This window comes from Callorhinus ursinus, unplaced genomic scaffold, assembly GCF_003265705.2.
Source record: "Callorhinus ursinus isolate GAN/ISIS: 27379988/994484 unplaced genomic scaffold, GSC_fseal_2.0 scaffold61, whole genome shotgun sequence".
NCBI classification, from domain to species: Eukaryota; Metazoa; Chordata; class Mammalia; order Carnivora; family Otariidae; genus Callorhinus; species Callorhinus ursinus.
Genome location: NW_027397123.1, coordinates 15,431 through 149,450, shown reverse-complemented (window position 1 = coordinate 149,450; position 134,020 = coordinate 15,431). Strand labels below are relative to the sequence as shown.

Sequence of the window (134,020 nt, the reverse complement as noted above, 5' to 3'; positions counted from 1 at the left end):
ATGACTCAGGTTCATGAAAGGATGTCTTTTTTTCCACTTGCAGGAAACAGAAATCCATTCACACTAGCTTATGTCAAAAGGGGGTTGCATCAGTCAGCAAGTAAAGCGAACATTCAGCCTGGACTATCTCGATAGGTCGATTGCTGAGATACAAAATATTTCTGTTTTGGTTGGTAAATCATGCTGCCTTGAGGCTCGCAAATGTCCCTCACCATGACCCACTCCAACTGCCCTGGTCCGTCCCCCAGAGCTTCCCAGACCGCCCCACAATGCAGCAAGAAAAGTGTCACTGTCTTGCACAGCAGTGAACCATACTAACTACTCAGTGCCCAAAGTACTGGTTGTTAAATATTTTGATTAGTCTCATGCAAGTAACAGGAAAGCTGACTCAAATGGCTTACGCTATAAAGGGAATTTGTAACTGGAAAATCCACCCCTTGGGCTGGCTACAGCTAAAGTTGAGACAAGAGTTCAGCAATGTCACCAAAGACCCTATTTCTTTTCATCCCTCTGCCCCCATCTTTTCCTGCGACAGCTCCCAAGATGGCTGCCAGCAGCCTTCCAGCCACTGGGAACCTCGTTCCTATTCCGAAGGTAAAGGGAACACCTCTGGCTCAGATTGCCCTGCCCAAGTAATAAGGCTGACTCTGACTGGCTGGCCGAGGTCACATGACCCTGCCAAATCTGGTCACATGCCCATCTCACAGCCAATCGCTGTGGCCTGGGAGAGGCGGGGAGCGGAACGCCCAGACTGGCTGAGCCAAGTCACATGTTCCTCACTGGCAAGGTGAGTGGTTAACCCCAGCTGCTGAAGCTACCGCCGGGTTTCAAATTCCCTTTTTTAGCCAATTCCCGCTGTTTTCTGTGCCCTGTTTCCCATCTGTGAAACGGAGATAATAATGAGGTTCTCCTCCTAGGGTTGTTGTGCAGATTAAATTAGTTGGTTAATGCCAAGCACTTAAAATGGTGCTCAGACACAGAAAGCCCTTAAATGTTATCTGCTGTTGCTGTCATTATATGATCATTTTCTGCTCTGGAGGCTGCAATTCTCTGCAAGCTACTTATTTTCTGCACTCCACCCTCTTTCTAGTTACTATTGCTGGGTAACAAATCACTCCAAAAACATAATGGCTTAAAACAATAGCCTATTATCTCTCACCATGTCTGTGGTCAGATTTGGGGGAAGGATCCAGCTGGGCAGTTCTGGCTTGGGATCTCATATGGTTGTAATCAGTTGGTGGCTGAAGCTGGGACAGAGAAGCAGCTGGGGGCCAGGTGGGCGACTCTCTCTCCCCAAGTTGTTTCAGGACTTCTCCACGTGGTCTCTCCGCAGGGATGGGTTTGGGCTTCCTCACAAGGTAGTGGCCCCAGGGCATTTGGAATTCTGACTCAGCATCTCAGGCCCCGAGGGTGAGTGTTTCACAAAAGAGTCAGAAGAGAGGGCATACAAACCTCACTTCTCAATGAGAGGGGTGTCGGGGTTCTAGGGAAATATGCCCAATGGGAAACCTCGTTTCAGCCATCTTTGGAAATTACAATTTGGCTCATCTTGGTGCTAACTTAAAACCCACCTCTGTCCCAGCAGTGCTCAGTACCGTCCACTGGGGTCATGGCCTCCTCGTCCCAATTCTACATGGAAATAGTTTATTGAGAAATCTCAGTGCCTGGGGATCAAAACATGACAGTTTCCTTTTGTTTTGTTTTGTTTTAAGATTTTGTTTGTTTATTTGACAGAGACACAGCGAGAGAGGGAACACAAGCAGGGGGAGTGGGAGAGGGAGAAGCGGGCTTCCTGCGGAGCAGGGAGCCCCATGCGAGGCTCGATGGGATCATGACCTGAGCCGAAGGCAGACGCTTAACAACTGAGCCACCCAGGTGCCACCTCCTTTTGTTTTTAGTTACTGCCCCCACCTACTCTCCATGTTAATTTCTTTTTTTTCTGCCGGATAAAGGCTGTAGGAAACCTTAATGACAATTTCACCAGAGTACTGTTTCTTTCATTTTCGTTCATTTCTTATTTATAAAGTTTTTCTTGAGTATGGTTGACACACAATGTTCCATTAGCCTCAGGTGTACAACCTAGTGATTCAGCTCTATAGGTTACACTGTGCTCACAAGCTTAGCTGCCTTCTGTCACCCCGCAACGTTATTACAGTATCATTGACTACATTCCCTATGTTGTATCTTTTATCCCCATGACTTATTCATTCCCTAACTGGAAGTCTGTACTTCCCACTCCCCTTCACCCATTTGCCCATCCCTCCACCCCCCCTCCCCCTGGCAACCATCAGTTTGTTCTTTGTATTTATAGGTATGAGTCTGCTTTTTGTTTCTTTGTTCATTTGTTTTTTAGATTTCACGAATGAGTGAAATCATATGGTATTTGTCTTTATCAGTCTGATTTATTTCATTTTCATTCATTTTGAAACAGAGCCTTGGATACTACATCTTTGTATGGAATGATCGCTCAGGGTTTTGGGTTTGAAAATGGTATTGTCATTCTGGGAGGGAATATGCTTGTTCTTAGAGAATACATAAAGTCTTTAGGAGCCGACTCAGGATGGTTCAGCAAAGATCATGTGTTTGTGAGCATGTGTGGGTATTGAGAGGGAGAGAGAGGAAACAAATAGTGTGGAATGTTAGCAACTGCTGATTCTAGGTGGAGGATATGTGGGAGTTTGTGTACTGTTTTCTCAACTTTTCCATAGATTTAAAATTTTTTTTAAAGATTTATTTATTTATTTTAGAGAGAGAGGAGAGAGGAGGGTCAGAGGGAGAGAGAGAGAGAGAATCTTCAGCAGACTCCCCACCAAGCATGGAGCCTGAAGCGGGGCTCGATCCCATGACCCTGAGATCATGACCTGAGCCAAAACCAAGAGTCAGCCACTTAACTGACTGAGCCACTAAATTTTTTCATAACAAATATTTGAGTGAAAAAAAAAAAAAACTGCTGAAACCTGATTCAGAGTTCATGAGGGGAGAGAAAGGTCTTGTTACTCTAGGGAAATCGGCCTTTTCCTTTTCCTCCAAACAGGCTGGCACTTCCTTACTCTGCTCCATCTTTTTTGTGGGGGGAGGGGGTTTTGCTGGAAGTTGGGCCAGTCTTGTGTCCACTCAGTGAATTCTTTGGGTAGGTGGCGGGTTCCAATTGTGGAAACCTTGAACTTAAGCTAATGGGGTAGTTGGCCACTTTGGGACTTAGTAGCAATTCTGGTGGTCCTGGAAAGATCCAGTTTAACAACCTCTTACTTCTGTAAGAGGAAGAAGGACAGAGACTCCAGTTGATTCTCTGTAGCCAACGGCTGTGATTCTTACCCAAGGGCAGTGGCTGGGCAACATTTGGAAATTTGTGGAATCATTTTGTGACTGTCACAGTGACTTGGGAAAGATTTGCTGTGGGCAGCTGTTCTGGAACTTTCTCATCTCAGGATCCTTTTCTTACAGGTATTGAGGATGCCAAAGAGCTTTTATTTACATAGGCTACAACTACCAATAGTTACTGTATTAGAACTTAAAACAGAGAATTTTTTTAAAGATTTTTATTTATTTACTTGAGAGAGCAGGAGTGAGCACAAGTAGGGAGAGCGGCAGAGAGGGAGAAGCAGGCTCCTGCCTGAGCAGGGAGCCCGATGATGCCGATGCAGGGCTCGATCCCAGGACCCTGGCATTATGACCTGAGCCGAAGGCAGATGCTTAACCGACTGAGCCACCCAGGCGACCCCAAACAGAGAATTTTAAATATAAGAACCTGGGGCGCCCGGCTGGCTCAGTCGGTAGAGCATGCAACTCTTGATCTCAGGCTCATGAGTTAAGCCCCATACTCCACATAGAGATTGCTTTAAAAAAAATAGATAAATAAAAATAAAATGAGGGCGCCTGGGTGGCTCAGTTGCTTAGGCGACTGCCTTCGGCTCAGGTCATGATCCTGGAGTCCTGGGATCGAGTCCCACATGGGGCTCCCTGCTCAGCAGGGAGTCTGCTTCTCCCTCTGACCGTCTTCCCTCTCGTGCTCTCTATCTCTCATTCTCTCTCAAATAAAAAAAAAAAAAAAAGAAATCCTACTTCTAAATAAATAAATAAATAAATAAATAAAATACAAGAAACCACAAGTACACATTCCATGAGTGAAATAAGCTAAAAAACATATTGATATTTTTATGGAAATAGTTTGAACTTTGTGAATATAGTGTCTCGGACCTCCCCAGGGGACCCTGAACCAAACTCTGAGACCTGCTCTAAAGGTCTTTAGATACCTGGGATGGCTAGGAATGCTGAATGGGCTGCAGTGTGTGGGACAGTGCTGTCCCAAGGTCAAAGGTGCTCCTTTGGATGGTGTCCCTTTGGTCCAGTTACCTGTGGCCTTGGTCCCTTATGTACAAACAGAACTGGGGAGGGGGCTCCCTGAACACCCTGTCTAGAATCACACCCCATAGGGCGCCTGGGTGGCTCAGTTGGTTGGGCGACTGCCTTCGGCTCAGGTCATGGTCCCGGAGTCCCGGAATCGAGTCCCACATGGGGCTCCCTGCTGGGTGGGGAGTCTGCTTCTCCCTCTGACCCTCCCCCCTCTCATGCTCTCTCTCTCTCTCAAATAAATAAAAATCTTTAAAAAAATCACACCCCATCACTTTTTTAAAAAAGATTTATTTATTTTAGAGAGAAAGAATGCAAGAGCAAGGGGGGTAGGTAAGGTCAGAGGGGGAGGGAGAGATTTTTTTTTTCTTTTAAGATTTTATTTATTGGGGCGCCTGGGTGGCTCAGTCGTTAAGTGTCTGCCTTCAGCGGGTCATGATCCCAGGGTCCTGGGATGGAGCCCAGCATTGGGCTCCCTGCTCGGCGGGAAGCCTGCTTCTCCCTCTCCCACTCCCCCTGCTTGTGTTCCCTCTCTCGCTGTCTCGCTCTGTCAAATAAGTAAAAATCTAAAAAAAAAAAAAAGATTTTATTCATTTGAGAGTGAACGAGAGAGTGCGCGCACGTGCGCGCGCGCACACACACACACACACACACACGCATGAGCCCAGGGGGGAGGGGCAGAGGGAGAGGGAGAAGCAGACTTCTGCTGAGCAGGGAGCCCTGGTGCCAAAGCTCAGATGTGGGGCTCACTCCCAGGACCCTGAGATCACAACCTGAGCTGCAACCAAGAGTCCGATGCTTAACTGATTGAGCCCCCCAGGCGCCCCTCACCCCATCACTTTCTATCCCTTCCACCGGTTTACTTCTTTTCATAACACTTCAGAACGTTCAACCAGCCATTGTATCACACATCTACTTGTTTATTTCTTTATTTTTTATCCTCTCATTAAAATATCAACTCCAGCAGAGCAGGATTTTTGTTCTCCCCCCGCCCCCCACTGCTCTATCCCTAGGTCCTAGGGTAGTACCTGGCACTTGGAAGGCACTCAATAAACATTAAATAGTTTTGAATGAATGAATGAGCACATGGACATATTTTCCCATTAGCCATTGCCCCAGCCAGACTTTAGCTCCCCTGAGGGCAGAGCCTGTGTGTGTCATTGTGTATTCTCAGCACCTAATATCTGATGGAAGCAATTATTCAGCAAATGCATGTAAAATGAAGAAAAAGATACATACGTCAGGGAAAGGAGATCAATGGCTGCCTGGGGCTGGGTGTGGGAATGGGGAGTGACTGCAGATGGGCCCAAGAATCTTTTTAGGATGATGGAAATGTTCTAAAATTGGAGTGTGGTGATGGCTGTACAACTCTGTAAAGTCAACCCCAAATCATGAAAGCACTTAAAACGGGTGAAATTTTTGATATGTAGATTATTCTTCAATAGAACTATTTTTAAGTATTTTATTTAATTAAAAAAAATTTTTTTTTAATTTGAGAGAGAGAGTAAGAGAGCATGAGCAGTGGGGAGAGTCAGGAGGAGAGGGAGAAGCAGACCCCCTTCTCCCCTCCCCCCTGAGCAGGAAGCTGGATGTGGGGCTCCATCCCAGGACCCCAGGATCATGACCTGAGCCGAAGGCAGACTGAGCCACCCAGGCGCCCCTCAATAAAGCTATTAAATCAAAACAAAGCAAAATGTGTGTTGAGGGAGTAAGTGAATGCTCCCTAGGAGGTGCCTTGCTGGTCATCTGAGGCTTACTCTGTGCCCTGATTGTGGAGGCCCGGTGGTGACCCAGACAGCCCTGTCCTTGCCTTCACAGGCAGACAGTGACAGCCCCCCCGGGGGGGGGGGGCTGTAGAGAGCAAAATGGAGTCTCTCATGTCAAGCAGCGGCCTGTGTCAAGCCATGACACAAGCAGTTAAGGTGCCGCAGCTAGGAGATATCGCGGGGACCAACATCAGCTGGCACCCCAGAACCGATAAGAAGCAGAACCAGAGCAGGTCTGCAGAGACCCAAAACCGATTAAATCCCTTTTGGCAGCAAACTGTCAGACTCTTCAGACCTGACCCCTCTATGTTTGACCACTTAAAAGAGGCATCTGATTGATCTCCGGACAGAACCGAGACCCTTCATGGCTTGAACATCTGAAGCAGTAAGTGCCAAGAGCTGACCTGGGCCAGACAGAGGCCTTATCTCAGCTGCGCGCCCACAGACTGACTTTGCCTTTGGTTCGTTCACTTCCTGCACCCCTCTGTGATCTTATTTGTTGTGCGGGCTTGTCTTCTGTCCTGCTCTGTGTGCTGTGTCAGAAGCCAAATTTAATCACATGGTGAATTGTCATTGAGTTTGGAATCCTGAACCTGCTCCATAATTGTGATTTTACTTTGCTTTATGATTGAATAGAGCTGACACTGTGGAAAGGCACACCTCGTGTGTGCGCCTTCATAGGTGCTCATGGTAGGGGGCCAGGCCAGGGAGGCACCGGCAGGGTGGTCAAGGAGGAGCTGGAGGAATGGATGATGGGGGAGGAGTCAGGGAGCACTTCCTAAAGGAGCAAACGGCTGATCCAGAGCCTGCAGAATGTTGTTCATGACTGCGACGCCAATTTTTTTTATGCATGCATGCATGCATGCATGCCTGCATGTCTGTATGCATTTTAACACCTTTTCTGCCTTAGCATCGGTCCTGCGTGTCTCTCCTTCCGAGCCCGGGATCGGGCTTGCCGCGAGTTCCCGAGGACAGGGCCACAAGGGGGAGCTGCTCTCCCGCGCTCGCGCTGATCCCCGCGGCCTTGCGGGAGCCGGAGATCTGGCGGGGGCTCTGGAGGGCGGGGGTTGCTTGTGTGCGCGGGGCGGGGGGGGGCTTTCCGCCCCAAGAGGCGCGGAGGGGAGCCGCAGGGCGCCGGCGCGGTGGGGTCTGTTCCCCCGGCTCGGGGGCGGGGCGCCCCTCGGCAGCGGCGCAGGGCGGAGCCTTCCAAAGAGTCCCGGGGAAAGGGGCGGGGCGCTAGGCACTAGCGCGCGTGGAACGTTCCAAAAGAGCCCTCGCTACCCCCCTGGTGCCTGAAGAGAAGGCATCGCGAGGGGAGGAACCCAACAGAAAGCACGGGGAGGGGCACACATACATGGCCTATTCCCCGAGGGGCGCGCGGCGGGGCGCGGGGAGCCGCTGTGAGGGTGGGCCGGCCTTTCCAGACAGAACTGGAAAGGGGGCGCTGAACCAGCCTGGGCCGGATGATCTCCGCAAAGTGACCTTGGTGGCAGTGGGGTGGGGATGCCGCACGTGGCCTTAGGTGGGAGGAGGTTCCCAGATAGGGCGGGGGCGTTAACTCTGCATCTCTAGATCTATTCTGAGAGAGCCCAAGCTTGGGGGAAGTGAAGAGTGGGAGGTTAACCCCAGATCTATGGTCTCTGTGGAGAGAGAAGCACCATGAAGAGCCAGTCTCCATCGGGTGTGGGAAGATGGGGAAATGGGCTGAGAGGAGCCTGTGCAAGGTGCTCGGGAGATAACGGGCCCGTGGAGCCCGGGGGACCAGAACATCTGCATCTCCGGGGAATGTTGGGGCGGGGGCAGCTGAGAAAGACTGCTCTGGGCACAGGAAAGCACGGTTTTGGGTAAAGATCAGCCTGTGACAGGGAAGACAGTTTTGACTCTGTCCCTGATTTTCTGTGTGCTGCGTGGCCTCAGTTTCCCCATCAGTCCAAACGCTCTAATTATCTCTGTCCGAGTCCTAGGCCCTTCCTGCCCCTCTCTCTAGTCAGCAGATTGCAGAGTTGAGTTGCTGAGATTGCCCCTTCTGGGCCCGGCCCTGTGCTGTAGCATTGAAGTGACTGAGAGAGACCCACACTCACAGCCCAGTGGGGGCCCAGATAGCGACAGCCCAGAATGGGGCAGGGCTAGGACTGAATTAGCTCCAGGAAGGGGGAGCAGGGGGCCCAAGTGGGGAAGGGTGCTCCTGACTCAGCCTGAAGGGGCAAACTTTGAAAGGATTTGTCTAAACTTTACAAGGACTGGAGGGGGGGAGCAATGGAAGAGGCTTCCTTTCTAAGAAGAGGTGATATTTGAACGGAGGCCTAAACAATGAGTAGTAGCACTCTCTAGGCAAAGGTGCTGTCAGGAAAGGTGTTGTAGGCAGAGGGACTGGCATCTGCAAAGCTCGGAGATGAGAAAGCATGGGTCATTTCCAGCAGAGTCCTTTGCTCCCTCCTGGGGACCCCTGGGTGCCCTGGCAGAACCATCTAGCATAGGTCTCAGAGTCCAGGGTCCACACCTGCTTGATGGGCTGGAAACTCTTAAGGGCGGACCTTAAGCTTATTCCCTTGCAGCCTGGTGGTTTAATGATTGGCCTTGAGGTTGGCCAGGAGCTGGGTTCATCACAGCTTCCCCCGCGGACCAGGTGTGTGGCCTTGGGCAAGTGACTGAACTTCCCAGTCCATCAGCTGGGGATATAATACTGGGTTTCACAAAATCAAACACCTCATTTTCAAGAGCTATAAGGAATTAAACATAAATTTGTATGTTACCTATTTTAAAATATATAACTTGTAGATGATATCAAGGGACCCAAGGAACAAGAGACTTAAAAAGCAACATGCTGCCATGTCAGATGACACTTTGGCCTAAATTACAGAAAATGCACTTGACCAAACAAGAATTTTCCAGCTCAGTCAAAGATCTATTCCAAACCTGGTTATTGAAAATTTCCATACTGAACTAAAAAAAAAAAAAAAAAACCATTTCAATACTGAACTGATTAGAAGCAGGTTATATTTTTTTGAATTCCTTGGTTCAAAATCTGTAAGAATTAGAAATTGGGGTGATTAATTTTGGGTCCCCTTTAATACCCATCTCTCAAATGCTGGGTCAGCATTCCCTGCTACCATGTTATGACTCAGAGGTTATGGTGCAGGGAGACCCTTTTTACTGCCTCTTGTTTTAGGAGATGGCTCAGGAGATAAGGCTCTGCCACCACACCATTCCCCCCCAACCCCGACACACACCCCGCTGTCCCGAGGGGCATCATTATATTCTTCCTTTATTGGCTGTCCTTGTATAATACAAATCTGTAAGTTTAGATACAAAAAAATCTGGAAATAAAAGATAGAAAAGTACCCGCCAGGCACCCCCCGATTCGTCCCGGACCCCTCCCCAGCGGGCACTGACGTGAGGTAACTGAGCATCTCCTTCCCCTTCCTCCTACCCCGCCTCCTGGGCCCCCAACTTGGCCCCCGCCCTCATGAGACCTTGGCCAAGGAAGATGTGGGCCCCCCCAGTGGGGGAGAGGGGTGATAGGGGTGAGCACAGCATTGGCAGTGAATGCAGCAGGTGGGCAGAGGGAAGCCCTTTGCTTGTGCTGTGTATGGGAGGGGATGACCAGACTTGGGGTGGGCCCTCGTGTGGGGCCCAGAAGAGCCCCAAAGTGGGCATCCCTTTTCCATCCCACCCAACACTGGAAGGTGGAAGGTCAAGAGAAACTGGGACATGTCACTTGAACTGAGGGCACTCAGTGGGACTGTGGCCATCCCATTGTGTCTGGGGTGGGAGTGGAGGGGTGGGGGAAGGGCATTGCCAGCTTAAGTCTGGCAGTGAAATGGGTCCCTTAGCCAGGCCGGGTCCATCCCTGAATTCCATCCTGTCGCAATCTGGGCGTACAATGTCGGTTCTGTAGTGGTTGTGGGGGGTGATCAAGAGAAGGGGCTAGAGGGGGTGTTGGGGGGGGCGCAGCCCCAGGGAGCGGGACTAGGGAGAGGTTGGGCCTCCACGCCCAGGTGTGGGGCACCCGGAGATGCTGGGGCGGGCAGGGTGGCATGGGCTACAGTTCAATCTCGAAGGTCTTCTGCAGGTCGCCCGAGAAGGGGTTGGAAGGCTTCTCTACAGCCGGTTTGCCTTCTAATGCTGCCCACTGGGCCTCAAAGGGGTCCAACTCAGGGGCCGGGGCAGGGGCCGGCTCCGGGGGCCAGGGTGCCCCATTGGGGCGTGGGCGGGCCTGGCCCCCAGGGGCAGTGGGCATGGCTGGGGGCGGGAAGGCTCCAGCTTTCCCGAGCAGGGTGGCAGGCTGGGGCTGGAGCTGGGCGGCTGAGCAGAAGGCGTTGGCCACCATCTGTGAAGGTGTGATGCCCACCACGGGCACCCGGGGCATGGGCGGGTAGCCCAAGCCCGGGTAAGCGGGCACAAAAGGGGGCTGCATGTGTGGGGGCGGCAGGAACACGGCCACCTGGGTGGGTGCGCCATCGAAGGGCCCCATGGGGGCAGGGAAGGGCTGCAGGGCAGGGGCCACGGGGGGCACGGAGGCCGCTTGCTGCTGCTGTGCCTTGGCCACCTGGGACACCTCCTCTAGCCACCTCTCGGCCTCCGAAGGGGTCCGCTTGTGCCCGGGCTGGAAGGCCGCTGCAGGGGGCACGGAGGACTCACCCCAGGCGGAAGTTCCTAGAGAGAGGAGAGGGGACAGTTGAGAGAACCCTAGGCTGGGGGTTGGATCCTGCAGCTGTGTGCCTTGCATCCAGCTCCGCTCCTCACTAGCTGTGTCGACTTCAGGGCAAACGGCTTAACCACCCTGCACCGTGGAATGATTCCGAAGTGCTCAGAAAATACGGTTCTGGGATTCTCAGGTCCTAAGATGGAAGAGTACCTGCGAGACTGACAATCACCAGCCCAGCTTCCCTTCTGATTGGTCAGTGCCAAACTTGTTACTAAATATTTTTACTAGCACCCTTAGTTCTGATTATTTTGACAATGTATCGTTTTGGGAGGCTAGGATTCTAAGATTGCATGGGTCTTTCTCAGAGTATACTCTACTGTTCCAACATAGTGAGCGAGGTTCGGGGGTTTTAAGGTTGTGCTTTTGAAGATTCTAGAGTTCTCAATTTATACTGCAGTTCCAAGTGCTTCCGTGGTTCTAGGATAAGCTCATGGTTCTAGGGTGATTCCAAGGTTTCATGGTTCCCAATCTGGAGGTTCTAACATCCTGTGATTCTAAAGCTGTAGGTTTCTAAATTTTATGGTTCTGAGACAGGAAGGTTTAAAATTGATCCCGTGGTTCTAAGCTGACCCCGTGATTCTCATGTTACCTCATGGTTCTAGGATGAACCCATGGCTCTGAGACCCTGGGATTCTAAGATGATCCAAGGCTCAAAACGGACTCCATGGTGCTAGGATGGGCCCATAGCCCTTAGATGATCCATGGTTCTAAGCTCGTGGGATTCCCAGGTTCCCGGCGTCTGGGAGGTAGCCCTGAATGGGGCTGCAGGTGGGCCACTGTGGGGTGGCTGCTGCAGGAGATGGGCTCGCTTACCTGCTGAGGCCGGTGGTGGCCCGGGTGCTGGGGCTCCGGTGCTGGCGAAGGACGAGCTGATCTGTGTGCACAGAGCATTGATGCTGTCACTGTCACTGGCACCGGGAGGCTCCATCTCGGGCACTGGGAAGTCAGGGAAGGGTGGAGGTCAGCGAAGAGGCCCAGGCCCTGCCCTCAACCCTGTGCGCTCAGGTGGCCCCCTCTGACGACCTGGGATCGTGGGGTGTGTGGGTCATGGGTCCACTCTGCAGGAACCAAACGGCTGTGATCATAAATAGGCTAACTCTGTGCAGATGTTATATCTGAGTGACACAACAGCCAAGTGGTATGGGACATGTGCTGGCTAAGAGTCACAGGGACCCCACAAACCAAGGAGGACCTTGAGATCTGGGTATAGCTACAAACCAGAAGAAATATTTTAAATGTTTACCAATATATATTAATTAAAAATATGTCCAACCACATAGATGGCAAGAGGACTGACTTGTCAGGATGGATGTTGGCCACACTGTTGTGCACTGGCTGGGGATCATTTGTCCGACTTTGGGTGGAGAAGCAGGGCCCTGTCCACCACACCTGGCCTGGCCAAGAGCATTCATCATGAGGGCAGAGATGCACCTGTTCCAGCCAGCCAGGAAAACCTGAGCGGGTATGGTGGCCTCACAAGGGCTTGGGATGAACAAAGGTGTCATCCGGATAAACAACAGAGGGGCGCCTGGGTGGCTCAGTCGGTTAATAAGGTCTGCCTTCGGCTCAGGTCATGATCCCACGGTCCTGGGATCGAGCCCCGCATCAGGCTCCCTGCTCAGTGGGGAGTCTGCCTCTCCCTCTCCCTCTGCTTCTCCCCCCACTTGTGCTCTCTCTCTCTCTCAAATAAATAAAATCTTCAAAAAATAAAATAAACAGTGTCATAAATGCAGAATATTAAAAAAAAAAAAAAACAAACACACCAAACAAACAACGGAGAAATGCCAGTGTGGTGTGATACCTCAGCAAGTGGTTGTCTCCAAGGGAACCTGTATGATGCTCCGATGAGCATCAGAAAGAAATCGGCTGTAGGGCTCCGAGGTGTGACGTGGGGGTGCCCAGGTGGGAAGGGCAGCGGTTTCCAGGTCAATTCTAGGACGACCAGTTTAGTCCAAATAGGTGTGCAGCTTTTTGAGGGTGTGACATCTCAGTGTGACCAAAACCCAGGCATGTGGCATCTTGCTTGTGCTTCCCAAGCGTGAGCCAATCCAGCCACCCCCGTGTGACACACGAATGTTTTTGCAATCGTGCGTGAATCTGAGATGTGACTTTCGAGTTTGCGTGAATCCAGGTGTGTGGTTTGTGAGTGTGTGTACATCCTCGTGGGCTATCTGGATACGTGCCCAAGTGTGTGTTTAATGGAAACATCGGCTTCTGTGACTTCCGAGGGTGTGTGACTTCTGAGTCACAATGAGTGTGTGACTTCTGTGTGTGGCACCCGTGACTCCTATGGATCTGAAAGTTCTGGGGGGCAGGTCACACCAAGCAAGTGTGCCACTGGTTCCAGGCGCATGAAGCTTCCATATCAGGGGGAGCCAGGGAGTGTGCTCGCGTCAGGCTGTATTAGGACAGCAAGTGCGAGGGTGTGTGACTGCCGAGGGACACAGCAGGACAGGGAACGCTTGTGCGTCACTCTCGACCGGCATTGGCATCTGCTCAGCAGTCACCTTTGGGGGCAGCCCAGCCTTCCGGACACAGATCAACACCTCCCACGCCAGTCCCCGAGGCCATAAGAGGTGGGCGTCTCCGATCTGGCATACGGAAGCAGGAGAGCGGCCCAGACCCTGTGACTTCACGGACAGCTGGGAGGAAAGGCAGCCCTCTTGTCTGTCTCCCTCGGGCAGAACACGGCACTGGGCCACCTCTCTTCCCCCTTTCCCACGCAGACGTGGCTTTTAGATCATGACCTATGCCACCTCTCTCTCCTTTTTCTAGCCTGTGGCAGACATGAGTAATCGAACACGATGCTTTTTCCCCACTGAACTCTGCTCGCCTTCCCCCTCACCTGGCCAGACCTCATGGCTAAGAGAGAGCGCTGGTCCTTGCAATTCCATCTCCCCTCTAAGAAAAACGGAACAGCTCCATTGCCTCTCCTAGCAGCACCCAGGGCAGACATGGCTAATCGATGATGATGTGTCACCTCTTTCTTCAGCACTGTCCCTGGAAGACATGGCTGGTCAACGATGATGGGTGCTGCCTCTGCCTGATCCTCTGCCTGCCAGTGACATTGCAAACCCGTCACTATGCTCCTTGACCCCTGACCCCCATGCTCATGTGTGCTCTTCACCTCCTGTCTCCACTGGCCAAATTCTGGGAGCCCCTCCTTGAGCTAACATAACTTCTGCTGCTCTCTCTTCTCCCTTATCCATGGCAACCTTCACTAATTAATCATATGGTGTGCCACCTCGCTCCTTTTTCTTGCTCATGGCAGACCCTGTCAGGAGATCGTACCATATGCTGTCATTCTGTTCTCCCTGCCCCAGGCAGACATTGTTAACCCATCACAATCCTCCCTTCGTCTGAGCCTGTATCCTTCATCTAGCTAGATCTTATGGCTCCAATGGCCAAATGCTTGGAGTCTCAGCCTCCTCCTGAGCAAACAATGGCATCTAGGCAGCTTCTCCCCTCTCCCGAGCCCTGGCAGACTCTGCTAATCAATTGTTGTGAAAGCCACCTCTCTCATGTCCCTAACCACAACAGACATTACGAATCGATCGAGGCTTGTGCCATCCTTCTGCGGTTCCTTGCCAATGGCAGACATTGCTAATCGATCATGATTTATACTCCCGCTCTCTCCCTTGCTGGCGGCAGATGGGGCTAATCGCCAATCGACCACGATGTGTTCCACCTCTCTTTCCTTTCCCCTGGCGGACAGTGCTAATCGATCAAGGTGTATACCACCTCTTCCCTCTCTGGTGCTTACTGCGGACGGCGGTATGGTATCGATCCTGATGTTCCTTCCCGCCGAGCCCCCGGGCTCACCTGTGCCCTTCACCTGGAAGTCAGTGCGGCGCTGCAGTGTGGATGGCAGCTCATTCAGCCGTAGGCTCAGCTGCCGTTTGAAAGGTGAGTTCTTCTGGCTGAGTGCCGGGAACCCACGGAAGGAGCCCTGGCGAACCAGCTGTTCCAGGGGGGCGTGGCGTCGGGGGATGGCGGCCGCACTGGTGCCTGCAGCCACTGGGGTGCCCGCCTCACCCTTCTCACCGGGGGATGTGGTGGCCGGGGTCGGGGACACGTGCCCAGGCTGGGCAGGGCCGGGCGCCGCAGTTGGGGCAGCTGCTGCCTCTGCTGGAGACATGGGGGAGACAGGTGGTTAGATACCCCACCTAGGTATTTGCTCCTCTCCCACCAAGTCCCCTTGGATCGTCTTCCAGTGCTGCCTTCCTCACCCACTATGTCCTGCCTGTCCTCACGACAGGCTGGTCAGAGCCCTGAAATGTTTCTCATCCCCACCACGCCAGTACCGCCTGCCCCAGGAGGCCCTCGGGGATTCCTCCTCCAACCTGACCTTCTGGGTCTCTCTCGCTTTCTGTCCCCAGTCTGGCTTTCTTTGCTGCTTCCGCTGTTTTCCCTTCTGAGACCTTCTGTCTCCCTTTCTGATTAATTTAACGAACACGTATTTGGTGCACGATGCATGTCTCAGGCATTGTTCCAAGTGCCCTGCAAGTATGGAGTCATTCGGTTCTCGCAACTACCCAGTGAGGCTGATATGAGCATTATCCCCATTTTACAGATGCGGACACCGAGGCCCAGCAATGGTAAGTGACTGCTGAAGCCACGATGCTAGGAAGGGACAGGCTGACTCCAGTCTGTGTCCTAAACGAATACCCTAATCCTGCCTCTCCCTCTGGCCTACTCTCTCCACATCATGCTATGTTCCTGTCATTCTGTCTTCAGTTCTCTCTTTCTCTCCACTTCCCACCATTCTTCCCATCTCAGGTACTCTGCCCCTTCCTCCAGTTGCTACTTAGCATTCTAGACCCAGCTTGGCACACTTCTTCCTCTGGGGAATTTTCCAGATTATTGCAGCCCCTCCCTATTTCGTGGAAAGCGCACTGCTCCATCACTCCTAAACTGGAAGGAGCTCCTTGTCGAAGGGCAAGCACGGTGCCTCGAGGCTGTAAATCAGCGCATCTACAGTGAAATGCTGGGTGGTATGTTCAGCAAATCACACCACACTCCGTAAACTCGCACTTTGCTGTGTAAGCTGTGAAGTGCCTTCTACATTGCAAAGTACCTAGAAATGATCACATCCTTTGGAAACAGCAAAACCCTTTGCAAACTCTAAAGCGAATGCACGTTCTTTGTAAATGCCAACAGCCTCTATAAACAGTAAAGAAATATCTGTCAACGCTGTGAAGAACCGTGTCATAAACACTAAAACATCATATACTCGATCAGGCCCTCTGTTAACTTCATTTTGTCATCTGCTTGGCAGATGGTAAAATACTTTACAAATTCAAATAGATGATGTAAACAGTAAAATACTTTGTAACCTGTGAAGAACTTGTAAATTTGTCAAGAGGTATGTAAATGGTCATGTAATTATACAAAGAAATATACTCTGGATGCTCTAATATTCTAGTGATAAAAACTTCTGTTTTCCTAACTTTTTAGTTAGAAATATTTTATTTTTATTTTTTTATTTGCATTTTTATTTTATTTTTATTTTTTTAAAGTTTTTATTTATTTATTTGACAGAGAGACATAGCGAGAGAGGGAACACAGGCAGGGGGAGTGGGAGAGGGAGAAGCAGGCTCCCGCCTGAGCAGGGAGCCTGATGTGGGGCTCGATCCCAGGACCCTGGGATCATGACCCGAGCCGAAGGCAGACGCTTAACGACTGAGCCACCCAGGCGCCCCATTTTATTTTTATTTTTTACTTTGTTTTGTTAGAAATATTTTAAACTTACAAACAAAATGTAATCATGGACTACTGAGCCCACATGTTCTCCTAACCTATGCTCCCCACAGTTAACTCATTTGATCTCTCTTCCCTTCTACAATTTTTTTTCTGTACCGTTTAAGTGCAAATTGTAGGCAACGTCCTTCACTCTAAAACCTCCAGCATATACCTCCTAAGAACAAAGACGGCCTCCTCCAGAACCACAGTACAATTAAGTCTAACGTGGGTACAAGACGATGAGCTAATCTGTGGTCCGTGTTCCAATGTCCCCAACTGCCCCGATCATGTCCCTTAGAGATGTTCTTTACAGATGGAGATCATCTAAGATCCAATTCAGGATCACACCCTGCATTTATTACTACTTGTCAAATCTCTTTAGCCTCCTTTAATCTGGGTCAGTTCCCCACTGTAAGTTCTTTGTAAATTTTAAAGCAGTGTTTTCCAAAAATTTATAAACTAGAATCCACAGTAAAAAAAAAAAAATACTGTGACTCAGAACACAGTATACTTATATTTTAAAAAACACACTGTTTTAGGGGTGCCTGAGTGGTTAGTTGGTTAAGTGACTGACTCGATTTTGGCTCAGGTCATGATCTCAGGGTTGTGAGACTGAGCCCAGTGGAGCCTGCTTGGGGTTCTTTTTTTCTTTTCCTTCCTAAGATTTTGAGAGAGGGGCACCTGGGTGGCTCAGTTGGTTAAGCGTCTGCCTTCAGCTCAGGTCTGATCCCAGGGTCCGGAGATCAAGTCCCGAATCGGGCTCCCTGCTCAGCAGGGTGTCTGCTTCTCCCTCTCCCTGTGCTTCTCCCCTCCCCCGCAGCTTGTGCTTTCTCTCTATCAAATAAATAAATAAAATCTTAAAAAAAAAAAAGATCTTTTATGAAGCACCTAGAATTTTTCAATTAAAAGAATATATTCTCTGGGTTCTGCTATGGCCCAGACAGTGTTAAAAAAATTTTTTTTTATTTGAAAGAGCACAAGCAAGAATGAGTGGGGGGAGGGGCAGAGGGAGAGGGAGAAGCAGACTTCCCGCTGAGCAGGGAGCTTGATGCGGGGCTCGATCCCAGGACCCTGGGATCATGACCTGAGCCGAAGGCAGACACTTAACCAACTGAGCTACCCAGGCACTCCCTGCTTGGGATTCTGTCTCCTTCTCTGTCTACCCCTGCTCACACTCTCTCTTCCAAGAAAATAATAAAAACCACACTGTTTTAGAATTTACAGAATATTTGCCACTTGCCTAGAATGTTAGAGATTACCAGATATTTTTCTTGATGGCAACCCAGAATAAGAAAAACCTTTCACACAGTAACCTGTCTCACACACAGACACACACAAAGACATACACTGAAATATGTGTATGTCTACAAATATGTGTATGTCTACAAAATAAAAGTATCATCGAACTACACTTACCTTAATACATTCAGCTAATCTGATATTTTCTATTCTTTTCTATTTCAGTTTTTTTCAGTGCCAGCCAGCCACAATCCACCGAGCTGACTTCACAAGCCATTAACTGGCCTTGATACACAATTTGAAATGCCTCTGAGCCTCCCTGACTTAGCAGATAATGGAGCGCTGGTGAGTTTTGCCGGGATCTGTGGCCTGCACAATATTGCCCAAATAAGTAAGCTCTATAAACTGTAACCAAACCCTGTGGTTGGTGCTGTGCTTTGTAAAGGGCAGACTCCCTGTGCTTCTGCCGCTCTGCCCCCAAACTGGATCCCCTCTGGGCAGCACCCACCTTTCTTTTTCTCGGGGGCTTCTCGCTCATTGGGCCGCCCGCCGCCTGAGAGGCGGAAGGAGCCCTCGCGGGCAAAGCTGGTGCGGCTGGCGTCGAAGGCGGCCGTGACCCCGCATTCCTTCTCCCGCCGCTGCTTCCGCTCTAGGCAGGCTGCAAAGGCACAGCCCACGGCGTGGCTCAGCCTCTCGCCCTGTGGGAAGACAGGTCAGGCCGGGTGTGGAGGCGGTGTTGTGCAGGCTGGATGCCAAAGCCCTGGGTGCCACCCGCTCGGCGTGTCGGGTGATCCTGGACAAGTCCCCCGCCCCCACCTCGGGCCTCAGTGTGCATCTGCACCAGGAGGGACACAGATGACAGCTCCCGGTGAAAACAGCCAGAAACAAGAGTGCAGTGCTGTATGGCTCCCTTTATATGAAGTTCTAGAACCAGCAAAACTAATCTTGGTGAAAAAAGTCCGAAGCGTGGCTATTCCTTAGGGGGTAGGGGTCGGGGTGGGAACTCACTGGGAAGGGGCAGGAGGCGTTGGCTGGAGTGGAGGAATGTTCTAGGTCTTGATGGGGGCTTGGGTTGCACAAGTATATGTAGTCGTTAACATACTTGGGTCTGTGCACAGCATGTATTTGACTTTAAAAGAAAATGAGCAGGAAATGAATGAATTCTACTTCATGGTATGCATGCTGGAAATGTGTGTGGGGGGAAGTATTCTGATGTCTGCAACTTTGAAATGCATCAGAAATGGGATGGACAGATGAGTGATAGAGTAAGCACAGACAGACCTAATGGCAGGATCTGGGTGGTGGGTGTACAGGGGACTGGTTACAAGTCTTTCGGCTTCCCTGCGTGCTTGAAAACATTTTGTCATAAAACCTTGGGGGTGAAAACAACAGCCCCTGTTGAGTGCCTACTTGAGAGGCTCCAAGGCCGCAATGATGCTGGCTTCCTGCTTTCCAGCTGTGTGTTCTCAAGAGATCCACGTCACCTCTTGGTGCCCAAGCCTCCTTGTTAGGGCCCTAATGGCACTCACTTAACAGGGTTGTTGCAAGATTTATCTATGAACTAATATATGCAAGGCACACAGCACAGGGAGCCAGCCCAAGAGCCAGGCACAGGGAAACACCACATAGGTGTCCCAGTAAATCTGTCCATCCTTTGTCGGAATCCTCACAATCTGCCAGGAGGTGGATATGCTTATGAACCCATTTTATAGACAAAGAAACTGAACCTTAGTCAACACACCCATTACACTAAGTGAGTGGCAGAATTAGGATGAGAATGAAATTGATCTGACTTCTGTTTCCTAACCAAGATGCTCAGCCACCTTTTAAAGATAAACTTGGGGACAAAAATCCTCAACAAAATACTAGCAAGCTGAACTCACCAGCACAGGAAAAGGGTTATGCACCATGATCAAATGAGATTTATCCCAGAAATGCAAGGTTGGTTCAACATATGAAGATCAATCAGTGTAATACACCACATTAACAGAAAGACGGAAAAAAGCCACACAATCATCTCCATGAATGCCGAGAAAGTATTTGACAAAATCCAGCCCCTTTTCATGATAAAAAAAAAAGCTGAAATAATTTGGAATAGAAGGGAACTTCGTCAACCTGATAAAAAGTCACAGCTAACATCATACTCGATGGTGAAAGAGTGAAAGCTTTTCCCTAAGAACAGGAACAAGACAAGGATACCCATTTTCTTTTTTTTTTTTCCCCCAAAGATTTATCTATTTGAGAGAGTGAGAATGAGAAAGAGAGAGAGCACATGAGAGGGAGGAGGGTCAGAGGGAGAAGCAGGCTCCTTTGCTGAGCAGGGAGCCTGATGTGGGACTCGATCCCGGGACTCCAGGATCATGACCTGAGCCGAAGGCAGTCACCCAACCAACTGAGCCACCCAGGCGCCCAAGGATGCCCATTTTCATCACTTCTATTCAACACTGTACCAGAAGTTCTAGCTAGAGTAATTAGACAAGAAAAAGAAATAAAGGCATCCAAATTGGAAAGGGAGAAATAACATTAGCTCTATTTACAAATGACAATCTTATATATAGAAAATCGTAGAGAATCCACAAAGGAACTATTAGTGGTAATAAATGAATTTGGCAAAGCTGCAGGAAACAAGATCAACACACAAAAATCAGTTATACGTATCTACACTAACAGCGAACAATCCAAAAATGAAGTTACAACAATCCCGCTTACAACAGCATCTAAAATAATAAAATGGGGGCGCCTGTGTGGCTCAGTTGGTTAAGCATCCCACTCTTGATTTCGGCTCAGATCATGATCTCAGGGTCGTGAGATGGAGCCCTGTGTCAGGCTCTGTGCTGGGTGTGGAGCCTGCTTAAGATTTTTTCTCTCTCTCTCTCCCTCTGCCCCTCCCCCCCATGTGCATGCTCTCTCTCTCTCGAAAAATAAAATAAAATAAAATAAAATAAAATAATGGTTAGGAATAAATTTAACCAAAGAAGTCAAAGACATGTATGCTGAAAACAAACACTGCTGAAAGAAATTAAAGAAGACCTAAATAAATGGAAATACATCCCATGCTCATGGATTGGGAGATTTAATATTGTTAACAATAGCAGTATTTCCAAAGTAGTCTATAGATTCAATGCAATCCCCACTGAAATCCCAATAGATTCTTGTAGAAATAGAAAAGCTGACCCTAAAATTCACATGGAATTGCAAAGGACCCAGAACAGCCAAAGTAATTTTGAAAAAGAACAAAATAAAAGAACTCACACTCCCTGATTTAAATAGCACTCCAAAGCTACTGTAATCAAAATAATGTGATACTGCCATAAGGATAACATATAGATCAATGAAATAGAATTGAGAGCCAGATAATTGACCTACACATCTATGGTCAATTGATTTTCAGTAAGGGTACCAAAACTTCAATGGAGAAAGAACAGTCTTATTAACAAATGGTGCTAGGACAACTGGATATCCATATGGAAAAAATAAAGTTGGACCCCTACTTCACACCATTTACAAAAATTAACTCAAAATGGACCAAAGGCCTAAATGTAAGAGCTAAAACTATAAAGCTTTTAGAATAAAACATGGAGTAAATCTTCATGACCTTAGATTTGGCAATGGATTCTCAGATATGACACCAAATACACAAATGACAAAAGAAAAAAAGATAAATTGAACTTCATCAAAATTAAAAACATTTGTACATCAAAGGACACTATCAAGAAAGTGAAAAGAAACCACAGAATGGGGGGAAATTTTTGCAAATCATATAACTGATAAGTATCTAGTATCCAGAATATATAAAAAGTTCTTACAACTCAACAATAAAAAGACAAACAACCCAATTTTAAAAATATAGGTAAAGGATTTGAATAGACATTTCTCCGAAGATATACAAATGGTGAATAAACACATAAAAAGAGTCTCAACATCATTAGTCAGTTGAGAAATGCAAATCAAAACCACAGTGAGATACCACTTCACACCTACTAGGGTGGCTATAATTTTTTTTGTGTGTGTGTATTTATTTGACAGAGAAAGTACAAGCAGGGGGAGCGGCAGGCAGAGGGAGAGGGAGAGGGAGAAGCAGGCTCCTGGCTGAGCAGGGATCCCAATGCAGAGCTCGATCCCAGGACCCTGGGAGCCGAAGGCAGAGCCTTAACCAACTGACCCACACAGGTGCCCCTAGGGTGGCTATAATTAAAAAAAAAAAAAAAAAAAGGAAAGTATTAAGTGCTGGCCAGGGAGTGGAAAAATTGGAACCCTTGTACTTTGCTAGTGGGAATGTAAAACTGTGTAGCCTCTGTGGAAAACAGTTTGGCAATTCCTCAAAAATTTAAACATAGATCTAGCATATGATCTAGCAATCCAGCTTCTAGATATAGACCCCAAAAGTATTAAAAACAGGTATTCAAACAAATACTTGTGTACCAATGTCCATAGCAGCACTATTCACAATATCCAAAACGTAGAAACCACCCGAATGTCCATCAATGGATGAAAAGATAAACAACATGTAATATATCCACACAATGGAATATTACTCAGCCATAAAAAAGTACTGACATGCTACAATGAGGATGAACTTCAAAAACATGATGCTAAGAGAAAGAAGCCAGTCGCGAAAGACCACATACCATATGACTCAGTTTGTATGAACTATCTAGAAGAGGTAACTCCACAGAGACAGAAAGACTAGCCGTTGCCAGGCTTGGGGAGGAGGGTGTGGGGCAAAGGGAGCAATGGCTCAATGGGTCTGAGGTGACTTTTAGGAGCGATGAGAATATTGGCAACTAGAGAGAGGTGATGAACGAACAAAGTTGAGAGCGTACTAAATGCCACTGAAGTGTATGTTTCAATCTGATCAATTTCATGTGAATTGCACCTCAAAAAATAAAGTTACACTTGGGGAATCCTGGGAGTTCTGCTGCTTAAGGCTTCAAACCCAAGGCTCAGAAGTGGAAGGGAATGCAGAGAAGGTCACGTTCTTTACCCAGAGGAGATGGTCTTGCTCTTTTCTTGCTTTGATTCTTTCCCCCAAGTACTTTTCAAGATTTTATTTTATTTGAGACAGAGTGAGAGAGAGAGACAAAGAACACAAGGAGGGGGATGGGCAAAAGGAGAGGGAGAAGCAGACTCCCCACTGAGCAAGAAGCCGGATGCGGGACTCGATCCCAGGACTCTGAGATCATGACCTGAGCTGAAGGCAGATGCTTAACTGACTGAACTACCCGGGCGCCCCCCATCCCAAGTACTTTTCAAATGACAGCAACTATTCCTAGTGACTGAACACGTGTTATGGGACTCTGAGTAGAACTTTCTGGGTGTGATCCTAACGAATGCTTCCCCAACACACCTGTGAGCAGCCACTGCTAACACCCCCATTTCACGGAGGAAGAGACTGAGTCCCTGAGAGGAAAGTCACTCGGGCTTCATGTCCCACAGCTAGGTGGTATGACACTGAATCCACACTAATCATGTGGCCACGTGTTTTCCAAAAATAGCCACAGCAAAATTCTGGCAACTTCCAGAATTTTGTCACTCCCCTATCAGAGGTGGAGTCTGTGTTCTCCCCGCTTAGCCTGGGAAGACCTCTGCGAACGTCTGGACAAACAGAATCCCACAGAAGCAAGGCTGTGTGGTTTCCAAGACCAAGACCAAGACCAAGCAGGTGCAAGCTCTCTCATTCTCTCTACTCACTTTGGAGCCCTGTGCCACCATGTAAGAAGTCCAGCTCTCCTGACCCCCCCTGCCAGAGAGTCCTTGTGGAGAAGTCCTGAGATATGTGAAGAGTAGGGATATCCAGCTGGACTCCTGGGGTTACAGCTCCAAACACCATCAGATTGTAGCAGCAATAAGAGACCCTGCACCCAGCCCCACCCAGCTGAGCCTCGTCCAAATCCCTGACCTACAAAACCCCTGAGAGATAATAAATGACTGTCACTTTAAGCCACTAAACGTTGGAGCAATTTGTTACGCAGCAACAGATAGCCAATACAGCTTAGCCTGCTATGCTCAGGAAATATGCAGTTGCTCGAGGCTCTGGTTTCTGAGATCTCCATGCTAGCCCCTGGCAGGCACTCACCAGTACTGACTAATCCATCCCGACACTCTCACGTTGGTTTTCCACATCCGGTTTGAGGTCTGAGAGTGTGTGTATGAGTGAGGAAGTTGGGGGTACTGACCAGTTTTGGGAGTTCGGAGCTCTTGGGGTGGGGATTTCTGAAATACGAAGGAATCCCGTGAAAATCTGAGAGGGGTACGTGTTGTTTTACTTGCCCAGTATCCATTCCCCTTGCTTTTGATAACAGCACCCCAAACTCCCTTTGGGGAGCTCCTCCTCCATGTTGGATAAGTCAGTCTGTGTGCTCCACGCTCCCTGGACCAAGGGGAGGCCTGACCCAAGCCAGGCCAATCCCATACCTTCTTGTCAGAATTTTAACCTGGGACACTGGGAAGCTGGATTTATCTCTGCAGCAGTGCAGTGGAAGGAACCTCCCTCCTTTATGTAGCTGGAATGAAGATGCAAAGGCTGGAGCATGTGCACCCATTTTGGATCATGGAGTGGAGGCCACACTCCGGTGCCACAACAAGATAAAGGAGCTGTAGCCCTTGATGGGCAGAGAGGAGCCACACCAATCGTGCACTGCCTGCCTCTGGATGTCTTTCACATGAACCAGGGACAAACTTCTATCTCACTGAAATGACTGGCAGCTGGGGGTTTTCTGTCACAGCCTCAGAAACCTAACTAAGAGAATGTTTCTGAGAAGACAGTCCATTTGTGGCTCCCATCAGATTCTCGGCGGGGACCTTGACGCAGACACAGTGAATCGAGGCTAAAAGAAGAGTGGGTACCCTGGGGGTATCATTGAGAAGGGCCCGAGGGACCAGCTGGGGGCAGGAAACTCTCTAAAACTTGGCCTGGCTGGGGTTTTTATGTAAGCACAAGTTTATGGAGCCCTGCCCAGACCACCTGTGCACGTTACTATATGCATACGACCCTCATAAAAATCAAAAATAAGAGAAACATGCAGAACTATGGATAATGAGAAAGATGATAATGTTTTCCTGGGCGCTTCTGATGTGCCAACCGTCATTCCAAATACTTTGTATTAACCCCCTCCAGCCTCCCCATACTCCTCAAAGTTAGGAGCTGTGAGGACACAGGGCAGAGAGAGGAGGGGTGAGTGGCTGGCCCGACGCCACAGGAGAGGAGTCAGCCAGCTTCCTCCCGGTTTTGGTGATACTCACAGAGTCCTTGAGCGCCAGGAAACAGTGGCAGATCCAGCGGCGGGTGGTCCCATCCCGGCAGATGTAGGAGAAAGCCTTGTCCAGGTTGCGGTCAGGGGCACAAAAGGAGACCTTTTCAATGGTCTGGTCTACCAGCAGGTCCTGGATGGTGGCCGGGGAAACCAGGAGAGGAACTTGAACTATCTTTCATGTATTCATTCAGCACTCCCTTAGTGTCTGCTCTTTGTCCTGTCCTGAACGGGGTGGGGGACGCCACACTCATTGAAACAGAGGTGGGCCCTGCTTGAATGGGGCTCCCCCGTTAGTGTGGGACTCAGGCCCATCACCAGAGAGAGACACAGGCGAGGCGTCAGGGCCGGGATGGGGGCCGCGAGGAGGGACTGGTGGGAGCCACGAGGAGGTGCCCAACTCAGCTTGCTAAGGAGATGGGCCGAGCTTCCTGGAAGAGGTATTAACTAGGCAAAAAGGCAGGGAACGGTCTTTCTGCACTCAGGAACCGCCTGTGCAAAGCCATCAATCCTGTTTAGTTGTTAACCTAACTCTTGTCATGTGCTGCTGCCTCCTTGGGCAGTCTCTGGGCCGAGAAATCAACAGTGAGCAAACATACTCAGATCCTGGCCGCATGCACTGACAATAAACCCAGAACAGCTGACATCCACTGATCTGAGCACAAATACTGCACCAGGCACCGTTTTACGCTGCGTGCACCTACCTTCTCATTTAGGGCAGGCTCCATGTTTATCCTCATTTCACAGATGAGGCAACTGAGGCCCGGAGGGGTTAAATCTCATACTCTGGGTCACCCAGCAGATACGTGGGTGAGCTGGGATCCGAGCTAAGACGGCTGTTCCCTATCTGTGCCAGCTTATAATAACTGCAGGACTCAGTCCTGAATTACGACTACGAGGTGTGCCAAGATGTTGCGGGAGCACATGGTCTAGAAGGCCCCGGAGGGAGGGACCATCCTGGAGGTGGGTGGGAAGGCGTCCTAAGCCCCGATTCAAGCCGGGGGGAGGCGAGGGGCCCACCGGTGCCCCCTACCACCCCCACAAGCCTCCTACCTTGGTCTTGTCGTCCACCACTCGGAGCCCGTCGGCTGACACCCAAAGGACAGACTTCACGGACTTCCGGCCCATCTGGGGCGGGGGAGGAGGATAAAGGGCCTGGTCAGGGCTGCCTCCTGGGGTCTGAGCTGGCCCCCTCCCAGCTCCACCCCTCACTTACCGCCTTCAGCTTCTTCACGGCATCTTCACACACATGCATCCCCCGGGACTCTTCCACCTCCACATGGCCCAGGTACTTGGCAGGGAGGAGATGGGAGCATGGAAATCAGCACAGTAATACCTTCCCAGTGTCCCCTGAGCAGCTGCGATGCAAGGTCCCTCGCCCATCATACATATGAATCCACTCTGCACCTCAGCCCTGTGAGGCGGGTACTCTGCTCCCATCCCAGATATACAGATGAGGATGCTGAAGCAGGCGTCCTGATTCCCACCTTGCCTCTATTCCCAGGCCTTAACACATTACCCTCTTCCTTCTGGGCGCCAATGTCTGCATCTCTGGGTCTCAGGACTGGCCCACCGATGACCGATGGGAGCTGGGGTATGCTCACCCCAGCGCCCTCACCCTGTGGCCGGGATGGCTCTATTTCCCAGCATTCTTCCCCAGGGGTACTGGGGTGCCCACAGCTGCAGGTTAGTGATACACCCTTTACAGGCTGCCTACCCTTCCTCAGCCCCACCAGCATCACCAGCATCTCCCACACCTCCAGATGGACCCCTCACACTCCATGACTGCTTCTGGGGGAAGGGAAACACAGTGGTTGTGACCACAGCCGATGGGGGTGGAGTTGGGATTTGAACCTGAATCCTGCTGTCTCCCTCACAGAAGCGCAGTGTGTGTTGTGAAGAGTCATCCAGTGCCTTGTGCAAATTGTGAGCTCCCACAGAATAGGGTGACTCCAGGAAGAAGTTACACACCCCCCCGCCCCCGCTCCCCAGATAATACCTTCCCGGTACAAGAGAATATGTGTTGGGTTTTGATCCCGTCTTTGAGGGGCCCAGACCTTGGGGTCGTGCTCCAGCAGGCTCCACAACTCTTTGGGAATGTGACCTCTCTTCTGTACAGGACGGGGCCTCAGCCATCCCGCCCAGCACCAGGGACCTGCGAGCTCACAGCTTCTGCCGGCGGCCCGCCCACATCCCCGCCCACATCCCCGCCCGCGCCCCGCCCACTCACCCTGACCGGGAAGCTGCACGTGCCCTTGCGCACCGCGTCCTCGTCTGCTTGCCACTGGTGGGGGCGCGACGCCTCGGGCACGTAGGCTGGTTTCCGCCGCCGCAGGCTCTGTCGTAACTTATTCATGGTGCCCGCGCCTTCTGGTGACACAGGACAGGGGCACGCAGGTTAAGGGCGGGGGCCGGAGGCATGGGCTCCAGGGGGATGGATACAGTGCTCAGGAAACATGGGGTCAGATAACGTGGGATTTGGGTTACAGGGTTGGGGGGGATCACTGGGTCAAAGAACATGGCATTCAGGGAACATGCATCAGCAACAGTCAGGGGACGGGGAAGGCAGGGGAATGCCAGAGTCAGCAGTGGGGCTGCAGAAGAAAAACTTGGGGCCAAAGTACATGGAGGCCTGGGATGGAGGGGGTCATGAATCACAGCTTTTAGCAGTCTGGAGATTAGGGATGTGAGACAGTCAGGAGGTATGAGGATCCAAACTATTAGGGAGTCAAGACATTGGAGGGCACAGGGGTTAGAAGGCGTAGCGGCCATGGGTCATGAGGCCAGGGGTTTTAGGGGTAGGAGGTCAGGGGATGAGATGGTCAGAGAGCATGAGAGTTGCGAGTTGCATGCATGCGTTCGATGTGGGGAGACTCAGAAAGTCCAAGGATTGAGGTCCAGAACCCAAGCCAGAGGGTGTGGGGGCTGGGGGCTTATCTCTGTCCCTCTGAGATCCGCCCCTCTGTCAACTGTGTCTAGTCAAAGGCAGGAGCCCCCCGGGGGGGTGTACACCTGTGAGCATCAGATGAAGGTGGGGGAGTGGAGGTGGTCACAGTGGAGGTGGGGACAGTCTTCACTGACTGATAAGCCATCCTGACAGTCCCAGGAGGAGCATGAGGGGCCAACCACGACAGAGCACCACCAGCAGATGGGGTGTGTGTGTGTGTGCAAGCGAGTGTGCAACTGGTGTATTCCTGAACAGTGTCTAGATCTGAGCATGCAGCGATAATCTATGAATGTATTTCTGAAGATTGTATGTACAGAAGGACACAGGTCTGAGAATGGTTGTCTGTGAAAGTGTGTCTGGGAGTGCTGTCTGTGAGGGGGTCAGTGTCCAAGAGTGTGGTTGTTGTCCGTAAGTGAAGGTCCTGGAAGGTTGTTGCTGAAGGGTATTTAACTGTGAGAGTGGTCATGGACTGTGTGTCAGGGAACATGCCTGTGAGCATGTGTCTGAGCACGAAGTTGTTGTCTTCGAAAGGGTGTGTCCATGACTGTTGCTTTTGAAGCTGTGTGTCTGTGTGCGGGTGTGGCTATTGTCTTTGATAGCTGTCACCTAGGACAGTGTGTGACTGAGTTCTCAGAGAGTCCGTGTCTCTGGCCAAGAATGCCGCTGTTGGTGGTGAGGCCGTGTGTCTGTGGCTTTTGTTTGGGAGGGTGTGTGTGTCAGAGTGTGTAGCTGTTGTAGTGAGTGTGGGTTCATGCATGTTGTTCTGAGGGTGTGTCTCGGCCACCGAGTATCTGGGTAGATGTGTGAGAACAGGAGGTTGTTGTCTGAGAGTGTGTTCATGAGTGTTATTTGTGAGGGTGTGATTGACGGTCACTGAGTGTGCAGGGAAGACATTCGAAGGTGTCCACTCATGAGTGTGATTAAGCCCGTGTGAGCACAGGGACAGTTCCCCCGGTTGTGCGAGGCAGACCCACGCACTCACTCAGCCCTTGCCCTGGCCCCAGCTGGTCACTCACCTGGCTCCGTCCTGGAGGTTTCGGGGGGCCCCGGGGCCCCACAGGGGGCTGGGGGCAGATGTGGCTCAGGCCTCCTGGGTCCGCCCTGCCCAAGGAAGGGAGGAGAAGGTGAGAAACTGGCTTGGGTTGGGGCTCAGTCCCCTACCTGACCCCCTCTGACAACAGCCAAACCCCCCCCTCCATCTCAGGCTCCCTGATGAGAGCCCCGGTTGTCATAGCAACTGTTACTAGGGAGACCAGGCACCTGGTAGCAATGGCCCGGGAATGAGTAGGTGTGTTTCGGGGGGGGGCATGTGTTGGGGATGTCCTGGCCTCAGGAGGCCCTCAGTACCCAAGGGGATGGTGTGAAGAGGGAGTGGCCTTGACCCCTAGACACATGTCCAGGCTACACATAAACATACTGTCACATGTGTGCACGCATGCAACTCAGGTCTACAGTTGTCCCCAGCCCCTGGGCACAGAAACCACATAGCCGCACACGCCGCATCACATAGACACACGTAAACGGCGTCAGCCGCTATCACTGGCTGGTCACATATCTGTGTTCACAGACACAGACGTTTGTCCATGTGAATAGCAAGCCCCAGCCTGCCCAGGCGCTGCCACGAACATCTGGTCACATCAACTACTGGATGTTTGGTCGCTTCTTGTTTTCTCTGCCACATATGGAGAGCCAGGCCCGGGCACACGCACCGGAGCAGGACTCACTCCCAGTGACATCTCCTCAGGCCCCCGCCCGACACACTCGTGTTGCAGCACCTACAGTCACACCGGTCAGAGGTCGCCCATTAGCACAGAGTCACGCACGGACATGGTCCCAGCCACACACACCTGTCACACGTGGCTCCACTGCTGCCCAATGACGTGGTCATGGGTGCACGCAGACACACCGACACACATTCGGTCCCACCCCGCCACAGCCACAGGTGCTTCACGGTCACACACCCAGTCACAGGGACACACGTGTGGTCACAGCATCAGCCACACCTAACATGGAGAGTCCTCCCCAGCCAACCACACACAGAGACACGGGCGGCCCTAGCCTGTGCGGGATAGAGGACCAGGCACGCACACTGAAGACATGCACAGAACCACCCAGAAACGACTGTCCCTTGGGATGGCCATGCTCAGGTACGGCCAGACAGTTCCAGCCATATGCATTTCAGAAATGGCCGTGTGTGCCAAGCCACACAGCATCAGTGTCCACGTTACCCAGCCATACACCCTGGCCATGACACAGTCCCCCAGTGTCCCATCCCCGGCTGCACATGTCACCCCATCACAAACACACAGCCTCTCTTAACGCAAACACACAGGTCACAGGGTGAAGCCTGTGGCCACATACAGTCACAGCGCCATGTGGACAGATGCACAGTATCTCACACAGAGAGACATCAGCACACAATTTCTACGTCACACGTCATAAGCACACAGTGATGAAGAGACAGAACTCAGAAATGCGGTGACCCAGACATAGGGCTTATAGCTGCGTCTACACAGAAGACACAGTTCCTGGTAGAGCCATGTACGCGGTCAGGAGAGTCACCCGGTTACCAAATCACCTAGATGGAAACCCATGTGGTCCAGCACGCACACAGGGACACACACACACACCAGACAGCCACATGGCTATAGACACGCGTACTCTCTCAGGCCATGACATACACTTAAGTACATAGAATCACCCAGGGTCGCAGACATGCAGGTCACACACAAATTTAGAAGCCGCAATCACCTATACCCCCCCCCACACACAGTATCTGGTGCCACCACACACAGACACAACTAGAACTTGAGTCACACACGATGAAATAACCCTCTATTAATACTCAGTCAGGGGTTCAGACCCCTACTCCAATCTTTCCCCCAAATCACACGCAGACACAACTATAAATGCACACAGTCACTTAGTATCAACACACAGAGCTAGATGGAGACATAGATGTGACCGTGAACACACAACCATTGTCCTACACGTCACAGGGCCATCACACAACCGGGCACAATGTGTCTTCATATATAATGGCAGTCACATACCCAGAGTTGCAGGAACAGTTGTGTGTCACATAGACATATGTGTGACCCACATATACGATCAGTTATAGATGCAACCGCAAACATTCACAAATCACTGGGAGAGTGGCACATGGCCATGGAGTCATAGACACAACTCCACGTACACAGTCCCAACTCCACCCACAGCTTGTCGGCCACACACTTGCCCAACCCCAGACCCAACACACACACTGTCACAGCCCAGTTATAGTTACCAAAGCACACACCCAGGGTCACAAAAGATGTAATCACAGACACAACCACACAGTCACAACCATGCACACGCACACTCAAACACAGACTAAAAAGTACAGGGTTCTGCACAAGGAGTAGCTGTCACACACACAGAGTCACACAAATGCTGGGGTCACACACAGACACCATCGTACACATTACTAGACACAACCACAAGCACAAAACACAGACACAGGCACAGGATTCCTCAGAGTCACCAGCTCCAGTGCACACACACACACAGCCACAGTCACACAAACACCGGGTCACACTCTTAGCCACCTCCCTATCGCTTGCATCCCCCCTTCCCCCCAGGTACCACACACAAAGCCGCCCGTCACCCGCAGACGCTGCAGACAGACAGGGCTGCACTGGGTCCCTGGGGAGCCGCCCCCCCCCCCCCCGCCCCTAGCCTGAATCTTGGAGCCTGGGGGGCCATACCCAGGAGAGGGAGGCAGCACATTGTATGCGGGTGGGGCCACTCCCAGGCCCCTGGGCAGCCCCAGGGACCCTTGACCAAGCCTTTGGGGGTTGCCTGAAATTTCCCTATTTTATTCAGGCTGGGTGGGGGGTGGAGTCCCAGGCAAAGGGACCTTGTTTTGAGAAGGGGCTATTCCTGGGACGCCGCCCAAGGATTGGGAGGGATGCTATGCTCAGGACGTCTCTGAGGCCTGGGTACAGACTGTGCCTGGAATCCCCCCCAGGCCTTGGCTTGGTGGGGAAGCTGTGCCCAGGGACCCCCATCCTCAACACCTTGTCTAGAGGGTTGTTGTGCTCAGAGACCACCTCAGGCAGGGAGGGGTAAGGATTGCGTCTGCTCTGGAACGGCCTCCTGGAGGCCTTGGCCTGATGTGGGGTTGTGTCCTGGACCCCATCCCCAAAACCTTGCCCAGGGAGTTGTACCTAGAATCTGTCCCCCGTCCTTGATTTTTTTTTTTGAGGGGCAGGTCTATGTCCAAGATCCCTATTTCCAGGGCCTTGGCAAGAGAGGGCCTGTGCCCCAGACCCCAGTCTCTCAAGCTTTGGCTTGGAGGGGGCCTGTTCTGGACCCCCACCCAGACCCACCCTCCCCAGCCTTGGCACCCTCTCTCCATCCGGGCGCCGCGGCCGCCTCCCACCCTCCGCCACATCAGCAGCGGCGCCGCCCCCCACCCCAGTCCCCCTCTCCCGCCCTTCTCACGCTGGCCGCCGCGCTGCGGGACATCCAGGGCCCGGGCGCCCCCGCCTCCCGCGGCCCCGGCTGGGCCCGGATCCCCGAGCGCTGCTGCTCCTGTGGCGGCGGCGACGGCGGCGGCGGCAGCTCGGTCTGACGCCGGCCGGGGCCGGGGGCCGGGGGATGGTGCGGGATGCACGCGCGCGAGCCTGCTCCGCTCCCCGGGAGGATTCCGTTCCGGGGGCGGGGGAGCGCCCCTCCTGCCTCGGCTCCCCGCCCCAGCCCCGCCCATTGGCCCGCCGCCTGCGGTATATGCAAGAAAACCCCGCCCCGGCCCGGCGCCTGGCCGGCTCAAGCCCCACCCCCTGGCCTGCAGACCACGCCTGTACGCAGATATGACCCCGCCTCCTCTGGTGCGGCCACCGCCCCGCCACGCCCATTGGCCAGTCCCTGGCTGAGCCAGCATGTGAGCCTCGCTGAGACCTTCCCCCAGGCCCGTCCAGGCGTGGGCTCTCTTCCCCTCTGTGACCCTTGACCTCAGGTCCCCTTCTGTTCCATGTCCGTAAAAGAGCTGCATCAGGAAGCCCTTTGCCGCCGCCCCACATACCCAAATCTTCCAGCTAACCCCACGGTTCTCCCAGCCCAGCGGGGGCGGGCAGAAGCGGTGACGAGGCACTTTTTGCAAGGAAGGGGAGGGGGAATGAAGAGACCCCGGCGTCCTAGTGCGTGAGCGCTTCGGCTTCGGGGGCGGGGGCGCCGGGGTGGGACCAGGGCGCGGTTCTGGCCAATACTGCACACCCCGCTCCCACTCAGTCCTGTGGGTTTGGCAAAGCAGCTGGCAGGGGCATTACGGCCCATTAGCAAAGGCGAGGTTGCCGGGAGCCGAGGGGAGGGAGCGGGGAGCCTGGGAGGTGGGGGGGGGGCAGGCCTTCTCAGCTGCCACAGCCTTTCGAGCAGGTGGTCAGCACGTGCGGGAGGGGTGGCGGGTGGGAGGGAATGGGTAGAAGGAGGTTCCCGGCAACAGATGGCCCAGGCTGGGTTGGGGCTTTCAGACCAGAGGATGGGAGGGGGATTGGCCATCTGCACCTGGAGGCAGGCTGAGAGCTCCTCCCCCCCAACCCCCCCTCCCCCCAGCGCAGAGAAAAGAGCCGGGAAGGGGAGCCGCTTTTATTCCCGTCTGAAGTTTCAAATACCCTCCCCTACCCCCTCCCCAACACATAGAAAAGATGGAGCCAGGGAGAACGGGGAGAACGCAGCTGGTGGAGGGGTGAGGGCAGCAAAAGTGAGGGCTGCCTCCACCAACCACCGCCCCTCCCCTTTCACTGGCCAGATCCGTGGAAGACCTGAGGCAGAATTGAGGGGCTCCCCATCTACATGAGTCTGGATCTGCATGCTGGTGGGCAGGGGGCCTAAGGCTCTTTTTTTTTTTTTTTTTTTTTTATTTGAGAGAGAGAGAGAGAGAGAGAGAGTGAGTTAGAGAGAGCCCAAAAGGGGGGAGGGTCAGAGGGAGAAGCAGACTCCCCGCTGAGGAGGGAGCCCGATGTGGGACTCGATCCCGGGACTCCGGGATCATGACCTGAGCCGAAGGCAGTCGCTTAACCAACTGAGCCACCCAGGCGCCCGGGCCTAAGGCTCTTAAATGTTGGCAAAAATAAGTTAATCCCTGGCGCAGAGTTCCTGGACGCCCACTTTGGAGTGGGGAGAGCAAGATATGGGGGTGTGAAGCTGGGAGTTCCCTAGCCCAAGGGTTCCCCAGATCCCCAGGAAGGGAGTTAGGCAAGACTGGGAAGCCCAAGGTGGGGAGGGGGTCCCCGACCTGCAGGAGAATGGAAAGGAGGCATCACAGCTGGGGATGGCCTGCTTTGGGGCCAGAATCCTGGGGTGCTGTCTAACGGGTCTGACCAGACATCCCTTTTGGTCAGGAGGCTACTGGCAAAACAGGCCGCGGGCAGTGGCTACACCTGGCGACTGGCCCAGTAGCGGTGGTAGGTGTCCTGGAAGAGGTCCCGGCAGGCGATGTGGGCGCGGAGGCGGGCGCAGGCCAGGAAAGCCCCTGCCAGCTTGCGGTGCAGGGCATAGGTCTCCTCGGGCGGTGGGCGCAGCCGGTGCTGCAGCAGCACAGGGATGAGGCCCTGCACTCGGCGGGCAGTGTCACCTGCCCCGAAGTCGTAGGGGCCCGGGGTGGCGAAGGGCTCCCCCAGGATCATCACTGCTTCCACGTGGGCATCCGAGAATGCCTATGGATGGGGGAGAGCAAGAGGCACGCAGCATGGAGGTACAGCTCTCCACTTAACCTAGAAGGGATGAGCACCCTCGTCTGCCACATACCCTCAAGTATAAACGCAGGCCCCCTACTCCCTCAGGAGTCATAAGCAGCCTCCACTCCTTCCAGAGCCCCCAGACCTCCCCAAAATGGCTCTTTACTTCCTCTCAGAGCCTCCAGTAGACCAGTAGCCTTCACTCTAGAACAGGGAAACAGCTTCCACTTCTCCACCCCCAGTACCCACTAGCAGCCCCCCACTCCCTCCCTCTAGAAAAGATAAATGGGGCCCATTTCCCCATAGTTTGTGAGTAGCCAAGCAGCCTCCATTCCCCCCCACCCCTCCCCAGAGCCCCCCAGGAGAGATAAGCAGCCCCCCAACCCCCGCAGTGTTTTCCACCTTGGTTTCAAAGCCCGTGAGGAATCTGAGGTCCTGGGATTTCTGCAGGACCCGGTCTCTGTCTCCACTGGCTGCTGCCATCACCACCTGGGAAATTGGGTGTTTGGCAGAGGTCAGAGGCCAAGGGAGTGGGGTTCAAGGAGGGGTCTTGAAAACTGGCCTGGCCTTCCCTACATTCTGGTCTACTTAAGTTCTCTCCCCTAGAAGCCTCTCCCTCCTCACCTTGCCCCTGTCTATATCTCCCTCAGGACTGTTCCAAGGCTGGGGGTGGGGGGATGGTGGGGGGTAAGGGGCTAGTCAGGGGCTTTTCCCACCTGGCCTAGAATGCAGAGTCTGCCTGGAGGAAAATAAATGTCAAGGGCTATTCATGGGTCCAAATACTCAACTGGACAAGGATGTGACCATGGCCCAGAACTCCATCTGAGGTTGCCACTGGGCCGTCTCTGTCACTGCCTGGTTCATGTCTGTCTACTACACCGGGCTTGGAGCCACAGGAGAGCAGGGCTGCTGGCTGGGTTTAGTCCCAACTGGACTTGCAGCTCAAGGTCTGGTGTTCGGGAGGCCCTTGGTGAACCTCTGTTTGGCAAATGAGCGTGGGGAGAGCAGGAGTTGAGTTGAAGGTGCGGACTGAAGCAAGAGCCAGCCTGCTGGGGCTCCATCCCAGCTCTGCCACTTGCCGGCTGCGAGATTCTGGGCAAGGCGCTTTGCCTTCGGGCCTCCGCTTTCTCATCTGTGAAGCGGGGATGATGAAGGGATCTTCCTCACGGGTGGCTGTTGGGAGGCAGGAGGAGGTATCTGCGGAGTGTGTAGCACCGGGCCTGCATGGGGGATCCGCCACGACCGGGGAGGAGCTACCATTATTAGGATGCGAAAGTCTGTACTTCATGGAACAACAGCAAGGCCAGGCGGGAAAACCTTAACCACTTTCTCGGGAGGAAGGGAAATACAGGATTCAATCTGGCAGTTCTAGTCTGTCTCAGCTCCCCCTGCCCGAGCCTGTCTGGCCATCTGTCAGGACTGTGGTCCTCAGGGACTAGTGTGGCGGGGCTTTTTTTAAACTGGAAAAGGCTGGGGAGACCGGAGGAGAGCCATGCCAAATAGGCCTGGGGGCGGGGGGTAGGTTAGGGGGACACACAAGATGTCCCACCTACCCAGAGAGAGAGGCCTTGGCTTTGTGCCTCAAGTGGCCTGGAGAGAGGGCCCAAGGAGCCTGGGGGAGGGAGCGGGGGGGGGGGGTTGCCAGCTCGTCCTTCCTGCCCTATGTCAGCGGTGGCCCCACCATCCCCAGTTCCCAAGCCAGAGCCCTGGGCCTTGTCTTTTCCCAGCCCCCAGTCTCAAAGGCTACCTGCTCTCCTGAGGGAGTTTTCTACTTCTCTGTCCCGCCCCTGCTCAAATCTCTTCTGTGGATCCCCACAGCACCTGGATAGAGTACAAGGTGCAGAGCATGGCTTTTCAGACTCAGAGTGGTTCCTGCTCCACCCCTCACCTGCTGGCCCAAGTCAGAAATGAACTTCCTTTTGGTCCTCCAGGACTGACTACTCAAAGTGTGGTCCCTGTACCAGTCGCTTTGGCATTACCTGGGAGTGTGTTAGAAACGCAGCATCTTATGCCGGACTCCAGATCATGATCTGCATTTAATAGGCTCATGTCCGTAGTGGGGGTGGGTGGGTGTCTCACAGACACTAAGTTTGAGAAGCGTTGCTCTAATGGGAATATGCCTTCTCTCCTCTTGGCCTTTGTATGTTTATCAGTCTGGAATACCCTCCTTGCCTCTTCCTGGTTGGTCTCCTCATCCCTCAGGTCTCAACTCTTGATGCCTCTTCCTCCAGGAAGCTCTCCCTGACCCCCTAGGCTGGCCCAGGCTCCTCCTCTGGGCTCCCATAATCTCCTGTGCTCCCCCATTCCAGCCCTGACCACTCTGGGTTCTTACCGTCTATCCCTGTCCCAGTCTGTGAGCTCCGTGAAGGCGGAGACTGGGCTGGATTAGTCACTGGGTTGGTATTGCCCACAACAGGGCTGGGCACAGGGGGTTGTCAGAGAATGTTGGAATTGATGAGTAAATGAGTAGAAGACCCACATCAAATAGTCAATCTCAACAAATTAATGAGATGCCTTAGGTAGGTGGGTGGGAAGGACGGAGGACGGACAACAGGTGTTCCTGAGGAGAGAGCTGCCCCCAGGGAGCATCCAGCCAGGGAGGTATGTGAGTGTAAGGCTGCATACCAAGGCCTGGGACCGCCTGGGGTGTGGGGAGGGGGCAGGATGGCCACTGTGGGCCACGGGGGTTGGTCAGGATTTGGGAGCTAGGCTCCCTGAATCTGAATCCCAGGTCTGCTGTGACCTAGAGCAAGTGACTTAACTTCTCTGAGCTCTAGTAACTTCATCTGTAAAGTGGGACTAAGAAATGGTCCTAACCCGGGGCGCCTGGGTGGCTCAGTTGGTTAAGCATCTGCCTTCAGCTCAGGTCATGATCTCAGGGTCCTGGGATTGGGCCCCTGTGTTGGGATCCTTGCTCAGCAGGGAGTGTGCTTCTCCCTCTGCCCCTCCCCCCACTTGTGTGTGTGCATGTGCGCGCACTCTCCCTCTCTCAAATAAATAAATAAAACTTTAAAAAAATGCTCAAAAATGGTCCTGACCCCATACAGTTGCTCTGTGGTTTAGATCGGTTACCACATGGACAGTATCTCAAACAGGACCTGACATCATATTAAGGGCTTTTTATTTATTAGTTATTACTATTACTATTATATATGATTTCTTGGTTCCAGATACTATATTTTTCCTTCTCACCCTTGCCTCAGTATCGGGCTTGAGGCCCTTCAAAGACCCTAGGGTTGGGGGGACTCACCTCGATGTAATGGTCTGTGAATTCGGTCCCAAATTCCCGGCTTGCACCAAAGTCCAACAGGGTCACCTGGGACAAGAGATAGTGAAAGGGATGCTGGGAGTCCACTACCACTCCCCACTGTCTGAGGTGGCGGGAGGGAACCCAGGTCCATTCTCACACCGTGCCCCTCGTCAGAGTCCCTGCCATGCTGCCTTCCGTCTCCACATTTCCTATCCACCCCCATATGAAACTGAAGGGACCTGGCTTTTATATTGGGTCCTATTTTTTATAATAATATGTTTTAGGCATAGAAAAAAACCTAAATAATAATAAAATATGTGGAAAAATAAAATGAACACCTACAAATCCCAGCAGCCCGCTTAAAATATTAAAAATTACCAATCCAGGTGGAGCCCCCCATGGACCCCGGCCTTATCCAACCTCCCCTTTCCTCTCTTCCAGGGTCACCACTTTCCCGAGATTATCATTACTAAACTATTATTTGCTGAAATTCCCATGTGTGCATTTCCACATTCTCTACATATGTGTGCACCTGTGAACAATAAATAGGCATGCTTTGCGTGTTTTAAAACTTCATATAAATGGTATTTATGATAGTTATCCTGCGGCTTGTTCTTTGTGCCCAACATGGTTTTGCAACTTATCCGCATTGCTATGTTCAGCTCTAGCTCATTCATTTTTTTTCACTGCTGTGTAAGGACTTCATCGTGTAAATATATCACAGTGCATTTATCTGGCCGATGGACACTGTGGGTTGTTTCTGGGTTCTGCTATTAAAAACAGTGCCCAGTGGGCACATGTATAAGAGTTTCTCTAGGGCAGTGGAGCTCACACTATTGGTCACAACCCACAGCAAGAAATACAGATTGTATTTGGGTACCAGTACCCAGGCACACCCAACTATAAGGTCAAACAAAAGCATCCCGAAATAATATGGATCCCTCCCATCTGCGACACACTGGTACCTTCTATTCTATGGCTTTAAAACAAAAAATGCTGTTGAGACCCAATAAATTGATGTCAGGACTCATATCACTGCCCCTCTCACCCTGAGTTAGAAAAATACTTCCCTGTGGTGTGGTGTGAGCCTAGCAGGGACACAAACTATCTGTGCACTTGGCAGGGAGGGGGTGGCAAGGGACTGAGGCTGGAAACTCAGCGGGTCCACACTGCACTCAGCAAAGGGCTCAGACGTGATCCTGAGGTGGCTGGGGAGCTATGGAAGGGACAATTTGGCCAGATTCGTGTTTTCAAAAGATCCCTCTGGGGACGGAATGGGTACAGACCACTTTAGAGAGCCATTTGGCAGTCACACTCACTGAGTCTTTCAGTCCGAACCCTTACCCCAGGCCTTTGGCTACCCTGTGTTGTCTGCTGGGAATGCTCTCTCTTTCCTGCTCTTCAGGTGGCTGTCCCCTTCTCATCTCTCTGGTTTCAGCTTTAAGGGCACTTCTTTCGAGAAGCCTTCCTTGACCTCACCTACCCGGTGCCGGGTCAGTCACTTTCCCTGGCTCCCCACAGCCCCCTATGCCTCCCCCGTCACTGACCACTCTGGCCTGTGCTTCCCCATCACAGTACTAACTACTCAGTCATCACTGTCTGGTCCTGCGTCCCTCCACTGGACTGGGAACTCTGAGAAGGCGAGGATCAGGGTTGTCTTGGCATCACTGTCAAGAGGCAGTAGATGCTTAGTGTGTTAAATGAATGACGGGTGTGGCAGTGATGACCAACTGCCTTCCAAAAACTCTGCCCCTAGGGAACCACTGTCTAGTGGAGATTCCATTTCCCAGCGTCCCTTGCACCTCAACCAGTTCTTATCAATGTGTGACCAGTTCTTATCAATGGAATGGTACAGGAAACAATGTGTCACTTCTGGCCAAAGCAATTAGGCAGGGCGCTACCCTCTTAACCTCTTTCCCCTTTCACTGGAAGGAGAGCATTGCAAGCCTTAGGGGATGGCACAATCACAGAAGGGAAGGAGCCTGGATCCCTGCGTCACCATGTGGAGGAGGGCCACTGCGGCCTGTCATGTGGGTAATAACTACTATTGTGTCGAGCTACTGAAACATAGGGAACTATCTGTTAAAGCAGCTAATGTACCATGATCCAGATCATAAGGAACCAACCTGGTGGCTGGAGGCATCATACAGGAAGTTGGCCCAGTTGGGGTCTGTCTGCATGAATCGGAACTCAAACAGCTCCCGCAGACACAGCCTCAGGAGCTGGAAGCAGATCTGGAGCGGGGAGGAGTAACAGATATCTCAGAGTCATCCGCCCCTATAAAGCCCTCTCTGTGGGTCTGGCCAGCCCTACCGGCCCTGCCCCTGCTGCCCCCCTCGAGACCCCGTACCTGGTTCCGGATGTCTTGGCTCAAGCTCTGGCACTGGTCCAGGGGGACCCCTCTGGCCAGCTCCATGCCCAGCACCCGCGTTGTGCACAGCTCCTTAATCACAGCAGGCACCCGGAAGAAGGGGTCATCTTCCAACAACTGCCTGGGGCAGAAGGGAGGGGGAGGGGCAGGACCTCATGCTTCAGGCCCCTGTGGCCCAGCTCAGGCCTCCTCCTCTTCCTCTGCGGAGGGCTCCAGGAACAGTCTATGCCTTGCCTTCCCTCCTCATGCCTGTCTGTCCTGAGCAATGGCCAACTCCTGGCCGGACTGACATTCATTCAGACATTTCATTCATTCACCCATTCACTCATTCATCAAATATCTCCGTAGTGCCTACTCTGTGCCTACCCCTAAGCTGGGTGCTGCTGGAGCCCCAGTTACCACTTTCCTCCCGGAAATACCTCTGTGACTTCCGGTTGCCCCAGGATAGAGCTCGATGTATTAAGCTTGATGAGCATTACTTTTTCATCAATTTATTAATTAATCCGTCCAAAAAAAGTTGCTGATATACAAATCTCCAAGTCCATAGTGATATTCAATGGCCACTCCTTGGAGTCATTACTCTGAACACCGGTTAGTACTGACTCCTTCTTGGTGTCATCGTCCACTGTGTGGGACTATGCTGGGGGACAGAGCAGTGGATGAGTTCTGGGCCTGCCCCTCGGACACCAGAGACCACACTCTTAACAAATATACAAACAGACCAATAATAGATTGAGTTAAGTGTGTCAGTGTAAGACTTGGAAGGCAAAGAATTGCACAAGATCCCTGGTTGAGACCTGTGGGATGGCTGGGGCTGGGGGCAGGGAGATGGGGCGGGCCAGTGGAATGATCTGGGTTTTATTCTAAAGGCACTGGGAAATCCTGGAGGGAAGGGGGCTTCCAGATCCCATACAGGAGTGCCCTGGCCCAGCCCACTTCATACTCTTCTCTTCAGGGTCCCACTTCAGGGCTTGTTATTTTTGTCCTTGTTTGGACTGGTCCTCCTGGGCCAGCCCCTGTGCCAAGCATTTAATTAACACAATCCCCTTTTTGCCCCCTCACTCCCCTATGAGGAGGTTGCTCTCCCGAGGGTGTGGATCCAGGCCACCCAGCCAGTTAAGGGCTGACCTGGGACTGGATCCCACATCTGAGGCCAGGGCCCATGCCTGGAACCACTGCCCTCTGCTGCTGCCCTTCTCTTGCTCCGTATCTACCCACCTTGGCCCAGGACACCCGTGGGCCATGCAGTAGAGGACCTCACTGGGTGTAATTAACTGCTGCACACCACGATGCTTCTAAGATACAACCACGTTGTTCCCCTGTAGCTGAGTTCATTCATTTTCGCTGCTGTATGATATTCTACTGGTGAATATATCGTCATTTATTTATCTACCTTGCTGGGTGAATTTGACAGATTTCAGTTGTGTCCAGTTTGGGGCGATTGCTGCTCTGAGCATTCCGGAAAAGGCTGACAGTGTAGACCGGCCTAAATGTCCCTACAGCATTTGTTTAGCAAGGAGGGCGGTTATCGGGTTGTATGAGAATACTGGGCCTTGATGAAGCCGGACTGTTCTCCAAAACGCTGATCTCAAAGCCTCCTCCTGCCCACAGTGGATAAGGGCATAAGGGATGACCTGGAGCCCTGTTCTCTCCCACCCATGACTGTGTCAGACTGTTAGTGCTTTGCCCATCCAGCGGTGTGGTGGTATCTCATGGCGTGACTAAGTGCCTGTTGACAAGTCCATCTCCCCCCCCAGACTGTAGTGGTCGTGCATCCCATTTGACAGATGAGAAAACTGACAGGGAGAGGAAGTGACATGCCCAAGCTCACAGAGGACAGGGGTTCAATCAAGTCAGGAGTGAATGGAGGGAGGGGTGAGCAAATGAGGAGAAAAAAAAGAGTTTGCTGGCTCCACCCCAGGCCTCCAGCCCCCGGAGGCTCTGCAGGCATCCACTTCCCGCTCATCCTGGGAGGGGGGCCTGGGGGGCCTGAGGGGGGCTCAGCTCACCTGAAGTTCTGGGCACAAGCTGCCTCACGACGGTAGTCACACTCCCAAGCCAGCTCCTGCTGCAAGGCCTGCAGGCTCTGCTCAGCGAACAGGCCTGAGGGGGCAGCCGTGTCAGGCAGGGAAGGCCACAGCCTGGCCCCATCATGACAGCCACCCCCCAGGCTTTCCACTCAGGGCTGTCTTCTCTTGCCAGTCATGTCTCTCGCTGTCTGTCTGTCACAGCCCCTCACACCTGCTCCCTGCCTTTTACCACATCATCTGTCCACACACACCTCCCCTCCGGCCTTCACACAGCCGCGGCTTCTCCTGAAGTCTCCCTCCTGGGGCGCGCGTGCCAGGCCCCAGGCATCTCTTTCATGGTCACACGTGCCACCTACCCTGTCTCTTTTTCATAGTCTCTCACACTCTCCTCAGGGCCTCAAAATCTTACTTCCGAGCACCACACACACACACACACACACATGAGGTCCGGCTCATGCTCCCTTCCTGCTTCTGTGGCTCTTTTCCAGACCTCCAGGCCCTCTCTGGGCAACCTGTGTGTCTGTTTCCAAATGTCAGTGTGGGCTTCTGGCTCTGGGTCTGTCAGAATCTCTAAGTTTGCCTTTTCTCACATGTTCAGACTCTCTGGGCTTTCCCTGCCTTGGTGTCCCTTCTTTCTGTCACAAACACACGGACTTGCACAGTCGCCCACGCTCACACACACAACACACACACACGGGTATACCCTGCCCTGAGCTGGCCTCTCTCTGTCCGTCCAGCCCCACTTTCTCTCTTCGAGGCATCCCTCCCACGGTCAGGGGTGGAGTGGCACCTCACCCTCGGGCAGGGCCACGCTCATCTTGAGCACCGCCAGCAGGTTCTGGATATCACTCTGGATGCTCTGGGCCACGCCTGGGTACTGTGAGCAGGGAGGGACGGAGGGCTGGAGTCATGCCTCTGGGACAGCAAGATGTCCACTCCCACCCCGACCCGCCTCCCCCCGCCCCTGCCTCACCTGGATCTTCACAGCCACCTCTGTCCCATCCCTCAGCATGCCCTGGTGCACCTGTCCAATTGAGGCAGCAGCAAAGGGCACCTCCTCCAAAGAGGCCACCTTGGCCTGCCAGTCCCTGCCGAGCTCCTCTTCAAGAACTTTCTGGGGACAGTGGTTGAAACAATCATCGTTGCAGTTATGGGCAGCTGAGTTCACTCCCTGTGCTGAGCTTTATATGTGAATAATTCCATTCACCACATGCTAGGCTCGGGGCTATGCTCCTGGCCACTACCCAACTTCACAGATGAGGAGACTGAGGCTCACAGAGAAATCTCTTGGCCGAGATGACAAGCCAGGTGCTGGTAGACTGGGAGGCCCAGCCTTAGCCTGCACTCCCAAGGCTGGGTGGGCCAATTTGGGGACTGCTATTATGTACAGTCAAGACTGATAATCCTTCATTATACTCCTAGATTGTATTATCAACTCGAAGTTAATGTGATGAAGAGCTAACATTTACAGAGGGCTTCCTGTGGGCCGGGACCTGTCCAGAGTAGCTCGGAGAGGGGTACTAATGATGCAGGGCCACAGGGCAAGTGAGCAGAGCAGAGATCAGAAGGCAGGCAGCTGGATCGGGATTCCACACCCTTACCCAGTCACTAGAAGAACAAACAGTTCATGTCTTGGGCACTTACTCAGTGCGAGGTGCTGTGCCAACCTATTTACAGACACGATCTCCTTTAATTAAGAAAAACTAGTACTGGGGCGCCTGGGTGGCTCCGTCGGTGAAACGTCTGACTCTTGATTTCAGCTCAGGTCATGATCTCGGGGTTGTGAGATGGAGCCCCACTTCGGCACTCGGTGTAGAGTCTGCTTGAGAGTCTCTCTCTTCTGCCCCTCTCCCACTGCCCCCACTCACACACGCGTGCTCTCTCTCAAGTAAATAAATCTTTAAAAAAAAAAAAATCTAGAGGCGCCTGGGTGGCTCGGTCGTTAAGCGTCTGCCTTTGGCTCAGGTCATGATCCCAGGGTCCTGGGATCGAGCCCCGCATCAGGCTCCCTGCTCCGCGGGAAGCCTGCTTCTCCCTCTCCCACTCCCCCTGCTTGTGATCCCTCTCTCGCTGTGTCTCTCTCTGTCAAATAAATGAAATCTTTAAAAAAATAAAAATAAAAAAGATCTAGTACTAATAACAGCTAGAACTCGCATGTCACTCATGGTGTGTCACGGGCCCTTTCGAAGTGCTTTACATATCCTAATTTGCGCAACCCTGTGATGTGGGTGTTGCTATCACTATGACCAGTTACAGATGCGGTAACTGAGGCCCAGGGAGGTCAGGCCACATGTCTGAGATCACACAGGCAGTATCCGGCAGACCTGGGATTTGAACTCACAAAGTCTGGTCCCCTAACCACTGCACTCCCAGCCTCTTCAGTAGCCGTGACAAAGCCCTGAGCCTGCCAGGGACTGGTCTAAGCACTCCGCACCATTCTCTCATGTCATTATCTCAACAACTCTCCGAGATGTGTGCTTTAGTGATCCCCATTTTACAGATGGGGAAACTGAGGCTACAGCAATGAAGCCAGGGGGCTCAGGCAGGTGGAGCCTGCCTCCCTTCCCGGCCAGGGCACTCACCAGCATCTGCCAGCGAGGCATGAAGTCGGCGCTCTGGCGGACACGCTCGAAGATGCGCTGCAGCTGAGGGCTGATGAGGCTGTTGTCTGGGGAGACAGGGGGACAAGGGAAGCAGTGAGGGGGGGAGGCGAGGAGGGGCCCCTGTGGGGATATCTGCAGTCGGCGCTGGCGGGTGGGTGGGGGTGAGGAAGGAGTGAGGTCAAGGGTCAGGAGTCGAGGGTCATGCTGTACCCTGGATGCTGAGCATTTGGCCAACCTTGAGGGCGGCCCCCCGAACTGTACACAAGGTCTGGACAATCCGCTCGGCATTGGCCTCTGACAGGAAAGGGCTGGAGCCTGACCGGGAGCTGCTCTCTGGGGTGGCGAGAATAATCATTAGTATTACGACCACACAAAACATCATTATAGCACCGCTGCATAACCCCCAGGATGGCTAAAATGAAACCGACAATACCAAGTGTTGACAAGGATGTGGGGCAGCCTAAACACCCCTATTGCTGATGAATGTCATGACACAAGCCCTCTGGGAAGTTTCCAGTAGCGCACACACCTATGGCCAACGTAATTTCCTCTCCTAGGTATATACCCAGGAAAAGGCATACGTGTGTCCATTGACAGTTGTTCCAAGATGATTCACAGCAGCACTATTCACAACGGTCCCCAACTGGAAATAACCCAATGACTGTCAATAGGATGAACAAAGGCATGCTGGAACAGTCACACAGTGACTCCTACAGCACTGAGTAAACCACCTCCATCTACCCGCAACAACATGGCGGCATCCTGCAGACAGAACGTTGAGCAAAAGCAGCCAGATACGTATGAGGACACGCTGTCTGATTACATTGGCGTAAAGAGCAAAACCAGTCAAAACTAATCTTGGTGGTCAGAAGCCAAGACAGTGGTTTCCCTTGGTGGGATGAGTAGCCAAGATGGGGCAGAAAGAAGCTTTTGGAGAATGAGGGCAGTGATTCTCAAAGTGTGGTTCCAGGAACCCTGAGGGTCCCTGAGACCCTTCAGGAGGCTCTGTGAGATCAAAACTATTTTCATAATCATATTAATGTCATTTGCCCCTTTTTACTCTCATTCTCCCATAAATGCTCAGTGGAGTTTTCCAGAAACTCCATGACCTGTGATGATACCATTGCTCTGACAGCTGACAGAATGCACGTGTGTGTGTGTATTCTTGCGTTCTGAAAATTTGTTTTCTCCTGAAACTAGTATTACACTATATGTTAACCAATTAGAATTTAAATAAAACTTGAAACATAAAAAAAATTGTTTTAATCTCTAATGCAGTAAATATCCACAAATATAACCCCCAAATATAATCCACAAGCAAGTTCTTTGGGGTCCTCATTCTATTTTTTATTGAGATATAATTCATAAATCGTGTAACTCACCCACTTAAGGTATACAGTTCAATGGTTTCTAGTACATTCAGAGTTGTACATCACCATAAGCCATTTTGAAACATTTTCACAGCCCAAAAAGAAACCCCATACCTATTAGCAGTCACCCCCCATTTCTCCCAACCACCTCCCCACCCCGAGTCTCCGGGAACCATTAATCTGTGGTCTCTATGGACATTTCATATGAATGGAATCATACGGTATGTGACCTGTTGTGTCTGGCTTCTTTCACTTAGGATAGTTTTCAAGATTCATCCATATTGTAGCGTACTTCACTCCCTTTTATAGCTGAATAATATCCCATCGTGTGAATATAACATGTTTTGTTTATCCATTCCTAAGTTGTAAGGGTGTGTAGGGATCCTGAGACCGAAAGTTTGAGAACTGCTGTCTTAGGGTTTCTTGATCTGGGCACACAGATGTATCCACTTTGTGAAAATGAACCAAGCTATACGCTTGGGATTTGTGCCTGGCTCTACATGCAAAGTATAGGATTATTCAACCAAGTGTTTATTAAGCTTTTATTTATTTGATAAAAAATATTATCGAGCTCTTTATCTAGCTAGAGCTCACCCTGTGCCAGGCAGAATTCCAAGGGTTTCTGGATTCTCTGGCTGAATCCCCACAATTAGCTGAAAAGTAAGAACTACCAGTGCTTCAATTTTCAAGGTGAGGAGGCAGGACATTCAGAGAGGTATAGTGCCTGGCCCTGGGTCACACAGCACAGAAGTGGCAGAGCAGAGTGTAGATTCAGTTTGGTCTTACCTCAAGCCCAATCCTCCACTTACACCCACCTTTTTATTTGGGGAAAAAAAAAAAAAATCCAAATGAACGGAAAAATCACACGCACAGCATCATGGACGCCCACATATCCAATTCAAACTTTTTTTTTTCTTCCGATTCAAACTTTTTACCTTCGGCCTCACCTGCATAATTTATCTATGTGTATGTGCCCAAACACTCGCCCTTATTTTTTGCAGACCCATTTGCATGTAGTTACACACAACCTGTGCTAAAAATAAGGATATTCCCCTACTCAATCACAGTGCCATCATTGTGCCTACGAACATGAACACGAATTCTCTCCTATCTGCTCTTCAGTCCAAATTCAGATGTTCCCAGGTGTCCCCAAAGTCTTTGAGAGTTATTTTTCTCAGGCTGACATTCAATCATGGGTCACACATTCCATTTGTCAGTTACTATGGCCTTAGTCTCTTTTTCATCCAAAATATCCAGCCCCATCTTTGCTTCCGGACATGGGCTTGTTGGGGAATCTTAGCCACCAGTGCTAATCTCCACACATGTCTTTCCATCTCTGTTGTCCAGACACTCCCCCAACACTCCTATTCTGTTTTCCTCTCCTGCTCAGAGTTTTAGGAACTCAACTCCAATTATTTTTCTCACACGATAGGCTTCTGCCCATCACAACCATGAGAGGGGGGTACACGATCGTCCGTTTTCCGGATGAGAAAACTGGTCTTGGGGAGGTGAAGCCACTCAGCCTAGGTCACATAGCAAAGCCAGGGTCTGAACCCAGGTAGTGTGACACACCCACTCACCTGATGGTAGACGTCCTCCCAGCAGAGACTTCTTGGCTACCTCAGCCAGCGCTCCCAGCCCCAAGCCCACAGCCAGTCCTGGGGAGTGAGAGAGGAGTCTGGGTGCCTGCCTGCCCCCAGGCCTTGTCCCCTGACCCCCTGTCTGCTCTCAGCCTCTTCCTAAGCAACCTGTCTCCCAGCTCTCTGTTGGCAACTCTCTGCTTCTCTCTGTCCCCAACTCCATCTCTTACTCACTCTCTCCCTGCTTGGGGTTCCCTTTGAGGTGCGGCTCCCTCTTTCTCCATCACTCTGTTCATGTCTGTCTCCCACGTCAGCGGTTCTCACCCCTGGCTGCACATCTGAGTCATGTGAGGAGCTTTGATAAATAAGAGCTTGAGGTTCTATGGTCTGAGATGAGCCTTGGCATTTACATACATATTTCAAGCATCCCGGATGACTCTAGTGTGCAGCTAGGGGATCCCCCTGGGTCTCTGTCTTCCTATGACTCCCCTTTCTCTGTCCACACTTCGTCTTCTTCATGCTCACCTCTCCTTGTCTAAGCTGGTTTTTCTCCATCCCTCCCCCTCCCCCTCCCCGCATCTGGCACATCAGTTCAGGCCTCTTTCTTTCTGTCCCTCCTTTTGATGTTATCTTTTGGCTTTGATTTCCCCTCCCTCCTCCATCCCCTTGTCGCTAAAGACATCTTGAGTCTCTCTGCCTCTTCCACCGTCGCCTTCTCTGCAAATCATCGTATGGACATTTTCTGGGTGCTTGCTACACGCCAGGAACCATTACTGGTGCCTTATATGCATCAACTTCATTTCGTCCTCACAGAAGAGAAAAGGAAATTGAGGCTCAGAGAAGTTAAGTAACTCGTCCAGGGTCACAAAGTGAGAATGTGGCAGAATCACCCCTTCAACCCTGGGCAGCCTGGTATCAAAGCTCTTACCAGTGCAGTTAACTCCCTCTTTATACTGTGATTTGGTATCTTTAAAATTTGAACCACCATCCACCCTAAAGATGACATACGCATTATAACAGTAGATATATATATATATATATATATATATATATTTCATGAAACAAGAATTTCCTTTATTCTACATGTGCACCCATATTTTCCATTCTATTCTTTTTTTATTTTTAAGATTTTTATTTATTTGAGAGAGAGCGAGCACAAGCAGGGGGAGGGGCAGAGGGAGAGGGAGAAGCAGACTCCCAGCTGAGCCTGGGGCTCTATCCAAGGACCCTGAGATCATGACCTGAGCCAAAGTCAGACGCTTAACCGACTGAGCCACCCAGGCGTCCCCCATTCTATTCTTTTTAATGCTGGTTGCAACCCCCTGAATTATTTCATGCAGACTGTGACGTGAAAGTTTGAACAATTCTGCTGCATAACCTGGGGTCCAGTCACTTCGCTTCCCTTTGCCTCCATTTCCTCATTTATAGAGTAGAAATTAACACGCATCAATTCGGCGCAGAGAGATCGAGTGTACATGGGGCCTTGCACATTCCAAGCGCTCAATAAATGTTACCTTCCTCTATTTCTCTTGGCTTTGCAGGCCTTTGCCTTCCTTCTCTTTTCCAACTCTCACTCCTCTCCCTGTCTCTGATTCACCCTCTCCCCCTTGCTTCATTCTGTAAATGTGGCCTCCTCTGAACTAGGTCACAGTCTCCCACAGTCACACCTACCCCCAAAGTTGGCCAAGCGGCTGATGCGGGAAGCGGGCACCTTGCGTTCTCGAGAGCGATCGCTCAGCTGGGAAATGGGGAAAAGGTCTGAGGGTGGGAAGGTGAACATAGCACCCAGGGAGTCCAACCAACCTGCCCACATACCCTTCCCCAAGCTTGGGAGGCCAGCTGCCTTCAGGGGGTGCTGCTGGGTGGGTGGGAGACAATGATACCTGGGGCCGGGGTGTCTTCCTGATCCGGGCCTCCCGTATCCTGCGAATGTCCTCCTCACCCAGGCCTCTGCCAGGGCCATCCTTATGAAACATTTGGGCCTGAAAACCCCCACATGGCCCCTGCAAGAAAAGCAGATATTGGTAAGGAGTGGAGGACATGGGATCTGCCTGGCCCTTTTGGACCCCTCCCTGTCATTTTATACCCTAAAACCTCCCTCAGCCTCTCCCCCTTGGAGATCCCTCTCCAGCCTCTTACCCACCAGTGGGGCCCAGGCCCCAGGGCCCCACAAGGCAAACCAACAGTCCGGCCCAGCTGTCCACAGGTCCCCCGCAGTAAGCACCCCACCTCCAGCCACATAGCCTGGGGGAGAAGGGGAGGGATTACTCGGGTAGGAGCTGGCACTGACCTCCCTGCTTTGCCCTTGTCTTTGCTAAGCCCTCACATTCCTCTGTGTCCACCCTAAGATTCCCACCCACCACTGACTTCCTTTCCTCTTTAATAGTTCCCCCAGTTTCTCCTGGTTCCCTCTGTGGTTGCTAGGAACCCATAGCTCTTCCTGCGCACCTCCCAAAACCCCCTTTCGCCCTGTCCCACTCCCCGCCGTTGCTAGGGTCCTCCCCCGTTGCTAGACACCCACAGATACTCCAGGGCTACCTCTCCACTCTTCTGAGCCCCCCTCGTTGCTAGGCACCGCCTTCCTCTCTGTTGCTAGGCACCCACAATGCCCCCCCCCCCCGCCTGTTACTGGGCACCTCCCCCCGTTGCTAAGCACCCACTGTTCCCAGGATCCGGGTCCGCTACGAGCCGGAGCCTCTTGCGCTTCCGGGAGTCTCTGCACGCTCGCCCCCTCCGGTTAGCTAGCCAATGGCGGAGTAGCAGCTCACGGACTGGAGCATAGCACGCCCCGCTGTGCGTGAGGGGCGGGACTAGGGGCGGGGCCTAAGAGTGGGCGTTGAGGCCTGCTGGGATTGTTGGGGCACCGCGGGAGCCGCGCACGTGCCGTTTTATGCTCTTAGTGGCCGACCTTTCTTTTGGCACACCGCCTTTTTTGCAGACATCCCTTACAAACTCCGCATCTCTTTTCTGCACGAACATCTTGCCAGCCTGCTTTCTTATTTCTATCCCCAGCCGACTGGACCTCTCTCCTTTGAACACACATCTTCCCAGCAAACATTTCCCTTGCCCTGGGAGCCCCTTTGCACATCAGCCCTCTGCTTCAAACACCCACATCCTGGCACACAGCTTCTTCCCTTGCACATATAAACCCCCATGCCTTGTTTGCCAACTGTCTCCCTCTCATACTCTCAACTCTCCCGTGTACATAAACCTCCTCACACTCAGCCCCTTGCACACTGGGTCCCTGTTCTCTCATAAACCCTGCTCTCTCTCCGTTCTCCGCCCACCTGCGGGATGGTGTGAGTGGGAGCCCTCTGTTTCCTGTAGGCCTGACATTTCCCAGAACACACTCAGCCAAGATTCCCAGTGCTGAGTCAGGAGCCCTGGCATCCCAGAAAACCAGCTCCCAGCCCATCTGGGTGTGTGTTTGGGGGCCGGGGGGAGGGCAGGCAAGCCTAAACCCTGCCCCCCCCACAACAGGCTGACTCACCCCTCCTCACAGTGTGGAATAGAAGCAGCTGGCTGGGGCATCTCTCCCACCGCTGGGAGAAGGAGGGATGTGACGCTTTCCTTACAGAACCTCCCCCCTCCCCTCACTGTCTAACCCCTTTTGTTGGAAATCAGACCTCTCTGTCTCTGTCCCAGTGCTATGACCTCAAAAGAGCCCCAACTCTCTGTACTTCCCAGCCTGTATGATTTGTTAGGGGGCTCCTGCTATGATTTCTCACTGGTTTGTGAAGAGATGACTCACTTTAGAGCCCTGGGGCTGTGCCCAATGCCCCACCCCCAGATGACTCAATTTCGGGACAAAACACCCCCCTGTCACCCTCCAGACGTAAGGGTTTGACTCAGGAGCTGGGTGACAGCTCACCCTTGGGGGCAAAGCTATATAAAAAGCACCTATGACGATAATTAACCCTACAAGACTGTGGCTGATAGTGCCAAGCCCGGTGCCACATGCTTCCCCTTTATGAGGTCAGATCAAAGGCTACAAGCAAAGGCTAGAGGCTGGCAGATTTCTGAGCCTCAGTATTCCATCTGTAAAATGGGGCTGTGGCATCCTGTCTTGCTCAGTGTTAGTGAGAGAAAGAGGTGCAGTGAAATAGTGTCTGTACATCAAAAACTAATGATGTAATATATGGTGATTAACATAACAATAAAAAATAAAAAAAAAAAAAGAAAGAAATAGTGTCTGTAATGAGCTTGGCACAGGACCCGGTACAGAACAAGAGCTCTATACATGAGAGAAATTTCTTATGGAAAAGTCATTCTTCCCAAATTTCCTACTAAGCACTTACCATGTACTTTTCTAAGCTTTTCTAGGGGACACAGCAAGGAGTAATCCAGGCAAAAATATTCCTCTCTTGGTGCTGGCTTCCAATGAGGGGCAAAATAAACAAAATAAATAAGTATATTTAATAAGGCGACATGTGTTAAAGAGAAAAATAAACCAGGGAAGGGGGGGCAAGGAGTAGAGAGATTTTGAGTTTAAACAGATTTTGAGTGGTCAGGGAAGACCTCGCTGAGGCGGTAGCTGAGGAGGTAACATTTGAACAAACACCTGAAAGAGGCAAGGGAGGGAGCTATTGGAATATCGGAAGAAAAAACATTCCAGGCAGAGAGAACAACCAGTGCAAAGGCCCTGTGGTGGGAAATATCTCAGAGAAATAGCAAAGAGGCCGATGGGCATAGTGAGTGAGGGGGAAAGACAGAGAGGAGATCTGGGATGTAACTAGAGGCAGATCACTTAGGGGATAGTGCGTCACAGAGAAGACTATGGCTTTTACTCTGTGGGATGGGACCCGTGGCAGTTTCTTTCTTTATTTTTTTAAGTTTTTTTTTTTTTTTGACAGAGAGAGACACGGCGAGAGAGGGAACACAAGCAGAGGGAGTGGGAGAGGGAGAAGCAGGCTTCCCGCTGAGCAGGGAGCCCGATGCGGGGCTCAATCCCAGGACTCTGGGATCACGACCTGAGCTGAAGGCAGACACCTAACGACTGAGCCACCCAGGCGCCCCAACCATGGAGGGTTCTGAGCAGAGGAGGACATGATCCGATTTAGAGAAAATACTCTCAACTTCTGGCTCCTTCTCTCACACCCCCAGCCTCAAAAGCAAGTTCTATCATCCTGTAGGGACAAAAAGCCCAAACTTAGATTAATTGGGCCTGCGTTCAAATCTATACAACTTAGATTTATGATCTTGGACTTACTGCTTTGTCTTTCTGTGCCTGTTTTTCTGTTTGTGCAAGGGAATGATGATCCCTACCTCACAAGAGTTGGGGTATAACCTGGTAAGTACAGCACCTGACACAAAGCAAGTACACAAATGTAAATGCTGTTGCAAATTAATAAAGACTCCCATAGCGGTCCTGTGAGGAAATTATCCCCCACTCTCCCCTTTTTATAGATGAGAAAACAGAGGCTCAGAGGAGACAAGTCTGCAGGGCAAGAGCATCCCAGAAGTGAGTGCTGGAGCCCACATTTTAAGCCAGCCATCCTAGCTTCAGAGTTAAGTTCCTGGCTTGCCCCTCATCTAACCTCACTTTGCCTTTAGACAAATTCTTTCACGGCTCTGGGCCTCAATATCCCTGTTGGTAAAAATGCTTGGCTCTTGTGGCATCGAACACACATTTTCTGAAACAATAAAATGACATTATGTATCCTCATTTTGCAGGTGAGAAAATTGAGCCTGGGGCTGGAGCAGGAGGGAGGGAAAGTAAGTCACACACTGCAGGTAACACTGCGAGTAAGGGGTAGAGGCGGGTCTTGGAGCCAGGTCGGTAGGATTTCCAAGTCTTTGAAAGTCAGTCCCTGCTCCGTCTGAAGAACGAGCGCGCTGCTGGACTCGTCATCGAGGACTTATAGGGAGGCTAAACTGGTCACTCGAGGGTGTAGGAAGGTCGGATTAATTGCGGGAGGGTCTAGGAAAGGGCCCTACTGGCCCGCAGCCAGGAGACACCGGAGGATTGTACACCCAACCCGGACCAGCTTCGAGAGCTCGGAGCCCACCTCCTCCAACAGATGCGGACGGGACCAGGCAAGGCCCATCCCCCTTGCGTCACGTCCGGGGCGGGGCTTTGGGGCTTTCCCGGTTGGGGGGGCAGGCAGAGTATCGATTAACCCCTGCGTGGCCGGGAGGGCAGGACTCCGCGGGCCGGAACCCGCAAGTCGGGGCTCCCCAGCCACACCCCTCGCGGGATTTAAAGGGGCAGGAGGGGACGGGTCGGATCGAAGCCCGGACCTAGGGAGCGGGCATGAGGCGCTGCCCGTGCCGGGGGAGCCTGAGCGAGGCAGAGGCCGGGGCGCTGCCGGGAGCGGCCCGCATGGGGCTGGAGGCGCCGCGAGGGGGGCGGCGGCGGCAGCCAGGGCAGCAGCGACCTGGGCCCGGCGCAGGGGGCCCGGCGGGGCGGCCGGACGGGGGCGGGCCCCGGGCCCGGCCCGAGGGGTCCAGCCTCCACACCGAGCCCGAGAGGGTCGGCCTCGGGCCTGAGCCGGGGACAAACGGACAGGTTGAGCCTGAAGCAGCTGGCCTCGGAGCGGAGACAGAGCGGCCCGGCCAAAAGACGGAGCCAGACATATCCAGCCTCCGGACAGGTCCAGAAAAGAGCAGCCACTGGTCAGAGCTGGAGACAGCCGGTCCCTGGACGGAAACTGGGACGGATGGCTTTTGGACTGGTCCATACAGGTCTGACCTCCAGTCTCAGCCAGAGAGGGCCGACCTCCGGACGCAGCCCCGAGTTGATGGGCCCTGGACAGAGATAGAAATACATGGGTCACAGACCCAACCAGAGAGGACCACGACCTGGGCTGATAACCTCTGGACCCATAAGAACAGGTCCAGCCTCCGGACTCAGCCAGAGGGGGCCGGTTCCTCAACAGAGCCAAGTGCTGATGGCTCTCAGATACAACAGGATACGAAAACAGCCTGGGAACAGGTTGGCACTGATGGTTTCCCAACATGGCAAGATACTGTTGGCTCCTGGACACGGCCTGGCACTGATGGTCCCCAGGCACAAGATACTCATGGACCCCAGACAGAACCTGGGACAGACTGTTTTTTGGGGGAGTCCCAGCAGGATGGCCCGTTAGAGGAACCAGAAGCTGGGGAGTTGGGGACTCACCTATACTCTCACCTGGAGTGTAGCTCCCTGACCCCTGTGCCCCGCCTCATCATCACTCCTGAAACACCTGAGCCTGAGGCTCAGCCAATGGAGATGGGACCCCCCTCCCGGGCTGAGGGGGGCAGTGGCGGCTTCTCCTCTGCCTCTTCTTTCGACGAGTCTGAGGATGATGTGGTGGCCGGGGGCAGAGGTGCCAGCGACCCCGAAGACAGGTCTGGGGTGAGTGGGAACCGTCCTGCCCTTGAGCCACATCCCCACAGGCCCCTTATCCCATTCCCCCTGCCTTTGGTTTGAGAAGTTCTCTAGCACTACCAACAGTTTCATCTCCAGGTACCTCTTCCATCTGCCGACCTCCTCCCTCTGACAGCCAGGTTACCAACCCATTCCCGGCACCCTCCTAATCCTTTCCTTTTCCCCTCCCTGACTGCCTCCGGTCGTGGGGTCCAAAATAGACAGCAACTGGCTGACTTAATGGTGCCCAGGAACTCCTGAAATTGGGTGATCGTGTGAGTCTGTGGGCATATACACATATATTTTTGCAGTGAGTGTGTCTGACTTCTGTCGGATCTTCTAGAAAGTATATCACCTCAGAATCTGGAGAGCTCTGGTATAGGAGGACAGAAAGGGTGCACTTTTTACCCCCAGTTTTTAGCCTAGGGCCTGTGGCTGTCTTCAAGGGTCATGAACCTTTACCACCCTTTAGCCATTCACTTTTGTAGGGAGTGAGCCCCCCAGCTTTTATCAGATTCTCAAAGGGCTGTGTGAACCCAAAATGCCAAGGACCCCCAGCTTGGCCAGGGACCTTCTGGTCTCCCCATTGCCCCCCAGCTCTCCAAGGGGCCCCCTGCAGACTCTTGTTTACATCCTGTACCCTCAACCCCAGCTTGGGTGCGGTTCTTCCCTGGTGAATCAGGAGGGCTGGGCAGGGCAGGTTCAGGGAGGGTCAGCACCCAGGCAGGTGTGAGAGCCTCGAGTGGGTTGGCCTCCTGGGTCCTCCCATTCTCCTGGGGCCTCTGGCCGGAGTCGGCCCTGAGCCCCCTTCACCCTACATGGCTCCCTTAGGAACATGCTTACACATGTGGCCACAGGTAGAGGCAGACCTGCCTCAACCTGCCTGTGCCAGAGCGAAGGAGCTGACCCTCTGGTCTTTCTGCCTTAGCTGTTTGCTCCACCTACTCTCTCACATTCTTGGCATCTCAGAACAGCTGATCTGGAAGGGAATGGAAAAAAAAATAGCAGCTTATACCCAGCTCTGTACTAAGCTCCTCGCTCATATTAACTCATTTAATCCTCATGGCAGCCCTATGAGGTAGATACTATTATTATTCCCATTTTATAGATGAGGAAACTGAGACCCAGACAGGTCATGACACTTGTCCAAGGTCACGCACTTTGGAAGACACAGAGCTGGGATTCAAACCCTTGGAATAGTACTAGGCACTTTTCTAAGTGTCGTATATGTGTTAACCCCGAATCCTCATAACAGCACTATGAGATTGGGATTATTATCATGTCCATTTTATAGAGGAGGAAACCGGTTTAGAGAGGTTCGGTCACTTGCTTAGGGTCGGTCAAGCCTGGTCGGAGCCAGGATTCTAACTCCGTTCTGGCTGAGTTTAAAACCCAGTTACTTCAACCTCAGGGGTGTATGGGCAGATCCGTCCCTCACTTGCTTTCCTCCCAGACCTCCCTGTCTCCAGTTTTTCTTCATCCTTCCAGAATCTGCCTCCAAGACCCACTTCTGATCAGCTTTTGAAGCTTCCCTGCTTTCAGTGCGTCGCATGGCTCCCCAGGGCCTTCCAGATAGCCACCAGAAGTTCAGTCCGGTGTTCAGAGCTTCCTGTCTCCGGGCTGCTTCCCATGTTCAGCTTCCCTGCTCCCCTCCTGACCACCTCCGTCGCCATGAAGCCCAAGGGCACACCATCCTGCCTCCCCTCGTTGTTCCTGCTGCCCAGAAAACAAACCCTTGCTTCCTTCTCGCTTAATTTTGAAATCCCGTCTGACCTTAAAGTCCTCCTCCTTTCTTCCTTTCCTCCCCCTTTCCCTTCCGTCTTGTCCTCCTAATCAGACAACCAACAGTCCCTGAGCCTCTATTAGGTGTCCCACCCTGTGTTGGCTTTTCTGGGGACACAGCAGTGACTGAGACATTGCCCTCATGGGGCTCCCAGGCCAATAGAGAAGACAGACCCATTAACATACAGAGAGGTCAGGGCTGGTGTGGGGGAAACCAAGTGTTGTAGGAGACCATGGTGGGGGTGAAGGTGTGTGTGATTGGCTGCACCTGGGGTATCAGAGAGGGCTTCCTGGAGGAGGGGGCATGGGAGAGGAGACCATCGTGAAACCATCTAAGAAAGCCCAGATTAACCATCAGGTCTAGGAAAGAGACAAGATACTGAATCTGCTTAATGATAAAAGACCGTTACAACTAACCTTCTTCAATCCAAGCAATGTTTTTGGCGCAGCTATGGTGTGCTAGGCCATGGGCTGGGGACACAGGCATAACCATGATCACCCCAATCCCTGCCTTCAGAGTTCATAGTCCAGCAGGGGGTATAGCATGTAAGCCCAGGGCAGTGGGTTCCGAGTTAGAACCCTAGCACTGTGCTGTGTGACTTAGGCAAGTGACTTCATCTCTCTGAGCCTCTGTTTCCTCTGTAACACAGAGGCAACAATCCTCCTGGGGTTGTGTGTTTAGGATTAAGTAGGTTATGGCTCACCGAGTCTTTGTCATTGTGCCTGGAATGTTCCAGGTGCTTAGTAAACAGGAACCTTTATTAATCACCTCCTCTCCCCGCCTGGCAGCTGGAGGGTGGAAGGAATAGGCTTTCCTGAATCCTGCAGTCCCAACACCCTGTGTCTGCTTGACCTTCCCACCATCAATTAGATGTCTGCTAGGTAGCTGGGCTCTGAGCACGTGGGAGAGAACATGGCTTTGACCCCAGGGTAGTGGGGGGATGGGCCACACAACTTCCTTCTCTGGAGAGGACCCCTTCTCCTAATACCTGCCTAGGGGCCCACCATGTGCTTGGAGCAGAGAATGTATTCGTGTGTGTGCACGCGTGCTGTGCATGTGAATCAGACGCTGACCTGGTCTCAAGAACCTCTTGACTGAGTCAACCTGCTACAACTAAATCTTTGTTTTCAGTTTGCTTTACTAGTTTTCTGTCGCTTGTTCTCTCTCTTTCTTTGCTTCTACTTATCTTTTTCTTTCCTGGCATTACTTTGAATCTGTGTCTCCCTTTCTGTCTTTCTATTATTTTCTTTCTTTGTCTTTTGGTAACCCTGTCTCTGTCTTAGTCAGGCTAGGTCAGGGTTTGCTGTAGTAACAAACAACCCCCAAACTTAGTGACTTGGAACAACACGCGATTATTTTTGTTCATACTGCACATGGACCATGAGCCACTGGTGGGTGAGGGAGCTCTGCTTCATGCTGTCTTCACTCAAGGCCCAGACTGAAGAAGCTTCTGTTTCTTTTTCCACACTCCCCACCCCCTCCTACAGCAGGGCAAAGGACACAGAGAATCACGCACTGGCTTTCACGCTTCTGCTCACATTTCACTGGCCAAAGCAGGTCAGTAACCTGAGGTCAAGATGGCAGGGATGTCCCTGGAACAGGGAGGGGCTGGAGCCATTTGGTGAGCAGCTCTCATGACTGTCCCAGTCTCCATCTCCTGTGCCCATCTCTCTGTCACTGTCGTCACCTTGTCATCTGCTTCTGTTTCTGTCTTACTCTGTGGTTCAGCCTCCGCTCATCAACTCCTACCTCTATCACCTTCTCCAGAAGGTCTGACTTGGTTTTGGGACGGAAGTGAGGTTTCCAGGTGTTTGGTGTGTGCCTGTGGAGGGGAAGACCTGGGGGGCTGCTTGTTACTGCAGCAAGACCTGGCCTATTTTTCCTCCTTTGAGAAGGACAGAGAAAAATGGACAGACTCTTCCCCACCTTTGCTGGGGCCTTTGGGGGATCTCGACATGGCTGAAGTAGTGGGCTTTGCTCACCCTGGTGAGCTTGGGAGCAGCAATCCCAGGAAGCCCCCTGGCCCTGGAAAGACCCCTAGTCCACCTGGTTCCCCTCAGTGCAACACCCCCCCCTTCCCTCCCCAGCCTTGGCACTGACCCCACCCTGCTCTGCCTCACACAGAACAAACCATGGAAGAAGCTGAAGACGGTTCTGAAATATTCGCCCTTTGTGGTCTCCTTCCGAAAACACTACCCTTGGGTCCAGCTGTCGGGACACGCTGGTGAGAGCAGGGGTGTGGGGGACAGCAGGGGGCAGACAGGCTGGGCAGACACCTGGGCTGGGGAAAGAAAGCTCCAGAGACATTCTCTGTAGTTCAGGTTGCCCCATCTGTCAGATGGGCTTGAGGACAGTCTCCACCTCATGAGGCTGTTAGGGGACATGCTCAGGCCTTGGCTGGGCCATCTGTACATCAGGGCTGAGGGCTGTTCCCTATTGTCTCAGTGCCGGGGGAGGGGGGAATGGGGAGCAAATCCTCAACCCTGGGCAAAAAATGGTCCTGGGCTCAAATCCTCATTCTGCACTTTCTTTATGGGGGATCCTGGGCCAGTTACTTTCTCTCACTGGGCCTTGGTTTTCTCATCTGTAATATGGAGATAATCATACCTCCCTTGCAGGCTTAACCAAAGGGTTAAAATAAAAATGTATATGAATGGGGCTACCTGGCTGGCTCAGTCGGTAGAGCATGCGCCTCTTAATCTCAGGGTTGTGAGTTCAAGCCCCACATTAGGCGTGGAGACTGCTTAAAATAAAAATAAAATAAAATATTTTAAAAAATAATGATAAACCAAAATGTCTATGAAGATTGAGACACGGTCCCCTCATTAATGGAAATAATCATTCCTTGTTCTCTCCTCATGTCCAGAGTACAGTAGGCCCTCAAACAGCAGCTCTAATGGTTTTCCCCAGGCCCTCCTCGCATGATGTCTGTGGCACATGGTAGCACAATGCCCAGCACATAGCATTTTCTGTAAAGGGCCAGATAATAAACATTTTAGGTTTTGTGGGCTGTATGGTCCCTGTCACAACTACTCAACTCTGTTGTTCTAGCATGAAAGCAGCCATAGACAATACATAAACACGCGAGTGTGTCTATATTCCAATAAAACTTTATTTGCGGGGCACCTGGGTGGCTCAGTCATTGGGCGCCTGCCTTCGGCTCAGGTCATGATCCCAGGGTGCTGGGATCGAGCCCCGTGTCGGGCTCCCTGCTCAGTGGGAAGCCTGCTTCTCCCTCTCCTACTTCCCCAGCTTGTGTTCCCTCTCTCGTTGTCTCTTTCTCTGTCAGATAAATAAATAAAATCTTAAAAAAAATTTATTTACAAAAAAGGCTACTGGTGGGGACTAGACAAATTAGGTGGGTCCACTGGCAAAAGACGACAAGAAGGGAACTTACCTACCTTGTTCATCCCTAGATCTGAGTCATTGAAAAGCCAGGCCACCCGCCCCAGGGCTTCCATCTCTGTGCGTTCTCATTACTCTAGCTGAGTTAAAATACCAAAAAAACCTTCAAAAATTAGTGGTGGTTAAAAGAAAACTTAGCGGAATAAAAGGACCATTTTATTACACTCACAGGTTTGGGGTCAAGAATCCAGACAGGGCATGGCAGGGATGCGCCATGGTATCTGGGAACTCAGCTAGGACAACTCTTTTGAACACGGCAAGGTGGAAACTTCTGAGATTAATTCACTCGCGTGCCTCGCGATCAATTCTTGGCAGGCTCTCGGCTGGGGCCGCCTCTGTGTGGCCTCTCTGACCCTGCTTGGGCTTCCTCACAGTATGGTGGCCTCAGACTAGTCTCCTTTCTTCCGGGGCTGCTCAGGACTGCAAAGGCACGCATCTCTGCCAACACAGTGGAAATCACATCTCCTCTTGTGACCTAGACTCTAAAGCCCCAGTGTTGCTTCTGTCATCAGCCCTCCCAGATTCAAGGGGAGAAGAAGAATTAGATTCCACTTCTTGATGGGGAGTGGTGAAATTCTAGAAGAACCCGTGGGGCAGGAGCTATTGTTGCAGCCATCTTTGGAGAATATAATCTGAAAATACAATTTGCCCCAATAAGAATTCGTAATTCTAATCTACACAGTCTGCAGGTCCAGGAAATGCCAGTTTTGTCAGTTAACTTAAATTGGCCCCAGGCGTTAGCACTGTGGGACTCCAGGCAGAAGCAAATGCAAATTTTTTTTTTTAAGATTTTATTTATTTATTGGAGAGAGAGAGAGACAGAGATAGCAAGAGAGAGAGAGCGGGAGCAGGGAGGAGAGGGAGAAGCAGATTCGCTGCTGAGCAGGGAGCCCGATGTGGGGCTCGATCCCAGGACCCTGAGATCATGACCCGAGCCGAAGGCAGACGCTTCACTGACTGAGCCACCTTGGCGCCCCAAAGCAAATGCAAATCTGCTCTGGAGCATCATGCTCTCAACTCAGGTCGCACAAAAATTCCCACAGCCGATCATGAGCTCACAATCTAAAATGATAAGACAAAGGAGGACACAACGTGCTATGAGCGGGACTCTGGACAAGGAGCAGCAGCAGGTCCTGCCCTCTCCATATCGTGGCCAAGACTGTGAGAGTTGCAGGGAGGGAGAGAAAGCCTTTCAGAAGGGTCAGGCAAGATGAGGGCAGCCAGGATCTGATGCATCTGGGAGATGAGACGATTCTCTGGCTGACCCTCTTGTTGACTGTGCTGCTCGTAGGGAACTTCCAGGCAGGAGAGGATGGTCGCATCCTAAAGCGCTTCTGTCAGTGTGAGCAGCACAGCCTGGAGCAGCTGATGAGTGACCCCCTGCGGCCTTTCGTGCCCACCTACTATGGCATGGTGCAGCGGGATGGCCAGGCCTTCAACCAGATGGAAGATCTCCTGGCAGATTTCGAGGGCCCCTCCATCATGGACTGCAAGATGGGCAGCAGGTAGGTTGAGGGGCAGCGGTGAAGGGTCAGGGGATGCTCAACCCACTGGGCCACCCAGGCGTCCCTCATTTCACTCTCTTAATAGTTTTCTTTTGACAAACAGAAGCACTTTTTTTTTTTTTTTTTATTCATTTGAGACACAGAGACAGAGAGAGAGAGCATGAGCAGGGAGAGAGGCAGAGGGAGAAGCAGGCTCCCCACTGAGCCAGGAGCCCGATGTGGGGCTGGATCCCAGGACCCTGGGATCATGACCTGAGCCGAAGGCAGACGCTCAACCATCTGAGCCACCCAGGCGCCCCTACAGAAGCACTTTTGATTTAGGCCAGTGTGTCATTTTTCATTCTGATTAGTGGCTTTGTGTTTAAGAAATCTGCCTACTCCAAGATTGTGTGATCTCCTATGTTTTCTTCTGCAAGCTTTATTGGTTTAATTTTCACATCTAGATTTGCAATCCATCTAGAATTAATTTTTATACATGGTGTGAGGTAGGGATGGAAGCCACCCCCCCCACCTCAATACGGCAGTCCTTTTATTGAGAAGACTTCCCTTTACCCACTGAATTGTTGGGCCTTCTCTGTCATAGTTTGGGTGAATGTACACACGTGTGTCTGCTTTTAGACTCTGTTCCGGTCCATAGATCTAATTGTCTATTCTTGTGCCATGTTGTGGGTTTATAACTTGTCTTGATATCAGAGAGTATGTCCTCCATCTTTGTTCTTCATAGTTTTCTTTGTCACGTCCTCTGTGTCCCAGGACCTACCTGGAGGAGGAGCTAGTGAAGGCCCGAGAAAGGCCCCGGCCCCGGAAGGACATGTATGAGAAGATGGTGGCTGTGGACCCCAGGGCCCCCACCCCTGAGGAACATGCTCAGGGTGCTGTCACCAAGCCCCGCTACATGCAGTGGAGGGAGACTGTGAGCTCGACCTCCACCCTGGGCTTCCGGATTGAGGGCATCAAGGTGAGGGCCAGGAGCTGCTAGCCTGTTGCCAGAGGGCTGAGCGCTAGATCAGAGGCAGGGCCTCTTGGGGAACATGGGTGTCAGGGAAAACTGGGAAGAAGCAGGATGTGGAGAAAGAGCAGGAGACTGTGGAAGATGACCAGACAGGGGCTCAGGGAAGTCCTGCTTCTTTCTCACCCCTATCAGTGACCAAGTTTTGTTTATCTGTCTCCCTGAGTAGCTCCCGATTCTGTCTGCTCCCCTCCCTACGGCGCTGCCCTAGTCCGCACATCTCTCCTGCCCTGGCCTCCCTGGGCTCCTGGGTCCTTGTCACACCCCCTCTGATCCTCATCCAACATAGCAGCTGGAAGGATCCTTTTTCCCCCATATGGGGAAAGATTTTCATTTTTTCTTTCTCTCCATCCTTCTTTCTCTCCTTTTTTTGCAAAGTAAACCTAATTGGCTGAAGAGGTATTCACACAGTTCAAACGTCAAAATAATATAAAAGGGTATAGAGGGGAAATCTCACTCCTAAACCTGCTGCTGTCCTTCCCTCCACCCCTGCCGGCTCCTGGAGAACCACCTTATGGTTTTTCTGTTTCTTCCTGCAAATACAAACAAATGCAGTTGCATATCCTAAATTTTCCTCCTCCCACTCCTACACAAAAGGAAGCATAGCCCTGGAGAGTTTTCCATATCATTCCATAGAAAGCTGCCTGCCTTCCTTCCTTGCTCTTCCTTCCTCCCTTCCTCCCTTCCTGTCTTTCTCTGGATGTAATAGCTCTCTCTGGGAGAGACACAGTCCCCTACAGATGGCCACCTGGGTTTCCACTTTTTGCGATTGTAAACAGTGCCTCAGTGAGTCACTCTGTGCACAAGACCCTTTGCCAGTGGGTAGGTTTGCTGTAGACGAGGTTCTACAGCAGGAGGACAGTGTCGAAGATGGGACGCCCTGGGGATCTTGCTAGAGGTTGTCAAACTCCTTTCCCAGGAGTGGGACCCTCATGCACCCCACCAACGATACATGAGAGCACCCATTTCCCCACGGCCTTGCCTGAGCTGTCTTATTTGTACATCTGACTGTCATTCTCCTATTCAAAACCCTTCCACGGCTCCCTAGTCCTCTCAAGAGAATTTCCCTGGCCTAGAGGGCCCTCCAGGGTCTAGCCTCATCTCTCCCCACTCTCTTCCTCCGTGTCTACCTTTAGACCACAGTCAAGCACTTTCATTTGCTTGAAAGAGTCCTGCTCTTTCTTGCCACAGGACCTCTGCACATGCTCTTCCCCCTACTTCCCCCTGATTGACTCCCAGTTGTTTTCCTGTCTCCTTTTATTTTATTTATTTATTTAATTCATTTGAGAGAGAGAGAGAGAGAGAGAGAGAGCATGGCGGGAAGGCGCAGAGAGAGAGGGAGAAGCAGGCCCCCCGCGGAGCAGGGAGCCTGATACGGGGCTTGATCCCAGGACCCAGAGATCATGACCTGAGCCGAAGGCAGATGCTTAACCATCTGAGTCACCCAGGCACCCCTATTTTTTATTTTTAAGGATTTTATTTATTTATTTGAGATAGAGTGAGAGAAAGAGAGATCACGAGCCAGGGGGAGGGGTAGAGGAAGAAGCAGAGTCCCCACTGAGCAGGGAGCCCGATGCGGGGCTGGATCCTAGAACTCTGGGATCATGACCCCAGCAGAATTTCAGACGCTCAATAGACTGAGCCACCCAGGCGCCCCTCCTGTCTCCTTTTACATTTCACTTCCTCCAGGAAGCCCACCTTGATTTCTATCCTGCCAGATCAGGGCCCTCTCTTTACTTCCTCATTATTCTTATTTCCCTTTGTGATGATCTTATTCCATACCTGCCTCCTTCACCCGACTGTGTGTCTGTCCTGTTACCTCCGTGTTATCAGCGCCCATGGCACCTGGTGCAGTGTGGCAGAATGACTCAGGTGGCTTCTCTGTGCCCCTCTCAGACATAAAAAAAAAATGACATTAGTCTCATTTATGGAGTGCATCCTTAACTGCGTGCCAGGCACTGTGCCATGCATCCTACAAATCCAGTCTCCTCTAATCCTTATACCAGCTTTAGGTGGTAAATATCAACACAACCCCAATTTTCCAGATGTGGGAACTGAGGCTGAGGCCGGGAAAGCGGCTTAAGGCCGCCAGCTAGGAAGTGGCGGAGTCACTGTTCAAAGCCAGACTCACCCCTCTACAAAGTCCACTTGGCTAGACTGGCTCAACCAGGGGGTTTTTCAAGGTTAGCCTGGGAAGGACCGGTGGCCCAGGAGTGTGCCGTGGGGCTGGGTGGAGCTGGGCTGGCAGGTGGGCTGGCTCCTCCTCCTGAACAGGCAGGGGCTTGGGGACAAGCAGGTGGTCCCAGGAGGTGCCTGAGGCTGCTTGGGGTCAGGCACGTGAAGGAAAAGGTATGACACTGTGCCTTTGCCCTGCAGAAGGCCAGTGGGACCTGCAACACCAATTTCAAGAAGACCCAGGAGCTGGAGCAGGTGACAAAGGTGTTGGAGGACTTTGTGGACGGGAACCGTGGAGTCCTGGTGAGTGGGACACCCATGCCCCGAATTTAGCAGCTTAAGACCATTGCCGTCATCATTGCTCCAAGGCAATGGTCTTCTGCTGTAGGCCCAGGCTGGCCGATACTGGCCTGTGTTGCTTACCATCTGTGGTCAGCTGGTGGCTTGGCCGGAGCTGGCTGGACCAGGAGGGTCCTGCTCAAATGTCTGGTGATGGGCTTACTGTCTCAGCTCACGACTTGGCCACTTGTCTTTCACGCTTCAGGAGGCGAGCCTGGGCGCGCGTTCCTGGGTGGAAGCAGGTGGCCCAGAGAACAAGTGAAAATGCAAGATGTCTCGATGGCCCGGAATGGCCACCATCATTTCTGCCCCGTTTTATTGGCCAGAGCAAGTCCTCTGACCAAGCCGAGGTTAAAGGGACTCAGACTCCACCTCTTGGTTGGAGTTGCTGCTAGGAATTGTAGATATTCATGTAATGTCCCAACCATACTCTGCTCTGTGCCACCCAGAGGCATGCAAGCCTCCGCCCACCTCCCATTTTCCCTGCGGCTCACCTGATCCCATCCTGGCAGGGTTCTGCCCGCTCCTTTGTGGGTAGAGGATGTCCGTTCTCGAGGCGGGGAAGGACCCAAAGAGTCCCTGTGCTAACCAAGAAGTGCTCCCTCTCACACAGAGAAAGTATGTGGCTCGCCTGGAAGAACTCCGAGAGGCTCTGGAGAACTCCCCCTTCTTCAGGACCCATGAGGTGCGAGCCCCAGCTGCCGTGGGAGCGGAAGGCCCTGTGTGGGGGTGGGGTGGGGTGGGGGGTGTCAGCATCCGGGTGGCACCGAAGAGAAACCGCTGACAGAGTTACAGGGCAAAGCTATTAAGAGGAACCCCATGTTTTGGGGTTTGCTTTTTAGGGTAGGCAGCAGAGTGGGTTTTAGGGAGATGGGATAATCCAGAACATGGGCTCGAGCCACGGGGTCTGCAATGAAGGCTGTTCGTCACTGGGCATGCGACTTACCCTCTAGGGCCTCAGCTTCCTCCTAACACAGGTAAAAACAATGTTTTTTTATTTATTTATTTGAGAGAGAGAGCATGAGCAGGGGGAGCGGCAGGCAGAGGGAGAGGGAGAAGCGGTCTTCCCGCGGAGCAGGGAGCCCGAAGTGGGGCTCGATCCCAGGACCCTGGGATCACAACCTGAGCCGAAGGCAGACACCTAACCAACCGAGCCACCCAGGTGCCCTAACTTCTTGCTCTTAAGATTACTTTGTAATCATAATTATTTCCAGTTACCCGTGTCTGCCTTCCTGTTTGGTGGCTCTCACCCCGTCTGCAGCCTGTGTCTCTTTGGAAACATTCATTTCTCTGGGCTGTCGCAGGAAGTCTGTGAATGGTGACCTCACTGCATGTGGGTGTCCTCTCCTTCCTCTCTCCAAGCTCTTCCACCACCCCGGCTCAGGTCCCCCTCACTTCTTTTTTCCGGCGTCCCCGACTTCCCGTAGATCCCTGATCTGGGAGTTGGGCCTCCGGGTTCGAACCCGGGTCTGCACTCCCCAGCCCCCTGAGCCTGGGACCTGTCTCCCAACAGGCAGGATGGGCTAGCAGAGCCCCTGCCTCCTGGGCGGGGTGAGGATAAGGCGGGTTAAGACACGAAAGGCCCATACATGGCGGCCCATGGTCCACCCTCAGTATGCCCCAGCCGGGACTATACTGTTCATTACCATTAAATGGCACCCTCATGGTCCTCGTCTCTGCCCTTGGGCTCTACGTGCCAAGTCCTGAAGAGGAGGCCCGGGGACCTCATCTCTTCTGTGCTCCTGTTCGGTTTCACCCACCCGGTGACTTAGCATTTTAAAAAATGAGTTGCCAGCATCTAAAACATAAGACTTGACACCCGAGTCGGGACATCCAGTTTCCCGGGCCCACTGGGAGACGTGGCCCCCGCTGGGCTGCTCGCCGTACGCCAACAGCCAAATGGAGTGGGGCAGCGACTGCCTCTCCTGACAGCCACCTGCTCACCTGCCCAGTCACCTGGGTTCTCTGGGAGCAGTGGGGTTTGAAACCCGACTAGAAAAGGGGAGGGCCTTGCACACCTGGAGTTCCATGAAGGCAGCGAAAGTACTATTTCTAATTTTAACCACCCCCCCCACCAGCATCTACCGAGGGCTGTGTGTCCAGCACCGCAAGGCACTTCGAGAGCGTGTGTGGGTCGTGGAATGCTGCCAATGACCTTAGCAGCTGGGGGAGGGGGGCTCTTATCATCATCACCAGCAGCAGTCTGCGGGGGCTGAGCGCTTCTTCCACGGGGGTAGGCATCGGGCGCTCTTGACCCATGCGAGATCCTGCAGGCATCTGAGTTTGTACCCTAGTGTGAAAAAGGGTGAAAAGGCAGAGTCAGGATTTGAACCCAGACAGCCCGGCTCCGGAGTTCATGCTGTCAAGCCCCCTGCTCAGCTGCCTGTTGGGGAGGGGGCCTGAGCCGATGCCCGCTCTCCTGCTAACCTCCGACCTCTTTCCCTGCAGGTGGTGGGCAGCTCCCTCCTCTTCGTGCATGACCACACTGGCCTGGCCAGGGTCTGGATGATTGACTTCGGCAAGACAGTGGCCCTCCCTGACCACCAGACGCTCAGCCACCGGCTGCCCTGGGCCGAGGGCAACCGCGAGGATGGGTACCTCTGGGGTCTGGACAACCTGATCCACCTCCTTCAGGGGCTGGCCCAGGGTTGACCCACTTGCCCACTACCAGGTTTATTTATTGGATGGTGCCCGTCTGGCTGGTGGTGCCCTGAGATTGGCCACGGGGGTGGGGGCCTGATCGCGGGGATGGGAGAGGTTGTGTTGTACACCACGAGAGACCAGAGTGGAAGGTCCGAAGGGCCTCGGAGACGAGGTAGCGTCCGGCCCTTTCATGATAGGGAGGTTTTAAAGACTGGAGCAGGGGTGTGACATGGCTGCATCCCACGGTGAATCAGAACCAGACTGGATCCTCCGATGAGCCAGGAAAGTTTCCGAGGGGCTGCTGGAGACCGTAACTAAACCGTGAGCCCTGACAGAACACAATTCAGATGCCACAGGGCACAGGCGTGACATGGTGCCTCTCGCCATAGGAATGACTGTAATCACGGCCTCTTTGTCAGCCTCCTCCCGGCTGCAGGCTGGCTCCTGGAAGCCAGGGGAAGGTCAGCTTCGTCACTGGTGCGCCGGTGAACTAGCCCTCACCCGTGCACAAAGGCAGAAGCCACCTGTCTGCCTGGGAGAGTTCTGGCCCCATCCGTTCATCCGGGAGCCATTCCAGCGCTGACACTCCAGGGAGGGTGTGACACCACGGGGCTGGGCTGAGAGCTGCTGCCGTTGGGCAGGACCCAGTTCTCCCTGTCCTGCCCTCCCCTGGCCCCATGGGATCCTCCCCGCTCCTGAAAGAACTCCGCTGACCCCCTGCAGAGCCAGACCACAGCCACGTCCCGTGCCCGGCACTGTGACCTGCACCGCCTCGTTCCTCAGGCACCAGCCTCAGTCCTGGGACTTCCTCCTCCCACCCCTTACCCCCTTTCCCTTGTTCCTAGCCGGCTGGTGGCGGGAAGGGCTTTCAGCCATGGAAAAGCAGGTTTGGGAAGCAGAGCTGCCTTCCTCCAGGGGTGCAGGGTAGGTGGGGCCACTGGCTGTGGCCCTGGGGCTTGCAGCCTGGTCCAAACCAAAGACCCTAGCACCGCCACGTATGGGTGATGCCCCTCCATCCCCCTCCATCCCCCTCCTCCTGCACCTGTACGTCTAGCTTCTTAGCTTCAGAGGCTGGGAACCAGGCACCTCCCTCTTCCCTAAGCTGAAGCTTGAATGTGTCTTCCAGGCCTGAGGAGGTGGGCTCCTTTTCTACTGACCACCTTTATACTTATTTATCCCAGAGAGGTAGTTGTTAGGTGGGGCAGCGCTCCGAACAGGAGGCAGAATCGCTTCATGTGCTTTCCCCTCCATGACGACGCCCCAATAAATCGCACAGTCGGTCAACTTTATGAACTTTTTTCTTTTGCTTCTGGGGTGTGTGGGCTCAAAGCTCCCAGTTTCACCATTAGTGCTGCGTGGGGGCACGGGATCATGAGTGGCTTGGGATGCAAAGCAAGCCGGTTCATCCAGTCAGCATCCACCCAGCAGCTGCTCTTGTGCCTGGCTCTGTGTTGGACCATTTGGGGAAAAGACTAGTGACCCAGACAGCTCCCAGCTGCACCCTCAGGGCCTCCCAGGACAGTGCGCCAGGCAGCACCAACCAGGGTGTCAGGGCTGGGATGCTCCGGTGCAGAGGGGCCAGGGCGGGGGTGCTCCTCTTTGGGGGGGGGACACCACACTGTACAGCATCTCTAAATAAGACCCTTTGCCCGGCACTGGGTACACAGGTGACCAAGACAGACCTGTTCCTCCCTTTCAGAGTGGAAGCAACAGGTCCTCGTTCAATCAATAACCTCTTTTTCCACCCACATCTGTATAGCTACTAACTGCCGGGTTTGAATCCTGGCCCTGCCACTTGCCAGCCATGTGACCTCAGGCCCATGACCACACTTCTCCAGGCCGCAGTCTCTCCATCTGTAAAATGGAGGAAGATCTAGTCCCTTCCTTACATGGCTGGAGAATTTGACGAGTTAAAATGAGCAAAGGGGTTGGCACATAGAAACACATTCGGTTCTAAATCAGAACAGGAGGTGGGGGAGGGGCTGTGCCTGGGGCTAGGGAGTCTTCCTGAGGAAGATGAGCCAAAATAGAGAATTAAGTAGTTATTGTTAGCAGAGGGTTGGGTGCAGGGGAATAGGGCACTCTACCGACCTGGAAGGCCAGTGTGGCTAGCGGCAGAAAGCATGATGAGCTGGGGCCGGGAGAGTTTAATCCCTATCCCGTGAGCAACTAGGAGCTGCTGGAAGCTTCTCTGGAGGCGAGTGGTTCAGACCCGGTTTGCATTTTGAAAGGCAAGGCTTCCTAGGCTCCGTGGGAATAGGCGCTGGGGGGCAGCAAGGGGTATGGTGAGGCTCCTCAGGTGTCCAGAGAGAGGCTGGTGCTTTATTTATTTATTTATTTTTAAGCTTTTATTTGTTTATTCGAGAGAGAGAGAATGAGAGATAGAGAGCACGAGAGGGAAGAGGGTCAGAGGGAGAAGCAGACTCCCCGCTGAGGAAGGAGCCCGATGCGGGACTCCAGGATCATGACCCGAGCCGAAAGCAGTCGCTTAACCAACTGAGCCACCCAGGCGCCCGAGGCGGGTGCTTTAAGGGAGGCTGGTCACCAGTGAGAAATGGCTGGATGCAACACTGAGGTGGGGCATACAGGCAGGACCTGAGGGCCGAGCTGTGGCCAAGTCTCTTCCCTGGAGAGGGAGCCTGTCTGGTTGGCTCCTGGCTTGAACCCCAGCCACACATCAGGAGCCCAATACTGGGGGGAGTGGGCATGGGAGAAGGGGCCTGGGACCGGACGGACGGGTGGAAGGGGACCTCCGCGCAGAGGGTCTCTGGCTGGAGGTCTTCGGGAACACAGCCTACACTTGGCGGGCTCTTGCAAAGGGAGAAACCGGAGCACTCTTCACACAGTGACAGACCCCAAGCTGTGGCCGGGGGCCCTGTCAGCCGGCCTCAGGGCTGCAGCAGGCTAGTGGCTGGAGTCCCCGGGTCTGAGGAGCAGGGCCTGGCCACAGAGGCCGGCCCGCACCCCGCCTGCAGGCACCACGTATACCTGGCCGTCCGTGGCCCGTGACGGCGAGAAGTCCGTCAGCTGTAGATTGCTGTCCCGGACCTGGTCGTAGTCCCACAGCTGGTAATGCCAACTCTTGCCCTGCTTGGAGAGAAGGTAGACGGCTCCTGGGGAGCCTTCCTCTGGCAGGGCTGGTGGCTGGCGGGGCGTGTTGGGCACTGGGTGGAACAGACCTGGCAGCTCGGGGTCCTCAGAGTAGCCGAGGCTTGGCACGGCCTGCACACCCAGCAGGACCCCTGGGAGGAGAGGGGAGGCTGTGAGCGGGAGCGAGCGCGGACTCGGTACCGGGGCTTCACCAAGCTCCCCCCACGGCCCTTCAGGGTAGCAGTCGGTGCGGCAGCAGGCACACAGCTGAGCTGGGACTGGACCCAGGGTGTCTGGCTCCAGGGCTGCGGGCTTTTAAGTCTTGCCTCCTACAGCCCGGTAGCACAGGGAGGGGAGGTGCTGTTCAACAGAGCAGGCATCATCACCCAGTGGTTTCCTGCTGTCTAGTAAAAGAATGCTCAGAGAAGCCCTCAAGGCCACGGACCCAGCATGGGGGAGCCTCCAGGCCACCTAACATGCAAATTAGCCTTCTTGCAGGCAGGCGGAATGAGGCCAAAGCCTGCGCCGGTCAGACTTTCATATGCTTTGCCCACTGTCACCCCGATTTCCAGACGGAGGAAGGGAAGCCCAGAGTCACAGAGCCCGGAAGTGGCTGGAGCATGTCTGGAGCCCAAACTGTTTGATCCTGAAGTCCGTGTTCTGAGCTTCTGTTTGTGGAAACCCTGACTGGCAGATACTGAGGCACCTACCACCTGCCGGGTCCCTACTAAGCATCTTGTAGGGATGGGGACAGCCCAGCCCTGGTCCCCACCTTGAGTACAGGAGAAGTGCCAGTGTCAGGTTGAAAGTGCGGCAGCTGATGAGGGGGCTGGGGACAAACAGGGTGAGCATACCGGAGTATGGAAGGGGAGACCCACCTGTGCTCACCGCCCAGTGGGCCTTGTGGCCCTTCCTCTGACATGGCTCGTGGTTGAAGTCCTCGTCGTAGCTGGTGTGGAGGGCGGGGTTAAGGCCAAAGCTGCGGTGTGGTCCTGGGACCCACCCTTCTCCATCCCCACCCAGCTCCCTTCTGGGCCCTGGGATACGGGATGAGCAGGGGATGTCCGGAGACAAGGTGCTGCAGGACAGGGGCTCTGTTGGGACCGCCCAGGCCACCATGGAGCTGCTCAGCCTGGCAGCCCAGTGCCTCCCGGGCCAGCTTGCCCATGTCGGCCACTGCAGGGGTGACAAGAGACAGAAGGATCACTGTGTGCCTGGCTGCAAGCCATGGGCTAACTGGGGATCGGCACCTCGAATCATCACCGCAACTGCCACCTCTTTGTACAAATGCAGAAAACGAGGCACAGAGAGGGTAAGCTGCTTGTCCCCAGCTGCCCAGCAGGAAGGGGCAGAGCTGGGCTGGGAAGGAAGACAACCTGCCTCCAGAAGGGGCTGAGGATTCGAACAGGGTCCCCTCACAGGACTGGCTTGAGACCCTTCTGCACCCAACTCACCGGAGAACATCTCTCCCTGGGCTGTGTAGCCTCTCTCCACGGCCATCTGCTCCAGTCTCTCCAGGGGGATGCCGCTGGGCGGTGCCAGCAGTGTGCCTGCCATCCACAAGGCCACCAGCCCGCACCTGGGGAGAGACAGGCCCAGTCCCTCAACCCCTAAGTCATGTCTTTACTGAGCCCCCTCTGCCCTAGAAGCTGGAGTGTTAGGAACAGGTCGGCTCTGCTGGGGGAGTTTCCCTTTTGCCAGGCCTGGTGGGCTGCAGGGAGGGTGAGAAGGGGGGGGAGAGGTCACCTGGGCTTCCAGGAAGAGGAGATGCCGAAGTAGAGTCAGAGATGAAGACTGTTCACTTGCTTACTCACTTGCTCATCCATTCCAACAGTTTACTGCGCATGCACCTGGGACCCCACCCTCCCCTTTCCCTCCCCTCTGCCTCTTCCCAAGGGAGAGATCTTGGGGAGATCCCACACCTCCCACCCTACAGATCGGTCCTCAGGAAGCACAGCAAAGGCAGGGAGGGGTCGGAGTCCCAGATCAATCAGGGCACCTACTGAGGGCCTTCCTGGATGAGGGAGGGCAGGTCGGCACAGAAGAGGATCCATTGCAAGTCACTTCTGAAACTGAATCAGAGCATGCTCAGGTCACATGGGAACCAGCTCCTAGATCCCCCCTTGAGGTCTGACTGGGAGTGGAGTGTTGAGGGATGGGGAAAGGAACCCGGGTCTGGCTGTCCTAAGGCGGAGGGCAGCTCCAGGCTCTGACGCTGACTTCCTTCTCCCGCTGAGGCGTGTCTCCCTGCCCGAGCCTCCGCGTCCTCATCCGCTCAGCGGTGATCATCCTTCCACCTGCTCCTTCTCTCGGTCATTGAAAGGAAGAACAGATGTGCAAAATGTTTGCAACTCAGAGCCAGAAAAATGGATTTACTAGAGGAAATTTCTCGAAGGGGGGGGGTGTCTCTAGACCCAAACCCTTCCTGTGATTTTTCCCTTCTCAAGCCTGTTCATTAGGGATGAAAATCCCTTAACTCAGCCTAGAGTAGAACCAGGTAAGAGCGTGCTCCACAGGCCTAAGAGATCACCTGGATAGTGAGCTCTTGCAGGCCTGCCCAGCCCCACCCTTGGGGAAGTCACTCAGAAAAGTTTGATCTGGATGAGGCCCCGGGCTGAGGAGGGGCTGGGCAACAAGCGTATCCAGTATTTCCGTTCCAAGGCCAGTGGAAAGAGTTAAGGCTGGGGAGAAAACCCAAAGCTCCTGGTCCCCAGTTTGGAGCACAGTCCTGATGGGAAGATGTTAGCACAGTGCTTAAAAGCATGAAGGCCTGCTGCCAGAATGCAAACTGGGCTCTTCTAAGTGCTGTGGCTAAGGGACTTCAGCTCTGTGAGCCTCGGTTTCCTCATCTGGAATATGACATAATAGTTAATATCCTACAGAATCACTGAAAGGATGAAATAAATATCTAAACACACTTAGAATAGTGCCTGACAAATGTCCTAACCAAACAGATTAAAAACTTGTCTAGAGAGCTGGAAGTTTCTTCCCTGAGTCTGGGCAATTCACTCATTGTTACACCGGGTCACCACAGCCCCAGCGTGGGTCTAGCCCCCTCCCGCCTGGATCTCTGGGTGCTCCAGCTTCCTCCTGGACCCCTTGACTGTCTCACCACCTCCAGTCCCCACAGGTAGCCTCCCTCTCTGTGCAAAGCCCTTCTGAAGCTCCCCAGTGCCCTCAGGATAGTGATAGTCCACCTTCCTCTACGTGGCACCCATGCCCTGTGTGATCTGGGCTCCTACTTGTTGAAACCCCATGTCTGGGGCGCCTGGGTGGCTCAGTCGTTAAGCGTCTGCCTGCCTTTGGCTCAGGTCATGATCCCAGGGTCCTGGGATCGAGCCCTGCATCTGGCTCCCTGCTCTGTGGGGAGTCTGCTTCTCCCTCTCCCATTCCCCCTGCTTGTGTTCCCTCTCTCGCTGTATCTCTGTCAAATAAATAATCTTAAAAAAAAAAAAAAAAGAAACCCCATGTTTACCACCTCCCCTGTCCTGTTACAGAAATATTTGCAGATCCTTGAAAAGAAGACTTCTTCATTTCAGCCTGCAACTCTGCACAGGCTGTTCATTCTCATCACACCCTGGACAGTTCTCAGGCCCCCTTAAGCCCCAGCCTTGGCCAGGCCCGCCCTGGGGGCTCCCTCATTATAGCTCTGACCACTGTGGGCTGCCACTGGACTAGGTGCCTTGAGGGCAGGATCTCTCTTCTTTGGTGAAGGCGTGCCCTGAATGGATCTAAGTAGGGAGCTGAGGCATTCAGGCTCTTTGACCTTGAGGAAATGGGAAACCCCAAGAGGAGATGGCTGTAGTGACCTGGAGACAGGCGGTTCGGTGAGACCCTACCGGTCCTTGTGCAGCTTCAGGAGCCTCTTCACGTCATCTCTGCTCCTGGGGACTGGGCCGGCCTTCTCTAAGGCCTCCTTCAGGAGCTGACTCTTCTCTAGGCCGAAGACGTGAGGGGGAGCCAGTCCCCTCACAGCGGGTGGAGGTGGCAGTGGGGGTGGTGGTGGGGGGATAGGGGCCTGGAGACTGGAGGGGGGTGAAAAAGCTACATTGGGGACATTTGGGGGTACAGGAAGTGGAGTGATGGGGGCTTGGGGAACAGGGGTTTGTGGAGAGGCTGGGGGCTCTACCGGAGGAGAGCACGGAGAAATCATCTTGGGGTCTATGGCACGCAAGTGCCGGAAGGTCAAGAATGGGGGCGGGATGGATGCTCTAAAATGAGCTAGTCACAGGGATGGGCGTTCTGAAGGTTTTAGCGCGGAGTTCCAGGACTTGTGTGCTGAGTAGTGGGCCTGAAAGGTCCAGGACTGACATTTGGAACCATGGAAGCAGGGGGTTAACAGGGCGGGTCCTTTATCCGCAACTAGATTTGTAGTTTGGGGCTGGGTTGCAAGGCTCAAGAAGGGGGATTTAGTTAAGGGTTACTGTATAACCTGGGAAAGGTTTGTAAAACTCCGGAGTCAATTTTGGGAAAATGAACGCTCGGATCTGGGGTGGTGAGCCTAAAGGGTGGGATTTGGGGGACCCAGGGCTAAAAACTAGGGAATTTTGGCTCTGTGACCCCTCACATCCCAGGCCCGAGTTCGGAACCCTGGAGCTGACCTTTGAATCAGAGGTCAAGAGATCAAAAGGACCCCTGGCAGGGAGAATGGCTTAGTCGTGGAGAAGGTCCTGGAATCAGAGCGCAAAAGGAAAAGTCCTCTGGGTCGGGGAAGTCTCAGAGATCGGAGGACGCTGAAAGCCGCGATACCGCCGGTATAGGTAATGGAGCCAGAGAGTAAAACGCACCTCCCCTTCCACCAAAATGGCGGCCGCAGCACACATTTTTCCCATATCACGTGGCGGGACTCGCGACTCGTGCCCGCCCCCATAGCGTCACGTGATGAGAGAAGGCGGGGCCGTGGGGGGAGGAGGGGCTTTTAAAGGACCGCCCCCCGGAAGAGACTGAAGCACGAGCGGCTTCTCCATTGCCTTGAAGCGCGTGAGGGGCCGCGGCCTTCGCTGATTGGTCCGTAGGCCCTCAGTGCCGGGTCGGGCGGGGTTTTTCGGCCGAGGCGGGAACCCAAATGTCGTTTTTGATTGGCAAGGTTTGGGCCCAGGGGCGTGACTGACTCTGATTGGTCAAGCTACTGAGTGTACGCGCGGGATTGGCTTGCAGGAAGACAAAGGCGGGACCAGGAGAGGAAGCTTTGGTTAGTCGACTCTCAGAAACGTAGGAGGTGGCTCTTGCGGGAGCTGCGGCTCTGTTGGTGAGTAATCTCGGGCAACGGCGGCCATCGACGCCGGGCGAGCGGAGCGCTTGCCGCCTGGGCCTTGTCGCGCCTCGTGTGGGGAAAGTGCCTTCCCGCTGCGCGAGATTAGGGCGCCTTAGAGTCGTGTCTTTCCTTAACTGACTCCTACATCCGGGGTTTTTTCTCTTGGGCCGTCCTTTGAGCTCGTGGGCCAATGGGGTTCGCCACTTAGGACGCTCCGCCTACTGGGTCGCATAGAGCGTCTTGGGACCCGTAGTAAACCTCTCGAGGTCTCCCTTTACCACGCGGGGGAGCGGAGGCGGTCCTCCTTTCGCTTTGTTTTCCAAGCTGTGCTTCCTTCCCGCCTCTCCTGACTTCCTCCTGGAAGGAAGATCCCTGAGCAGTCCGCTAAGCCCGCTTTGGGGCAGAGGATTTGGAGAAACCCAGGGCTGAAGTTACCTTTTTTCCTTCTTTCAGCTCTACCTCGGCATCTCTCTCCATGGCAGTTCCCGAGACCCGCCCCAACCACACTATTTATATCAACAATCTCAACGAGAAGATCAAGAAGGATGGTGAGTTCTGGGGATAGTCCAGACTCCAGGTTACCTCGCACGAGCCGGCCCCCTCTTCCGTCCCCCCGCATTCACTTCTCTTCCTTCGCTTTCTCAAGCCAAACCGTCAGTTAATCCTTCAGCCTTTGCACACACTGCTTCCTGTGTCTTTAACGCGCCTCCAGTCCATCTTGTACTCTGGCCATTAGCCTGGTCACTGTTGTTCGTCTTTGAAGGTTTCAGCTCTCAGGACTCCTCCAGAACCCTTCGGCGTCCCCTTACCCCTCAGGTGCCTGCCTCTGACTTCCCAGAGGCCCTGGACATGTCCCGCTCAAGCCCTGATGGTTCTGGGCTGTTACAGGGTTGTCTGCACTGGTGTGTGAGCTCCATGAGAGTAAGTCCTGGGATGGTCTTGGTCACCGTCATGTACTCAGTGATCAGCCCACGATGGAGGTGTTTGATTTCAAAAAGGAAATGAAATAATAGTAAGATGGCTAACACCATCATCAGGTACTGATATATGTACATCTTTATCAAGTTAAATTCTCACAACAGTCCTTCAGGAAGGAGCTGTTACACTTCTCTCAGATTAGGAATCAGACTCAGGTGATGTGACTTGCCCAGGGTCACACAACAAGGTCAAGTGGTTGAGGCCACCAGTGTGGAATTCTGCTTGAGAACTCGATTCTTGACATTGGACGTATTTTTCCATTTTCTGTATCACCTTTATTGAATTTCATTTTCTATATTTGAAAATTGAACAAAGCCCTGGTACTTTCTTTGCGTGGATGTTACATGGATTACATTAGCCACACATCCATGCAGTGCTTCCTTTTATGGTATCCCGTCGTTAGTAAGGGCTGGATAAAATTTGTCTCTTATTATCCCCTTAAGAAAATTCTTGGGGTGGGGGTGCCTGGGTGGCTCAGTCGGTGAAGCGTCTGCCTTCGGCTCAGGTCATGATCCCAGAGTCCTGGGATTGAGCCCCGCCTCAGGCTCCTTGCTCAGTGGGGAGCCTGCTTCTCCCTCTCCCTCTGCCTGCCGTTCCCCCTGCTTGTACACTCTCTCTCTGTCAAATAAATAAATAAAATCTTAAAAAAAAAAAATTCTGGGGGGGTGGAGAAAATTCTCGGGGAGAACCAAAGGAGTTTGCTGGAATTAAGTTTGAGCTGTTGAAGAAAACCAGAGAAGCCATGTAAAGCCCCTTGTGCTTTTTTTTTTTAAGATTTTATTTATTTATTTGACAGAGATAGAGCAGGAACACAAGCAGGGGGAGTGGGAGAGGGAGAAGCAGGCTCTCCGCGGAGCAGGGAACCCGATGTGGGACTTGATCCCAGGACCCTGGGATCATGACCTGAGCCGAAGGCAGACGCTTAACCATCTGAGCCACCCAGGCGCCCCCCCCTCCTTGTGCTTTTAGAGTATCGTGCCCAGCCAGTACTCTCTGGTGCTGGGGAAACACTGGTGACAGACAGTCCTGGTCCCGCCTTCATGGGACCACAGTCCGGTGGGGAAGGCAGACCTGCTTCCAGACGGCGGTAGCCCAGAGTAGCCAGGGCCGTGATTGGGGAAGCATAAGCAGAGTGGTCAGGACTGGGATGGGGCATCCCGACAGTGGGGTTTGTTCTCTCTCATAGAAGAGGAGACATTTCAGAGAAGCCTTCCAGGTAGGGGAAGCACAGTGTATATGTTGTGGTGAGCGAGAAGAGTGTTCCGAACATGGACCAACATGTGCAGATGGCAAGCGGCAAAAGAGAACCCCGGGCCATTCTGGAAACGACAAGCAGTTTTGTGTGACTGAGGCTTGTGACACAGGGAGAACCTTTCAGTGAGCAGTGCACTGATGGTTCGTGGGATCTTGTGGGCGGGTGGGCCGTTAGACTTTGTCCTGAGGCCATCAGGGAGCCAGGTGAGGGACACAGTCTGGTGTGAGGACAACGTATGGAGGGTGAACTTGAGTGGGCAAGAAGGGAGAGAGGCCCAGAGTCCAGGGGAATGACCGAGGCCCAAACTGGGTTCATGGGCGTGGAGAAACGCCAGAAATGGCATCAGGAGAATTTTTGGCAAATTTTGCCAAAACACCTTTTGCTTCCCTCTTTACCCCACTATTTTCTTTTCTTCCCTCACCTAGTCTTTCAGCAGGTGTCTTCAGCTCAGATGCCTCCTTTGTCTTTTTTGTTGTTGTTGTTTTTTTAAGGATTTTATTTGTCAGAGAGCACAAGCGGGGGGGGGGGGGGGGGGGGGGGGGGGGGGGGCAGGCAGAGAGAGAGGGAGAAGCAAGCTCCCCGCTGAGCAGGGAGCCTGATATGGGGCTCAATCCCAGACCCTGGGAACATGATCTGAGCCAGAGGTAGACCCCCAGCTGACTGAGCCCCCCAGGCGTCCCTCAGATGCCTTCTTTGCATAAGATTGTTTTTTTTCTGTCAGGTGTGGTGGTTTATTTGTGAGATACGGTGGCGTGGGGTTCAGATGGACTTGGGTTCCGGTCCCGGGTCCCGGCTCCCGGCTCTGTAGCTTCTTCCCAGTAACTTCAGTGCACTCCTGAGCCAGCAACAAATCCTCTGAGTGCCTGTTTTCCTGTTCATAAAATTGAGACCGTTCTGGTCACTGTCTCACGAAGTGGTGGTGAGAACTTAGTGAAGTTTTTTCCGTGAAACATTTAGTGGTCTCTTTCTTCATGCAAATGTTTTCGGTGAAGCATGGGTGCTAGAGTCTGCACTGAGCCTGGGGCCACTGCAGTAAGCCAATTGGAGGGGTTTGTAGTTAAGGATAGCCAAACAAGGAAGCCACTGTGATGTCAGGAGGTGGGAAATACCGCGAAGGAAAAGCAAGTAGGGTGCCAGGAGTGGGGAGAGTGACAACGGGGCACCTTTATTAAGACAGGATGGTCGGGGGAGGCCTCTGAAGTGGGAACACTTTTTCTGAGACCTGGGTGACTAGAAGGAGGCAGCATTCATGCATCAGGAGAAAGGTCCTTGTGGTGGAGGCAGCAGCCAGGGCAAAGGTCCTGAGGCAGCATCCGTGTACCGGCCCAGGAAAGGGCTATGAGGCCAGTGTGACTGGAGATAGGGGCGGTGGGGTGGCAGGTGGGGCGACCAGGTTGGGGAGGTTGGCCAGGGCCACCTCACACAGGCCTGGGTCAAGGTGCTGGTGACAGGGAAAAGCACGCTCACATTTATCGGGCGTTTGTTATGTGGGCCTCCTGTTCTTCAGCAGGAGGTACTGGTACCCTCCGTGCTCTCAGAGGAGCCCCCACAACCCGCCCCTGCTGCTGTTGCTGGCCCTCGAGGGGTTCCCGACCTGTGGCAGCATGTCAGGTGGCTGATGATTTCCCTCCTGGGCCTCGCTCGGCTCTGAAAAAAGAACTCAGCCCCCAGTACAAGGTACCGAGACCGCCAGTCACCCATGGGCCTCTTCCCTTCCTCCCCCTGCAGAGCTGAAGAAGTCCCTCTACGCCATCTTCTCCCAGTTTGGCCAGATCCTGGATATCCTGGTTTCCCGAAGCCTGAAGATGAGGGGCCAGGCGTTTGTCATTTTCAAGGAGGTCAGCAGCGCCACCAATGCCCTGCGCTCCATGCAGGGTTTCCCCTTCTACGACAAGCCCATGGTGAGTGCCGTGGCAGACTGGGTGGGTCTGGACCCCCTGTGACTTGTAGTCCGGTCCCCTAAAGTCGGGAATCTCTCTGGCTGTTGGTCAGCGTTCCCTGTTCTTTGTATTAGGGCGGGTGGGGGGGGCACCCAGTGACCGAGGGAGCCCCCAGCCCTGCCCTTTCAGACCCCAGACGGTGACCCAGAGGGGCCAGGGCTGGGATAGGGGAGGTGCACAGATCTTGGGGGAGCTTAGGAGAGGCACTTCACCCAGTCTGGGGGTTCAGAGAAGGCTTTCTGGATGTGAGGCTCAGAGGAGAGGGACTAGCTGGGGGAGGCGGGGGAGAGAGTGTTACATGACCGGGAGCATTTGTAGTTGAGGCAGTGGGTCAAGTCGGTTTGGCTGGAGCGAAGGGTGGGTGTGGGGTGGGGGTGCTTGGGAGCCATGGAAGGGTTTAGGGAGATGCCTCTGGCTGTTGGGGAGAGTGAATCAGAGGTGGGAGGTTAGGGGAGGCTGGGTGTGAGGGAGCCCCGGCCAGGACCAGGGTGGGGGCCATGAATGGGTAGAAATGGGTGGGTTGCAGGGGTTCAAGAGACCCAAGTGGACAGCCAGTGGGGCTGCATTCTGGGCAGTGGGGAATGGCTTACAGTTCCCACCCTGAGCTAGCATTCCTGCCGTATCACTGGCAGCCATCTCTGGTTCTTGGGGCCTTTTTCCTTACCCCTCTATCGGTGGAGTTTCACCTGGTGGGACTATGCCTCCTGGAACAAACTCCCTTGGGGAGGCCACAGCCAAATGCTGGTGTGTCCAGGTCCCAGGTGGGTCACCTCCCGTGGAAGACAGTGGGCCCCGGGAGCCGTGGGGTAGCCTGGAACCCTACCGTCCGTGTGGAGGGGGCACTGACGTGCCTGCTGTCGCCTCGGGGTGTGAGCCCAGACTTAGCGCGTCTTCCATTGCTTTTCTGGAACAGCTGGGAACTTGCACTTGAAGTATAAAGATCATAGTGTTACCGTGTTGGTCCTCCTCCCCTGCTCCCCAGATCACTGCGCGGAGCACTGCAGACGCTCACGCGTGAGGGAGTCTGTCAGGCCTGCCTTCGGAACCTCTGCCCCTGCCTGCTTCTTCCTCCTCCCCTGTGGCTCTCCTGGTCTCTGCTTGGACCCCTGCTCCCCACAGGCTCTTCTCCATGTGCGGCCCCAGGGCTGCTTCCAGCACACCCGGGAAATCTCACTCCCTGCTTGGGACACTCCATGGCTCCCAGCTTTTCCCAGGGAAAAAACCCAAAGTCCTCCCTCCTCATCCCTGTTGATCTTGACCATGCTGCACACCTTGTCTACTGTTCCCTTTGCTAGAACGCTTTTTTCCCCGATCTTCTTCTCTGTCTCTACACCGGCGTCGCTTCACAGAGGCCTCTCTTAGCCACACTCTGAAATTTTTGATTCTTACCTTTTTTTTTTTTTTTTTTAAGTAGGCTCCGCGCCCAGCCTGGGGCTTGAACTCGCAGCCCTGAGATTGAGAGTCGCATGCTCTGAGTCAGCCATTTCTTAATCTTTTTCATCGTGTCTTTTTCATTGTGTCTTTCTCACTGAGTACAGCATGAAGGTAGGGGCCTTTGTGGGCTCATTGCTGTACCCCCAGAATAGAGGTTCTCCATAGACCACTGAGCATGAGCCTGGGGGTCTGAACTCTTGTGTGATTGGAAACCCCCTGCATGGTCTTCTTTCCTGGCCCTGTTTTCTTGGGCTTCTGCCTTTGGCCCGATGCTCAGGACTGTCCCGTCGTCCCTTCAAAATCCCAGCAACCCACTGACCAGCGACTATTCCAAGCGCTTAAGCTCATTCAGTCCTTACAGTCATCCTTTCGAGTGGGAAATCTCCACAATCCCCATTTTACAGATGAGGATGTTGAGGCCAAGGGATTTCCATAACCTTACTCACCGAGCCTCTGGTACAGGTCTGCTTTTGCACCCAGGCAGTTTGGCTTTGAGATCGACGCTCTTCACCCTTCCGCTCTCTGTTTGGCAGCGCATTCAGTATGCCAAGACTGACTCGGATATCATTGCCAAGATGAAGGGCACCTTCGTGGAGCGGGACCGTAAGCGGGAGAAGAGGAAGCCCAAGAGCCAGGAGACTCCAGCGGCCAAGAAGGCCGTACAGGGTGGGGCAGCCGCCCCCGTGGTGGGGGCTGTCCAGGGGCCTGTCCCGGTAAGCCAGGGCCCAGAGATGATGCCCTCTCCCCATCAGGCCTGCCTTAGCCTTGTGGCCTGGCGTGTGGGCACAATGGGTGGGGGAGGTGTCTCCTTGGGCTTCTGGCCCCCTCCCTTTCCATTTCCTTCCAGAACTTGTGCGCCTCTCTCTGAGGGATTGCGCACTTGGGTGATGGACTCTGCACTTGGAAACGCCTCTGTGCTTCCCCGACTGTTTTTCAGGAGCTTTCTCTCCCTGTGTCTCTGTCCCTTGGTTTCTTTCTCCCCTTGTCCTTAGTCTTGTTGTCTTAATGTCTATGCAGAAAATCCAGAGCAAGCCATGAACCAACTTTTTTGGATTAATTAGTGAGTTTAATTTATCAGGCTCACCAGAGAGAAGGTCAGTGTGGAAGAAGTCAGTTTTATTTCTCAGTGCTTGCAACAAACAAGTAGACTCTAAATTTAAAAATAGCTCAGGATTAAATCCAACGAAAGGTGTGCAAAAACCACCTACTAAAAGTACAGAACATTCACTGAGAGAAATGGGAGGTGAATTCAGCAAATGGACAGGCGACTCAAAACTTGTTAAGATGCCAGTCCTCCAGATTGGTCTAACACTCAACACAGTTCAGTCAAAAGTGCCAGCAGGAATTTTGGGGACATTGGCGGTCCGTTTGCACAGGGCTGTGACAAGGCAAGGCAGGTAAGGAGAATGAAGCTGGGGGGCCCGCTGTAGGCGTCAGGATAATGTGACATTGGCCTGAGGGGATGGAGATGGACCAGGTGGCAGAAGAGAGTCCAGAAATAGGTCCACACAGGCATGGTTTCTCAGCTGGTGAAGGCTCCACCGAGGTCCGGTGGTGAAAGGACTTTTTTTTTTTTTTTTTTTGCTAATAAATGGATGAATTGAATGTCTATGAGGCAAAGAATTAGTCTTACCTCAATTATATAAATTAATTTGAGGTGAATCGTAGACTTCGGTGTGACAGCCAAAACAATAAAGCTTCTAGAAAGAAACAGGAAAATCTCTTCATGACCTTTGTGAGGGCCCGGGAAGTAGAAACACCCTGTTTTCTAAATAGAATCGAGAAAGCACGAAGTACTTCAGAAAAGCTAGACGAATTGCGTCTACTCCTTACTTCTGGGTCTCCACATTGGCTTTTCTGCCCAGGTCACACACTGTTTGTCCGGCCTTCACCAGTGCCAGTTCACTTTCTGTCTGGCGTCAGCAGCAGGCCCGGGGTTCCTGCCCAGCTTCCCCCTTTCTTACCCACTCCCCTCTTCTGCACCCAGCTTTTTGTCTACCTTTGAGTCCTCAGCTGTGGTTCCTGTGCCACCGGCAGCCCCGTCTCCCCTGGGCGCATGAGCTGTGTGCCTTTGGGCTGGCTCCCTTCCATTTCTCTCTACATCTTCCCTGTCCAGCCCTGTCCATCTCTGGCTTACACTGTCTGTTCCTCTTTTCTCTGTAGGTCTCTTTTCTTCCCCCCTTCCCAAGGAGAGTATGACTGCTCATTACAGTGTTTACTTCCACTTCTTTTGTTAAGTCATTAGCATTTTCTAGTCTTTTTTTTTTTTTTTTTTCCCTCCTATAGTGATGAACGGTTGGGTCACGTTGGCTAGTGTTTCTACGTTAAAAAATTTTTTTTTTAAGTTTCTAGTTTGATATCCGCCCTGAGCCTGGGTCAGTTTTGCTCCATCCATTTTCCTTCGGGTGACTGTTGTCTCCATGGGTGCCTTGGGCTCTCTCCGCTGTGTCTTTCACACCCTGGATCTCCTGACACCCTCTGGTCCTCTCTGCCTCCTGCTGACACCAAACCCGCCCCACTCAGCCCTGCCCTCCCTCTCTCCACAGGGCATGCCCCCGATGACCCAGGCGCCCCGCATCATGCACCACATGCCTGGCCAGCCTCCCTACATGCCGCCTCCTGGCATGATCCCACCTCCAGGCCTGGCTCCTGGCCAGATCCCGCCAGGGGCCATGCCCCCGCAGCAGCTTATGCCGGGGCAGATGCCGCCTGCTCAGCCTGTAAGTGTCTCCTTCTCCTGGGGTCTCATAAACAGCTAGAACATGGGAATAGAAAGGGACGGGTGGGGGTTCTGTTGTAGGGAAAGAGAAGGATTGTTGGAGGAGCTTCGGTGAGGGTGAGGCTGGAGCGGCGACCAGAACCTAGTTTGATTCGGTGAATTTCTGTGGAGCACCCGCTGATGGATACAGCAGTGCTCTTAGTGGCTTGTAGGCTGGTGGGGGCAAGGTGGTGTAGACAGGCAACATCAGCGATGTCAGGTGAAGGGGGCAGAAAGAATTCAAGCGGGGTGGAGGTGGGAAATAGGAAGGCACTAGGTCCTGCACTAGACTCATGGGCTCTGTCACTTCCTTGCAGCTTTCAGAAAATCCACCAAATCACATCTTATTCCTCACCAACTTGCCCGAGGAGACCAACGAGCTCATGCTGTCCATGCTTTTCAACCAGTAAGTGGGGCCAGTAGCTTTGCAGGGGCCAGAGGGCAGTGGCCAGGAGATGGCACCATGGGGGGGGCCAGGCCTCAGAGTTCTGCTGTGGAGCCCTGAGCCTGCTTAGAGTTTGTAGGCAGGACAGTGACTAGAGGCCTAAAAGGTGGAAACTGAGGCCAGGCCCACAGCCTGAGGAGGTATGGTAGTGGCAAGCCTAGGGTATAGCAGTGCGGAACCTTCCTCGACTTTGTGAGGGGTGGGGGAGTCCCTGGGCCTCCTCTTTCCAGCCTCTAAATCAGAAAAGTGCTTGGTGTGTATAAAATAACGGCAAGGTGGCATCGAGCACTGGCTGGAGGCCCGAATTGTTTGCAAAATCAAACTGCGTTGGTGGGGGATGGGGATGATTGAAACCTCATGTGCTCGTAATGGGGTATAACCACTGTGGCTGTTGTGTTCCGTGAAGCAAGGGGAATGTGCTCACCTGGTGACCCTGCTTCTGATCTTAATATCCTAAAGATATTCTTAAGGCGAGTCCCAAGGGATATGGATGGACCTCATTCCTCCGGGTGGTGGGGAGTTGGAGCCAGCCTGGGGAAGAGGGAGAGGTCAGACGTGCTACTCGCTGTGGCCTGCTCTGGGGCAGTTGGAAGAATAGAACAGCACGGATGGTTCTTTGTAACACGACAAGGAATTTTGAGAAACTCCGTAAGACAGAAAAAAACAATATTGCATGTATATCCTTCTGTAAAGCAGTATGTGCTTTGTAAGAACAGCGGCAGAAGAAAGTGTACCGAGCAAGCATGAGGATGGTTGCCCAATGGGGAAGGAAGTTAGGGAAGAGAAGGGGGAAATGAGAGAAACAGCGGATCAGAAAGTCAGGGTAGTGTTTATTTCTGGAACGGAGTGGGTGGGTTATGATTGGGGAAGGACATGGGGGCAGTGTTCTGTTTTTTTTTATTTTTTTATTTTTCGAAGATTTTATTAGAGCGCCCAGGCAGGGGGAAGGGCAGAGGGAGAGGAAGAAGCAGACTCCCCGCTGAGCAGGGAGCCCAATCCGGGGCTTGATCCCAGGACCCTGAGATCATCACCTGAGCCGAAGGCAGATGCTTTGCCGACTGAGCCACCCAGGCCCTCTGTGTCCTGTTTCTTGATCTAAGTTGTGGTTGCGTAGGCATAGGTGTTCATGTTAAAATATTTCCTTAAATGACACGTTTACATTGTGTGTACTTGTTTAGGTTAGGGTTCCTCAGCTTCACACTGTGTGCATTTGGGGCTGGATAATCCTTTCTTACTGTGCATTGTAGGATGTGTAGCGGTATCCCTGGTCTCTAGGCTCCCGATGCCAGAACATTTCGGGGGAGATGCCAAGTCTGGATCCCTGAGGTTTTCTTCCCTTCTTTCAGGTTCCCTGGCTTCAAGGAGGTCCGACTGGTCCCTGGGCGGCACGACATTGCCTTTGTGGAGTTTGACAATGAGGTACAGGCAGGGGCTGCTCGTGACGCACTGCAGGGCTTCAAGATCACCCAGAACAATGCCATGAAGATCTCCTTTGCCAAGAAGTAGCACCTTTTCCCCCTGCCTGCCCCTGCCCCCTGTTCTGGGGCCACCCCTTCCCCCCCTTGGCTCAACCCCCTGAAGGTAAGTCCCCCTCGGGGGCCTTCTCAGAGCCGTGTGTGAGTGAGTGGTCGCCACACAGCATTGTACCCAGAGTCTGTCCCCAGACATTGCACCTGGCGCTGTTAGGTTGGAATTAAAATGGTTTTTTTGAGGTTCGGTTTTTCACAACCATTTGTCGTTTTTATTTTCTTGTTCTCTGTGCCGCCTTTTCTTGCACATCAGAATATTCTGGGTGTTTGGACCTCTTAGCAGGCTGGGGTTTGCAGCCTTGGGAAAACACAGAATAATGTAGTAACTTTGTCTAAGCTTCAGGCATCTTTACTAGTTTGGAAAAATTTCTGTTTTGTCTCCATCAGCATTCAGAGCAGGAAATTGAAACCCAGGCTGCCATGTGCAGTTGGGCAGGTTGTGTACTACACAAGGATGCCACCCACCTTTAAGGGGACGCTATTTGTAGATTCGTATGTTTTTTCCTAACCTGTTAGAGTGTTGAGAGGTTTTTCTTCGCCTTTTTTGAATCTTCACAAAAATGCCTTCTGTCAGAGCAGCAGTCCCCAGAAATCACGCTAGATACTTCAGGAAGAAAAGGAAGGGAACTGGGTGCTCAGGAATTCATTGGAAGGATAGAAGGAGTGGTAGCCTGGGTTTGAGACACTTGAGTTGAAGTTTGCAATCTCTGATTGAGCTGCAGTCTGGACTTCAGGAAGGCGCCAGTGCTGCTGATGGAAGTGCCCGGCCCACATGGGAAGCCACCGACCAGGGACAAAGGATGTGGCCACTTCAAACACCGCTAATCTTCCCTGCTGGCCACCCGCCAGCCAGGATCCTCGGGCAGGTGCCTGAACCACGTCCTGCAGTCCTCTGGCTGCAGGGGAATCTAGGAAATGGAGTTTCTGATTGGACGGTCATGTAATCTACCTGAAGCTATGGATAAGATGGGAGATCAAAGGAGGGACCTTCTTTAGCAGTCTCTTAACAAACCTGATTCTGGAAAAGAATTTTTTTTTTCAAAGATTTTATTTATTTATTTGAGAGAGAGAATGTGGAGGGGGGGCAGAGGAAGAGGGACAAGCAAGACTCCCTGCTGAGCAGGGAGCCTGACAGGGTACTCGATCCCAGGACCCTGAGATCATGACCTGAGCTGAAGGCAGACGCTGGACCAACTGAGCCACCCAGGCGCCCCTGGAAATTTTTTTAATTGACTCAAAAATACATATATTGCTTAAGACCCTTTCTCAGGTCATGTACATAGAAAACTGAGATCATTTGCCAGAAGCAGAAAATTGACCACAAAAATAAATATGAGAAGAGCGTTAAATTCTGTCTGGTCCTCTTCCATAAAGGCTCTAAGCCCAAGCCTGCTCCTGCTATGCTCTTTTCTGTTAAAGAGGAACATCATCCACGTTTGCCGTGATACTTACAGCACCAAATACAATCTTTCTCCTTGTAGGATCTGAAAGACTGAAAGGAGAAAGGGATTGTTGTCTGCTAAGAGGCAGGCCTTATTGCCGATGGCAAGTGGAAACGCCTCGCCCACCACACTGGCAACCACAGGTTCTGTGGTCAGTAGATCCTGGTCTTTATTGTCTGCCTGGTGGACCCCCTAGCTGTTTCCCACGAGCAGCTGATGTCCCGACTCCGAGCTTCATTTTCTTCCCGTGTAAGGGAAGAATTCCTGTATGTCAGTACTGTGGTATTCATGGTTGATACACGCCACCACCACCAGCACACACCCACTGTCAGGCCCCCAGGAGGCACTATAAACTCAGCAAATACTTGCCAAGTACCTGTCGTGCTAAATACTCTTCTTGGCGCAGGACGCGCAGTGGTAAATGAAATCGACGCGCTAACTGCAAATACCGTGTTCTGATAAAAACAACTGGGGTGAAAAAAAAAACCCAAAACTGGGGTGATGGGGCTGGGGAACAGTCCCGGGTGATCAAGGAAAGCCTATCATCAGACGTGACTGGAGCAGGGCTGTTGCTCCCATCCATGGTGGCGGTGCTGAGTATTGGGTGCGTGGAAATGGCTGAGGTCCAGGCTTTGCCCCTGATGCAATCTTCCCCACCCTCAAGCCCATGCGCGCCCAATCCACTTCCGCCTCACAAGAGTTTGGACTTGAGGCCATAGGTGAGAATGCCCGAGGCCGGGAGATGGCCACCCAGGAGAATGACCTTGGGCACGGGGATCATTGGAGACGCAGTTTTAGAGGTTGAGACTTGAGTTCAAATCCCCCCTCAGTTTTCTCCTGACCTTCAGCAGCAGACAACTCCACGCTCAGTGAGTGACGGGTGTGAGCCTGGAGCCAAATCTGGCCCCTCTGTTCCCCGGCTCTAACCTTGGGCAAGTTTCTGAAGGCTGTCCCCTGCCATTTCCGTGGCGAGTGGGGTTATAACAGCCCTCTTAAGGTGACGCAGAGTGTCCCTTTGAGTTAAGATAAAATTTAGTGCTGAGTGCTCTATTAGATAACTGTTAGCTTTCCTGGTCCCTATTTTAGTAAGGCGAGGCTCTTAGAAGAGAAATCGCTCAGCCCAGGTCACCCAGTCAGGAAGTGGCTTGTGAAGATAAATAGGGATTATGGTAGACCATTGCTAGCCGTAAGCCCCAGCATAAAACACTTGGTTCTTGAGAGTGGGGGCTGTGCCTGGCGATCAAAAAAGGCTGCCTTGTTCTGTCCTTGAGCACAGGAAATTCCAAGGTAGTTTCTGTACTAGCTCCCTGTTTTCTGTTCTTGGAGGGGGCAGCGGAGGGGCCCAGGTACCCAAGCAGCCTCAAGAGAAGATGGGATTAAATGTCTCAACCTGCCTGTCTGGGCCTCTGATTGTTGAGGAGGTGGGGGGGGGGGTGGCTGTCACTTGGAGTGGCCTGGGCTGCTTTGGGCCTATCTGGGCGTTTCCTTGGGCAGGCAGCCCTCACCCTGTCCTTGAAATGGTTCTGGCTGGGTAGCAGCCTCTAGGTGTTGTGGGCGAAATTTGGGACTGGTTAAGGGCGGAGACAGGACCAAGAACACAGGTTTCCTTGTGTTGCTGGAGAGAGGGAGGGCAGAAGGAAATTGGAGACCCCATTTCCCCCTTGGTCACTCTCTTGCTTGGAGTCCACGATGGCTGGGTTGCCAGTGTTCCTCGGTGTCATTTTGCTGTCTGCCTTCCCGGGGCCTAGTGTCGGGGGCCGCGCCATGCCCAAGCTGGCTGACCGCAAGCTCTGTGCCGATGAGGAATGCAGCTGTAAGAGTTGGGGGTTGGGGGGCCTGGGGGCTTGGGCTGCCAGCCCATCCGGAGGGTGCTGTCATTCCCTTCTATTCCTTCCCCAGACCCCATCTCCATGGCCGTGGCCCTTCAGGACTACGTGGCCCCTGACTGCCGTTTCCTGACCATACACAGGGGCCAGGTCGTGTATGTCTTCTCCAAGCTGAAGGGCCGAGGGCGGCTCTTCTGGGGAGGCAGTGTGAGTCTTGGGAGAACAAAAGAGGAAAGGATATGGGGCTGGGGTGGGAGTACACCCTAATTTTCCACCCAAAGGGAAAATTTGAGGGGGTGGACTGAAATAGTTTGGTGTGGGGGTGGAGCCAGGGGTATTGTGATCTACTTGGTTTTTACCTTGTTGAGCCATTATGGGGCACCCACTCTAGTACCAGGCCCTGTTCCAGACCCTGAAGATACAACAGCGAATGATCCCTTTTATTCTAAAGGAAGGAGACGAGCCATCAAAAGGTATCAGCAAATACGTGCTCCTCTGAGAATTAATACACGCTGACTGGGTGGCTACTTCAAGTGGTCAGGGAGGGCCTCCCTGCGGTGACTGTAGGCTGAGATCTGAGTGACAAGGATGGAGCCAGCCATCTGGGGATCAGGAAGAAGAAAAGTGCTATGATCTTCAGCAGGAACAAGTTTGCCATCTTCCCAGACCCAGGCTTTGCATTCTTCCTCTCCAGGTTCAGGGAGATTACTATGGAGATTTAGCTGCTCGCCTGGGCTATTTCCCCAGTAGTGTTGTACGTGAGGACCAGACCCTGAAACCTGGCAAAATCGATGTGAAGACAGATGTGAGTGTCTTGGGGGCTGGCAGGGATCCAGAGGGAGGACCCTGGGGTTGTGATGATGGACAAAGATACTTCTGCTTTTGGCTCCCTGGCAGCGAAGCTGTGTGCGCTAGGACAAATTCCCAGCCTCAGTTTTCTTATCTGTAAAATGGGGAGTGATTTTTAAGTCCCTGTCAGATTGAGAGGTGCAAAGATCAGGGGGCTCTGGGCTAATTTGCATAGCACGTGTTTGGCCAAACCTGGCCCCTGCCGCTTAACAGCCTTTGCTAAAACTACTAGATCCTTTGTGGTGCGACCGCTGGTTTTCTCCCCATTGTTTTCCCTTTCTCTTTTTCAGAAATGGGATTTCTACTGCCAGTGAACACAGCCTACCACTGTCCCTGCTGTTTTTTTCTTCAAGGCTTTATGCAAATATATCAGCCAAGTGCAAAATGCGGGTCTCTGTGATCTTTCGGGGGGAGCGGAAGGAGGTGTAACAAAGGAAATGTTTCCCCAGGTTCCTGAATTTAGCCAGTCAGCTCCCTGACTGTGGTAACGTCAGTGGTTGCTAGGCAGAGTTCCACAGACTAAAAGCTCTTTGCTCCATGCTGGGTACCGGAGGTGGGCTCCTAAGCTTAGAGATCACACACAAGCAAATGAGAAGGCGGAATAACCCGAACAGCCCGGTTGCAGGTTTTAGTGTCCTCTCTAGACCTCCCTCCTACTCTCTAGTGGGAGGGAGTTGAACTATTGGGAATGAGCCAACCGGACCATGAGGAAGACATAAATCACAGAATAGAGGTTTTCGTGGAAGATCATCTGCAAAGGGAGGTGGGAGGTGAGCCTGCGCGTATCGCCCCCACCCCCGAGTTTTCGTCTTTTTTGCCTTTGAGGTCAGAAAGAGCGCTCGCCAGCTCAATATCCGCTCTTCTTCGGGGTCTTTCTGTCAATCCTGTCCATGCCCCCTTTGCAGCCATGTCCCCGCCCCCAGGTCCGCTCCTACCCAATCCAGAGTCTCGACTCTTCACCCGTACTCCTGACCAAATCCGTTTCTCAGCTCTGCTACACATCTCTGTACGGTCCATTCCCACTTGCTCCGCCAATCGCTCGTCTTGGTCCCTCCCCCACTAGCCCGTCCCCTCTCACGCCGCCAATCTGCGCCTTTTGTCCCGCCTCCTGGCCGTCGAGCTCGCCAATCCTTGCCTTAGGGAAGCGTGGCCTGGTATCCCGCAGCCCTAGCGGGTCGCGCCGTAGGGGGGTGGAGGCGGAAGTGGCGGCGCCGGCCCCGGGAGTAGGAAGGAGCCGGGGCTGCAGCCGGAGTGGAGCGGCTGCCAGCCGAGGAGCAGGCGCGGCCGCGGCGCCATATTGCGGCCCCAAGCGGCCGCGACCGAGTCATGGCCGAGACTTACGGTGAGGGTGGTGGGCCGAAGTCGGGGTCTGGGGTCTGGGCCCAGGGAGGATGCGGCCTTTGGGGAGTGGGGCGGGGCCTTATGTGCCAGGGGGCGGGGTCTGGCATGGGGCAGGGCCTAGTGGATGCTGGGAGGGGTTTAGTGGGTCCGAGGCTGAGCTCCATCGATTTGGGCGGAGCCTGAGGGTCTGGTGTGTGGGTTAAATAGATCTGGGGCGGGATTTGAGGCAGCCGGCCTTGATGGACCTGCTCAGGCCTGGAGGGAAAGGGTGAGTCTTAATGTGTCGGGGCGGAGCCTGAGTGGATGGGGTGGGGCTGACTGTGTGAATGGCAGGGCTTGAGGATGGTGGGCTGGGAGAACCCTGAGGGGATGCTTGTGGACCCCGGGACTGCTCTGGCTTGAGAGGTCTGCAGTGGGGTTGGGGATGAGTTGTCCTTGAATTAGGTGGTGGGAGGGACTAGTGGCAAGGGGTGGGGCTTAAACTTAAAAACGGGCAGTACCTTGGGTAGAGGGAGGGACGGAGGGACCGAGAATTGGAAAATCTGGATGGATGGATGAAGAGGAGGTGGGAGGACAGGGTGCGGTAGAAACAGCAGTAGTTTAAGAGTAAGAAGGAGCTACATTCCTTCAACAAGTAGAGAAAAGCCGAGGGAACAAGTGTAAAGATCCTGAGGTGGGAACCAGCTTGCAATTTTCAGGAAGTAGACTGAAGGCCAGGGTGGTAGGAGGTGAAGTCATGAGGGGCAAGGGCAAGGCTGTAGTCCTCGATAAGATGGCTCTCAAGAGGCTTTGACAAGGTAATAGCTAAGCTTTTGAAGTCTGGAGCCAGTTGACTTGGGTTCGAATCCCAGCCCTGCCCAGCTATGGGATCTTGGGCAAGCCAGTTAACCTTTCTGGCCTCAGTTTCCTCATCTGGAAGATGGGGATACTTGTTACTATACCTCCCTCTTAGAGTTTTTCTGAGGAATAAGTGAGCTTGCTGCAGTAAAGAACTTTAGAACTGTGCCTGTTACGTGGTAAGCACTGTATAAGAATTGTCTGTTATTGTTACTGTTGCTCTGTTTCTGCCTGTGTCTGTTTGTCCCCTTGTAACTACGATGGTCTCTCGGTTTCCATGTTTTGCCCTGTATCATTCTCTCCATATGGGTTTCCCTGATCTTGGCTCCATCTGCTCAGACTTCCTCTTCAAATTCCTGGTGATTGGCAGTGCGGGAACTGGCAAATCATGTCTCCTTCATCAGTTCATTGAGAATAAGTGTGAGTTTCTGGGAGTGGTCCCGGGAGCACTGAACTGTGGGCGTGGGCATGGCGGGGGCAGGGGCAGGGCTGGCTGCCTGGCCCTCGCCTTTGCTAGATCCTTCTTGATCCTCAGTCACCCCAGCAACGAGAATGGTTTTGTACAGGCTGAGGAGGCCTGGGAGGACAGGGAATCTTCTGAGCCCCTGCACTGCCTCTTCTCTCCCTCCCACTCGCAGTCAAACAGGACTCCAACCACACAATCGGCGTGGAGTTTGGATCTCGGGTGGTCAACGTGGGTGGGAAGACTGTGAAGCTCCAGATTTGGGACACAGCCGGCCAGGAGCGGTTTCGGTAGGTGGGCCGGGCCCCCAGGGGAGAGGGGCAGAGGAGAGAGGAGAGAAAAAGAGAGGGAGACAGGGAGTCACAGAGCTGTGTGCAGTCACTTGGAGATCTGACAGGAGCACAGAGACATTGAGAGGGCAGGCAAGGCCGAGGGAGAGAGACAGAGACTGAGTGCAGGTGCCTATAGCCAGAGAGAGCAGGCATTCTGGAGAGAGAGCAGGGGTCCTGGAGAGAGAGCAGGGGTAGCGAGGGAAAATGAGGTTGAGAAAGAAGCATAACGAAGGGAGAGACCCACGGACCCTGGAGAGACTGCAGTAGACTGACCCATATGGCTGGAGGGATGGAGACTTGTGCCTGGGAAGAGGCGTTTGGGATGAGGGCAGGGGACAGAGGTGGAAAGAGAGAGATTGAAAGAGAGGGAAACTAGAAAAGAGATACACTCAGAAAGAGACAAAGGACAGAGACTGGGAAGAAGAGCAAGGGAAGGTTGATAAAGAGACACAGAGAAACAGGTCAGAGCTAGAGACCGGGAGGGTGGGACAGGCAGAGCCAGAGAGATGGAGAAATGGGTGTGTGTGGCGGAGGGGAGAGAACCGTGTGGGGCTCAGCACGCAGTATGTCTTCAGGAAATGGCTGCAGACAAGGTGGTAGATGCGTGGAAACCCTGAGTCTGAGAAACAGAGACAGCGAGAAGAGGGACATGAGGAACTCAAGTCCATGGAGAGGTGTGGGCCCGGGCCAGCACGTAGAAGCTGCTACGTTAATACTGGTGTGTCGATCTGCTGTGTGAGCGAGACAGGGCGAAGGGTAATGCAGCGTGTGCTGGGTTTGCAGTACGTGCTCAGTGAATGCTTGTGGAATGATTGCCCGAGTTCGAGGAGGACCCAGACAGGTGACACGGAGATGCAGGCTGTCGGCCACCCTGGGAAGGGTGCCTCCCTGAGACATGGCAGGAGAGGGACTAGCAGATGTCATCAGAGCACTTGGCCAGGACTGGGCAAAGGGGAGATGGCAGGAAATGAGGAAGGAGCGAATGCATGAGAAATCAAGAGTGAGGATGAGAGAACCAGAGCCAGAGCGACAGACAGACCGACCTAGGGAATGAGAGAGACACACATAAGAGAGACAGACAGAAAGACACAGACCAATAAAGAGATACAGAAAGACAGGGACACACAGAGAGTCAAAGACAGGGGGAGACTCTGACAGAGGCAGACAGACAGCTAAGGGAGACAGAGATTGAGGGAGACAGAGAGAGACCAGCAGAGAAGGAAATTGTGAGACCAGACTGCCGACAGCTTTTGGGGGGATGGGCCAGCAGTAAAGGGGGGGCCTCCGAACCACAAGTCTCTCTCCGCAGAGGGGGGCAATCTCAGGGCAGTTGGGGGTGACTGGGTCCCCCTGGCCCCACAGGTCGGTGACACGGAGTTACTACCGAGGGGCAGCTGGAGCCCTGCTGGTGTACGACATCACCAGGTGGGTGCACTGAGAGGGTGGGGCAGGGCCTGGGCGGGGCCCCTATCCTGTGCCTGCCTCCCTCCCTCCTCTCTCCCTTCTCCATAGCCGGGAGACGTACAACTCACTGGCTGCCTGGCTGACGGACGCCCGCACGCTGGCTAGCCCCAACATCGTGGTCATCCTCTGTGGCAACAAGAAAGACCTGGACCCTGAGCGTGAGGTCACTTTCCTGGAGGCCTCCCGCTTTGCCCAGGAGAATGGTGAGGACCCTGTGGTGGGCCAGTGGGGGAGGGGCCTCAGCAGAGGGGCGGGGGCTGTTCACTGCGGCCTGTGGGCCACCGGGCTGTCTGTGGCTGTGCCTAGCCAGGGAATGTGGAGATTGAGGGTCTGGGTTCAAATTCAAGTGTTGCCACCTGTGAGCTGTGTGACCATTCTGGTCCTGTGTCCTCATCAGGGAAGTGGGAATCACAGTGCTTCTGCCTCACGTAGCATGGGCTGGTTAAGGGGGTCAGGCACTGGAGAGCCCTCCGCACTGCCTGGATGCTTGATTAATGTTGGCTGCTAAGAAGCTTTTGACCGGTGCAGGCTGTTGGCGTAACGTGGAGGTTGCAAACTCCGATGGCCCGAGAGGACAGGCCTGTTTTGTGAATAAGGGAGATGGGACAGGGTAGACCCCAAGTTAGCAGGCACTAGCCTTAGGGGCATGGACAGGACCGACAGCCACATCAAAAGGTGTGTGAGTATAAACTCATTTGAAAGCTTCGTGTTGGCCAAACACCTACTAGCTCAGGGTTTGTCCGTGCCCCACCAGTTGGTAACCTCCAGATTTGGAGGATGTTTTGCCAATCCGAAAGATGTGGGCTTGAGTCCTGTCTCTTACTTTCTGTGAGGCCTTGTCATGTGGCTAAAGGGTGGACTGTGGTGGGCCTGGGCCTGTCCTAGATGGTGCTGGGGACATAGCATTAAAGACACCCTGGGCCCAGCTCTCGCGGGCTCACAGTCCAGTGGGTGGGGAAGGGAGACAGGACCCTTTCCAGATAGTGACAGCCCCGAGAGGTCAGGGCTGGGATAGGGGAGGCACAGGGGGCTGTGGAAGCCCAGGGGGCGGGGAGGGCACCTGATCCATGCGGGGAGGTCAGGGAGAACTTTCTGGAGGAGGAGGTGTGTAGGTGGGAACCGCCTGGGGAAGGGGCCCCTCCGTGGCAGGGCAGCAGCCTGGGCGAGGGCCTGGAGTGAGGGCAGAGGTGGAAGGCTTGAGGAGCAGAATGAGACGTGGCAGGTCAGGGTCAAGGGGCGGGTGGGGACTGACCCGAGGCCTTGCCCCCAGAGCTGATGTTCCTGGAGACCAGCGCCCTCACGGGTGAGAACGTGGAAGAGGCTTTCCTGAAGTGTGCCCGCACCATCCTGAACAAGATCGACTCAGGTGAGGCCCCTGACTGCCCAGAGTGGGAGCGGGAGTGGAAGGCAGGGCCCAGAGGTCCCCAGGGGACCAGTCCTGACCTCTCCCCTGCCGCCCCCCGCCCCCAGGCGAGCTCGACCCCGAGAGGATGGGCTCAGGCATTCAGTACGGGGACGCCTCCCTCCGCCAGCTGCGGCAGCCTCGGAGCGCCCAGGCCGTGGCCCCTCAGCCCTGTGGCTGCTGAGACGTGTGTGCGGAGCCAGGTGGGAGCCCGGGGCCCGGGGACGGCAGGGGCGGGGTCCTGGCAAGGGGGACTACGGAGCAGAGACAGAGACATAGAGAAGGAGAGGCGGTGAGAGGAAGCGAGAGAAGGACGCAAAGGCAGTCGAGTGAGAGGAGCCGTCGTCCTGGCCTCGGGGGCGTCCTTTCCGTCTCGCCACCAGCTTGCGGCCCTGGATCTCTGACCCGGCCGGTCATAATTCAGCAAATATTTATCGAGTGTCCGCTGTGAGCCAGGTCCCGTTCAAGCGGTGGGCCAAGCAGACAACCCCTGCCCTCATGGAGCCAACATGCTCTTGGGAGGAGGCAGGCCACAAATAAGACATATGAGAAAACGACATGGCAGTGAAGAAGATAAGAGCCACGGAGAAAAATAACGGCAAAGCGGGGGTAGGGAGGTGAGGAGTGGAGATTTTTGATGAGGAGGGAAACCCTCCCTGAAAAGGTGACATTTGAGCAAAGACCTTAAGGAAGGGCATGGGGAAGGGGGGGGGGGTTCATATGGGTCCCTGGGGGACGAGTGTTCTAGGCAGAGAGAACAGCCAGTGCAAAGGCCCTGAGATAGGGGCATGCCTGGCCTGGATGAGGAAGTCCATGGAGGCCAGTGTGGCTGGAGGGGAGTATGCGTGTGCATTGGGAGGCAGGGCAGGTGAGAAGGAGTTGAGGTCAGGGGTGGGGGGGAGCAGACGGGATAGGGCCTTGTTGTCCATAGGAGGTTCTGGGTTATGCCGTGGGTCGGATGGGAGCCATGGGAGGGCTTTGAGCAGAGAAGGGACAGGACCTGCTTCAGGTGTTCCCAGGATCCCTCTGGCTGCATAGAGGGGAGAGGAGGGGGTGGGCAGGAGTGGTTGCTGAGAGACCAGTGAGAGACTACTGCAGAGTCAGGCTGGGAGACAGTGGTGGACAAGGGGGGGGTTGTTGGCGGGCAGAAGAGGGACTGAGACGTGGCTAGGTTCGCATCCTCCCTGGTCTCTGTCTCCAGTCTTGTCCCCTCTTGATGTAGCCACTGGGTCTTTCTCAAGCACAAATCTGATCCTGTCCTTCCCCCGTTTAAGACCACCCATGGCTCCCAGGGTCCATGGGACAGAGCCGAAGCTCCTAGCCTGGTGTTTGCCCTTGCTAGCCTCACCTGCCTCAACTCACACCTCCCCCCACCACTCAGGCCGCTGCAGATACTCTGAAGTTCTTCCCATTTCTCCGGGTCTTTGTTCATGCTGTTCCCTCTGCAAGGAACACTGTTCCTTTCCTCTCTTCCCTCCTCCCTCTCCTCCAGGAGGCCTTGCTTCCCCTATGCTTGGTCCACACTCCTTGCTGGGCTTGCAAGGTCCTACAGGATGAGGTCCCATCCCAAACTCTTCGAGAGTGTGTATGTCTTGCCTATTCTCCCCTGTGCTTTACGCCCCTGCCCCCCTCCACTGCTTCTAGCCATTGGCGGCTCCAGGGTGGCTGTGGGGAAAGGTGCTCAGACCTTGGATATACTTTGAACATGATTTCCTGATGAATGGATATGGCATTTGAGAGAGAGGAGTCAAGGGTGAGTGTTTTGGGCAGCCCTGTTTCCTTCATGCATCTGCATCTGCTGTGCCTCAGCTGGACGTGCTGGTCCTCCAACCTCCTTTCTTCTGCCAACTGCCCCTCATTATCTGGTCTTTGCCAAAATGACTCTTCCTGCAGGATACCTTTATTGGCGTCCCACATGGGGTCCCTACCTCTAGCCGGGTGGTCTCACAGCTGCCCCCTACTTTTTAAAGCATTCAGCTCTGAACGCTTGATCAGTATTGTGTTTCTTCCCCATCTGAGAAGGGAAGGAGGTGACAGGTCAGAGATTCCAGAGCCGGGCTGCCTGGGTTTCAACTCTGATTCTGTCATTTCCTATCTGCGTGACTCTGGGCAAATTATTTAACCACTCTGTGTTCTTGGTTTCCTCACCTGTAAAACGGGGCTAGTAATAGTACCTACCTCCTCTGGGTGTTGAGAAGATTAATTACATTAATTCATGTAAAGTCCTTAGCACAGGGCCTGACACTTAGTAAAGACCTGATAAATGAGGGCTGTTTGTTATTTTTCTTTTTACTATCCATTTTAAAGAGTCTGGGCTGTGTAGAAATGGATGGGTATGTATTCTTCACCGGAGGGCTTAGTATAGCATCCATTTCAGAGTTTGCCCTCAGTGAATCAAATGGAGTAAGACAGCGCTTTTTCAAACGTTGTTGACTGCAATCTGCAGGAGAAAATACATTTTATATGTCTCGATCTGATACAGTTACACACACATAAAGCTGAAACATATTTTCCTAGCACTAATATTCTTTTGTTGTTGTTGTTGTTGTTTTTATTGAGGTGAAATTCACATGGCGTACATTAGCCATGAAAATGTTCCAAAACATTTTCGTTGCCCTAAGGAAACCGCATACTCATTAAGCAGTCACTCTCCATTCCGCCCCCGCCCCCAGCCTCTGACACCCACCAGTCCGCTTGCCGTCTCTATGGACCAATACTCTTATTACATATGATGCCCCTCTGATATTTTCTATTCTATTTTATTCTATTTCATTGAAAAATTGCCCGAGGCAATTTTTTGGCAAACCGATTTCCCAACCCACTAATGCAGTGCTGCACGTTGAAATCACCTGGAGAGCTTTAAAAGAGTTTGATGCCTGGGCCTCACCCCAGAGATTCTGAAGTGATTTCCGGATTTCTAGAAGCTCCCAGGTAATGCTATATGTAGCTGAAGCAACAACCACTAACTGAAGGTGTCTCCTCAGTTTGGAAAACACTGGAATGAGCCAGGGCAATCCAGGAGCATAGAGGGACACAGAGATGCCAAGGTGGGGACATGAAATTTAGATACTAAGATATCCCTCTGCAGACTTAAGGGGTCAGCTCTCTGAGACAAACAGGGAGATGCAAGGCCCTCAGAGACAGCCCCAAATTACCTGCAGACGAGAAACAGAAAATCAGACAATGTAGAAAGTCTGGAAGAAAGAGAAAGGTATGGACAGACACACAGGAGGGCAGGAAGATACCCAGAAATGAGACAGAGACACCAGCCAGGCAGACCCAGGGTCCCTTTAGTTCACCACACACTTTTCTTTCAGCTCACCCGTTCTTCAGGACCTGCCCTGCCCTTCTGGCTGGGGCCCAGATCCAGGCCCTGGGAGGCCGAGCCCCTCACCTGTCCTGGCCCCAGAGAAGCTGCCCCGCCACCTGTCCCCCTTCCCTGGCCTGGTGGGGCCTGGCTGAGGGGCAAGACTGAGCCACCAGGGAAGGGGGAGCCCATACCTGCTGCTGCTTCCTCTGTCTTGGCTAACCCCTGTCCCCCTGGAACCCTTAACCATATTCAAAGAGTTCCCAAAGCCTGAGACCAAGGCATTTGGCCCCAGCTCCCCGCCATTGCGAGTACGTGTTATTTATTGCCTGGAGGCCTGTCCAGTCCCCACTCCACCCCCATAAAGCATTGTTTACACCTGTGTCTTGGCTTCTGTTATTTTGGGGGGATGGGGAGGGAGGGGAGACAGAAGAGGTCCCTGATGGAAGAAGAACCACGTGTCATGGTGTGTGGGGGTCATGTTTCTGGATTGGCTGTGGTGTGAGGGGACACCATGACTCAGGTGGTATTGTGGACGGAGTCTGTAACCTCACCGTGTTGTGACAAGGCATGCTGGGGGCCCACCTGTGTAGCACTGATGTGCTGTGCTTGTGATGTGTGTGTGACGGCATCTGTAGGAATATGTCCTGATTGTGTGTGTGACACTGTTGCTCGTGACTACTTTGTGTCCTTGGTGATTGTACCCATGAGGCTGGTGTTTGGGACCAAGTCCAGGGAATGAAAATTCAGGCCTATAGGTGATCTCCATGCATCTTTGATGCTTGAAGGTCCCAGGCAGTGTCTGATTGTTGCGTGTGTGACTGTGCGTTTATGTCCCTGAGGTGTGTGTGTCTTGTGTGAATTTGGCACCCCTGATACAGCTGCGTGTGACCATGAACCCCGAGTATGCCCCTAAGGACCTTGTGGGCCTTTGTGCAACCCTGACCTGTGCATACTTGAGACCGGTGTGTATCTCTTTTGTGTCCTGATGAACTGACGAAACTCGCAAGTGCTCTGCCAGGGACAGGTGCAGCCCCCTCAGGGCACTCCCAACTTCTCTGCCATCCCCAAGTCAGCAGTAGCCTACCCACGTGGTAGGCCTGAGCCCTTGAGCCCCCCCCAGGCCCCCCGCCGCCCTGTAGGTGGTGGAGGGGGCGGGGCATTTAAATGACCTCATCTGCATGTTCCTTCCAGGCCGGGTCGCCCAAAATGTTCTTAGGCCCGAGGCTGTTAGACAAATGTCTTCTCTGCGTACTCTGCGTAGCTTTCCTAGATTGCTTTATTCGGGTTCCCACAATTGTCCCGAAAGGGCAGGGTGGAGCGGGTTATACTGTGGCATCCTTCCCAGTCTAGTCTTCCTCTCTCAGGGATGTTCCGCACTTTTTTCCCTCCGTTACAGAAAGTACTTAAGTAAATTACTTAACTAATGTGCGTATTTACATACATTTCTCAACTAACTGCGCAGACATTTATCGCAGCCCTATTCTTGGGCTGCGAGAAGGAGGAGCTGTCCATGTAAATAACGTCCTTTGCATGCCACTGTCCCGCCCCGCTGAGCGTCATTCTCCGGCGCTCGGGACTCTAGGGGTGGGCCGGCCTATGCAAATAGCCGTATTTGCATGCCCCTCCCACGCTGCTTGGCCTAACCGCGGAACTCCCCCCGCCCTTCCCTGATCCTGCCCTTTCTAACAGCCTTCCTCCTCTCTCCCATAAGGGGCGGAGTGCAGTATGCAAATGAGCCTCCTGTTGGCGACCGACCCATTTCCCCTATCTTGGGGGGCGGTGTTCTGAACTTCCTTGCTCCGCCCCGCACGGCTCGCGCCTGCGCACGCACCGTCTCCTACGCGGGCGCGGTCACGTGCCCACCGGGCGAGGCGGGGGCGGAGCGTCGCGGGAGGTGGGGGCGGGGTATGGCGCGCTGTGCGGCGCTGGGCGGCTGGCACAAACGACGGCGCCGGGGCCGGAGGAAAAAGCTCGGTGAGGAGAGCTCGGGGAGGGAAGAGAACGGGGCAAAAAGGGCGCTCGAGCCGGGGCGCCGGCGCGAGCCGGGCGGGGTGTGGGGCCGCGCACCAGCCCGGCGTGGCGGAGCGCGGCGACCCCGGGTAGAGGAGGGTGGGGGTAGGGCGTGGGGGAGGGAACGCGCCGGGCACGTTGAGTGCCGGCCGTTGGGGGGTTGGGGTGGGGGAGCGCGCGCCGATGGGGGGAGGGAGAGGGAGGGGGTTCGGGGTCCGAGCGGTCCCTAGGCTCGGCCTCCGTCGCCTGCAGCGCCCCGAGCGGGGAGGCCCGCACCGAAGGGGCTTGGGAGGAGCCGCCTTCTCCCGTCCTGTCCCCCAGTGCGTGAACCCTCCCCCGCCCTTCCCCCCGTTGCCGTGGACCCTCCTCCCGCGGCTGCCTTCCGTCTGTCTGTCTGTCTTAGGCCCTCCCTTCCGTCTGGGTGTGTGTCAGTCGCCGGCGGGCTTCCTCCCGTTGGGCTTAGGTTGACCCCTCCGCCCCGTTCTGTCCGGCTGTCTCAGGCCCGCCCTCCCAGCTTCTACCCGGTCGGCTTTTCCGTCTCTGGGCCCCCCATTCCCTTTGTCTCTGGGCTCCCCGGTTTGCTCTGTTGGTGGAGCACCCCGTTCCCGCCGTGTGTCTCTGGAATCCCCAGGCAGATCTCCCGCTCCCCACTGCTCTTAACATTCCTTTTCTACTTCAGGTCCTCTCCGTCCTTTCTCTTTGCTCTGAGGATGCTCTCCCACAGCCCCCACCGCAGTCCTGTGTCTTTGGGTCATCTCCCCAGCCTCGCTCCTCCGGCTGCCTCCTTCACTGCCTCTTCTCTCCTTGTCCCCCCCCCCCAGATTCCCATGGTCTTCTCCCCAATGTGGCCTCGGATTTTGGGGGACCGTGTGGCCAAATCTGACTTCTTACTGCCCCTGCCACCCTTCACCTCCACTCCGAGTGCCTGTAGCTCTTCTCACATTCCTTTTTTTCTCTCTCCCCCTTCAGCCACCCTAACGGGTCCTTTCCCAAGCCCCTAGGGGCAGCAGAGGACTTGGGGACCAGCGAGCACCCCCAGGGCGTGAGAAGAGCCTCTGCTGCCTGCCCTGCCTCACCCTGCCCTACGCCAGGCTCAGCTGCCCCGGCCCCCGGCTGCATCAAGTGGAGGAGGCGGAGGCGGAGGCGGAGTAGGGTGGCACCATGGGCCCGGGCCGTGCCCTCCATGCCCGGGGGATGAAGACGCTGCTGCCATGGACAGCCCGTGCCAGCCGCAGCCCCTGAGTCAGGCTCTCCCTCAGTTGCCGGGTTCTGTGTCAGAGCCCTTGGAGCCTAGTCGGGCCAGGATGGGGGTGGAGAGTTACCTGCCCTGTCCCCTGCTACCTTCCTACCACCGCCCGGGAGCACCTGGTGAGGCCTCGGCGGGGAGTGGGACCCCCAGGGCCACAGCCACCTCCACGATAGCCAGCCCCCTTCGGGAGGGCTTCGGCGGGCAGGATGGTGGTGAGCTGCGCCCACTGCAGAGTGAGGGCGCTGCAGCACTGGTCACCAAGGGGTGCCAGCGACTGGCGGCCCAGGGCGCCCGGCCTGAGGCCCCCAAACGGAAGTGGGCAGAGGATGGTGGGGACGCCCCAGCACCCAGCAAGCGGTCCTGGGCCAGGCAGGAGAACCAGGAGGCGGAGGCTGAAGGGGAGGGCAGCATGGGCTGCGGCAGTGGCAATGGCGAGGCCAGTGCGGGGCCGAGGGAGGAGGTGCTGCCCACCGCGCCTGAGCGCCTGGCCCTGGACTATATCGTGCCCTGCATGCGGTACTACGGCATCTGTGTCAAGGACAGCTTCCTGGGGGCGGCACTGGGTGGCTGCGTGCTGGCCGAGGTGGAAGCCCTGAAGCGGAGCGGGCGCCTGCGTGACGGGCAGCTGGTGAGCCAGCGGGCTATCCCGCCGCGCAGCATTCGTGGGGACCAGATTGCCTGGGTGGAAGGCCATGAGCCGGGCTGCCGAAGCATCGGGGTCCTCATGGCCCACGTGGACGCTGTGATCCGCCATTGCGCTGGGCGCCTGGGTGGCTACGTCATCAACGGGCGCACCAAGGTAAGGCAGTGAGGGCCTTGTGTGGAGGGAGCCCCCCCAGCACCTGCTTGGCGGGCACCTGGTGCTCTGAGTATCGGCGCCCTTGGAGTTGGGCGTCTGGCATTACAAAAGGATTTAGGCAGCTCCAGTGGAGTGAGTGTTGGTGCTAGAGTTTGGGGCGCTCCCTCCCTGTGGGGGCCTTGGGGGTCTGTGCACTTTCTCTTTCCCCATTCGCCTCTCTTTGCATCCATCCCTGTGTCGTCTGTCCTTTCAGTCGCCTGCCTCTGGCCGGTCCTCTGGTGTGTCCCTTCTGTCTCCCAGGCAGGAGAACCAGAAGGCAGAGTGGGGAGGGTGGCTGTGGGGAGGCCCGTGCCAGGCTGAGGGAGGAGGTGCTGCCCACTGCGCTTGGCGCTGGACTGCGTTGTACCCCCTGTGCCATACTGTGGCATCTGGGGCCAGGACAGCTTCCTGGGTGCCTGTGCGCTGGCCTCGCGGGAGGGGGTTCTATCCTGCATCTTCTCTGTGTGTCCTCATCCTAATGCCTGCCCTGTATCTTGTCTGTCCATCACTGTGTTCTTGTCGGTTCTGATCTGTTCCCTCGATTCTCTGTTCTGTGTCTTTTCTTGTTTTACAGTAGTTGTTATACATATACATATTAATTTTTTTGAGGGGGGGAACCTGGGCTTTTTTGAGAATGCTGAAACCACAGACCCTCTTTCAAGAAAAATGCTCATTTGTCTAGTTTATGGGCAGTCATCAGTGCCTCCTGAGCCTCCAGCTACCCATTTGAGAACCTAGGGTCGGGAGCTCTGCACAAGACAGTGGTCTGTTGGGCCTTTCTGGCCTTCTGACACAATAATTTTCTTCATAGAGGGGTGAGAGAGCTCTTGCCTTGAGTCCAAGGCTAGTGTCATTTGGCCAAGGCTCCATAGGGAGTGCCTACTGCACACCAGTGATGCCTGGCTGATGGCAGGGCTGTTTGCTTCCCTGCGGGCATAAGGCTGTGCTCCTAATGTCTCCTCCCTCCTCCCTCTGATCCCATCTTGGGTTCTGCTTCTGTGCAGCTTCTGTCTCTAGCTGGAGCTGGTTCAGGGACCCAGGCTCCCTAGGGCCGAGGCCAGCATCCTCTCCACCCAGGTCAGACTTGTCATACTTCCCCCCTCCCTCCTGTTACTTGATAGCTGGAGAGTCAGAGGACGCCCTTTCCTGGGCTCTGCTCCTGTGCAGGCAGGAGAGATGAGAGGGAGTCTCCTGGCCACAAGGTGCTCAGCATCTTCACCCCAGGTCACCCATCCTCGCAGGAGGGAGTTTGAGGGGAGACCGTGAGAACTGAATGGCCCAGGGCAGCACACTTTCCTTAGCCTCAGTTTGCTTATCCATAGGATAGGAAAATTAGTTAAGTCCCCAGCTAGTCTTTGGCAGTTTTAGGAGGGGAGGGCAAAGTAGAGTGAGCAGGTATCTTTCCCCTTCGGTGCCTCGGTTGTGGTTGGGGCCAGGGCCCTGGCTAAGATTGGGGGCTGGGGGGGTTGGGACTATTTTAGCTCCGGGTGACTTCTCTTGTCCTGGGAGGTTTAAGAACAAACCTGGCTAGACTGAACAGGGCGGGGGGAACCAACCGCCAACCCAGTCACTGAAGTTCCTCTCAGACACCCCCCCCCCCCCCGGCTCTGGTGAGACGCCCACTCCAGGCTTCCCCACCTTCAACGTGCAACCTCTGGACTCCCTCCTCAGGCTCTGAAATAAGAGTGTGGGGTGCCAAGGTGGGGGGGCACAGATGACCAGTGTGGCTAGGGCCCGCAACAGCCTGCCTGTTGTTGGTCGTTCCTGAATGGAGTTCCTATGTTCTATTCTTCCAGCTGTCTCTAATCCTTCTCCTCAGCTGGCCTGCAGGTGGGCGAGAGTTGACTCCCACGGGCATCCCTTGACCCCAACCAGAGGGGACCACAGGGAGGGCCTGGCTGGCTTGGTTGCCCCTTTAAGAGCAGCGTAGAGGTGGGGCCTGCTGTCATTGGCTCAGTCGTGTGTGTGTGTGTGGGGGGGGGGCTTTTGGCACATTGTCACCAATAGCCTTTAATTTTTTAGTCTGTGTGTGTGTGTGTGTGTGTGTGTGTGTGTTGGGGCCTTTGGCACGTTGTCACCAATAGACTTTAATTCTTCAGTCTCCTGGTCTGATACTGGCTGCCCCTTCCCTGAGATGGGAGGGTGAGGAGCAGGCTTTCAGGTCCTTCTTCTTGTCCCTTTCCTTTGTGGGAGCAGGAAGTAGGTGCTTCTCTGGGGCCAGAGGATGCTCCCCCTCCACCAAGGTGTGTATGTGGGGGGATTGGTGGAAGTTTAAAGGGCCTCTTTCTGTGCCTAGCCTTTATGCACGACTCCCCTTCCACTCCAGAATACAGGCGCTGTCCCTGCCTGCATGGTGGCAGACCCTGTGTGAGGGTGTGCAGGGCAGGACGCAGCAGAGTCCCTGAAACCCAGAGGAGTGCTTTCTGTAAGCAGCTACTGCCTGGGCACTAGGGAGACAAGCCTGGCCCCAGGGGCTTCCCCAGGACTTGCCCATTGGGCCGGTACTAGGTAAACAAGTACCTGGACTGATCTCACACTGAGAGGGGTGGATGGAAAATCAGCCTTCAGCCGGAGTACTCAAGTGCCTTTTGATCTGAGATGTGAATAACAAGGAGCACCAGGGGAGGTGTGTTCCAGGCAGGGGCAGAGGCTCTGTGGATGAGCTTGGCCTGGTCAGAGAGCAGTTAGGAGGCCTGAGGGGCTGGAGCAGAGTGAAGGCAGTAGCAGTTGAGATTGGTGGCCTTGGAGGCTGAGGCTGTGAAAATACGAAATTGATGTTTTGTATTTTCTCCGGATGTGATGGGGGTCTTGAGGGATTTGAGTGATGAGCTGGAGGAAAGGGTCTCTGGCTGCTGTGTGGAGATGGATGTGGGAAAGAGGCTGCAGCCCTGGACCCCTCTCCCCACCCCATCCTTGTGCAGAACCAGCAAAATCTTTGCTTGGATTCTATATGGGGAGGGGTTGCCAGTCCTTCCTCAGTGATTCACTGATTGCAGGCCACCCGGGCTTAGCTACGTTCTTTTCTCCCAATGAGGTGGTTGCTCAGAGCACTGACCCATTTGCAGGGAGTGAACAGCGCAAAGAGTCTCCTGAACCTCCGGGGGTGTGGGGGCCAAGGTCTTGCCCCGGTGCCGCCAGAGAGAAGCATGGCTCTCCACTGCTGGGTGGCCTCGTCCAGCTGCAGCCCTCCTGGCCTCCGTCTCAGGGCGGGTGCTGCGGCCTTCGGGTACGCGCACGTTTAATGCATGGCTATGGGCTGCACGTCCCGGTTGAGCTTTGGGAGTAACGTTTTGGAAGAAGGCTGAGGATTGAGTTGACCTGGCCTGCCCTGGAGTGCTAGGCCAGCCTCCTGTTTGGGCAGCAGATGCCCATCTTTTTGATCAGGAATGTTTATCCTAGGGCTGTTTTTCGGGGCTGTGGCCCACAGGCCTAGCCGAGCTTGAGTGGGGAGCAGCCGGCAGCGGTCTCTGGGCTGGAATGAGCATGGCTCAGGGTGTCAAGACAGATGGTCCAAGGAGCTGGAGGGTCTGCACACCAGTACTCCCGTTTGCCTTATGCAGCCCTCCCAAGTGGCTTTAGGCAAAGGGTAGGACAGGGACTTCTTTTTTTTTTTTCTTAATGTCACTTCAGCCTGTGCTTTGGCTTTCCATCACGTGGCAGGCACTCTGCTTGGTGCCTTCCCAAACATTTGTCTGACTCAATTCCCACAACTGCCCATGGAGTAGTTTTATCAGCTCCATTTCACGGATGAGGAACCTGAGACAGGAAACGAAGTCTCCCGCCTGATACTACAGCTGGTGTGGCAGCACTGGGCCTTGAACCTGGGAGTTAGGTCTGAAGGAACACTGGGGCCCTTCCCTCGCTCCACATCGGCTTTTCTGTGGGCTCCCTGTTGAGAAGCAGGCCCGAGCAGCTGGGGCCGAGGCCTCGGGATGGCAGCCACCAGGGAGAGGTCAGAACCCTGTGGCTAGACCTGTACACATGGAAGCCAGGGTCTGGGGGCGTGAGGAATCGCCAGGTCTGTAAACAGAGGAGGTGTTTATTAGTCTGTTTAACGGATGAGGCTGTGATGGGACTGTCAAGGGCTACCCTGCAGTTTATCCTTGGAGTGGGGGCTAGAGCTCAGGTTCTGGTCACACTCGGGGTTTTGGTACTTGTTCATACGTATAGGAAATACATTTATTTAGTGGAGGTTCTTCGTAGTCAAGGGCAGCAGTTCTCAACCTTGCTGTACATCAGAATTACTTGGGGAACCTTTAAATATTCCAGGCTCCACCTTAGACCAAGGATTTCCGAACCTCTGAGATGGGCCTGGGCATCAGCATCCCAGGTGATTCCGTGCTGAAGCCAAGGTCAGGAACCCCTGGTGCAGGGCTGTGAGGCCACATTCCTCCATACCAGAAAACATGTAAATTGGTTTTATTCTGGAAGGTCTGGTAGGGGGTGGGGTCAGGTTATCTTTAAAAAACAAGATCCTCAGTTACTCACTGAGCCCCGTCTGGGTGCCCGGCTCTGGGCACATGTGTGGGGAGTGGGCTCTGGAGGCCCGAGAGCTGTGGCTTGGCTGACCAAGAAGTAAGTCTGGGGGCTGGAGCCCTTGGAAGAGTCTGGAGAGAGACAAGGGGCCAGCAGGGGTGAGAAAGGGGAGGTAATGGCCGCTTCCCCAAGTATCTCTGCCTTGCCCTCTAAGCCCACTCCCATCTGTCTCTGCCAGGCCATGGTGGCGTGTTACCCAGGCAACGGGCTGGGGTACGTGAGGCATGTCGACAATCCCCACGGCGATGGGCGCTGCATCACCTGTATCTATTACCTGAATCAGAACTGGGATGTCAAGGTAGGGGTTGGGGGGTCAGGGTGGGGGCGGGAGTGAGGGTGAGGCAGCTGCATCAACTCCATTTTGTGCCCCCAGCTCAGCTTCTGGCATTCTCCATGGCGGGGCAGTGCAGTGTCGGCTTGCTGGCGGGCTCTTCCTGGGAAATGGCACCTCCTTGTCTCCAGCTGACCGGGTGGTGGCAGCACCACCCTTTCCCATTTCCTGTCTTTAGTAGTTTCCTGCCTGGCTCCATGGTGACGCAGACTCTGGGCTGTCATTCACTCTGAGAGCCTGCGTGGTGGGAGGGAGTGATGTGTGCGACTGCCCCGTTCAGAGCCCAGAGCCCAGGGCGGTGCAAGGCAGAGGCTCCAGGCTGGACCCGCCAGCCTCCTGCCTCATCCTCTGGCCTGCCCCTAGGTGCATGGCGGCCTGCTGCAGATCTTCCCTGAGGGCCGGCCTGTGGTTGCCAACATTGAGCCCCTCTTTGATCGGTTGCTCATTTTCTGGTCTGATCGGCGGAACCCCCACGAGGTGAAACCAGCCTATGCCACCAGGTATGACCGATACTTGTGGGGATGTGCTCAGGTGTCCTGCTCTGTGCCAACAAAGTCTTGTCAGACCCCAGGAGTGGCTAGGAAGTGAAGCGCTGAGAGGGGCCTAGGTGGAACAGAACCAGGCCCAGAAGGGTGGACTGCAGTGTCATTGTGGATGTGGTGGCTGGGATTGAAGAAAAGTGATGCTCACTGCCCTTCGGGGCTGCTCTGGTCCCCAGGTACGCCATCACCGTCTGGTATTTTGATGCTAAGGAGCGGGCAGCAGCCAAAGACAAGTATCAGCTAGGTACCTGCTTCCCAAATGGCATCCCGTCCCTCAGGCCCTTCCTATTCCATGTACCTCGCAAGGCCTCAAGTCCCCTTATCCACTTCATCAGTCTCTTCCTAAAGTTTGCAGCTCCTTTTTTCTCCCCTCTGCCCATTTTCCCTAGGCAGCCCTCTCTCCTGGCACCCCCAGCATGCGGTCCTCTCCTCCATCTTCCCACAGTCTTCTTGGCCTCTGTGTCCCTTCCCTGGTGACCCCCTGTCTCCTCTTACCTCACCCCTAGCGTCCGGACAGAAAGGTGTCCAAGTACCTGTGTCACAGCCGACTACGCCCACCTAGGGGCCAGCCCCAGAGCTGCATGGACAGACAGCCTCCCCTGACTTGGGGAGAGCCTTTGGCCCTGTGCTGCTGGCCCAGCCCCCCGCCAGTCTCGGTGCCTGCTCCTTTGCTGCCACCACCGCTGCTTCCGGCTTTGCCTCCGGCCCGCCTGGTGTGGAGAGCTCCGTCTGACGCTGAGGACCAGGGAGGAGAGACCTCTGCTGGCCTGTGATGGGGGCTGGGGCTGTGACCTGGGCAGGGGCCAGTGTCGGGAGCTACCATCACTGGCGCTGGGGCCTGGTGGCTTGCCCTGTCCAGTTGTGCTCCTTTCAGACGGGGAGAGCTGGAAGGAGCCATTGCCACCTCCCACCAGGCTGCAGGATCGGGGGTTGGGGATGTCATGGCCTCTTGCTGGCAGAGGTTCGTTGGGGGGACAGTATCCCCAATCCCCCCACTCCTCCAGCCTGGAATGTGAAGTGACCCCCCAACCCCTATGGCCATGGCACCTTCTGGACTAGGCTGCCCCTGCGTGGGCAGGAGAAAAGGTGCTGGGAGGAGCATGGGCGTGAAGAGTCCTGTCAGCCAAGAAAGAAATAAAGTTTACCTCAGAGCTGCAAACGTCTGATTCTCCTGCTCCCTCTTATTGGTAAGGAGACCCGTCCATCTGTAGTTCGGGGCCTTTATTGATCAAAGGGGGTTAGGAGGTCCGGGAGCCGGTGAGCAGAGGGCAGCTGAGCCCGACCTCAGCGGGCTACCAGGTGGAGCTGGAAGGCTGGGGGGATGTTGCCCAGGCCAGTGTACTGCGGGGTGAGGTCGATGTTGGTGGGGTTCTCCACAGGGAGCAGGCAGAATCGCTGCAGGATGGCAGTGAAGAAGAGGAAGATCTCTGATCGCGCCAGGCTTGCGCCCAGGCACATCCGCTTTCCTGAGGAGACAGGGATGCAGGGTGGGAACCGTGCACCCCCGGGGCCTGCCAGCCTCGTCCCCTCCCTTCCTGGCCCAGACCTGGGGCAAAGGGCATGAAGGCATCGTTGCTCTGGAACTTGCCCTTGTCGTCCAGGAAATTGGTGGGGTTGAAGCAGTCTGGGTCTTTGAACTGGATGGGGTCCCGGTGTGAAGACACGAGCAGAGGAATCACAAAGGTGCCCTGGGGGGGTGGGGTGCACAGGGGTTACCTCGTGCACTTGGTTAGTCATCCAAGACCCCATTTAAAAGCCAGTGGGAAGGTGGGCCTTCCTTCCTGCTCCCAGGGCACATGCTCAGGGCTGATGGTTTCGGTTACAGGTGCTCCCAGGCCCGCACAGAATCCCCATGCTTGGTGGGCACCTTGGGCAGAAAGTAGCCGCGCAGGTGGGTGTCATGGGTGAGGGCACGTGGCAGCCCCAATGGCAGCACGCTGATGAAGCGCTGGATCTCGTGCAGCACCGCGTTCGTGTAGGGCAGGCGCTCCCGGTCCTCCAGCCTTGGGGTGCGCATCCGCCCAACCACAGCGTCCAGCTCGGCCTGCACTTTGGCTGGTGTGGGCAGAGGATGTGAGCTGCGCACGCCCTGGCTGCCAGCCATCCCCAAGCCCTAGCCCCCTCACCGCAGACTTTCCAGCTCCCGGACCTGCCACCTCTGGGTACTTAAGCAGAATGAGGAGCCCATAGCGCAGAGTGGTGCTCGTGGTCTCGGTGCCGCCGAAGAAAAGGTTATGCGTTGTCATCACCAATGTCTCCTCCTGGAAATGGCTCTCTGGGTCTTCCTGTTCCTGTGGACAGAGATGGGTGTGGCGGCATGCCTGGCACCTCCTGGTGGGCGGCAAGGGGAGAGTTTTACGGTAGTAGGGGCATGCACCTTATCCATCTGATCCAGGAAGCAATCGATGAAATCACGGGGCTCCCCAGGCTGCCGCATCTGCTGGTGCCGCTGGATTTGCTCAGAGATAAAGACCCGAAGTTCCGCGAAGTTTTGAAACATTCGGTGGTGCGGGCCGGGGAGCCAGTCAAGGAGGGAGGGGAAAATGTTGTACATCTAGGGGGACAAGACCGCAGCAGGACCTCGAACAAGTCCAGTAGTTCCCCTGCGGGGAGACTGCACCAGGACTTTGATGTTCTAAGTTCTAGAACTCTCCCCTTCCAAGATTTTTTTTTTTAAAGATTTTATTTATTTGAGAGAGAATGAGAGAGCGTGAGAGGGAAGAGGGTCAGAGGGAGAAGCAGACTCCCTGCTGAGCAGGGAGCCCGATGCGGGACTCGATCCCGGGACTCCAGGATCATGACCTGAGTCGAAGGCAGTCGCTTAACCAACTGAGCCACCCAGGCGCCTCCCTTCCAAGATTCTAAGACTCGACCTAATGATCCAAGGTCGGCAGGCCTATGTACCCCGGGTTTGGCATAGGTTAGGCACAGGAGGGAGGGTCTGAGGCTGGCCCTCTCACCTCGCCCCATCTGGAACTCATAATGCGGAAGTTGTCATGGAAGAGGTCCAGAAGTCTCAGGAACTCCGGGTCCTCATAGCCATAGCGGTTCCCGAAGACCACCGAACAGATGATGTTAGACACAGCATTATCTAGTAGCCGCCGGGGGTCGAATGGCGTTCCTGGGAGTCGGGACCGGACAGGGTCTTTTCGCTGTGGCTCCGCTTACTAACTTCGTTCCACTACAAATGCCTTCCCGCGCCCCCACCCCCCGCTTTTTAAATATTTTATTTTTAGGTAATAGCTACACCAAACCTGTGGCTGGAACCTACAAGCCTGTTGGAGAATCGCTTGCTCTACCGACTGAGCTAGCCAGACACCCCGCCCTACCCCTTCTTGATCATTGGCCACATCCCGACCAGGCCGCACCAATGGTGGCTTGAAATTCGCCGAGCGACAAGCCGCCTCCTCCAGGATGCGCTCCTCTATGGTCCGCGTTCCCATCCCGAACTCCTTTAGTGCTCTCAGCGCAAAATTGCGCAGCGTCCGCCAGCGCCGCCCGTTCGAAAACGCGATGCCTGGGGTGGGGCAGAGAAGGGGCGGGCCGGGAAGTGGGCCACGCCCCATCCTGGAAGCGTCCAGTTGTGGAGCCGGCTTCCTCGCAACGCTTCAATTCTGCTGCTTTCCAGACCTCTTGGTTGCCACCCCAGCCTTCTCGGCCCTGTCCGCACCTTGGCCCCACCACTGCTGGTCTCGATCCCTCACCAGTGCTTGCTTTCTTTGGCTTTGACTCTTGGGCTCGTCTCTTCTAGTGGCTGCACCAGAAACCAGCGCCCCCCCGCCATTCGGCCCCTACACTTTAGCTCCGCCCCGCCTTCTCGCTGTTTGCCTGCACTGGCCTTCTCCCGATCTCCCCGGCCCCGCCCTTTATCGCTCAAACTGGGTGAGCGATTCCAAACGCACTTCCGCCGCCTGGGACTCACCGTTTCCGCGGGTGAAGCGTTCGATAACAGCCATGGTCCCGCGGTCGGAGAAGGCATCCGCTTGCAGCACTAATGCGTCCCGCAGCGCTGCGTAGCCGCACAGCACCACTGCAGGGCGCGGGCCCAGCCGCACTGTGAACACTGGGCCCCAGCGGCCAGAGAGCTACGCGGAGCGGGTGCTCAGCGCGTCCCGGTCCGGACTCCTGACCCCCTCCTCCACCCCAGAGCCCCCGCCCCCAGCTCCCTCTTCCTTCCGACCCAGGAGTCCCCATCTCATCCCCTCATTACTGGCGGAGGAAGTCAGATCCCCACCTCCTTCCTTTCTCATCCGCAGGAGTCCAGGCCCCCAGCTCCCTCTTCCCTCGGGATCTACAAGACCAGGACCCGAGCCCTCTGCACCCTCAGAACTAGCCGTCTGGGCCCTCGGTACTCTCCTCCCCGCCTTGAACCAGAAGAACAGACCCCTCGGCACCCCTTCCCGCCGCCCCCCGACCTGCCTTCTCACTCTAGGCTCCTCCTCCCTCAGGACCCAGGAGTTGGGGGGGGCGGGGAGGGAGAGGGGGATCCCAGGGCGACTCTGCCAGGAACCACGAGCTCAGGCCCACTGTCCCTCTCCTCTCTCAAGCAGATGTCCAGGCTCCCGGCTTCCACCCCGAGTCTCCTTCTTTCCTGGAACACAGGACTCCGGGCCCCTTAACCCTCCTCAGGACTCATGGGGTCAGAGCCCTCAACTGTCTTCATTCAGAGAACCAGGACTTCCAGCCCCCCAGCCCACTATCGGCGCTACCTCCATGAGTGCACGGTCCAGGCGTCCGGACTCCAGCTGCAGCAGGTTCCCCAGCAGTGGCAGTGCCCTAGGCCCCGGGGGTAGAGCCTCCTGAGTCTGGGCGTCCTGGGCACCCCAACCAACCCCACCTGGCTAGGGCCAGCAGCAGGAGGAGCAGCGGCACTGTGATGCCTATGAGCATCATGCCCTCTAACCTCCCTGTCGCCCCCCCTTAGCCTTTATTTGATTCCCTTTGGGTCTTGGGTGGAGCCCCGGCCGGATATCCGGATACTCGGAGTGGGAGTGGTGGGAGAGGTGGGCGTCTCCAGGCTGCTCATATTGCAGATTCCCCAACCCAAGGGCTCCACCCAGCTCTGTCACTGATGTGCCAGGCGCCGCTTGCCCTACTGGGCAGCTTTGTTGCGCTAGCATTCCATGTCAATACACCTGACCGACAGGTGCACCCTACTGAGCCTTTGGGTTCTTGGGGTCCATCTTCCTTGACCCGTAGGTGTGCATTTCTGAATCCCCTGGCCACCTTTGGGGCCGTGACCCCCTGAATGCTGTACCCTATACTTCTGATTACTAAATACATTTTTGACTTCCAAATACACTTCTAAAAACAACCCTGGTGACATACCCATTAGCCTGGCACTCCTGTGCCCTGTGCTTGTGATTCCTAGGGACAGGGGCCTGAGCCCCTGTCACTTCCATGCCCTTGCTCTTGGAACCGTGTATACTGTACCCGTACAGTGTTCAGGAAGGCGACCCACCCTTCCGCAGGCCCCTGCTTGGCCAGATCCAGCCTTCCGCCAGGTGCCTGGCACAGGGCCCAGACCTGGGGAGAGAGTGGGGACGGCACAGCCTCTGGGACTGGCCTTGTCTCTGGGAGTGTCTCTCAGGGTCTCTGTCTCTGTTTATCTTTGTTTAAGCTCTCAGCGTCTTCCTCTCTCTTTGTTCATCTCTCTCTCTCTCTCTTTCCGCCTGTTTTACTCTGTCTGCTTCTGTTCCTGTCGGTATCCCTCTCAGTTCTCTTTTCCCTTCATCTCCCCCTTCCCCGTCTCCCTGCCTCTGTCTCTGCCCTGGGTCTCCTGACCTGTCAGGCTTTCTCCGTCCAGGAACCCTGGTGAGCCGCCCTCTCTGGGTCTCTTCAAGAGCAGGCGTTTGTCCTGTTCGCTTCTGTATCCCTGGCACGAAAACAGTGCTCAGCACACAGTGGGCGCTCAGTAAATGTTTGTAGAGCCAAGGCATGACTCTCTTCATCCCGATTTCTGTCTGTCTCTGTCTTTAACTTGGACTCTATTTTCCGTCTCTGTCTTTTGCCAGATCCTTGTGACTGTCTCTCCCCTTGTCTGTCTCTGTGTCTTATCTTTTACGGCTCCTGTCTCTAGTTCCCTTTTCCTTCTGCTCTCAGGTCTCTGTCTCTCTTCATGTCTGTTCCTCTCAATTTCTAGCTCTGCTTTAGAATCTCCTTGTCTTCCTTCTCTCTGGGCATGTCTCTCCCTTCCTGTCTGTTCCTCCCTGTCTCTCTGTGTCACTCCTACTCTTTGGTTTTCAGGATCTCTCCCGTCTGTCTCTCTGCATCTCTCTTTCTCTCTCCATCTCTTTTTTAGTACTTCCATGTGTTTCTCTTTGCTGTCTCTCTCTTTTTTGTATTTAATTTTAATTTTTTTTTAGATTTTATTTATTTATTTGAGACAGAATGAGAGAGAGAGAGAGAGAGAGCACCTGAGACGGGGAAGGGTCCGGGGGAGAAGCAGACTCCCCGCCGAGCAGGGAGCCCGATGCGGGACTCGATCCTGGGACTCCAGGATCATGACCTGAGCCGAAGGCAGTCGCCCAACCAACTGAGCCACCCAGGCGCCCCGCCCTCTCTTTGCTGTCTCTTCATCTTTCTTCCTCAAGACCTCAGAGTCTCTCCCTCTCTCTCTCCCCCTCCGTGTCTCTGCCTGGGCCCTTGGGGCAGACTCTGTAGTTGGCCTGTGGTGAGAACAGCATGGGGATTAAGGAGCCGATGCCTGGGGTGGGGACTGCCTATAAGTCTCAGCAGAGCATGTCCCAGTCTCTGGATGGCCTTGGGGAGACCCCGTTTAGGGTAGGGTCATCCAGGCCACCTCCGCCCATGGCTGGGGGGCCACCACCGCTCTGCCTCACTCTGACTCCACGGAACTGAAGACACCCATTTGTTGAGAAATGCTTCTGTCAGCAGGATGTCAGGCTGACAAATCCAGTCCCAGGTCAGGAGGCCCCGTGTCCCCCGGGACTATCCCCACCCCAAAGGGAGGAATTGCAAGACAAAGGAATAGTCTGAGTAGTCTTCCAGTGTCTTACTTCTCCCCTTCATAGCTCTTCCTCTCTGGCCTTCTCTGGCCATTTCTGTTTCTTTCTTTATCTCTCTCTCTCCTCTCTGTCTCCCCATTTCTCCATCCGTGTACCCCTCTGCTTTCCTCTGTGTCTCCGACTTGCGATGTGGAAGGGAGCAGTGTTGGAGTCTGAGTTTTGTCCCCAGCCCTGCCTGCTTCTGGCTGTGTGATCTTGGCCAAGTCATTTCACCTCTCCGGAGTCTCTAAAAGTGTATAATGTGGGATGCTTGGGTGGCTCAACTGGTTGAGCGTCTGCCTTCGGCTCAGGTCATGATCCCGGGGTCCTGGGATGGAGCCCTGCATCGGACTCCCTGCTCAGTGGGGAGTCTGCTTCTCCCTCTCCTCCTTGCTCATGTTTTCTCTCACTGTCTCTCTCAAATAAATAAAATCTTTTAAAAAGTGTGTAATGCTTCTTTGTCTTATAGGGAGATTTTAGAGTGAATAGGAAGCACTGTGTAAGTATTAGTGTTATTTCTCGGTCTCTGTGTCTCTGTCTCCCGGTCTGTCAAGTTCTCCCTTCTTCCGTTTCCATCTCCATCTTGTATGGCACCCTGCGTCTCTTGCAGACCCGTCCTGTGTATCTCTGGGCTTCTGTCTTTTTCTCTGCCTTGGTTTCTCTGCCTCTCTGTCGTCAGGCTGTCGTCCGGCCCTTACCCCAGGACACAATTTCTCCCAATTTCTAGCCCCTCTAAGGATGAAGGTAGAACTAGTCAGTTCGGTGTCTCCTTTGAGCCAGACCTCCCTTCTCCCCATCCTAGGGGGCTGCCCTCCTCCCTGTAATTCAGCTCAGGCAGGTTTGAATCTTTTATAAAGATACTTTATTAGAAAATGATGAAAACAGCCCCCAAAAGGGCGCGCAATAGAACGAGGCAAGCTCTTCTCCTTCCCCTTGCGTTTCTCTGCCTCTGGGGGCGCAGACCAGGTCAAGATGGGGGTTGGGGGTTGGGGGCTGGGGAGGCGAGCGTGAGGGCGATGGGATGGGGGCACAGCGGAACGAGCCGGTGACGGGGGCACCTCCCGGCCGGCCTCCCCGCTCACTCGCGAAGCTGGAAGGGCCGTGGCGTCAGCGCATGCGCAGGCACAGCTGGAAAGGCCGCGGTAAGTTGCCCAGCCCGGAGCTGAGCGGCGTCAGGTCGATGTCCTCGGGCGCCCCCAGCGGCTGCAGCGAGAAGCTCTGCAGGATGGCGCTGAGGTAGAGGAAGAGCTCCATGCGCGCCAGCGACTCGCCCAGGCACAGTCGGCGACCTGCGGGGGTGGGAGGGTGCGGAGGGGCGGCGAGATAAGATGGGGTGGGGGGCTCCAGTCGCAAATTCTCGAAGAACATACGAAGCTAATGACTGGAGACGTCACAGAGCCACCCTTCTAAAGGTCTGGGAAAGATGCATTAAGTAAATCCGGGGCCAAAAAGGATCCGGCCGATACAAGGATAAGTTCATGGGTTCAAACTCTGACTCTGCCATTACTAGTTCTGTGCTCTTGGGCAAGCCAGTTTCTGGGTATTTAAAATGGGGATGATAAAAAATAAAATAAAATAAAATAAATGATAGTGGTGCTTCATTAGGTTGTTGTGAATGCTAAATGCAGGTAAAGAAATGAGAATATAATGCCAGGTAGGTCATACTGCGTGTCACATGTTACTCTAGGCACTATACTGATATTAATTAATTTAATTCTAACAATTCCAAGAGGTGGGCCTTGGAATTCTCTCTATCATTCTCCATTTTATAGATGTGGAAGTTGAGGCACAGAGAGGTGAAGTGACATATTCAAGGCCATCATAGCTAGGAGATGACAGAGCTGGGGGTCTGGCTGGAAAACCTAACTCGTAGCCACCACTCTAATAGCTCTTCTTAAAAGTAGCGCCTGGCACACAGTAGGCAATATGGTAGGTGGCTTATTATTATTATTCCTCCCTCCTCCTTTTTATTTCTGCCACTGGGTTAAACAGGAAAGGTTTTTTTCAGCAGGATAAAGACCAAAGCCGAGGAAACTAGAACTGCTCACCTGCGCCACCCAGTGGGGAGACTGACGGTGACTGCTTCCAAGTTGAATTAATATCCTACTTCCCCCTCCTCCCTTCGCAAGGATTTTAGCCGTTATCTGCCTATAGGAGCAGAGTTGGGAGGGAGAACAAACGTCTCCGCACATCCAAAGCTGAGGATGCGGTGGGATGACGAAACGAGAGGGTTTGGAGAGTGGAATGAGGAACGAGGAATGTAGGTAGGAATATAGGACCCAAAAGACCCTGACTCTTGTCCCCATGGCTCTCACCAGCTGAGAAAGGCATGAAGGCAGGGTTCTTCTTGAAGGACTGATTGGCATCCAGAAAATGCTCAGGGTTGAATTCCTGGGGCGTCAGGAACTGGCTGGGATCATAGTGGACGGTGTTAAGGAGGGTGATGATATCCGTGCCCTGTGTGGGTGGGGAGGCAGAATCAGTAGGGGCAGAAGGTCTGGGAGATTCTCAAGCTGAAATTTCACTCCACAGGGCTGGAGGCCCCCCGGAACTTGATAAAGGGTCATGGAGCCTAGGACTGCCAACAGGGATTCAGGAAATGCATGTCGCTGTCTGGAGTTACAAGTGATGGGTGCTGGAAACTGTTGACAGGGATGAGGGATACCTCCCCTTGTCAGAGCAGACTTGGGGTTTCTGGGAAGAGGGAGAGTTCTCTCAGAACAGTGTTTAGGCACAGCGGGTCCCCAGGATGAAGTCTTAGACCCTGGAGATGCTGGAGAGGGGTCCTAGGAAGGGGAGCTGTATTGGGGAAGGGGTCTGAGGTTCAGGTCAGGGTCAGTCCATTATAGTACTGAATAGGTCCTGGGAAGGGGCTGAGGTTCTGGATTTAAGAGCTTCAGATGTCTGTTGCTAGGGCTTGGGATGCCAGTCACTAAGGCCCGGGGTACTGATGGCTAGGGCCTGGGAGCCTCCTTGCTAGAGACCCGGATGCCATTCCCAAGTCTGGGATGCCTCTTCCTAGTGTGCCAGACGTCCATTGCCAGGTGCCCAGCACACCTTGGGTATCAGGAAGCCGCGAAAGGCTGTGTCCCGAGTGACGCGGTGGGGCAAGTTCATGGGGATGATGTCTGCGAAGCGCTGCACCTCGTGGATCACCGCGTCTGTATAAGGCATGGCCGCTCGGTCCTCCAGCGCCGGCAGCCGCGCGCGACCCACCACGCGGTCGATCTCCTCCTGTACGCGGGCTGGAGGTGGAGGGGGGAGCGTTAGTCAAGGGTACCAGTGGGCTCGACTGGGCTCCCAGTTGTGTGCATGTGTGCATGTGTGTGTGGGGGTCCAGCCTACGCTTCCCAGTAGGGACGCCGCTACAGAGATGCCTGTGATGGTTAGCAGGAGCCTCGAAGGGAAGGGTTGCTTTGGGAGACCAAGTAGGTGAGAGTGAAAATTAGGTTGGTGCCAGGGCTCCTAGGGGCGGGGTTGTGCGGGCGGGGCTTAGGGGCTGCCTGGAGTCCAAGTCCCGGATGGGACAGCGGGCGGGGTTCGAGGACCAGGCCGGAGGGAGGGTGGGTCGAGTGGGTAGGCTGTACGAAAGCCCGGAGAGATCGGGGGTGGGGCAGGTGGTATGGACCGTAATAGACTCAGTGCCGGACGCCAGGGTTTCGGGATCCGCCCAGAGGCGGGGTTTGGAGCGGTGGGGTCCCAGACCGTGCTGTGTGGGCGGGTGGTCAGACAGGGAGGGTCAGACTGATGGTTCCTGGCTGGCCCTGTGGCCGAGGCTCGGGGCCAGGCTCTAGCCGACTGTGAGATAGGGGCGCTGAGGCCGGACGCGTGCTGTGTGGTCAGGGTCAGGGGTGGGCCGCAAAGCAAGACCACGAGGGCGGCGTCCGGGTTCCGGCCGACTGTGTGGACCGCGGGAGCCTATGGATGGGGTGGGCTTCCGTGTGGATTTGTGGGTTTGGCTGGGGGTCTCAGGCGTAAACTGGAGGCCTGGGCTCTCTGGCATGCTGGGCGGGGCCGTGCCCATTGGTCGTGGGCGGGGCTTAGAGGTAGGCGAGTTGAGGCTCGTGGGGCCCGAGTGCCGAGCAGGTGTGCCCCGCGGCGCTGTGTGCAGGATCTCCCGGCCAGGCTTGGGGCGCACGCACCTTGCACTTTTGGGTACTTCATGAGCACTAGGAAGGAGTGGCGCAGTGTGGTGCCCACGGTCTCGGTGCCGCCAAAGAGCAGGTTATGTGTGGTCATCAGCAGGGTATCCATGTGGAAGTGGCTGTGCGGGTCCTGCTTCTCCTGCGGGGGTTGAGGGGTGGGGATATGAGCCCGGGCCGGATCACTGACCACAGGCTCGGAGTCTGTGCGACCCGCTCCCCACAGATCTGCAGGACTCCTGCTGGGTGTGTCCGTTCAGTCCCTCCCCTGTTTAACTTTCTTTCCTCGGGGAAGCTGGGGAGCGCGGAAGGACCGGGTAGAGAAAATCTCAGCCGCAGGGCCCACGATTAACAGATCCTTAAGGACTTCTTAATGAGCTGTTAATTGGCGGTGGGCCCCCGAGTGGCCAGGTGTTCCAACTTCACTCCCCAGATGTAGGGAGACCGGTCTCAAACCCGCTCAACCCGGGATCCTCGTTGGTTTGAGGCGGAGGGAAGCAGGTCAGACTAGAAATGCGACTTCCAGGCCAGGCTTACTTGTGCCATCTTGTTGAGAAAGCAATCGATGAAATCCCGGGGAGAGCTGGGGTCGAGGGAGTCCTGGTGGTCGCGGACGCTGCGGGCGATGAGGTCCTTCATGCACCTGTAGTTCTGGAAAAGGCGTCGGTGCGGCCCGGGTACCCAGTCCAGGAGGCTCGGAAAGATGTTGTACAACTGGGGATGAGGGAGAGTCGGAGGGGTTTGGAGGATCAGGTAGGGCGCGCACGCGCGCGTGTGTGATTGTGTGGAGGGGTTGCCAGTGAGGTCAGGGTGGAGCAGATAGGCACGGGCGGGGTTTTGTGGGTCAGCTGGGTTCTGGTGAGACCGAGGTGGGGCGGGGGCCCTGCGTGTCTGTGGCAACTCGGTGCGGAGACTGACCTTGGCTAGACAGCTTAGGGCGATGCGGGGGCGGAACCAGACGGGAAGGGGCGGGGCCAAGGAGAGTCCAACGCATCCTCTCCCCGCCCACTGTTTCCCGTTTCCCAGGACTGGATGAACCCCAACCCTGTCCCGCCCAACCTGGGCCTCCTGACCTCTCCCCAAGGGCCGCTCATGATTTGGAAGTTGTCATTGATGAGGCGGATTATGGTGAGCAGACGCTCATCGTCGTAGTCAAAGCGGCTGCCGAAGATCACAGAGCAGATAATGTTGGACACGGAGCGGCTGAGCACAAACGTGGGGTCGAAGGGCTTGCCTGAGAGTGAGGGGCGGAGTGGGTCAGGGGGCGCGTTGTGCAACACCCCAGACCCCGGGCGGCACTAGAGCGCACGACATCCAACCCAACCATGCCAGTGTGACTCGCAGCACAGAGCAAATGGTCTTGGCCACCTGACCTTCAGCGGAACACCCCGAGTCCTTGGCAACACACCAGGAAGGACAGAACCCACAACATCCTTCGGCACAATGACAACACACCAAACAACGGAACAGGCCATTCTTCACGATACAACACACAGCACACACCACACAAAACAACATACATACAATACACAACACCATACAATCGCACAATCAGTGCCTGACAACGCTACGACCTCACCCAGCAATGGCAGAGCAACACGACACCCGACACCCTATGATCCCATGACTGAACAGATCACAGACAATAACACATTAGCCATCACAACAACAGCGTGGCCCAGGAAACTGAGTCTGGAGTTAGATCGACATAGTTTGGATTTTGGCTTGGCCGCTCAGTTTCCGTGTGGCGGCTGGACCCCTCACTTGTACATCAGCTCCAACTCCTGCCGCAGCAGTAGCTGCTTCTCGTGGATGAGCTGGAACCAGTCCACCATGAGGGTGTCCTCGGAGGCATCTGCAGAGAGGGGGCGCCGGGATGAACCGACTTCCCTTCTCTGAGCCTTGGTTTTCTCGTCTGTAAAATGGGCTTGATGACAGTCTTCTCCTCATGGAGCTGTTGTAAGGAGTCAGTAAAAGTGTGACTGGCTAAGGGCCTGGCCCATCCTGAGCCTGTATGAACCACGGTGGTGTGGTAGGCTGAATAGTTGCCCCCCAAAATGTCCATGTCCTCCTCTCTAAGAGCCTGTGAACACGTGATTAAGTTAAGGATTTTGAGATGCGGAGATTATTCTGGTTTATCCACGTGGGCCTAATGTAATCACAAGGGAGGCAGAAGGGTCTGAGTAAGGAAAGGGATGCATTGGTGGAGAGAGAGGGAGAAAGAGAGAGAAGAGAGGGAGAGATTTTGGAAGATGCTATGTTGCTGGCTTTGAGGATAGGGGAAAGAGTCACAAGGCAAGGATGCAGGGCGCCTCTAGAGGCTGGAAAAGGCAAGGAAATGGATTGTCCCCTAGAGCTTCCAGAAGGAGCCTGCCCTGCCAACCCATTTTAGTTTTATGGACTTCCAGAACTGTAAGAGAATAAATTTGTGTTGCTTTAAGTCACTAAGTTTGTGGGGTTTTTTGTTTTAAATAGCAGCCATAGGAAACTAACTCAGGCAGTCATTATTGCTTTATTTACATCATATCATTTAATCCCTGAAGCATCACTGGCCACATTTCCCCCCTCAAAAGCCAGCAAGATTTGGAGATCAGGGTAGAGGGCTGTTCACTTCTCCGCTTCAGTTACTTCTCCTGTAAATTGGGGTTTATAATAGGATCTCCTTCACAAAGTTCTTGGAACAGTGCTGCTATATGGTAGGCACCATGTAAGTGCTGGTTACTTTTATTTTTATTTTTTAAGTAGGCTCCATGCCCAGCATGGAGCCCAATGCAGGGCTTGAACTCACGACCCTGAGATCAAGACCTGAGCTGAGGGGCGCCTGGGTGGCTCAATTGGTTAAACGTCTGCCATCGGCTCAGGTCATGATCCCAGGGACCTGGGATCAAGCCCCACGTCGGGCTCCCTGCCCAATGGGGAGCCTGCTTCTCCCTCTCCCTCTGCTGACCCCCTACTTGTGTTCTCTCTCTCTGTCAAATAAATAAATAAAATCTTAAAAAAAAAAAAAAGACCCGAGCTGAGATCAAGAGTCAGATGCCTAACCAACTGAGCTACTCAGGTGCCCCAAGTGTTGGTTATTTTTAATTTTTTTTCATGGGTGCACAGCTTTGACCTGGGTTCACGTCCAGCTTTGCCACTTCCTGGGCACGTAAGAAATCTTTCTGGGCCTCAGGTTTATCGCTTGTAATAACTTCCCAGGGTTTCAGGGGAGGTGAGATGTGTTCATACATGTGAAGAGTTTAGGATAGTGCCTGGTCCCCAGGAAGCACTCAGTAAATGGGCATTAGTGTGTTGAGTGTGGACCTTAGACACAGGTTTAAATCTTGGCTCCTCCACTGACTAGCTTTATTATTTCAAGCCAGTTAGTTGACCTTTCTGTGCCTCTGTTTCCTCTTCTGCTAAATGGATCGTTCAGAGGCTTAAGGGGCTTATGAGTGAAAGTGTGCTTAACACAGGGCCCCACAAGTAGTGCGTTCTCAAGAGTGTCACCATCTTCCACCACAATTATACAAACTGCATTCAAAATACCACACGGAGGGGCGCCTGGGTGCCTCAGTTGGTTAAATGTCTACCTTCTGCTCAGGTCACGGTCCCGGAGTCCCCCTGATCGAGTCCCACGTGGGGCTCCTCGCTCAGCAGGGAGTCTGCTTCTCCCTCTGCCCCTCCCCCTCTCATGTTTTCTCTCTCTCTCTCTCTCTCTCTCAAATACATAGATAAAATCTTTTTTTTTTTTTTGACACAGAGAGACAGCGAGGGAGGGAACACAAGCAGGGGGAGTGGGAGAGGGAGAAGCAGGCTTCCCGTGGAGCAAGGAGCCCAATGCGGGGCTCGATCCCAGGACCCTGGGATCATGACCTGAGCCGAAGGCAGCCCCTTAACGACTGGGCCACCCAGGCGCCCCTACATAAATAAAATCTTTTAAAAAATAAATAAAAAATAAAAATCTTTCCTTTAAAAAAGTACCACACAGAGGGGGTGTCTGGGTGGCTCAGTGGGTTAAGTGGTGGACTCCTGTTTTCTGCTCAGGTCATGATCTCAAGGTCAGGAGATCAAGCCCCATGTGTGTCACCGCACTCAGCAGGGAGCCGGCTTGAAGATTCTCTCCTTCTCCCCTCCCTGCCCACTCTCTCTCCCTCCCTCCCTCTCCCTCTCTGATAAATAAATCTTAAAAAAACAAAAAACAAAAACCACCCAGAGACAGCAACAGAGAGGCCCCCCATAACTTATCCGGTCACCATTACCTCAACGAACACAGCACCGGAAGCCGATCCACCTCCAGGGGGCGCCACTCTTACTGCAGGCCAAGTGAGGAGCCTCCAGGGGTTTTGAGCTGGTGCCCACACTATCTGGCCAGTCCTGACTACTAAGTAGGATGGGTGTGAGTTAGGGAGTATCTACTGCGTTTGGGGACCCCGACCTTCAGTTTTCTTTAGCTCTGCCAGCAGGAAGCTGCTTTCCTCCTGGATCCGCTCCTCAATGCTCCTCTTTCCCATCCCGAAGTTCCGCAGAATCTGGACAGAGAACCTCCTCAGGACCTTCCACCGGTCCCCGTTGGAGAAGGCGATACCTGGAGAGAGGAGAGGGGCCAGCTCAACTGATGCACTTGTCCCCAAGACTACTGCTAACCGAGTCCCCTTTCCTGGTGTTTGCTGGGAGAGAGGCTGAGAATTTGGAATCTACCCGCTACTGGGAAGTCCTACCTAACCCTCCAGGCTAGGTCAGGTGCCACCTCTGAGCTTCCATAGGGCTCTGGGCTTCCTCACCATAGTCCTTATCACTCTGCCTCTGTTTCCCTCAACACAGACCTGATCACTGTGGATTATCACAGTCTGGCCATCGGGCTATCTCCTTTTCTAAGCTGTGAAGGTGGGGTGGGAGTGGAAGGAGGGAGGGGCTGTCTTGGTCACCACTATGTCCCCAGCTTTGCCCTCACAGAGCTTACCACATGGGAGATGTTGGTGAATGCTTATTATTTAATGAAAGCACAAATAAGGGAGAAAGGAGAAATAAACACTGAGACATTGGGACCTCATCCAGGAACAAGACAGACCCTGTTCTCTTCTTTCCCTGGACTCAGGGTCTTTGCCCAGGCTGGTCCTTCTTCCAGAACACTCTTCACCTTCTGTCTGCTCCTGACTGGTGATCTTCATCTTTTAGGTCTCAACTTAGAGGTCCCTTCCTCCAGGAAGCCCTTGCTGGCCCTCCCTCCCTGCCTGGCTCATGTGCTTCCTCTGGGCTCCCAAAGTTTCCCTGCATCCCCATCCCAGCCCTGACCACTGTTAGGTGGTCATAGTCTGTTGATGGGACTACAGTAGGATACGGTCTCCGATGTGTTTATCTCTGATTTCCCTGGAGCAAGCAGAGAACTAGATGCTAAAGAAGAAAAAAATCTCAGTGATTGCCTTGTATTTTCTGCATTATCTCATTGACTTGTAACAACTTTCTCATGCTAGCTGACTCAGGGTCAGAGAGAGGAAGCCACTTGTCCAGAGGTACATAGCCAGTAAGCAGCAGAACCCTGTTGTTTGTTACCCTCTGTACTATGTATTGAAGAATTAGATGGTAACTATTTTTAGTAACAGATAATGTATGTATCCAGATGTTCTCTGTGAGAAAGTAGCAAGGTGACTTTCTCAATTGCTTTGTGTCCCCCTCCTTGCATTTGGTGTACGTGGACTGGTGAGGTCATAAGATCAAGCCCAGGAAGGGGACATGAAAGTAGAAAGTATATTCAATACACAATAGTGGGTTTTTGCTTTTAAACAGAGCTCTTTACTTCCAAATTCTGGAGCAGCTGGGACTCATCTAGTCAAGGGGACAGGGGGAGCCCTAGGGCTTCTTTAGGGGGAGAAGAATAGTCCAAGGTGCAAGCCTCCAGGATCTCCTTTTCAATCAGAGCAACTTTCTGCCAACTTACTTTCTCTCTCTCCTTTGTCATTTATTGGGCCCCGTCATACATGGCTTCTTTTGAATAAATGACTAATGTTAAAAAAAAAAAAAAAAAAGAAAACCCACAAGACTAGGTGATTTCCAAACCTAAGGAGGGCAGGATATTGAGATAGAAGAGGTTTGAAGTTGGAAGGCAGCTATGCTCACCACTATACCACCAACGCCGGCGGAAGAGGTTTGAAGTTGGAAGGCAGCTATGCTCACCACTATACCACCAACGCCAGCGGAAGAGGTTTGAAGTTGATGTAAGTTGCTGGATGGGTGGATTTGGGTTTGGCTTTGGATGGGGATGACAATGGGCAATGGGGGGCGGTTATGGGACTCATGACAAAATTGGGTTTGAGGTTGCCAATGGGAATGGAGTTGTGTAGAATGGGAAGGACTGGTAGATTGGGGTTGAGATTGAGCTCGGGCTTGGGTAGATATGGGCCAGGGTTGGTTTTGGTGATGGTAGTTTGATTAGGGTTGAAAATAGAACTGGGGACTGAAAACTTCAATAGGTGATTGAGAGAAGATAGGGTGAGGAAGAAAAATGGTGGTGGAGTTCAGTTTGACTAAAGGGTTAGGATGGGGTTGATAACAGATTTTTTTTTAAAGATTTTATTTATTTATTTGAGAGAGAGAGAATGAGAGATAGAGAGCACGAGAGGGCAGAGGGTCAGAGGGAGAGGCAGACTCCCCGCTGAGCAGGGAGCCCGATGCGGGACTCGATCCCGGGACTCCAGGATCATGACCTGAGCCGAAGGCAGTCGCTTAACCAACTGAGCCACCCAGGTGCCCTTGATAACAGATTTTAAAGTGGAGACTGGGAGAGGGTTCATAATGGAAATGGCGGAAGGGAGAAGAATCAGCGTTGCAGATACAGATGAAGTTGATTTTGGAACGGGGAACATGGAGGTAGGGTTGATGAGGACTGAGTTGAGGTGGGCAATGTGGGCTGGGCCAGATAATTTGGCCACCTGACTGAGATGGAAACTTGATGATGCGGTTAGGCTAGAGGTAAGGATTGGGATGAGAATGGGGTTGGAGTTGGATGGAGGTGGGGATTGGTGTGGAAGTGCATTTCAAGATGGTGGCGGGGTGTGGGGATAGGGAAGGTGAAACAGACTACCTGGACGAGCCCTGTCTGGCGCCATCCTGGCTGGTGTAATTGGTGAGATCAGTGGCCCTGAGTGTCACTAAAATTGGGAGGACAGTCCCCCACCCTTACCCCCTCCCTGGGTGTGGAATGAGTTGGGGTGGAGAAGACGGGGGGCGGGCAGGCTTACCGTTGCCCTTAGTGAAGTTGAAAAAGACAGGGTAGTCGCCACGGCCACTAAAATCCTCCCCTTGGTCCACAAGGGCCTCCTTCACAGCTTGGTACCCGCTGAGGACAACCACGCGCCTGGGCCCCAGGTGCACTGTGTACACTGAGCCATACTCCTTGCTCAGCTGGGAGTAGGAAGACAGACATCACAGGGGGGTCTGGGGCCCTGAGACCCCTCCCCTAGTTACTCCCCCCTCCTCCAAGCCTAGGTCCTTGCACCTTGGTGAGAGAAGTCAGCATGTCTTGGGAGCGCAGCTGCAGCAGGTTTCCCAAGAATGGGAGGGGCCTGGGGCCTGGAGGCAGCCGGCCCTTGCCCCTGGATGTGAGGATCAGGAACAGACTGGTGAGAGCCAGGAGCCCGAGCAAGACGGCTATGCTCAGACTGTCCATGGTGAAAGCATCTGCAAGCATCTGGGGGGCAGAGGGGAAAAGGGCAGGACCGGGAAGGGAGTGGGATCCCTTCACTCCGCATCTCCTGGGACTTGCCTTCCCCAGGCCCTAGAAGTAAGGGCAGGTGAAGAGAAGAAAGGAGGTAGGGAGAGTCAGGGACAGGGAAAGGCCAGGGATTGAGGGAAGAGAAGTGGAGAGGAGGGGAGGGAGAGAGAGAGAGGACTCGGAGACAGGCAGACAATAGAGGCAGAGACAGTCAAAATACAACGAGACCGACAGTAAGAGAGACAGCAACAGAGACAGACGGAGAGACAGAGAGAGACACATGGAGATAATGAGGGATATGGAAAAACCAAGTGAGATATCTGAGTATCTGTAGATGTCCGCCTATCATCTGTCTGTCTGTCTATCATCATCTATCATGAGACCGAGTCTCTCACAGAGACAGTGATAAGAGATAGAGATACACGGGTGGAGACAGACAAATGAAGACACAGAGCTAGAGAAAGACAGAAGACAGAGATGGAGAGACAGAGAGACACATACTTCCTGAGAGACATACAGACGGACATTGAAAGAGAAAGGGCAGGACAGAGAGACAGAGCTAAACAGAGACTGAGGGGGAGAAAGAGAGAGTGACAGAAAGGAGAGATGCACTGAGACAGACACACAGACACACACACGGAACATTAGACAGAGACACGCAGAGACAGAGACCAAGACAGACTGGAGACAGGGAAGGGGGCAGAAGCAGAAGCGGAAGTGGAGGGAAAAGAACCAGGGGTTCTGACCCCAGGGGCTCAGTCCACAGAGAGATGCCACCTTCTGGGTAAAGCACCAGTACCGAGGTCCTGGTGCCCAGCTCCCCTGCAGGCTCTAAAACATGTGTCAAATGAATGAACACAGAGCCAGAGAAATCCCCAGAAAGACAAGCCCAGGGGCCTTGAGAACCCTTGGAGGAGGTGACAAGGGAGATCCCAGCCAGTCTTAGCGACAGATGAAGCCGGTGACCCCTCTCTTGAGAGCCATCCTCCTCTGTGACCTGCACCTGGTCCTTTACCTGCTGAGCGGAGGTGTGATCTGCTCCAGTTCTGTGCCGGGCAGCTCTGGGTATGCCTGAGGGGTGGGGGCTGCCCTTAAATCATCTCTGTCCACACCCTCTGCCCTCCCCTGCGCCGTTTTCACAGTGACTTTTAATCCCTTCTATTTTCCTGCCTTACCTTGCGAATGGCAGCCAGCTGGAATGATGCCTCGGGTGGGCACCCTCCAGTGGCCTCTTTGAGGCTGACCCCAGCTCTCCTTACTGTGGCCAGTAGTGGCCATTTGCCCTGCAGTAGCAAAATCTTTTCCATTCTTTTCTTCAAAGATTTTATTTATTTATTTGAGAGAGAGAGAGAGAGAGAGAGAGAGAGAGGGTGTGAGCGGGGAGAAGGGGAGGGAGAAGGGGTATCTGAAGCGGGCTCCATGACCAGAGTGTGCTTGACACTGGGCTCCATCCCAGGACCCTGAGATCATTACCTGAGCTGAAATCAAGAATCAGAGGCTTAACTAACTGAGCCACCCAGGTGCCCCCAAATTTTCCTTTTTTTTTTTTTTTTGCCATTTGGGGTCCTGGGTCTGGTTTTGGGTCTGATCTGGGGTTTCGGGGCTTGGCAAAATGAGCCAGGGATTGGGGCAGGTCTTTTTGGTGTGTGGGGCACTTGGCTGTATTTCTCTGGGTTCAAGTGCATTTCTGCCCCTGACTGGTCACATGACCCCAGGCAAGTTCCTTTCTGTTCTGGGCTGGAGTTCTCCCATTCTCTGTCTCTCATGGTTTGTCTCTGAAATTCTGTGTGTCTCACTTTGCTTCTGCCTCTGTCTCTCTCGTCCTCCCGCCCTCTGCATCTCTGGGTCTCTCATCTCTGTCCTGTCTCTAATTCTCTCTGGGCTTTTTCTCTTTCTCTCTGCCTCCTTCTCCCTGTAAGTCTTCCTCAGTCATCGCCTCTTCCCGACTCTCTGGGAGTCTCTCTCTTTCTGTCTCTCACGCCTCCATGAGTCAGACTACAGTGAAGTGGGCTGAGATTGAGCGAGGATTTGGGGGCAGTGCAGGAGAATGGACCTCAGGTTTGTGTTTGTGTGTGTGTTTTTTTTTAAGATTTTATTTTATTTTAGAGAGAGGACAGAGAGAGCGTGAGTGGGGCAGGGAGGGGCAGAGGGAGAGGGAGAAAAAGAATCCCCAGCAGGCTCCACACTCTGCGTGGAGCCCGATGTGGGGCTCGATCTCACGGCCCTGAGATCATGATCTGAGCCGAAATCAAGAGTCAGATGCTTAACTGACCCAGCCACCCAGGCGCCCCTAAAGATTTTATTTTTAAGTAATCTCTATACTCAACGTGGAGCTTGAACTCATAACCCCGAGATCAAAAGTCTCATGCTCTCCCAATCGAGCCATCCGGCACCCCTGGACCTCAGATTTGAATGACTCCCCTGCTGCCTTCTGCCTACACAGTCTTCCCTCTGCTCTCCTCAGCCCCCACCAACTGTATCTGCTCTGGGTTCCTGCCCCAGACACTGGCCAGGTCAGAAGGGCAGGTTGCAAAAGCATGGATCTAGGCTAGGACTCCAGTGCTAGGAGTTAGGGTAGGGGAGAGAGCCCCTGAGGTCAAGGGTCAGGGAGGCTAGATGGAAGTGTGGGTGACCCCACAGGTCTGTGGTTATACACCGTGTTTGCCTTTCCCATGGAGGCGAGGGAGGAAGTGCTTGAAAATCCTGGGAAACTTGACACCCCAAGTCCCAGGCACATGGCAGGATGGAGGTGGGGCTCCTGCTCTTGTGTAAGTCCCAGAGAAGCTGGTTAGGGGTGTGTCCTGGAAGAGGAGTGAAGGCTTGATTACGGGATTATATATCTCAACTTTCCCTTGGCATCTACTCCTACTTCTGGGGGAGGGGCCAGGACTGGATCCATCTGAAGCCTGTAAGTTACTTTTCAGTGACCCTAGAATTAGGTAGAGAGGGTCCTGATGGGGCTGCCTCACTGGGGAACTGGCATTCATGAGAAGGATTTTTTTTTTAAAGATTTTATTTATTTATTTAATTGACACACACACACACACACACACACAGAGAGAGAGAGAGAGAGAGAGAGAGAGAGCGTGAGAGGGAACACAAGCAGGCGGAGTGGGAGAGGGAGAAGCAGGCTCTGGCCGAGCAGGGAGCCCAATGCAGGGCTTGATCCCAGGACCCCGGGATCATGACCTGAGCTGAAGGCAGTCGCTTAACCAACTGAGCCACCCAGGCACCCCATGAGAAGGGGTTTTAGGGGGCTTTGAGTTCTTCTTATAGTCTGACTTGCTCTCCTGCTACAGAGAAAATGTTGGGTAGGGAGGGCTGTGTTGTAGGGTTTCTCAACCTTGGTACTGTTGATGTTAGGGCTGGGTAATTCTTTGTGTGTGTGTGGGGGGGCTGTCCTGTGCATGGTAGGATGTTTAGCTGTATGTCGGGTCTCTACCCATCTCTCTGATGCCAAAACTGAAATTAGAATTTGACCTAGATGCAAGCTAGATGGTTCTAAAAGGTTCCAGAAGTGGTCTCGCATTTTTGCCTATAAGCCATTCTACAGTGAAGGGGGCACAGGGGAAGGTTACTATATGGTCAATAAATATGACACCAAAGAGCTAGGGTTTAGGGTAATTAATGAGGGAAATGATGTTAAAGAGTTTCAGAAGTCCCTTTTATTATCTAATTAAAAGCTTTCATGCAGTGGAAAGATACTAAGGAAGATTAAAAATGGCAAATATTTGTTTTTTTATTTTTTATTTTTTTTAAAGATTTTATTTATTTGAGAGAGAGAATGAGATAGAGAGCATGAGAGAGGAGAGGGTCAGAGGGAGAAGCAGACTCCCTGCTGAGCAGGGAGCCCGATGTGGGACTCGATCCCGGGACTCCAGGATCATGACCTGAGCCGAAGGCAGTTGCTTAACTAACTGAGCCACCCAGGCGCCCCAAAATGGCAAGTATTTGAAGAGTCTTAACAAATTATAAATTTTGAAATACTTTGTGAAGTGCAGAGAAGTTGTGGAGTACAGAGAGGTTTTGCTTATCCTTCACCTAGCTTTCTCTCATGAGGACATCTTGCAAAATCATGGTATGATGAGCAAAACTAAGAAATTAGCATTGGTACAACACTACTGACTACAGACTTTATTTAGATTTATCAATTCTTCCATGAATGTCCTTTATCTATTCCAAGATGTCATCTAGAATCTCACATTGTGTTTAGTTTTTGTGTCTTCTAAGGCTCCTCCAATTTATGAATATTTGTAAATTCCCCATTGTATATTCTTTTTTATTTTTATATTTTTTATTTAAAAAATTTTTTTTAGATTTTTTAAATTTATTCGAGAGAGGGAGACAGAGATAATGAGAGAGAGAGCACAAGTGGGGAGGAGAGGGAGAAGCAGGCTCCCCATAGAGCAGGGAGCCTAATGCAGGACTCGATCCCAGGACCCTGGGATCACGACCCGAGCTGAAGGCAGACGCCTAAACGCCTGAGCCACCCAGGCACCCCCCATTGTATATTCTTAGAATGCAGATTTTTTTGAAGTTCATTTATTTAAGTAATCTCTATACCCAGTGTGGGGCTCTTGAACTCCTGACCCTGAGATCAAGAGTCACATGCTACACCTCCCTTCCGACCAAGCCAGACAGGCAGCTCTTAGAATGCAAATTTTTAAAAATTTTGTTTTGGGGGCCTGGGTGACTCAGTCAGTTAAGTGTCTGACTCTTGATCTCATCCCAGGTCTTGATCTCAGGGTCGTGGGTTCAAGTCCGCATTGAAAGCGTTTATCTCATACCCAAATCCTCCCAACTTCTGATTCCTTTGAAAATCCAGAGCTGTGTTCCTTGGGGTCCCCCATCCTCACTCCCTAACACACAGCATCCAGTATGGATGGCATACTGGATGGCATTCATGTCAATTCCTCAACCTTTCATGACCCTGAAACTTTAAAAAGGTATCAGTCAATTAATTCGCTGAATGTGCCACCCATTCTCTCAGGAAGAGCGGGGGGAGATGTTGGGCAGCCTCAAATCTACAAAGTCATGAACTGGAGAGAAAAGAAACTGAAGGGCAGACAGAGGAGAGGTAAAGAACAGGACTAAAAGTTTTAGTAGGAAAAGTTTTTGCAACTGCTTGGCATGGGCACTGACCAGCAGCCTTTGATAGTAGGTATGACTGTGCCAGAACCTAGTGGGTGATTGCCAGTGTTAGAGCTGCTGATTTTTTAAATGATTTTATTTATTTTTTTATTTGACAGAGAGAGAGCACAGCAGGGGGAGTGGCAGAGGGAGAGGGAGAGGGAGAGGGAGAAGCAGATTCCCTGCGGAACAGGGAGCCCAACGTGGGGCTCGGTCCCAGGACCCCAGGATCATGACCTGAGCCAAAGGCAGACACTTAAATGACTGAGACACCCAGGCATCCCTAGAGCTGCTGATTGATTAAACAAATGAAATGAATTTCCCGTCATACGCTTTCTAAGTACCTCTAGCTTGGAGGTCAAGGAATAAGGAGAGTTTGGGGAGAGACGTCCAGGCACAGGCTTTATCATCATGCCGTGGAATGGAACTCCTTATAGGCTTCAAGTTCCTCTGCACGGTCAATG

General features: G+C 53.7%; 10 protein-coding genes and 1 long non-coding RNA gene across 28 annotated transcripts; 6 read left to right on the top strand and 5 right to left on the bottom strand.

Moving 5' to 3' along the window:
* Window positions 1-1,776: 1,776 nt before the first annotated feature.
* Window positions 1,777-12,492, top strand: LOC141371240 (uncharacterized). Its single transcript, XR_012376037.1, has 3 exons — window positions 1,777-1,875; window positions 10,881-11,016; window positions 12,105-12,492. It is a non-coding gene; the product is annotated as an uncharacterized lncRNA (long non-coding RNA).
* Window positions 8,993-32,719, bottom strand: NUMBL (NUMB like endocytic adaptor protein). Of its 3 annotated transcripts, none has more exons than XM_025854371.2 (10): window positions 32,488-32,719; window positions 29,019-29,103; window positions 27,286-27,425; window positions 26,272-26,346; window positions 26,109-26,183; window positions 25,048-25,188; window positions 18,314-18,503; window positions 14,647-14,949; window positions 11,638-11,760; window positions 8,993-10,772 (listed from the first exon to the last, which is right to left on the bottom strand). In XM_025854371.2, the coding sequence occupies exons 1-10, from the start codon at window positions 32,509-32,511 to the stop codon at window positions 10,159-10,161; spliced, it is 1,770 nt and encodes a 589-aa protein (XP_025710156.2). In that variant the 5' UTR covers window positions 32,512-32,719; the 3' UTR covers window positions 8,993-10,158. The 3 variants fall into 3 exon arrangements, with proteins under 3 accessions (XP_025710156.2, XP_025710155.2, XP_073741539.1); XM_025854370.2 differs by having other exon boundaries at window positions 8,994-10,772; window positions 14,647-14,952; XM_073885438.1 differs by having other exon boundaries at window positions 8,994-10,772; window positions 14,647-14,952; window positions 27,286-27,422.
* A 1,372-nt stretch (window positions 32,720-34,091) lies between these two features.
* COQ8B (coenzyme Q8B) lies at window positions 34,092-51,536 on the bottom strand. 6 transcript variants are annotated; one of them, XM_073885135.1, is made up of 15 exons: window positions 51,413-51,536; window positions 50,062-50,166; window positions 49,806-49,925; window positions 49,594-49,660; window positions 47,923-48,000; window positions 45,183-45,305; window positions 44,952-45,037; window positions 43,343-43,483; window positions 43,165-43,246; window positions 42,349-42,442; window positions 40,319-40,460; window positions 40,095-40,202; window positions 37,969-38,034; window positions 35,121-35,207; window positions 34,092-34,697 (listed from the first exon to the last, which is right to left on the bottom strand). In XM_073885135.1, exons 2-15 carry the CDS (start codon window positions 50,161-50,163, stop codon window positions 34,416-34,418), a joined length of 1,578 nt encoding a protein of 525 aa, XP_073741236.1. In that variant the 5' UTR covers window positions 50,164-50,166; window positions 51,413-51,536; the 3' UTR covers window positions 34,092-34,415. The 6 variants fall into 6 exon arrangements, with proteins under 6 accessions (XP_073741236.1, XP_025710419.1, XP_025710420.1 ...); XM_025854634.2 differs by lacking the exon at window positions 51,413-51,536 and adding an exon at window positions 50,583-50,668; XM_025854635.2 differs by lacking the exon at window positions 51,413-51,536 and adding an exon at window positions 50,579-50,651.
* A 2,458-nt stretch (window positions 51,537-53,994) lies between these two features.
* On the top strand, window positions 53,995-69,421 carry ITPKC (inositol-trisphosphate 3-kinase C). The gene is made up of 7 exons (XM_025854613.2): window positions 53,995-55,261; window positions 59,181-59,280; window positions 61,753-61,966; window positions 62,720-62,924; window positions 65,352-65,453; window positions 66,103-66,174; window positions 67,938-69,421. Exons 1-7 carry the CDS (start codon window positions 54,176-54,178, stop codon window positions 68,139-68,141), a joined length of 1,983 nt encoding a protein of 660 aa, XP_025710398.1. The 5' UTR covers window positions 53,995-54,175; the 3' UTR covers window positions 68,142-69,421.
* Window positions 69,422-70,460: 1,039 nt separating this feature from the next.
* On the bottom strand, window positions 70,461-76,041 carry ACTMAP (actin maturation protease). 6 transcript variants are annotated; one of them, XM_025854666.2, is made up of 6 exons: window positions 75,062-76,041; window positions 73,226-73,294; window positions 72,677-72,801; window positions 72,269-72,398; window positions 72,101-72,171; window positions 70,461-71,374 (listed from the first exon to the last, which is right to left on the bottom strand). In XM_025854666.2, exons 1-6 carry the CDS (start codon window positions 75,373-75,375, stop codon window positions 71,037-71,039), a joined length of 1,047 nt encoding a protein of 348 aa, XP_025710451.1. In that variant the 5' UTR covers window positions 75,376-76,041; the 3' UTR covers window positions 70,461-71,036. The 6 variants fall into 6 exon arrangements, with proteins under 6 accessions (XP_025710451.1, XP_025710452.1, XP_073741260.1 ...); XM_073885159.1 differs by lacking the exon at window positions 72,269-72,398 and having other exon boundaries at window positions 70,462-71,374; window positions 75,062-75,247; window positions 75,824-76,041; XM_073885158.1 differs by lacking the exon at window positions 73,226-73,294 and having other exon boundaries at window positions 70,462-71,374; window positions 75,062-75,247; window positions 75,824-76,041.
* A 405-nt stretch (window positions 76,042-76,446) lies between these two features.
* On the top strand, window positions 76,447-87,014 carry SNRPA (small nuclear ribonucleoprotein polypeptide A). The gene is made up of 7 exons (XM_025854633.2): window positions 76,447-76,470; window positions 76,930-77,024; window positions 80,438-80,610; window positions 82,617-82,796; window positions 84,630-84,803; window positions 85,159-85,247; window positions 86,633-87,014. The coding sequence occupies exons 2-7, from the start codon at window positions 76,952-76,954 to the stop codon at window positions 86,790-86,792; spliced, it is 849 nt and encodes a 282-aa protein (XP_025710418.1). The 5' UTR covers window positions 76,447-76,470; window positions 76,930-76,951; the 3' UTR covers window positions 86,793-87,014.
* Window positions 87,015-87,149: 135 nt separating this feature from the next.
* On the top strand, window positions 87,150-91,979 carry MIA (MIA SH3 domain containing). Of its 2 annotated transcripts, XR_012376026.1 has the most exons (5): window positions 87,150-90,070; window positions 90,157-90,290; window positions 90,475-90,556; window positions 90,778-90,888; window positions 91,223-91,979. XR_012376026.1 is itself a non-coding variant. In XM_025854680.2 (4 exons), the coding sequence occupies exons 1-4, from the start codon at window positions 89,947-89,949 to the stop codon at window positions 91,244-91,246; spliced, it is 393 nt and encodes a 130-aa protein (XP_025710465.1). In that variant the 5' UTR covers window positions 87,150-89,946; the 3' UTR covers window positions 91,247-91,979. The 2 variants fall into 2 exon arrangements, 1 of the variants encoding a protein (XP_025710465.1); XM_025854680.2 differs by lacking the exon at window positions 90,475-90,556.
* A 130-nt stretch (window positions 91,980-92,109) lies between these two features.
* Window positions 92,110-100,460, top strand: RAB4B (RAB4B, member RAS oncogene family). Of its 3 annotated transcripts, XM_025854356.2 has the most exons (8): window positions 92,111-92,274; window positions 93,450-93,530; window positions 93,749-93,863; window positions 95,268-95,330; window positions 95,418-95,572; window positions 96,640-96,735; window positions 96,840-96,974; window positions 100,089-100,460. In XM_025854356.2, the coding sequence occupies exons 1-7, from the start codon at window positions 92,259-92,261 to the stop codon at window positions 96,953-96,955; spliced, it is 642 nt and encodes a 213-aa protein (XP_025710141.1). In that variant the 5' UTR covers window positions 92,111-92,258; the 3' UTR covers window positions 96,956-96,974; window positions 100,089-100,460. The 3 variants fall into 3 exon arrangements, with proteins under 3 accessions (XP_025710142.1, XP_025710141.1, XP_073741514.1); XM_025854357.2 differs by lacking the exon at window positions 93,450-93,530 and having other exon boundaries at window positions 92,110-92,274; XM_073885413.1 differs by lacking the exon at window positions 92,111-92,274 and having other exon boundaries at window positions 92,779-93,530.
* Window positions 100,461-101,919: 1,459 nt separating this feature from the next.
* Window positions 101,920-110,746, top strand: EGLN2 (egl-9 family hypoxia inducible factor 2). 3 transcript variants are annotated; one of them, XM_025854333.2, is made up of 6 exons: window positions 101,920-102,055; window positions 103,061-104,139; window positions 108,893-109,012; window positions 109,409-109,545; window positions 109,764-109,831; window positions 110,094-110,746. In XM_025854333.2, the coding sequence occupies exons 2-6, from the start codon at window positions 103,303-103,305 to the stop codon at window positions 110,147-110,149; spliced, it is 1,218 nt and encodes a 405-aa protein (XP_025710118.1). In that variant the 5' UTR covers window positions 101,920-102,055; window positions 103,061-103,302; the 3' UTR covers window positions 110,150-110,746. The 3 variants fall into 3 exon arrangements, with proteins under 3 accessions (XP_025710118.1, XP_025710119.1, XP_073741517.1); XM_073885416.1 differs by lacking the exon at window positions 101,920-102,055 and adding an exon at window positions 102,286-102,411; XM_025854334.2 differs by lacking the exon at window positions 109,764-109,831.
* Window positions 110,747-110,793: 47 nt separating this feature from the next.
* LOC112810619 (cytochrome P450 2F3-like) lies at window positions 110,794-114,535 on the bottom strand. Its single transcript, XM_025854332.2, is given in 11 exon segments — window positions 110,794-111,053; window positions 111,134-111,275; window positions 111,455-111,642; window positions 111,737-111,878; window positions 111,965-112,141; window positions 112,548-112,708; window positions 112,956-112,982; window positions 112,985-113,104; window positions 113,510-113,672; window positions 114,297-114,419; window positions 114,421-114,535. Coding segments are annotated over 11 exon segments (1,485 nt in total). The 5' UTR covers window positions 114,481-114,535; the 3' UTR covers window positions 110,794-110,871.
* Window positions 114,536-117,312: 2,777 nt separating this feature from the next.
* LOC112810817 (cytochrome P450 2F5) lies at window positions 117,313-129,520 on the bottom strand. Its single transcript, XM_025854670.2, has 10 exons — window positions 129,442-129,520; window positions 128,211-128,402; window positions 127,954-128,116; window positions 125,154-125,303; window positions 121,810-121,970; window positions 121,274-121,450; window positions 120,737-120,878; window positions 119,652-119,839; window positions 118,910-119,051; window positions 117,313-117,883 (listed from the first exon to the last, which is right to left on the bottom strand). The coding sequence occupies exons 2-10, from the start codon at window positions 128,400-128,402 to the stop codon at window positions 117,702-117,704; spliced, it is 1,497 nt and encodes a 498-aa protein (XP_025710455.2). The 5' UTR covers window positions 129,442-129,520; the 3' UTR covers window positions 117,313-117,701.
* Window positions 129,521-134,020: the final 4,500 nt, after the last annotated feature.

What these genes read in the sequence shown, in the direction of transcription:
- NUMBL (XM_025854370.2), bottom strand. Translation starts at nt 32,511, where the DNA reads ATGTCCCGCAGCGCGGCGGCCAGC. An exon ending in CCCGCAGCGCGGCGGCCAGC is followed by an intron (nt 29,104 to 32,487) that starts GTGAGAAGGGCG and finishes TTCCTTGGGCAG; the next exon opens with GGCGGACCCAGGAGGCCTGA. An exon ending in CCGTGAAGAAGCTGAAGGCG is followed by an intron (nt 26,184 to 26,271) that starts GTAAGTGAGGGG and finishes CCCCCGCCCCAG; the next exon opens with ATGGGCCGGAAGTCCGTGAA.
- COQ8B (XM_073885135.1), bottom strand. Translation starts at nt 50,163, where the DNA reads ATGTGGCTGGAGGTGGGGTGCTTACTGCGGGGGACCTGTGGACAGCTG. An exon ending in GCTTGTGCCCAGAACTTCAG is followed by an intron (nt 40,461 to 42,348) that starts GTGAGCTGAGCC and finishes CTTCTGCCCCAG; the next exon opens with GCAGTTGTTGGAAGATGACC. An exon ending in GCCAAGACATCCGGAACCAG is followed by an intron (nt 40,203 to 40,318) that starts GTACGGGGTCTC and finishes TCCCCGCTCCAG; the next exon opens with ATCTGCTTCCAGCTCCTGAG.
- ITPKC (XM_025854613.2), top strand. Translation starts at nt 54,176, where the DNA reads ATGAGGCGCTGCCCGTGCCGGGGGAGCCTGAGCGAGGCAGAGGCCGGG. An exon ending in GACTGCAAGATGGGCAGCAG is followed by an intron (nt 61,967 to 62,719) that starts GTAGGTTGAGGG and finishes TCTGTGTCCCAG; the next exon opens with GACCTACCTGGAGGAGGAGC. An exon ending in ACGGGAACCGTGGAGTCCTG is followed by an intron (nt 65,454 to 66,102) that starts GTGAGTGGGACA and finishes CCTCTCACACAG; the next exon opens with AGAAAGTATGTGGCTCGCCT.
- ACTMAP (XM_025854666.2), bottom strand. Translation starts at nt 75,375, where the DNA reads ATGATTTCTCCGTGCTCTCCTCCGGTAGAGCCCCCAGCCTCTCCACAA. An exon ending in CTGAAGCTGCACAAGGACCG is followed by an intron (nt 73,295 to 75,061) that starts GTAGGGTCTCAC and finishes GCTCTGATTCAG; the next exon opens with TTTCAGAAGTGACTTGCAAT. An exon ending in CCACTGGGCGGTGAGCACAG is followed by an intron (nt 71,375 to 72,100) that starts GTGGGTCTCCCC and finishes CTCTCCTCCCAG; the next exon opens with GGGTCCTGCTGGGTGTGCAG.
- SNRPA (XM_025854633.2), top strand. Translation starts at nt 76,952, where the DNA reads ATGGCAGTTCCCGAGACCCGCCCCAACCACACTATTTATATCAACAAT. An exon ending in CCTTCTACGACAAGCCCATG is followed by an intron (nt 80,611 to 82,616) that starts GTGAGTGCCGTG and finishes TCTGTTTGGCAG; the next exon opens with CGCATTCAGTATGCCAAGAC. An exon ending in CTGTCCAGGGGCCTGTCCCG is followed by an intron (nt 82,797 to 84,629) that starts GTAAGCCAGGGC and finishes CTCTCTCCACAG; the next exon opens with GGCATGCCCCCGATGACCCA.
- MIA (XM_025854680.2), top strand. Translation starts at nt 89,947, where the DNA reads ATGGCTGGGTTGCCAGTGTTCCTCGGTGTCATTTTGCTGTCTGCCTTC. An exon ending in GGCTCTTCTGGGGAGGCAGT is followed by an intron (nt 90,291 to 90,777) that starts GTGAGTCTTGGG and finishes CTTCCTCTCCAG; the next exon opens with GTTCAGGGAGATTACTATGG. An exon ending in AAATCGATGTGAAGACAGAT is followed by an intron (nt 90,889 to 91,222) that starts GTGAGTGTCTTG and finishes TCTCTTTTTCAG; the next exon opens with AAATGGGATTTCTACTGCCA.
- RAB4B (XM_073885413.1), top strand. Translation starts at nt 93,371, where the DNA reads ATGGTCTCTCGGTTTCCATGTTTTGCCCTGTATCATTCTCTCCATATG. An exon ending in TCAGTTCATTGAGAATAAGT is followed by an intron (nt 93,531 to 93,748) that starts GTGAGTTTCTGG and finishes TCCCACTCGCAG; the next exon opens with TCAAACAGGACTCCAACCAC. An exon ending in CCGCTTTGCCCAGGAGAATG is followed by an intron (nt 95,573 to 96,639) that starts GTGAGGACCCTG and finishes CCTTGCCCCCAG; the next exon opens with AGCTGATGTTCCTGGAGACC.
- EGLN2 (XM_025854333.2), top strand. Translation starts at nt 103,303, where the DNA reads ATGGACAGCCCGTGCCAGCCGCAGCCCCTGAGTCAGGCTCTCCCTCAG. An exon ending in ATCAGAACTGGGATGTCAAG is followed by an intron (nt 109,013 to 109,408) that starts GTAGGGGTTGGG and finishes GCCTGCCCCTAG; the next exon opens with GTGCATGGCGGCCTGCTGCA. An exon ending in CAAAGACAAGTATCAGCTAG is followed by an intron (nt 109,832 to 110,093) that starts GTACCTGCTTCC and finishes CCTCACCCCTAG; the next exon opens with CGTCCGGACAGAAAGGTGTC.
- LOC112810817 (XM_025854670.2), bottom strand. Translation starts at nt 128,402, where the DNA reads ATGCTTGCAGATGCTTTCACCATGGACAGTCTGAGCATAGCCGTCTTG. An exon ending in CAACTTCACTAAGGGCAACG is followed by an intron (nt 125,304 to 127,953) that starts GTAAGCCTGCCC and finishes TCCTCTCTCCAG; the next exon opens with GTATCGCCTTCTCCAACGGG. An exon ending in TTCTCAACAAGATGGCACAA is followed by an intron (nt 120,879 to 121,273) that starts GTAAGCCTGGCC and finishes CAACCCCCGCAG; the next exon opens with GAGAAGCAGGACCCGCACAG.